Genomic DNA, 120339 nt, shown 5'->3' on the forward strand with positions numbered 1-120339 from the left:
TCCTTGTGCCCTGCGATTGGCTGGCCACCAATTCAGGGTGTCCTACGCCTTATGCCCGAAGTCAGCTTGGATATGCTCCAGCACCCCCGCCACCCTAGTGAGGATAAAGCGGTTCAGAAAATGAGATGAGATGAATTCATTCTCCTTTCCTTCTATAACTATAATGAGAATTACACCTACACAATTTTGCCCTTTCTGGTATTATAGGTTTAAGTAGTTTTGTGCCGAGGTTACCTGCAGATGACTCACCTGAATAAGTTTTCACAAAATAGCTCCAATTAATGACTTTGAGGGCATCACTGAGTCTTCACAATCTTCTGTAAATGTACTCATAGATCATTTAAGGACAGACACATTTTCACACACAGATGGAAGAAGATAACACCACTGATGATTAATGAGAGATCCACTTTAGTCTGCTTCATTAGTCCCATCTGTACTGTACTTCAGGTTGACGAGCTTGGCCAGTGGCCAGGCTGCAGTTCACAGTGGCTTTTAAAGGTTGAGTCAGGCACCTACCGTCTCACACCTCCGTGAACATTCAGCTGCTTTGTTTGACAGGACCACAAAGCAAGGAGTTTGTAGAATTACTCAATGGATATTGCAGTCTAAGGTGAATAACCTTTGAATTATTGCCAACCGCAAGTCAACAGTAGTCATTAGCAGAATTGTTAATGTTGCAGGTGCTATTTTGCACATATTTGTGATGCAGAAAGTGACACCGTCTTCTGCGGGCCTTGGCTATCTGATTTGGGGCAAAAGGTGGAATACACCCTGAAATAGTCACCAGTCAGTCGCAGGGCACTCAAAGAAACAGTACAGTGAGAACTGATCCCATGCTGCCTGGAGCTTACTCGTGTAAATGTATCACTACACTATCAGTGGCCAGAAATAAGTAGTTACAAGCACATCTGTCACAGTTTGGGTTAAGGCTTTGGCAACACAAAACAAATGTGGATTATAATTTTGAAACTGTAGAACAATATAAAAATTACCACTTCATAGTCGGAGAGGACCTAAAATATATTGTTGAAAACAGGAAAAAAGAGGGCAAACAATTGAGATTGGGAACTAGTATAGTTGAATGTAACTGGTTGTACGCAGGCTTCCTTTTTTGTGGTACCTGAATAAATCACTGACCTATACTGCACATCACTCAAACCCGATTAGGAGCCATCATTCAGTCCACAAGTGCAACATCTCTGATCAGCATGCTAACTCTGCGGCACTGTCTCGTAGGATGACGTGGGAAATTAGTACTCTACTCTAGTTGTGTAAAAACTTAAACAACAACAATAACTAATATATAAATAATGACAGTTGACCGTTCAAACCTTGCTTTTTTACTGGGAAATGCCAATCAGTGGTGGACCATCAGGGCCTGTAAGGCCTTCTCTGCTGGCCTAAAAAATGTCTGAATCAAAGACTGATGTTAATTATGTTTTGTCCATAAATACTTATTAAATAATTCCAAATTGTCTGTCAGCTTCCTTTCATTGATTTTCCCCTGGTTGCGCTGCTTCCAGATGTGTGTTTTCATATTTAAGCATCTAACCAATCACATTTCAGCTATTATTAGTTGCCAGGGTCAGAAATCTGCCTTGAGGCATTCACAATCAGTTCTGTAGGCTCTGCTGCATAAAACAAGCGTCGATAAAACTGTTGCTTTAACCAATCAGATTTCGAGTTGGCGACACCAATGCCTTATCGCAGGTGTAGGGATATGTCATCGCTTTCACCAACTATGATTGGCTAGAGATAGCATGGACTAGCCAGAGCTACCAAACTGTATCTGGAGCGAGCTGCACAAGCAAATATATTGTTGTGTTGATTTCATAGCGGTTTTGTCAACCCGCAATGGCTGAAGGAGGATAAGAAATTGATTTGTTTGCAGATTTACTGTCATAGCCATTTTCAAGATGGACTTTTCAAGAAAAAAGGCTGGACATCATTAAGAAAGGCCGGACAACTCCAAAGCAAGCAAGCCTGTCACAACCGGGAACGAACATTTTCAACACTAAATCGAATAAAAACATATGCCAGAAATACGACAGGACAGGCTAGACTTTCAGCATTAGCTTCGATGGTGATAGAAAAGAAGGAGGAAAGAAAGGAGGATGGATATTGTGCACAGATAAAAAGGATTTTTGGTGAGTAAAATATGGCTATATTCCTAAATAATATTTCAATTGTATGAAGTTATTATTGATGTTTTTTTATGTGTCGCAGCTGTATCTGCAGTAGAGGTTTTATAGTCATAAAATAGTTTTTGAGGGTTGGATTGATTCAGACATAGCTGGAGGCGTCGGAAGGAAATTCACGGCCCGCCACTGATGCCAATGCATTAAAAAACATCCTTAATAAACGTTTAGACTGCTTCTGTCAGGAAGTTTGTTTGTTTATTTTTGTTCATTTCTTGTTGCGTCCTGTAAATGTTACCTCAGGTGTGCATCCCAGGTCTGTTTGATTCTCTAGCTCTTGGTTCATTTTCATTCATTATAACCTTTTGAGTACACCGATGTTCCTGGTCTCCCTATTTCCCTGCGACTGGGTCTGTCTGGGTTTTTATTTCACCTTATTATACATTTCCCTGCAACAAAATATGAACTTTTTTCATTCATTCATTTTCTGAACCGCTTTATCCTCACTAGGGTCATGCGGAGTGCTGGAGCCTATCCCAGCTGACTTTGGGCACCAGGTGAGGGTGAGTGGTTAGCGCATTGGCCTCACAGTTCTGGGGTCCTGGGTCCAAATCCAGGTCAGTCCACCTGTGTAGAGTTTGCATGTTCTCCCTTGGCTCTCCTGGGTTTCCTGCGGGTACTCCGGTTTCCTCCTTCTTTCCAAAGACAGGGTGTCCCCTGCCACATGCCCTAAGTCAGCTGGGATAGGCTCCAGCACCCACCAGACGACCCTTGTGAGCGTAAAGCGGTACGGAAAATGAACGAATTAATGAATGTTCACCAAAGTAAAGGTAAACCTTTTGTCCTCTGTGTCGATCCAATACGGTTGGCATCAAATTAAATCAGACTGTAGCAAACGAGGTGGACTGTCAATTGCTTAGAGGTGGAATTTTTAAAGAACGTCTTTGAAACAAACAAGTGTGGCTCGGCACTCGGACAGGCTGAAAGCTGTGCACTCATGCCCTCTACTGGCTAACTGAGAACCTACAGGCACAATAAGAACGGATACCAACAATCAAAATGGTTTTGTTTGTGTGTTTGTATAAATAATTGGCTGTTCAATGTTGAGTTTTTATTTTTATTGTGGCCTACTGTGTTTTGAAGTTTAATACCCTTGTTCTGCATGAACCCTCTGACTTCACTGCCAACTATATGGCTAATGTCTAATACAGTGGTACAGCTACTTACGAATACTTCTACATGCGAAATATTCAGGTTATGAAAAACCTTGATTAGAAACCCTTTGGTCAGAGATATGAAAAAAATCCACGTTATGAAACATCAAACGAAATCAGAGCTTAGTGTATTTTTTTGTCATGGTAGAGTAGGTTTCTCATTGGCTATCTCCCAACACCATGCTGGCCTCCCATTGGCTGGAATAAAGCTGCATCTCCATGATGCTGGAACCGAGGTTAGCGTGCTGTAGGTAGAACCTAGAGGAGGGATGGGCAAACTGGTCCTCGAGGGCCGCTGTGGGTGCAGGTTTTTGTTCCAACCAATATAGCAGACAGTTTAACCAATGAGATTTCTGCAGAAAACAAGGGGCACCTGACTGCAATTCACTGATTGCACTTGTAGGACACCAGATTGGTGAAAAGGTGCCCTCCCAATGGGTTGGAATGAAAACCCGCACCCACTGCGGCCCCCTGTGGAATAGTTTGCCCACTCCTGACCTCGAATGAGACCCTCTGGCCAAAATCTTACTTTTTGGGCACTTTTACATCTTTTTCCAGGACCATTGCTGATCACCTGCAGCCAGCGGTGAGTTCCTGATTCGTGTGCCTTTAACCCTCAGCTATCACGGAATATTTTTTCTGAGTATGTGTTACATGTTGAAGTGTTTAATTTACACCCCATTAACGATCGCATGTTGGGGATGTGCAACTAGTTTGACGGGATGTATATCGGTATTCGATTATTGATGCCTTGATGCGCGTACCTCGATCAGCACGGGAGATCTTCCTCATATCAGTAAAGTTGGATTGAGGAAGCAACAACAAATCACTATTGGGATTATTTCTCCCTGTGTTTCAAGGTATGCTGTTTGTTGTAGAGGCCTGTTGAGTTTTTGGTTTGCAATATACCAGTGGCGGGCGGTGCATTTTCTGGTAGCGCCTTCAACATATCAATCCAACCCTCAAAAACTATTTTATGGCTATAAAACCTCTACTGCAGCTACAGCTGTGACACATAAAAAATAATCAATAAATTAATGCACAAAAATGGGGTAAAATCCACTTCCTAGCAGCATTTCATGATTAAATACAAATACTGGAGCTTTTCAGACATTAAAACCAGGCCAGGGGGTGATTTTCCCGGGAAAAGACAGCGATGAACGTCAATGGCGTACGGGCAAACATTGCCCAAAAATGGGGTAAAATCCAGCTGAAAACAGCATTTATTGATTAAATACAAATACTGGAGCTTTTTAGACATCAGAACCGGGCCCGGAGTATCATTTCCCCGGTAAAAAGACAGTGACGAACGTCGATACGTCCATACGTGAAATGACAAAAAATGCACTAAAATTAGGTAAAATCCACTTCCTAGCATCATTTATTGATTGAATACAAATACTGGAGCTTTTGAGACATTACAACCAGGCCAGGGGGGTGATTTTTCCCGGGAAAAGACAGCGATGGACGTCAATGGTGAAACGCCAAAAATTAAACTGGGGTAAAATCCACTTCCTAGCAGCATTTTGTGATTAAATACAAACACTGGATCTTAAATACAAACACTGGAGCTTTTCAGATATCAGAACTTGGCCCACAATTGAAATATTATTTAGGAATATGGCCATATTTTACTCATCAAAAATCCTCTTACACAATATCCATCCTTCTTTCTTTCTTCCTTCTTTCCTATCGCCATCGAAGCTAATGATGAAAGTCGAGCCTGTCCTGTCATATTTCTGGCATAGACCATTTTGAAAATGGCTTTAAATCAAAACAACAATATACTATTTGCTTGTGGAGCTAAGTCAGCGCGCTGAAAGTGCCCCACACACCATTTTCCCGGCTGTAACAGGCTTGCTAGCTTCGGAGTTGACCGCCCTTTCTTAATGATGTCCATTTTTTTTCTGGAAAAGTCCGTCTGGAAAATAGCTTTGTGAGTAAACAGAATCAATTTGTTTTTGCTTCTGTCGGCCATAGTGGGTGGAGTTTGCGATCTCTGGCTGCTTTGGCCCGCCTACTAGCCAATCATAGTTTGTGAAAGCAATGACATGTCCCAGCCAGCAAAATGCTAACGCCTATGAAAAATCATTGTGGGGTTGCCAACTCAAAATCTGATTGGTTAAAAGCAACAGTCTAGTTTAATGCAGCAGAGCCCGCAAGAACTGATTGTGAAGGCTTTGAGGCAGATCTGATCTGGCAACAAATAATGGCTGAAATGTGATTGGTTAAATGCTTCAATATGAAAACACACATCTGGAAGCAGTGCAACCAGGGGGAAAAGCAATGAAAGGAAGCTAACAGACCATTTGGAATAATAAGTATTGATGGACAAAATATAATGTAATTCAGATATTTCTTAGGCCAGCAGAGAAGGCCTTGAAGGCCCTGACGGCCCGCCACTGCAATATACACTGTTTAGCATGTGAGAGAGAAGGTAATGTTAAGTAATGTTTATTTACTTTTGAAGTGTGTGCGTGAATGTGTGAGTCCCAGGTCATGGATATGTATGTAACATTTAGTACGCTACCTTCGGCCGCCATTACCCTGTAGTATAGTGTTTATGACGGTTATAGCAAGGAATTTATGTTATCGATATTTCATTGTTTACCTTGTCAAATAGTTGAAAAGGACTTCTCGAATTTGTAAAAAGAAAATATAACAGGTTATGACCGTATACTGAACGGGTGTAATTGTACATTATGTTTTGTGTTCTAACGTGTTGCTATAATATATATACGGGTGTAATTGTATATTAGGGATTTTTGTTGTAACCTGTTGATAAAGATATCAGTAAAGTTGGATTGAGGAAGCAACAACAAATCACTATTGTGATTATTTCTCCCTTTGTTTCAAGCGTAAATACAGGGTGCAACATATGCCAACATAATTTCAACTTGTTAAATTGTATGTTCATGTGCATGTATGTTTACTCAGCTGCCTCTCACAATTTCTCCCCCTTGGAAAATGTCTTTGCATTTTTATTAATTTTAATTGCTTAATTAAAATGTATTTTCCCCTCTATTTTGCAATATATACTGGGGAAAATAAGTATTTAGTCAACCACCAATTGTGCAAGTTCTCTTACTTTATTAGATTAGAGAGGCCTGTTATTGTCAACATGGGTAAACCTCAACCACGAGAGAGAGAGAATGTGGAAAAAAACAAACAGAAAATCACTGTTTGATTTTTAAAGAATTTATTTCCAAATTAGAGTGGAAAATAAGTATTTGGTCACCTACAAAGAAGCAAGATTTCTGGCCGTCAAAGAGGTCTAACGAGGTCTCCACTCGTTACCTGTATAAATAGCATCTGTTTTAACTCATTATCGGTATAAAAGACATGTCCACAACCTCAGTCTCTCACAATTGAGACAGAATGTTCCCTTTTGCAGTCCTAACGCATAATCTTATTAAATTGAGCCTTGTGATCATTAAACTGCCTCCACCAGTGAAGAGGGTCAAAAAGGTACCATATTTGCAGCCTGTGTTTAACTTTTTGGTATATATGAATATTGCTATGATTGACACAAGGAAATTGATCTTTTGCTCCCCTGAATAAATGACTAATAAATAATAATAAACTAAAACTAGGAAAGATAGAGAAATTAAGCATAAATAAAAGATGAGTTGATAGGTGAAAGAGCCAAAGGGCAGACAGTCAGCACTAATAATTGTCCAAGTGCAAGGATAGAAAAGACAGAAAATACTCACCTGAAAATGCAGAAGAAAAGAGAAAGACGAGAAGTGTTTAGCATTCACTACATTGTTAATTGTATTGCTGCAGCTAGATGCAGGCTTCCTTGGTCCCAATGGGGCACGAGCAAAACCAGATGGAACCCTAAATGGGTCAAAACAAATACGGCCAATATGGGTTATATTTAGTTCACCAAATTCTCAATTACCCCAGTTTAAAACAAATCAAGGAAAATACATTGTGGTAAACACCTGAGCATCAAATATGATGACCCATTTTAAACCCACCAGAAACCCAATCCGAAAACCCACGTGGGCTGACAGAGGGGTGCCCCTATTTGTGCCAATGAGCAAAACCAAATGAAATCCTCAAGACACAATCAAGGAGGCAAACAAATCTAGGTTTCTTAGCTGTTGCTGTGGCTATAATCAAGCTGGGGTGACGACGAGTCAGGACGAATACACACTGGCACATGACAAGAGGAGCGCAGCCTATTTATATACAAAAGGTAATCAGACACAGGTGGAAACAATAGGTAATCAGGAATCAAAAGGGATTGCCAAGTGTCCTGAAATCAGGAAAGTCATGATTTTAAAAGTAAAAGAAGAACTAAGGCTAACAACCTCACCAAAGTTAAACGGTACACACCTGGCCCCCCAAGCAAAATTGCTCATTTTGGAACCTACAGAGCTGCCAACTACTCCGGAATTTCAGGAGTTTACCCAGAAATGCAACGCAAACTCCGGGACTCCAGACAATCTCCCTAAACTCCGGAAATCCCCAAAAATTGTCACCTACATTTTTTTTGAAGCAACCATTTCAGAAAAGTACCAAATTACCAATTTAAATGCCTCAAAATTCACACCATCGGTACAGCTTCCGCCATCTTGATTCAACTGCACTGTAAACCGGAAGAATTCGGTAACAAGAGTGCATTGTGAATCATCCGAGTTGCAAGTTCTGACGAATGATTTGTCTTGTGCGACTTCAGTGCATATCGATTTTGCGTGAATCGCATTCACTCCGGAAAACTCTGCAAATGGGACAAAGATACTCCTGATATGGGGTCGACGGAGGTTGGCAGCTCTGAACCTACCAAAGACCCTGTCAAAAATCCAAGTGAGCCCATGAGGAAGAAAAGAAGTCCACCCCTTAGTAATTTCTATCAGTACAGCAGGGGTAGGGAACCTATTGTTCGGGAACCACATGTGGCTCTTTTGATGGTTGAATATGGCTCTGAGCTAAAATATGGAAACCGATGGTGAGAAAGCAGAGTCCCGAATGCACCAATAGGAACGTCACATCGGCACTGTGGCATTTACTTTTTTTTTCATTAGAGTCTTCTGCATCTGTTCTCTCATTGATACTCATTGATATTCATTGATTAGCAACAGCGTAACAATGTTGTCAAAAGAATTCAAATACTTTTTGTACTTTAAATGTGGTAAAATGACTAAAAAATTGACAATTTTCATGTATTTTGACTTTTAAATTGTGAGTATGGCTCTCAAGGAATAACATTTGAAAAAAGTAATTGTTTTTGACTCTTTCAAAAAGGTTCCCGACCCCTGCACTACAGCATGTAATCTATGCCTACAAGTCAAAATCCCATGAAAAATACAAATATTGACTCTTATTTGGAGAATGTAAAATAATGTGCATTACCTCAGTTGCGAGCTGGCAGCAGATAGCATGGCCGCAGATTTAAAAAAAAATCACCATGTGCTGAGCCAATCAGAAAAGGCATGTACGTACTCGAGTCACTTCATAAGGGTATCGCCAGCAAAAACACACATATTTTGTATTTTGCAGATGAAAGGCGGGCTCTGTTTCTCTATCTTATTTCCTTATTTCAGACATTTAGCTCTACATTGTTGATGTATCGGTTTTAAGTTTTCTTCAGTTATAATTTCTAATAAACCCCCCACCACTGACAGCTGAATACAGAAGGAGCAGACTCTTGGGGTCTTGTTCACGAGTGAGGGATGAATGGAGTGGGAGATTGATGCAGCGTCTCTAGTGATGCAGACTCTGCATCGATCCGTCGTGGTGAAGTAGGAGCTGAGCCAAATGGCGAGGGTCCCTATTTTCTGGTCAATCTACGTTCGCACTCATCTATGGTCACGAGCTGTGGGTCGCGACGGAAAGAACGAGATCCCGTATACAAGCGGCTAATGAGTTTCCTCTGCAGGATGACCGGACTCTCCCTTAGAGATAAGAGCCGCTGCTCCTCCGGATCGAGAAGAGCCAGATGAGTTAGCTCGGGCAAGGTTTTGGAGTGGCCAAGTCAAAGTCCAGATTTAAATCTTATTGTGGTGTGTTCTGAAACGGGGTGTTCATGCTAGAAAACTCTCTAATAATACAGAATAGAAACAATTCAGCTCAGCAAAGTGAGCCAAACTTCCTTCAAAGCGTTGTGAAAGACATCACAAATTATCGTAAATGCTTGATTTCAGTTATTGCTGCCAATGGTGGCACAACCCATTATTACGTTGAGGGACAATTAGGGCCAGAAAAGTTTGTAATTTTTTTCTTCCTTGGTAAATATCATTTAGAAACTACATTTTCTATTTCCTTGCATTGTCTCTGTGTCATACTAAAATTGGTTTGATGATCTGAAACCTTTGTGTGTGATAATTATACAAAATACACAGAAATCAGGAAGTGGCAATTACTTTTTCATGGCACTGAACTTTTGGAAATTGACTCCAAGTATCTAAACATTGTTTAAGATTTGGCCAGAAGAGTGGTTGATCTGAAAAATAACACTAAGAATTCAGTTCTGAGGCTAATTCTTTTCATCAAATTGCTTTCTGGGTGAAATGTTCAAAACTGTCATTCATTCATTTTCTGAACCTCGTTATATGTTGGGTCTGTAAAACAGCTTCAGGAGCAGGCACAGAAAGAGTGAGACCAATTTGAAGGAAATAAGTTTATTACCAGACTGCAGGATGGGGAGAGCTCCAACAGCTGTCCTTTCATAATAGAGGCTTTGGACTGACACGTTTAGACATCTTCAGGGCAAAGTCTCTATGACAAGGATGCAAGGTTATGACAAGGATACAGGGTTATGACAAGGATGAAGGGCTATGACAAGGATGAAGCGCTATGACAAGGATGCAGGGCTAAGTCTATATGACAACAATATTTTTATACTTACAAAAACTGATACAATATGAACAAGCAATTGCGAAGTGACTTTGTCATCTTATCTTATAATTCTCACTAGGGTTGCAGGGTGTGCTGGAGCCTATCCCAGCTGCCGTTCGAGGCGGGGGACAACCTGAATCAGTGGTCAGCCAATCACAGTGCACAAGGAGACGGACAACCAATCACGCTCACACTCATACCTAGGAACAATTTAGTGTCCAATAAGCCTACCATGCTTTTTTGTGGAATGTGGGAGGAAACCGGAGTACCCAGAGAAAACCCACGCAGGCCCAGGGAGACTATGTAAACTCCACACAGGTAGACCAACCTGGAATTGTACCCAGCACCCCAGAGCTGTGAGGCCGACGTGCTAACCACTCAAGCCGCTGGGCTGCCCCAAAACTGTCATGTTTTGATTCCAATTGCATTTTCTCATTTCCTCTCAAATCTTTATCTGAGACAATTAAGTGTTCCATATCCGTTGCAGTGTTCCTTCCGCCTAATCGTACTCATTACCAACTGAACAATCTTAATTTATTTCTCACACTGCAAAATAAATAGCCCGGATGATCATTTAGTTGTAATGGATTTTTTGGCACTCCTCATCTAGTGAATCGTTACAAACAGCGGTGTGTGTGTCAGCTTCAGACAAACTCAGTATGAAGCCATTTTGGAACCATGGAAGGGTTTTGAACCTACAGTGGCTCAAGCCGTCAATATAGGAGGACACTACTGATAGAGTATAACGGGGCCAATGCCTAAGAGAAGACACACACCAATAGGAAAAGTTTTCTTTCCAGTCTAGACATGTGGGCGACTAATGCCAGGGGCTCGTGAATGTGAGGGAGGGGTTGAAATACAGCAAGAAATGATGAAAATGAACTCACGCTGGGGAGAGAGAATTAAAAACACTAAGATTAGAAGGTACGGGCTAAATAACCATGGGAATTGAAAAGATTCAAATTATGTTGTGTTTTATCAACGGTAAACTCACAGAAGTAGAATACTATTTCAACATTTAAGTTCTAACATTTTTAAGCATCTTAATGAAGATGAAAAGCAGGGCTGCCAACTACTCCGTAATTCAGGAGTTTCTCCGGAAATGCAACGCAAAATCCGGGATTCCAGACAACCTCCCTAAACTCCGGAAATCCCAAAAATGTTCACTAATTTTTTTTTGAAGCAACCATTTCTGAAAACCAAATACCAAATTGCCAATAAGCCTCAAAATTCACACCATCGCTACGCCTTCCGCCATCTTGATTCACCTGCACTGTAAACCGGAGGAATTCGGTAACACGAGTGCATTGTGAATCATCTGAGTTACAAGTTCTGACGAATGATTCGTCTTGTGCGACTTCAGCGTGGCAATCGTCTCCAAAAGGACCGACATTTGCACATTGCACAACATGCAAGTGCGACTTCAGTGTGACACATGTTGGAATTACTGACTGTAAAACGCACATAGAAGGACCCAAACACAAAGATAAACCTATTTTCATTATGCTGTACCTTTTCAATAGTTTGCAAAACCATAATATTTCAATTAATGTAAAGATATGATAATAACAGTTTGATTTAAATTGTCTTTTGCTATTTTGTGGGGTGGGGGCTTGCGTGAGCCACAGATTAGGTCTGGACAGAATTTTCACAAGAACTCAAATAAATCCCCACCATGTAAGAAAACACTTGAGGGGAATGGATGACAGAGAGGGTGTGGAGTGAGCGGGGATGGACCCAAATGCAGGGAAGCAGGCAGGCACAGAAAGGGTGTACTCGCCATATATTTAATAACATAAACGTGTTCTCTACAACAAACCTTAATACACAATTCGGGGAAAATCAAAGAAGTAACAACAAAGAGCTAAACCAAAATGTATTGGGGAAAACACGAGGGAAAACCAAGGACATGAACAGGAGGTGCCAAAAACAGTAACACCAGTTGATCTGAAGGTTTAGAGAGACAGACTGTCATTGACAAGACAATGAGAACCACGAATAGGGAAAGACACAATGAACAGGTGAAATCAATGGGTAATCACACGGACAAGTTACACAAAGGGAAAAAGACAAGATTATTAAAAAAAACTAACCCTAACAGAATGTTTTTCATTCATTTTCTAAATCGCTTATCCTCAAAAGGGTCGCGGGGGGTGCTGGAGCCTATCCCAACTAACGATGGCCAGCAGGCAGGGGACAACCTAAAACGGTGGCCAGGCAATCGAAAGGCACAACAAACATTCATGCTCACACTCATACCTAGGGGCAATTTAGAGTGTTCAAAGAGCCTACCTTGGATGATTTTGGGATGTGGGAGGAAACTGGATTACCCGAGCCTCCAAACTCCACACAGTGATTATTAACCTGGGATCGAACAATCGACCCCAGAAGTGTGAGGCTGACGCACTAACCATTCGCCCGCCGGGTTCTTTTTGTATTTGTTAAATATTGATGAGTGAAGGAAAAATTGTGCCTCAGCAGAAAAGGCACTTTTTTTCATTTAGTGCAAAAGGGGAATACATGTCTGCATAACTATAATGAGGGCTAATTGTTCAAGTCGGACTAAAATTGTGCCTCAGCAGAAAAGGCACTTTTTTTCATTTAGTGCAAAAGGGGAATACATGTCTGCATAACTATAATGAGGGCTAATTGTTCAAGTCGGACTCATCGGGACCCCCTACGACCCTTGTAAGCGGTTTAGAAAATGAATGGAAAAAAAAACATCTGTTAGGGTTGTTTTGATTGGTAGCACTGTTGCCACACACTTAAGTTGTACACCAGGGGTGGCCAACTCCGGTCCTCGAGAGCCGCTATCCTGTGTGTTTTCCATATCTCCCTCTTCTAGCACACCTGAATCAAATGACCAACTTGTCAGCAAGCCGTCCAGAAGATTGATACCGATCCTGATTATTTGATTCAGGTGTGTTGGTGGAGGGAGACATGGAAAACAGACCGGATAGCGGCTCTCGAGGACCGGAGTTGGCCACCCCTGTTGTACACAGTAATACAGTTAAACAATGAATACCTAAAATTGACTATAGTGAAGGTATTACGTACTGTAAAAGGTTTTAGACCAATGTATAGTTTCATACACAGTATAAAACTATTATTAAAAGGGATATTCACACCTGCCCTGTTTGGTCCAGACCAAACCTAAAAAGTTAGTGTTTATGTATGAAAGCGACTGCATAGAGCAGAGGTGGGCAAACTATTCCAGAAAGGGCCGCAGTGGGTCCAGTTATCATTCCAACCCATGAAGAAGACACCTTTTCATCAATCTGGTGTCCTACAGGTGCAATCAATGGATTGCACTCAGGTGCTTCTTGTTTTCTGCAGAAATCTCATTGCTCAAAGTGTCTGTGCTGGATCGGTTGGAACAAAAACCTGCACCCACAGCGGCGCTCGAGTACCGGTTTGCCCACCCCTGGCATAAAGTTTCCGGCCAAAGCTGAAATCATACACTTCTTGGCACACAACAGGCTTCTGTAGTCACATAGATTATGGGAAATGTTGTTTGGTTAGTAGTACATTGGCTAACATGTGTCGAAGTTCGACATGGAGGCGGAATGTCTTCCAGATATTTACCCATAAATCAATGTTGCATCAATAGCCTCTGAGTTGCCAAATGTCTGTCAGGCCCAGGGCTAGACAGTTGGGTTGATGCGCCTGTCACCAAATCACAGGTCCAGCACCACCAGGTGTAACTCATCAACATCACTGACCTATTTAAGACACCCAGAGCCTGACCACGTCGCTGGATCGTCTTAAGCAGTTTACTGTCAGTGGCTTCCCGCGTTACCTCTTGTTTTCCTTGCCTGATCTATGATTTCTCCTACGCCAATGCCTCTTGTACCTTCACCACAGATTCTACTGCAGACCTCCCAGCTTTCAACTTCCACGCCACGTCCAACGACCTGCCTACGCTGCTTCCCTCCTACCTTCGCCCTGCCTTGACCTCCACACCGCATCCAGTGACCTGCCTATGCTGCTTCCCTCGTACCTTCGCCCCTGGTACAATTGTAATAAACAGAAACCACCATGACCAGAGTTGTCCTTGTCCTTGCTTTGGGGCCCTCAGCCCACAATCATAACAATATCATGCAAATGCTTGTACTTGGATGAACCATATCAATATGAACACAGGTGCTGCAAACTGGAGCTCTGTGATTGTTTACTTCCGTATTTCACTGTGTGACCCCGCTCAGACCATTTTGTCCAATGATTAAACCAGGGGTGGCCAAGTCCGGTCCTCGAGACACGCCTGAATAAAATCATCGGGATTGGTATTAAGCTTCGGGACAGCTTGCTGATGAGTTGATCATTTGATTCAGGTATGGTAGAGGATGGAGTTATGGAAAACAGACTGGATAGGGGCTCTTGAGGACCAGACTTGGCCAACCCTGGATTAAACGATGTTTGCATATGTATAGCTTTGTTGTCAAATCCTGGGACGCTTGCAAAAATTGCAATGCGAAAAGGAACCAAGCAAACAAAACAAAGCCAAATACTGACTTTGGACAGCTAATGTGCTGTGCCCAACATAACATGTATGTTATATAAAATGTAACAATGCCTTGGTAAGTTGTCATTCATTTCGTGTGGTTATTCGTGACAACCATCTTTATTGTCTAAACCAGGGGTGGCGAACACGCGGCTCTTGAGCTACGTGAGGCTCCCAGCCAAAATGAATGCGGCTCTTTGCTTCTTATCATATTTTGTATCTACTGTAGCTCTCTGCTTCGTGTTTCTGTTCATTTTATTTTCTCTTAAAATAAGATCAAATTCATCAGGGCCCATTAAAAACAAATTCTAAATTAGATTTTAAAAATAATTTGGCAGATTGGATTTATTTCATGCAGCTTCTGACATAAGGTGTGGCTCTTTTACTCAGTTTAAAATTTTCTCTTTGTGTCTAACTTGTTCGCCACCCATGGTCTAAACAAAGAGATTGTTGATTGGCCCAAAATATAATCTCTTTATCTGAAAAAAACCCTAGCGCTACCCTAAAAAAAATGACATCACAGAGTAGTCTATATCGACTTGACTATTTTATGTGGCTCCTATTACATGCTAATATTACAGAAAAGATCTCCAGGTTTTCAAAAGCGTGCATGAGGGGAAAAAAATTCTCACAGGTAGAAGCTTTTTCATATTTCATGTAAGCTTATCTCTGCAGGTGCACAACCTTTGTTTGTAAGAAACACTGTAATAGAACTGGTAGCAGTAAAAGCATTTGTCATTTCTACAAGCGAGAGCCTGAAGCACAAAAAGTAAAACCGTAATAAGAGGGAGATAAAGATGAGAGAAATAAAAGAAGACAAATAGGGAGAGAAAGCAGAGAGGAAAAAAACTACGCTGCATTGCAGCAACACAGCCAACAAATATTACTTTGCAAGGCTGAACACTGTCAATGACATTTCAGTATTATTCATAATTCATATCAGGTCCTTTCCTCAGAATCTAATCAATTATGACCTTGTGGATACTTACTGGGACCCATCATGACCTCTTTATCTTGCAGTCTCGAGTGCATCAATGTATTTACCTTAAACTATGAATTTACGCAGCAGTCCAAGAGAAGGTTGGGGAGAGGTAGTGCAGCTGTGGCTGTAAGCAATGAGACCGCAGTGATAAAATGTGTTTTACCTTCTGAGTGAACATTCTTGGCAGTCGATGCAACAATGCCATTCGTTAGGTACACCAGTTAAGTCCCATAGGACTAAAGAAAAAGGGACAAGTGTGCAGTTTTGTGAGCAAAAACAGGATCTTCTGTTATAGCAAACATGAAGCAGTTTGGACTAGTTTAAGTTAACTTAATGCTAAATCCAGTCAGCAGACAGAAATATAGTGAGTCAATTTTAATTTCCTGCATTTGACTTCCCTCGTACATGCGTATTTGACCTCCAGTCCTATCCACTTGGTCTTGTCTCCTCAGAAAAGTGTGTCAATGAAAATATATTCACCTGAGCGGACAATTATTCATTATTCATTCATTCATCTTCCATACCGCAAATCCTTGAAAGGGTTGCGGCGGTTGCTGGAGCCTAACCCAGCTGTCTTCGGGTGAAAGGCAGACTACACCCCAGACTGGTCGTCAGTCAGTCGTAGGGCACACAGAGAGACAAACGACCATTCGGACCCCCAATCATACTGCCACCACAATAGGAATTGAGCCCGCATCTGCCCGCACCGAGATCAGTCGATTGAACCTCTAAACCACGAGGCGGCTCGCGGACAATTATATACAGTCAGTTAGTCATACCTCTACTTACGAATGCCTCTAAGTGCAAAATTTCCAGGTTACAAAAGCTTTTTATATGCAAATGAGTGCCTCGAAATAAGAAAAAAATCCAAGTTACGAAAACCCCCAAAAAGTACATGCATTCCTTATCCGTCATTTTATTTTGAAAAAATTGTCGCAGATGCATTGATTCTCGCTTTAAAAGCTCACTCCCCCATATACTGGGCTCTCATTAGCTGTCTCACAACAACCGTCCATTTTCTTTAACCCGTTGTCTGCTTAAACTTATTTATGTTTGGTGAAGCTGTAGCCGACTGCCTCGACCTGAACGGCAGCCTTCGGTGGGTTAAATTGTGCTGCGGTGGCGGGCAATGGGCATTGTCATGCGTTTTAACACGGGTTTGTATACAGTTGTGGTCAAAAGTTTACAGACACTTGTGAAGAACATAATGTCATGGCTCTCTTGAGTTTCCAGTTATTTCTACAACTCTGATTTTTCTCTGCTAGTGATTGGGACAGATACTTCTTTGTCACAAAAAACATTCATGAAGTTTGGTTCTTTTATGACTTTATTATGGGTGAAAAGAAAAGTGATCAAATCAGCTGGGTCAAAAATATACAAACAGCAGCGCTAATATTCGGTAACATGTCCCTTGGCCATTTTCACTTCAATTAGACGGTTTTGGTAGCCATCCACAAGCTTCTGCTTGAATCTTTGACCACTCCTCTTGACAGAATTGGTGCAGTTCAGTTAATTTGATGGCTTTCTGACATGGACTTGTTTCTTCAGCATTGTCCACACGTTCTCAATGGGGTTTAAGTCAGGACTTTGGGAAGGCCATTCGAAAACCTTAATTCTAGCCTGATTTAGCCATTCCATTACGACTTTTGATGTGTTTGGGGTCATATTCCTGTTGGAACACCCAACTGCGCCCAAAAACCCAATCTTTGGGCTGATGACTTTAGGTTATCTTGAAGAATTTGAAGGTAATCCTCCTTCTTCATTATCCCATTTACTCTCTGTAAAGCACCAGTTCCATTGGCAGGAAACAGCCCCACAGCATAATACTACCACCACCATGCTTGACGGTAGGCATGGTGTACTTGGGGTTAAAGGCCTCACATTTTCTCCTCCAAACATATTGCTGGGCATTGTGGCCAAACAGCTCGATTTTTGTTTCGTCTGACCACAGAACTTTCCTCCAGAAGGTCTTATCTTTGTGCATGTGATCAGCAGCAAACTTCAGTCGAGCCTTAAGGTGCCGCTTTTGGAGCAAGGGCTTCCTTCTTGCATGGCAGCCTCTGTCCATGGAGATGCAAAACATGCTTGACTGTGGACACTGACACCTGTGTTCCAGCAGCTTCTAATTCTTGGCAGATCTGCTTTTTGATGATTCTCGGTTAAATCTTCACCCTCCTGACCAATTTTCTCTCAGCAGCAGGTGACAGCTTGCGTTTTCTTCCTGATCGTGGCAGTGACAAAACAGTGCCATGCCCTTTATACTTACAAACAATTGTTTGCACTGCAGCGTGCCAGTGACAAAACAGTGCCATGCACTTTATACTTACAAACAATTGTTTGCACTGCAGCTCCTTTGAAATGGCTCCAAGTGACTTTCCTGACTTGTTCAAGTCAAGGATTCGCTTTTTCAGATCCATGCTGAGCTCCTTTGACTTTCCCATTGTAGCGTTTGTGGGGGGTTTGCATCCAATGAGCTCTATTTAAATGGCCTCAGAGAAGTCACCAGCTGTAATCACTCATAATCACTCACAAGAAGTTAAGAGGCCATGCATGAAGCTCATTTCACCGACACAACTTTCTAAGTCACCAAAATTGCTAATTCTTGTTGCTGTATGTATATTTTTGACCCAGCAGATTTGATCACTTTTTCTGTTAACCCATAATAAAGTCATAAAAGAACCAAACTTCATGAATGTTTTTGTGTGACAAAGAAGTATCTGTTCCAATCACGCTATCAGAGAAAAATCAGAGTTGTAGAAATAACTGGAAACTCAAGAGAGCCATGACATTATGTTCTTCACAACTGTATGTAAACTTTTGACCACAACTGTATATACTTGTTACTCATTTTGTGACATTAATAAATAAATTTATGATCATGTTCTCTCATTTTTGTTTCTCACATCTTTCTTACAAAACTGGTACATGTTGACCAATTTTAAAGGGTTTAGTTGCTAGATGTGTGAGGACCGTGGAACGAATTAGAGAATTTACATATAAAACCTCTACTTACGAAATTTTCAAGTTACAAAAAAAGTTCTGGAACCAATTAATTTCGTAAGTACAGGTTTGACTGTATTTTGAAGATCTCAATAATTGGATGAAATACAAATTAAGTTTATTGCTGATGTATTTACCAACTTTCAATTCAACATATCGTGGGGCAAATAAGTATTTAGTCAACCAGCAATTATGCAAGTTATCCTACTTGAAAATATGAGAGGCCTGTAATTGTCAACATGGGTAAACATCAACCATGAGAGACAGAATGTGACCTGTTTCTACCAAAAAGTTCTACTTTGGTTTCATCTGAGCATAACACATTCTCCCATCCTCTTCTGGATCATCCAAATGCTCTCTAGTGAACTGCAGACGGGCCTGGGTGTGTACTGGCTTCCACGTCTGGCAGTGCAGGATTTGAGTCCCTGGTGGCGCATTGTGTTACTGATAGTAGCCTTTGTTACTGTGGTCCCAGCTCTCTGTAGGTCATTCATTAGGTCTCCCCATGTGTTCTGAGATTTCTGCTCACTGTTCTTTTTATCATTTTGACACCACGGGGTGAGATCTTGCATGGAGCCCCAGATCGAGGGAGATTATCAGTGGTCTTGTATGTCTTCCATTTTCTAATACTTACTCCCACAGTTGATTTCCTTACACCAAGCGTTTTACCCATTTCAGATTCAGTCTTCCCAGCCTGGTGCAGGTCTACAATTTTGTCTCTGGTGTCCTTCGACAGCTACTATAGTAGCTATAGTGTGAGACTGAGGTTGTGGACAGGTGTCTTTTATACCGATAACGAGTTAAAACAGATGCTCTTAATACAGTAACGAGTGGAAACCTCATTAGAAAAAGTTTGATGTCTTTGACAGCCAGAAATCTTGCTGGTTTGTAGGTGACCAAATACTTATTTTCCACTCTAATTTGGAAATAAATTCTTTAAAAATCAAACAGTGATTTTGTTCCCCCCCACATTCTGTCTCTCATGGTTGAGGTTTACCCATGTTGACAATTAGTCTTCTCTAACCTTTTCCATATCTGTCAACCTCTGCCGATAACTGCCCTTATAAATGATTATGATTTCCCTTACAAACCCCCAAAAAACCTTACAAACACCGTACGAGTCGTACGGTGTTTGTAAGGTTTTTTGGGGGTTTGTAAGGGAAATCATAATCATTTATAAGGGCAGTTATCGGCAGAGGTTGACAGGTATGAAACTTTTCAAGTAGTAGAACTTGCACAATTGGTGGTTGACTAAATACTTATTTGCCCCACTGTCCATAAAAGAAAACAAAAGACAACAAAACAACTGATTTATTAGATACTCCCCAAACTTCCAAATTCATACAATTGCCTGCATGGTGGTGCCTTGATTTAAGAGTTGTTTAGGGGTACTGTCGCCAGTACAGAGAAAATATGCAAACTTCACAGACCATCAAATGTTTTAGAGACGAACACAGATAGTTAGATTACAGCTATTTTTCATTCATAGTAACAGCAGCTGGGGCAAATCTCTCATCAAAGGGGAGTGATTGACAAGGGCATCTTTTATGTAGACTGATAAAACATAATTGAAAAATGAAACACCTGAGGCCCTGGGATTTACTCAGTAGCATTACAAATCCATCCATCCATTAATTTTCATTACTAATGCTTATCTTGTTCAAGTCCTCATGAAAGACAGTCTATCTAAAATGAGTTGGGAGAGACATGGGGTGCCTAGTCAATCACTGGATACATTACAGTGCTCAATCCTTCAATTGGATTGAAGTGTTTAATTGCTCATGTCAAGAAGCAGCTATGCTGTTTTATAGCCTGTTTAAGACAATTAAATTGTCTTTTATTTGGACAATCCTCTTTTTGTTTGACCGTGCTGAAGTACAATTGCATATTATAATATACACCTGATAGAATTGATTATTTTTGTTATCCCTTTTTCCTGAAGTGTAGAATTTGTAACATTAGCAACATTGTTAAAGGTACCCTTTCATTCTTTGTCTCCAATATTTTTTTAATTATTATCTTTGATATAATTTGATTAGGTTTGCAAGAACAGTTGTGTTGAGACCACCAGGAATGTCCATTTGTGGGCTGTTCAAATTGGCCTTTTTTACCTTAATTTAATCCTCCAAATTGTAAGATGGTGTGTGCATTAATGGTTGTCTGTTTTAGTCCTGCAATAGGCTAGCAGCCAGTTCAGAGTGTATCCTGCCTTTTGAATCACAGTCAGCAGGTATTGAATCCAACACCCTTCCGACTTTTGAGGAAAATCGGTGCAAAAAAATAGACAAATTTATTTCTGTCTGAGCATAACATACCTGGTCTTTGTAGAATATTCAATTGAATATGTAGGTTAAAAAGGATTTGCAACTGAGTGGTAATCCATTTTTTTCAGTGTTATGGATTTGAGAGATCAAAATGACTGTGTGATGAAATTGAAGCTTGTCATCTAAATTTGTAGTTTGACTACAACCACTTTTTGTCATTCAAGCCGCTAGGAAAACAGGCAGTTACAATCGGTGCAAGGATGATGTCATGCCGTGTCTTTTCCTGCAAGTAACTGCCCAGTGTTCAATAGAGCAGCAGCGAGAGAGTTTAACATTAACGGTGCGGAAGTGGAGGAAACAAGAGGATGAGCTGCGCCAAGTAATGTAGAACGTAGTAATTGCCTGGGCTGATATCAGTCTCAACTGTGGTCCGAGCTTTCCGGAAGGCATGAATTGTCATTGAACTGCCAGATAACAACAGCGACACTGACTCGATTACTAATGAGGACTTTGATGAGACGGACCCGGGCGTGTTGGATGGCGCATTCGCCCAGTTGTTCAATTCGGACACTAAAAAGAATGAGGGATTCGCAGATGAGGAATGAACTGATAAAGTGAGCTTTACGTGTTTTGTGCGTTTACAGTTGAACAAGGTTGGTCATATTGTGAATAGGGACATTAAGGCGTGGACAACATTGAGTAATTATGCTGTGGCTTTAGTTATTATTGTTATTGCTTTGCACTATTACGAGTGTTACAAACGTTTAATTTACAGTAACAGCATCAGAATGTTTTTTATGGGTTTACTGAATGGAGGAAAAGTTCCCCTCCATTATGTGATATAAATGTTGCACTACGTGTTATAGCTTGCTGTTGTAAAAAGATCAACTGTGCCACAAAAATACTAATACTTTACCTCGGAGAAAATAATAAAAGTTGTTTATTCATTGTGGGAGTGAATGGAGTTGTCAGAAATCTGATTTATAATTGAAGGTGCGCTCTATATTGCGGTGTGCCTTGTAGTGCGGAAAATACGCTAACTGTATACTCCCATGTGGCCCATTAAAATTCAGCCTCTGAAGACATTCATATTCTCATTCAGACATTCTGCGTGTGTTAGCAGTTGAACCAGACAGGTTAAAAGGAAGAAAAAAAAAGACATTCATATCATTAAAATTTAGATGATGGCTATGATTGCTAAGGTTTTACAGCCATTGACGCACTAGTTGACAATCAATTTTTCACTGGGAAGGGTATCATTTAATAGAATATCAAAAGGCATTGGTGATGATTAAAAAAACTTTTATTTAAATATAAAATATGTTACACATTGCATTTAAAGGTTGTGAACCCATGGATGCTGAATAGTTTTTACTAGATACTTTTGTTAGCAGCACAGCCTTCGTATTAATTCAATATAAAAGCAAGTAAATTGTGCAAAGGTGTATGGCATCTAAAAAGTTGAAGTGAAGGGCCTAATATTCACATACAGCTCCTATGTTTTAAGCTATAAAACCACACAACACTTGCTCCATAGAGTCATTAGAGGACTAGAAATGAACACAGCCATGGACACCATAAAAAAGGAGGCCAAATCAGCTGCCCAGTCAATAACATAGGAAAACTTCAACTTTAGTAAAAATAATTAACCAAACAAACATCTCTGTGAACCAATCCTGAACAATCATCGCGGTTAAAATAATATATGCAGACCTTGTAGAAAAATGTATTAAACACTACTAGGCAAGCAATATAGTGTGCTCACGCAAAATGCATGTGTTCTGGGTGTTTGTATTATGCATAGGAACTAAAGTAGTTCAAAAACTGCAAATAGCATAAGATTCAGGGTATAAATTGTGCTTGCTGAGGAGGGGGCAATCTTCCCCATTTAAATGCACTAGGATAACATGGCAGCACAACACATGGAAATTCTCCCCAAAAATGATCTTTGCGAGTGTCATGAAAAAAGACGATCTTGTGAGACATTTCCTCAGTGTATTTCAACTAGTGCGGCCACTGTGGAAACAAAAATACACTTCCTGAAATGACTATTGTGGCAATTCTGATTGAAGTAAAATGAACCTCCATTTGTTCAGAAAGAGATACAACAATAGCCTGAATGGCAAATGTGGCACATGAACTTAAAAAAAGTTTCTTCCACATAAGGCACGTTTATAGATTCAGGTGTTATCAGGTTGGATCAAGATAATTAGCTAAGAGTTAATATTCAGCTCCTCCTCACCTAAAATCTGGGCAAAAATTGTGCAAGAACTGTCTCGAGTGAATATTTATAACCAGGATGTGTGTATGATCTTTAGAAATCTTCACATTCTCTATTAGTAGGTTACTGACAAATATTTAAGGCAGGGCCTCAGCAGTCAGCTGCACCACCAGAGTTCCACTTGTTTCGGACTGGATGAGGAGCAAGCCAGCGTGTCTGCCTGCAGAGATTGGCTTGAACTGGACAGGTAGCTTCAGATAGTGCTGGGATCTAATGAGTAGAAAATAAAATTGAAAAATATGCATCGAAAAACATTTGCTACAGGTTCAAGAGAATTTAAATGAACTTTTTGCAAATAAAAATCATGTAGGTATTTTGGACAAATGGACAACAGAGTTAAAATGTTAACTAATGTAGAATTTTCGAGTTGGTTATAAGGATGTTTACGACCATAGGTGACTTTTAGTTGTAATTTTTTAATTATGGCTTAAAACAGGGGTGGGAAAATTATTCCAAAAAGGGCCGCAGTGGGTGCAGGTTTTCATTCCAACCTATAAAGAGGACCCCTTTTCACCAATCTCGTGTCCTACAAGTGCAATCGGGTACTTCTTCTTTTCTGCTGAAATCTCAATGGTCAAAGTGTCTGTGTTTGATCGGTTGGAACAAAATCTGTACCCACAGTGGCCCTTGAGGACGGTTTGCCCACCCCGACTTAAAAGGTACCGTATTTTAACGACTATAAGGTGCACCCTCAATGAATGACATTTTATTTTTTCCATATATAAGGCGCACCGCTCCGCATTATACGGGTCTACAGTAGAGACAGGGGTTATGTTATGAATCCGCTAGATGGTGCTGCGCTAAAGGGAATGTCAAACAGTCAGATAGGTCAGCCAAACTTTATTAATACCTAGATTACAAATCAGCTTTCTGACAACTCCATTCACTCCCAACATGAATAAACAAGTTTTATTTTATTTTAAAAAAAATAGTATTTTTGTGACACAGCAATAGCATAATAACGCATCCAACACGCACGTCTCCGTCTCACCAAAGTCGTCATTAATCGAGTCAGTAATGTTTGGCTTCCTGAAAGGTGCCTATATATATGTCTCTAAAAGGAAATTCCTTTAAAAAATCTATCACCCTAACAAATGGACCATATGTATTGCAACCTGATCGTGGATAGGTTAGGAAAAACCACAAATTAAGACTGCCATTTCTTTCAAGCTACTGGAATGACGTAAATATGATCTCAGTCTTGAAATGAGCAGTAATTTAGGGTTTTGTAATACTGATATCAATAGATTGACATTTCATTTTATAAAAAGAGTGGCTTGAGGTATGCTAAAGCACATTTGGACAAGCCAGCTCCATTTGTTGAGATGTTGTGCCTATCCTTTTCCAGAAAAGTTTTGGCAGATATGGTGAAAATTATTAAAAATAGTATCTGACCTTAGAATCTATTGTATTTATTTCAACACCACTGAATTCAAAAGGACCCTACTCCAAGTGATTATAACGGAGAGTGAAACAAAGCAAAAAAGTTCATAATTTTCATTTGAAAGGGGCTTAAGGAAAAACATCTAACAAACTGGAATTAAGAATATTGGACTCACCTCAGGGAATATTTGGAATGCTTGATGTGGAAGGAGTCTTTAGGGCTTACAAATCTCAACTGCAATTCAATATGAGAATCCACACATCAAATGTCAAAACCATGCAAAACAATAATTGGAAGTGTTACGTCCATGAATGAATTAAATGAAATGGCACAACAAGTCATGTTATTCTGTTATTTTTCTTTAAACATGAAACAACATTGTTATAACAGTCTCAAATCTATACTGTCATTCGTTTTGGTAGTGCAGTTCTCACCTCATGTGTGTTGGGTGAGTTATTGCAGATGTTGACCTTCAGTGTGCTGAGCTGCCCAACACGTGTATTATGGAACGTATAAAGATCTTGAGCTGTGTAAATGCCCCTCCAGATTCCTTCGTTGTGGCTAAGAATTAAGTAGAAACAATTTAATGACTAGAGTGATACAAATATTTAATACATACAAATATTCTGACGGACACAAAAAAAGTTGCGATTGGCTGGCCACTAATTCAGGGTGTCCCTCGCCTGATGCCCGTAGCTGTGATAGGCTCCAGCACCCTTTCTCTACCCTTCTGGAGATAAGCAGTCCGGATAATGAATGAATGCATGAATTAAAAAAAATCAAACCAACAGCTGCTGCTATGAAATAGATTATATGTAGACAAGCATGTTTTAATCATTCACTTTAGCACACGCTAAGTATCTCTTACTCGTTTTTTCCTGTGGCGGCTACAGCTTTCTTCCTTGTCTTAACTGTGGCCTCTGTTTTTACCAAGGAGCAGGCTTTATCCTGGGGCACTTCTCCTAATGCAGAGTTGATCCCCTACAGACAGAAACGCAGGTGGCATCAATTCCTTTCAAAACTGCAATTCTAAAGAGTATCAAAAAAGGGGGAAACGAACTAAATTCCCCTTAAATAGTTGTGGTAGAAAAGGTAAGGATTGTATAAAATAAAGATTTGGCACCACATTAATCTGTTAGTAGAATGATCGATTTCACTTTCCTACTTAAATTGAACTTGAACATCTTTCAAGCTACTTTACCTGGAAGCCATAAATGAGGTTTGAGTAGAATAGTCCTCATTAACATTCTTAATTTCCACTCTTAGTAGATATTTTAAACTAGAACAAGACGTGACATTCCATTTGTTTTGTCTGATGATCAAATGGGTTAATTCCCATAAGACAATGATATAACTACAATTATAGCTATACCAATGTTACTACAGTGGACCCTTCTGATACAAGCATCTCAGCTTTTGCGTTTTTCACAATACAAGCGTAATAACGTTAGAAAAGTGTCTGATTTTGCGAAAAAAAACTTTCACGATTTGAGTGAGGTGACCGTCTCTTTCACCTCAACTCCTCAAGTGTCTTGGCACCCCGCGAGGTGGCATGCAACCAAAATTGTTTACCTTAACACACATTTAATAAAAATGTAAAATCAGGATCCAAGGATGCATCCTGGACCTATACTGTGATCCTTCACCACTTCGTCGCTTCAACATTTGCCTCTTCAGTAGATCATGTTTTTTTATCGCAAGTGTTTAAAAAAAGTTCATAAAAATGTCAAAATCCTTAGAAGAATTACCGAGAAGGACGACATCTTGCCATTTCCTAGTTTCTTCAGATTATATTTCGAATCAAGCACATTACCTTTGTGGATTTTGAGTCGCCGATGAAAATGACTCCTAAATATTGACGTTCCCTTATATGTTAAAGGCGTAGCATGTCTTTGTGGAATAAATGAATCTAAACTGTGGCGTTCTTTTGTACATAATTCACTAGGAACAATGTTAATGATTTCCGCCGTGCAGTTAACAGGGGGAGACACGGGAAGTTAACGCTCTTCCCCTCTGGAGATGCACGCGTATTTTGGCGAGAGATCTGTATCCTGCGAATAAATAAAAATGAAATTTTTAGCGTGTGGACGAAGACACCCCGCCTCGGAAACCAAGGAATAAAAAAAATGAACCAGCATTATGATGGATTTACGCCGTATGAACCAGCATTATGATGGATTTATGCCGTAGATACGGCCGTGAAGCTGGCATGACGATAGGTCAACACTGCATAAGGCCACTCAGGAGGAGACTCAATCAGGAGATTGATGACAACATGGTTGGAGCAATTGAATTTGGCAATTGTCTTGACAGTGTCATGTCCTTGTACCAAAGCATATTTGTACAAGAAAAGAAACAGCGGTCGCCATGTTTCTTGTACACCGAAAACCTCTCACAGAAAGAAGCTCCTACTGCTCCCCACACGGCGCCTCATGTAGATTCCATCGATGATCCAGTGCCTGATGAAAAGGACTTGGACTAAAGCTCACAATGACCATTTTTAAAATTATTATTTAAATCAAACGGAGAGTAACCACTTTCACTGAGTACAATACTTAAAGTATTTCATTTTTTTAAATTTATAGATTATATTTACATATTAATACATTAGTCTTTTCATTTGCCTATAATTGAAATATTTAATAAATACACATCTTGACAATTGTACTAGTGTACTTGTTTTTGTGTATAGGTGCGAAAACATGTAAAATCTTATGTAGTAATAGGGGCAATCCCACTTCGCTGTTTTTCGATTCTCACGGCCATGCCTGGTCCACATTATGTGCGATATTTGAGGGATTATTGCAGTATTTTACATATTTTTAAAACTTTTGTAGATGTTTCCCCAATGTAACCGAAAGTGTGTTTATGAAGCTTAAAAATATTTTCTGCATCACAGATTTAAGAGCAATCACCGTGCCACATAGTTGAAAGCGGATTCTAGACTTCTGCGAGGGCGTAGAGACGGGGTGACACTCCAAATCCCAAAACTGAGCATAATCTCCTCTGTCCCTTGGCATGAAAGTAACCGGCACCTGCAAGACAACCAGAATATCACATTGGGAGCTATCAGATTCTAATCCATGTTAAGACTATTAGGATATTAGTTAGCCAAGTCAAAATGGAACCTTTTAAGAATACAAGACAGTTTTCCATAGATATTGTAACAATAAAACAGTAACTTGGTCAATTACCTTTAGGTTTGGAATCCAGGGCACATCTTACTATAAAGGCACACATCTAAATTTTACCCAAAAATAAATAAATAAAACTTTTAAAAAAGTATTTGACTAAATCGCCCTTTAGGTATGAGTGTGAGCGTGAATGGTTTTCCGTCTTCTTGTGCCCTGCGATTGGCTGGCCACCAATTCAGGGTGTCCCCGCCTTGTGCCCAAGTCAGCTGGAATAGGCTCCCTCACCCCTTGTGAGGATAAGCGGTTCAGAAAATGAATGAATATGTTTGGCATACTGAATCAAGATTTTTTATATTTTATTGCCTCTTAAAATTTACTAACAGTACTTATTTTAATAGTCGACTGTCTGAAAACAAACAAAAAGGCAAAAAAAAGTGACAAGCAGTGTCTGACCACTTCACATGCATTTTACATAGAAATCAAATTACTTTAATGCAACTGCTGTGAAAGTAAAGGAATGTACCGTATTTTCACGCCTATAAGGCGGGCATAAAAGTCAAACATTTTCTCCAAAATAGACAGGGCGCCGTATAATCCAGTGCGCTTTATATATGGACCAATACTAAAATTGTTATCACGATAAAATAAAATAAATCAGTCAATAGGACAACTACGGAAACCAGCCCCCGACTCTACTATTTTCCCGTAGATAAAGTACTGCGCAGTGACTGCTGGGATATAGAGTTCTTAATACACCCAGTTCTTCAATACAGTTAGTATGATGGCATCCACACTAATTTGGTGCTGGCCGTCATTTCGGCTGTATTTACAAAATTAATCCTGCCGCTAAATGTTGGCATCAACAGAGCATTCAAAGCTAGACTGTGAACTATGTATATATACCAGTGGCGGGCGGTGCATTTTCTGGTAGCGCCTTCAACGTATCAATCCAACCCTCAAAAACTATTTTATGGCTATAAAACCTCTACTGCAGCTACAGCTAAGACACATAAAAAATAATCAATAAATTAATGCACAAAAATGGGGTAAAATCCACTTCCTAGCAGCATTTCATGATTAAATACAAATACTGGAGCTTTTTAGACATTAAAACCAGGCCATGGGGTGATTTTCCCGGGAAAAGACAGCGATGAACGTCAATGGCGTACGGGCAAACATTGCCCGAAAATGGGGTAAAATCCAGCCAAAAACAGCATTCATTGATTAAATACAAATACTGGAGCTTTTTAGACATCTGAACCGGGCCCGGAGTATCATTTCCCCGGTAAAAAGACAGCAATGAACGTTGATACGTCCATACGTGAAATGACAAAAAATGCACTAAAATTAGGTAAAATCCACTTCCTAGCATCATTTATTGATTGAATACAAATACTGGAGCTTTTGAGACATTACAACCAGGCCAGGGGGGTGATTTTCCCCGGGAAAAGACAGCGATGGACGTTAATGGTGAAACGCCAAAAATTAAACTGGAGTAAAATCCACTTCCTAGCAGCATTTTGTGATTAAATACAAACACTGGAGCTTAAATACAAACACTGGAGCTTTTCAGATATCAGAACTTGGCCCACAATTGAAATATTATTTAGGATTATAGCCATATTTGTAATTTTACTCACCAGAAATCCTTTTTACACAATATCCATCCTCCTTTCTTTCTTCCTTCTTTCCTATCGCCATCGAAGCTAATGATGAAAGTCGAGCCTGTCCTGTCATATTTCTGGCATAGTCCGTTTTGAAAATGGCTTTAAATCAAAACAACAATATACTATTTGCTTGTGGAGCTAAGTTAGCGCGCTGAAAGTGCCCCACACACCATTTTCCCGGCTGTAACAGGCTTGCTAGCTTCGGAGTTGACCGCCCTTTCTTAATGATGTCCATTTTTTTCCTGAAAAAGTCCGTCTTAAAATAGCTTTGTGAGCAAACAGAATCTATTTGTTTTTGCTTCTGTCGGCCATAGTGGGTGGAGTTTGCGATCTCGGCTGCCTCGGTACTGCTTTGGCCCGCCTACTAGCCAATCATAGTTTGTGAAAGCAATGACATGTCCCAGCCAGCAAAATGCTAACACCTATGAAAAATCATTGTGGGTTTGCCAACTTGAAATCTGATTGGTTAAAAGCAACAGTCTAGTTTAATACAGCAGAGCCCGCAAGAACTGATTGTGCAGGCTTTGAGGCAGATCCGATCTGGCAACAAATAATGGCTGAAATGTGATTGGTTAAATGCTTCAATATGAAAACGCACATCAAATCCGTGAGAGTCCTCATCTAATAGCTGTGGGGTTCTCTGGGGCGAAAGCTCCAACTACAGTGCTAGCCAACACTTTACTCCAAGCATCCACAATCCATTCACAAATCGTTGCAAAACTCACACGACGCTGCCTGCCGTTTTTGTATGTTTGCCATTGGACATCTATCACTCCCAAGCCGATTGGCCTTACAGTGCCGTGAAAAAGTATTTGCCCCCTTCCTGATTTCTGTTTTTTTGCATATTTATCACACACAAATGTTTCAGATCATCAAACCAATTTTAGTATGAGACAGAGACAACCCAAGGAAATAGAAAATGCAGTTTCTAAATGATGATTTTATTTACCAAGGCAGAAAAAAATTACACACTTGTCTGGCCCTCTGTGAAAAAGCAATTGCCCCCTGAACATAATAACAGGTTGTGCCACCTTTGTCAGCAATAAATGAAGTCAAACGTTTACGATAATTTGTGATGAGTCTTTCACAATGCTTTGGAGAAATTATGGCCCATTCTTCTGTGCAGAATTGTTTCAATTCTGCCATATTAGAGGGTTTTCTAGCATGACCAGCCTGTTTGAGATAGCACTACAGCATTTCAATAGGATTTAATTCCAGACTTTGACTTGGATAACTTTATTCATCCCGTATTTGGGAAATTTCATTGTCATTGACTTGGCCACTCCAAAACATTAACTTTGTTTTTTTGAGCCATTCAGAGGTGAACCTGCTGGTGAGCTTTGGATCGTTGTCATGCTGCATGCTCCAAGAGCGCTGGAGTTTGAGCGCATTAACTGAGAACCGGATGATCTCCTTCAAAATTTCCTGGTAGCCAGCAGAATTCATTCTTCCATCAATTACAGCAAAATGTCCTGGTATCCAGCAGAATTCATTCTTCGGGTACCCGGACGTTTGGTCGCCCCCGGACGTTTGGTCGCCCCCGGACGTTTGGTCGCCCGGACGTTTGACAACGTGACAGAGTTTACTGTTGAAACCAGCTCTCAAAATTATATTCATGAGAGAGAGTTTAATATCTAAATATCTACTGTTGAAACCAGCTCTCAAAATTATATTCACCCGGGCGACCAAACGTCCGGGCGACCAAACGTCCGGTCACGCATTCTTCCATCAATTACAGCAAGTTGCCCTGGTCCTGAGGCAGAAAAACAACCCCAGACCATCACACTGCGACCACTACAGTGGTACCTCGACATACGAGCACCCTGACATACGAGCACCACGACATACGAGCAATTCGAGATACGAGTAAAATTTAGAGCAAATAATTACCTCTAGATACAAGACAAATTTCGAGATACGAGAAAGCCAAGTGGCCAAGACATGAGGCTGTTTATGATTTTAGCACACTGTCTTTTTGGCCACATCTCTTTCGTGTATAACAGATATCTACAAGCACTGGGTGGAGCGTTGCATTTTTTTCAGTGTTTTTTCCCCGTCACTCAGCGCGAATGGTGGAGCGATCGCTAATACGAGGAGTATATATTACTTCTCGTTGGCAAGTGGCCGTGCGTTATCCTATTGTGAGGACATTTGTGTGCATAATTTTCGGAATATTTTGAAGGGAATACAAAAGCAAACAGCCCATCAATAGTGAAAGTCAGGGTGGAGGCGGGGCAAATATAGCCAACCCGGGAGAAGAAAGGTATCAAACTTTAATACAAAATTAGAATTAAGTTTAGTGTAAGGTTAGATTAAACTTATTTTTGAGTGTGTCTGCATCGTAATCCAAGTTCATTTAAATTTGTTTATGTTATGAAACGAGCGTGTTGCCGTGCAAAAAGCGCCCCCCTCTCTCTCTCCCTTCGAAATCTGTATAATTTTAGTACCATTAAACACATTTTAGTAATATTAAACCACTAGTTATGTGTGACTTTGTTAATAGATGGGGAATTAGAAGAAATAAAACATTTTTTTCCAATCCAATATCCTGTTTATGGTGTTTTTTCAGAGGGTTGGAACGAATTAATTCGTTTTTAGTTCATTTCAATGGGAAACGTTCGTTCGAGTTACGAGAATATCGACATACAAGCTTAGTCCATGAACGAATTAAGCTTGTATCTCGAGGTACCACTTTACATGCCACAACTACTACTGATGGTATATGATGTGCCATTTTTTTGCCAAATGTAACGGGCTGCACACCTACCAATACGTTTGCGTTTTGACTCATCAGTCCACAGAATGTTCTTCCAAAAGTGTGAGGATCATCAAGATGTTTTTTGCAAACGTAAGAAGAGCCTGTTCTTTTTGGAAAACAATTATTTTCACCTTGGAACTCGGCCATCAATGCCAGCTTTAGCCAGTGTTTTTCTTATAGAAGAGTCGTGAACATTGACCTTAACTGAGGCCGGTGAGGCCTCCAGTTCTTTCGATGTTTTTGTAGGTTCTTTTGTGACCTCCTGGATGAGGCGTCGTCGGCTGACCACTCCAGGGAATGTTTGCTATTGTTCCCAGTTCTCTCCATTTGTGGATAATGGCTCTGACAGTGGTTCGCAGGAGCCCCAAAGCCTTGGAAATGGTTTTGTAACCTTTTCCAGACTGATAGATTTCCATCACTTTTTCACATTTCTCCTTGAATTCCTTTGGATCGTGGCATGGTGCTCTGATCTGGTAGCCTATGGTGACTTTGTCTGACACATTCTATTAAAGTGTTTTCTTGGTTCAACACGTGGTGGTAATCAGGTATAGCCTGCAAAAGTGAACTCAGCTTTCCTACAATTGTGATTAATCAGTTATTTTGTGATTTAACAAAGGGGCAGGAGTTATTCATTTAAAATTATTGGTGCGAATTAAATGAATAAGCGGGCCCTGTTATTCATCATAAAACAGAAGATAAGAAAGTGGCGTGCGGTTGACTGGTTGACTGATATTGCAAGGTAATATGACTGGCCATAAACCACCACCTAGTATCCCTACGCTATTGAAGTAGAAGGAATCATTAAAAGTGACGACTCTTTGGCATGGCTTCTCTGTACTGAATGACGAGATGGAGAGAATCTTAATCCTTTGGAGTTTTATTTAATGCCCAGCTGTTTTGAATTCGTAATTTGAAGTTGTTTTGCTGTGTTTATGTGCATATGTCCGTGTGCTAACGTTAGCATCCTCCTTACGCTACTGTACTACTGCACGAATAGAAAATGTTTTTGTATCCTTGTTAGTCATTTTAATACATTAATAAATGATGTTCTTATCATTTTGTTTAGTTTGTCTGGTTCTCACATTTCATACAAAAGTGGGACACTGATTATTATTAAAGGGTTTTGTTGGTAGTTTTTTAAGGACCTTGGAAAGAATTACAGAATTTACATATAAAGTACTGTTCTACTTACAAAATATTCAAGTTACTAAAAAAGGTCTCGAACCAATTAATTTCGTAAGTAGAGGTGCGACTGTATAAGTCGCAGGCCCTGCCAACCTATTGTGGGGAAAAACTGAGTTCGTACAAGAAATACGGTAAATGAAAGGTCCACAGGTAATCCTAACCCCTTGTGAAATTGGGTTCCAACTGTCATTGTTATTACCTGAATTTTCTCATTGGCTCCCAAAGTGCCTGAGCTTTTCGAACACCTAAAAGCCGTGTAGGTGGCCCGGTATACATCACGACTGTTATCGACTCCCTAAAAAAGAAAGGATGGATCATAGTTAATTACTGTTTTCAAGCAAAGGCTCAAGAAAAACTATAATACAAGAGAGAGTGAGCCTCAGTCTAGTGCTTGAAGTCAATTTTGAAAATTGTAGTAACAGATTTGTAATGTGATTGTATTCACAACCGAGCAAAATCATATTTACGGTCATTATTCGCCATTTCGTGGCTTCAACATCTGTGGTATTTTATATTAAATATCCAAATAAAAAATCTAAATTCACGCTGAAAGTTGCAAGGGAAGACGGGACCACCACTAAAGTCCATGTCGAAGAGAAATGGAGGAAAACACGGGAATGCCAGTCAACTCGGCGCTGAAGAAGAATAAAGGTGGACGCCGTCGCCCTTATCCAAAAATAGAGCACTATGGGCGGACTTGACAGCGTCTGACTTGGAATAATTCTCTCAATAACCTAAATCATCATCTTCAATCCACTTTAATCATACTGCACAGGTGTCTCATCGTCATTTTTTTGGATTCAGATAAAGCAGAGACCCGTTTTGTCAGGTGAGTACAGTATTTACACTATAAACATTCTATTTATGAATATTAATACATTACACTGACAATACGGGTTCTCTGCTTTATCTCAATCCAAAAAAATGATGAGGCACCTATGCAGTATGATTAAAGTGAATTGAAGATGATGATTTAGGTTGTTGAGAGAATTATTCCAAGTCAGACTCTGTCAAGTCCGCCCATAGTGCTCTATTTTTGGATAATTGTATGCATATGTAAATATTGTAATGATTACAGTATTTACATATGCATACAATTGTGTACTGTTTAATATCTACATATATTGATTTTGTATGGATGCGTAAACATGGTAGAATGGGGGTGATCCTACTTCTTGGTTTTAGAACTATTGCGGCCATGTCTGGTGTACATTACCCACGAAATTTGAATTAATTTTTAAAATAAAAAAATGTATTAAAATAAATATATATCACCTTAACATAGGGAGGAGCAAATGATGATATGTACCACCTCACATCCAGTTGTCCATTCTCTACTTCAAGCTGTGCCTCTGGAGAGCAAGAAGAAAAAAACAATAGTTGCTTGCAAATTATAAATCAAGAAAACTGGTTGCAGGAGAACACAAAATCAGACTGAGCTGAATCTTAGAACATTGGTATACTGACCTGATGTTTCTCCTGAAGGTGTGTTGGGGAAAATTATGTTTTTGTTGATGATCTCAACCAGAGATGGAGGTAACTGTGGCGATATCGTGGGCAGTATGGACTTTGAGGTTATTCTGACCATGGGCAACACAGGAGTGGAAGCCTGAGGGGACAGAGCTGAAAGAGTCGCATTTGCTGGGGTGGCAGAGACATCCAGTGCCAAATCTTGACGGATTTGGACCTTGATCAGCTGGACAAAACAAAACACATAAATAAATGTATATATAAATATGAATCTATATATCTATAGCTATACACACACACACCGTATTTACTCGCGTATAAGCCGCCTCCTCATAACCCCCACCCTTAAAATTGTTGCATTTTACCATTTCTCGCATATAAGATGCCCCCTGATTCACAATTTTCACCTCCATATTTATGCTTTTAATAGGGAGTACAAATGTGTTACTTTGAAGGGAAAATCTTAAGAAAAATCATTGCACGTGGTATTTCTGAGATACTGTATGAATCAAAAGCACATGATTAGGGTCAATATCATAATGAAGTTAATATGCCTGTCTAAAGCGCACTTAAGTCTTAAATTTTCTCCAAAATAGACAGGGCGCCTTATGATCCAGTGCGCTTTATATATAGACCAATACTAAAAATTTGATCACGATAAAATAAATCAATCGGTAGGGTACACCATCCTCTACAGTTCTCACAACTACGGCAAGCAGACCCCGACTCTACTATTTTCCCCGTAGAAAAAGTACTGCGCAGTGACTGCTGGGATATATAGTTCGTTTGTCAATACACCCAGTATGACGGCAATTAGTGAAATTCCGATTATTACTAATATATATATATATATATATATATATATATATATATATATATATATATATATATATATATATATATATATATATATATATATATATATATATATATATATATATATATATATGGCTTCTTTTGGCTACTTCTTTTTTGGAACCATTCAGCCATGCCTACGCTGTCACAAACATGGGACTAGCTGTTACAATACGCAGCAGAAGGAGCAACACCTCGGTGACGCCGGAGATTCGGAGCGGGACCAAAGTGCCGGGAGAAGAGGCAACGCTTCTGACCAACCATTCCATCGTGGGCTAAGATGGAAGAGGTGTCGGCGCTCTCAAGCAACGGAAACGAGGTGCCCTACTCTGCTACTGTTGTCTCCAGCTCCAGACTACTGAGGAACTGTGCGGCTAAGCTTGGAAGAGTGACTCTGCATATTCTCTACCTCGGTCACAGTCTGCAGAAGTTCCCCATCTCATGGAAGACTTCCTGTGTGTGGTTCCAGTTTTTGTCCAACTTTACAACATCTTTTTGAGTCTATCCGTTTTTGCTACCGAAACCAAGATGGCGCCGTTCAAGTGGCAGCCGGTGGCGGTAGCTCCGTCCACTCTTGCACATTTTGTTTTTGCTGCTTTTCTGTCTTAATAATTTGATTTGGTGATTCTTAATGATCCCATTGACTTTGATTTGCTTTGTACTTTGTCCCTTTGCCTTGTTGTTCTGCGGCCTTTGCGACTGTACTGTCTAACTTATAACTATGCCTTTTCTTGCTACTGTCACAATGAAATTTCCGGAATAAGGGATGAATAAAGTTATCGAATCCAATCCAAAATACGGTATTCAATTTGAAAAAAGAAATAAGTATCTTGATGAGAACCTGATGCTTTTGAATGACAAAAATTAGTTTTCTTCACTAGGGACAAGCACTTTTTTCACCCCCTTGTTATCAAAGACACACGTTGAATGCTCATGGAGCTTTTCACCCCAGACCAAAAAGTCTTAACAGCAGTATTAGTGGCTCCCCGTCCGCCTTCTTTTTGCGTCATGCCAAATATATTTATAGAATGTCGTCATTGTGTATTTATTGAACGCGTATTGCTTTGAGTTTTTTTTTTTTTTTGCGGGGGAGAAGTTCAAGACTTATGTTTACAATAAAATGATTCAAATCCAAATAGCTTATTTGCGCAGTTGCTAGAAACAGACTTGGGTTAGTGTGTTGCGCATACAGAATTTATGATCCAGTGCGCTTTATATATAGACCAATACTAAAAATTGGTGGCCAAATTGCTTCTAATGTCGGTTTTTTTTGATGGTTCACATTACTGCAATAGTTGTCATTTTCCAAAAAGAAAATAAATCATTCATAAAAACAAATGTACAATTTCTTTTCAAAAAGGAAGTAACGTTAGCACAACCAGGAAGTGTGTATCAAGGCTGATATTTTAACGATCGACGGCAACACCTTCGATTAGCCTTAAATATTATTGCGATGTGCTGATATGGTAAACACATTTGTCAAGGCTACTCGCATCTGGCCAGTCAGAGCATGTTCATAACTGCGGTGGGCTAGCGACGCCATGAGCGAGCGGTGGCAGGCACAAGTGAGTTTTTTCAGCTTTTGTACAAGGTACGTTTTTTCTTCTTCTTGAATTTCATTCATAGACGTGAAAATAAATTTTGCTTAGCGTTGTATCTGTTTATCTATTTTGAAATAAATTACCGTATCAGCCGCATTGTCTTTCATCAAGGCGTCATGGAGTTATGTCTTTTTCACCTTGCAGTTTGGAGCATGTCGTCTTTTTATGCGCATATAAGCTGTACCCTCGATTCTGTCATAATTTTTTTGTCCGACCAATGCGGCTTATATGCGAGTAAATACGGTAAATCAAACAAGAAATGGCTTTCAACTTGATCTGTTTAACTATTTACCTTTTGTTGACCATCGCATTGAATATATATCTTCCCATTCCAAGGGAGCATGTCAGATTTGGTTGCGAAAGAAGGTTTGGGGCTGATCAAAATTTGCAGGTGGCACCTACAATTGAAGAATTAGTAAGACGCTTAATGCCATTGCTTTAGTCTCTAACACAGAGGTGGGCAAACCGGTCCTTGAGGGCCGCTGTAGGTGCAGATTTTTGTTCCAACCGATCCAGCACAGACACTTTGACCAATGAGATTTCTGCAGAAAACAAGAAGCACCTGACTGCAATCCACTGATTGCACTTGTAGGACACCAGATTCGTGAAAAAGTGTCCTCTTTATGGGTTAGAATGAAAACCCGCACCCACTGCGGCCCTTTGTGGAATAATTTTCCCACCCCTGCTCTAAAAGGACTTAACAACTTTAAACAACAATAATAATAAATAATACCCTTTTTAAATTACCTCAGGGCCTAGGTGGTAGAGACAGAATTTCTTAATTTTGCATTAACATCATGTACAGAAATCACCCAATTTATTATAACTTTTGTTTCCTTTATATATTAATTTTTATTGTACTCAGTTTTATGATACCTAAAGTTTTGCGGTTTGTGTGCTGTGCATAAAATTACATTAAGCCCTTGGTCCTGTAAAAAAGTAAATAAGAAAGGGATAATGTTACTCATGTATACTTAACAGTTCTACCACTCACTGTGAATCCATGTGTGTTGATACATTGTAAAGCGGCTGAATGTTTGAAAGCAATAATCAGACATTACCATAATTTATGGACTTCCTGTTATGTGAATCTGTAGTTTGATAAACAACATGCAAAGCAGTTAAGCCTATAACATTAAGAGGAATTCATCTAGTTTATTTCAAACAGAGTAACCCATTTAGTGCTGGAACAAAAAAAGATTTATGAAAATAATAATCATTTTCCCTACTGTGGCTCGATGACTCCGTGTTGAGGTGTAATGGTCAGGTAATGAGCAGGCCAGGACAAATCAAAACTCAATTCTCTTGTGGTGTTGTTCTTGATCTGGACCTGATTCGTGGTTGCCTCAGCATCTAATACAACAACATTAAAAAGCCAATATATGTGTACATCCATCCATATAGATATAGGTTGTTCCAATCATCTGGGGGGGAACATGCAATATATGCTGTAAAATTTTAACATAGTTAAATAGGTTGAAAACGTGTTTAATATGTGACACAATATTAATATAGTAGGAGCTAAGTGATTTGTACGGGATGAATAGATGTTAACCTGCTGTTGCCTTGAGGAAATGAGGACACCAAATTTAAAAAAACATAATAGAAATTATGTTATAAACTAGAGGTTGGCCCGATATATCGGGCCAAAATTTGGACTTTATCCAACATTGGCCATTGGCCGAAAAGCAAAAAAACAAAACGAGACAATTAGAAAAAAATATATATATATTTAAAAAAAAAAAAACAGTTTTGGATAAGGCATCTATACGGGCAACTGCTGCCGCTTGACTGACAGAAAGACCCCAGAATGAGAGTCTGCAACACTAACTCACAATGAGACACTTTGGTTAGAAACACATGGTAAAATATATTTTTGAAGGAGTAAAAAAAAATGCAATGTTGATTTAGCTTCTTATGGTCGGTCTAAAGTTAGTTATTCCCCGGCGGCAACAAGACTGAGAAGTAGTCAGTGAAGACACCGAAATGTATATTTTTCCAAAAGGTTCTGCCGCACAGCCTGTGTGTTAGTGCCAATAAATAAGCATTCTTAGATTGAAGTCATGTTCCGTTTGCAAATGAGGAAAGACGTAGTAAAATTAAAAATAGTCAGCTCTCTGCGACCGCAACGAGTGTCAGGCAACCTTTACAGTCTCTTTATTAAGTGTGACTGAAACAATGTTTGAAAACAACAATCGGGGGGAAAAATGGGCAACTTGTTGACAAATAAATTGTACCATACTACGCTATATCACTCACTTAAAGTTGGAGCTGTGAGGACAAGCTGTTCTGGATGAACAGACCATGACTCAGATAGTCTGGGAAGTGACTCTGATGTCTATAAAGTATATAAAAAGGAACAAAAATGAACAAATCTGAGCAAAATCTTGGAAATATTAATCTACCTTTAAAGAGGATCCACTCACGCTTAGTGTTGGACCTTGGGGTCCCTTCACTGGCAACACATCCAAAGACACATTAGCGAATGTTATGCCACTGGTGATGAACAAAACAGATAGTTTCAAGTTAGTATAACTGCAATAACAAAAAAAAACAAGCTAAAACTACTTTAATAATCAAATCAGCTGCAACAGTTAGGATTGTCAAACTCTCAGCACACCTACTGTGGTACACACTAAAAAATTGATATGTCACAAACAAACTTGCATTGTAATCGGTATTGCCATTTCTGATTATAGCTAATTAGAGTTCCTAAATCTCGGAAAATGCACTATAATAGTGAAAGTTTACATATTTATTTACTTGGGATTACCTGTCTTTTACCAAATCTTTTGTGGCATGGTTCAGCATCATCTCAGAAGTAACACTCTGCTCGGACCCTTTGTTGTGTGTGTATCCAAGTAAGGACACTGCAATTTTCCTCATATGTCCGTAGAAGACGTAAGCCTCATTTGGCCGCTGAGGCAGGTCGAAAGCTAACAAAGAGCAAGTAACAGAAGTGAGTGTGATAGAGCACGACAAACACCTTCCGTAGATTTATTGCATTTGCTGTTTATCAGATAATCATAAGGTTTGTACTTCACCCATTCTTAAGAAAATAATATGTACAGTACCGTACATAGTCTGGTATAAAACAGAAAAAGGCCTTAAACATCTACATTTTGTACTGTCATTAATCAAGTATCACTAAATTTATTTAAAACGCCAGAGACAACTTAATTTGAATTACAAAGCATGATGGTTATTCATGTGATTTGCAGGTTTTTTTAATTACTTTTTTGAGGAAGCACGGAGGAAGGCATTATTAGCACCCGTGCCTGTTCCACCCTTCCTGTGTGGAATTTGCATGTTCTCTGCCTGCCAGTTGTTGTTTTTTAACAGGTACTCTGGTTACCTCACACATGCATGGTAGGTTATTTGAAACTAAATTGTACTACAGTGAGCGGGAATGATTGTTTTTCTCAATGTGCCCTGCAATTGGCTGAGAACCAATTCAGGGTGTCCCAGGCCTACAGCCCAAAGTTGGCTGGGAGAGGCTCCAGCACTCTTGCAACCCTTGCGAGGATAAGTGACTCAGATAACGAATGAATTATTAATGAGATGTCTTACACTCTGTCACAATTTCTTCTCCATGGAACTTCTCGTTGAATTCAACATTTTTAAGCAAATTGTTTTCAGCAAGAACTTTCTGCCCAGCATCTGGCTTGCTATGAAGCAGTCTGAAATGGAAAAGTCATTTAATTTCGGAAAACTTCAAAAACGTTTATTTTATGGTTGTAATGCTGACTTTAACACACTTCATATCCAAAATTACATTGTTTCATTTTTTGAGGAGATCTTCAAAGCATGAAGTCTTTAGAGCACATCTGCCACCGACAATTACAAGGTTTGGCAAAGTTTTCGACCCTCTATGGCGAACAAGTTACACACAGAGACAAAATTTTAAACTGTCAAAGTCAAAGAGCCACACCTTATGGCATAAAAAATCCAATCTGCCCAAAATTTTTAAAATATAATTTATTTAGTTTTTAATGGGCCCAGATGAATTTGAGTGGGTTGTAAAGGAGAATAAAAAGAAAAGAAACTTGAAACGAGGCAAAGAGCCACAGCATATACAAAATATGATCAGAAGCAAAGAGCCGTATTCATTTTGGCCGAGAGCCGCATGTTCGCTAATCCTCCTCTAAATGGTAGCTGAAGTTGAAAATATTAATAGAAATGCTATTAATTTTAACTTAAACTGGCATTTTATATTTGTGAATGCTTTGACTGTTGTTACGTACTCAAAATGTATATTCTCGCCAGCTTGTGGCCCATTTGGCTTTGCGCACACTGATCAGTGTTTGCTTCTATTGTTGCTTGGTTTGCATAGATCAAAGGTGTCAAACTCGGGTTGGTACAAGGGCCGCATTAACGTCAACTCGATTTCATGTGGGCAGGACCATTTTAGATATAATGTTTAGATATTTAAGAAAAAAACTAATCAGATTAAAAGAACTGGATCAAAATCCTAAATATTCAGTATTTTATAGATCTAAAACTATGATTACTTGAGGTTTTTTTCCTTATTAAGGCAAAACGTCTTTTAATCATTTGTTTCATTTCAAAAGGAAACAAAATATTTTTTAATTATGTTCAATATTAAAGTGGAAAACAGAAAATATTTTTATATATTTATTTTTTAGATTTTACGAAATGCTTTTGAACTAAAAACAAAAGAAAAAAACATTGGATTAAAAAATATATAGATTTAAAAAGGGCAAAATAAGGGAATATAATATACATCTATAATTTTCATTTGAATTTGGTCCTAAAACAGAAAGTCGGCACTCATCATCTTCTCGTGGCGCACAAAATGATGCGGCAGGCCAGATTTGGCCCCCACTTTGACACCTGTGGCAAAAATCGTCATGGGATGTTTGACTGCAGGATGTGGCCAGGGCGTTTGCTTTATAAACAATTGGTCCTGTGTTCTACAGTTATTAGCAGGGCACCGGTATCATAAAAATCTTCTTGACCTCAAGTGAGGGGAACAGTCGAATTGCCCGGACCAGCTAGGGCATAGGAGGAGAAACCCCAAATGTGGATGTTCCTTTTAAACTGTAAAACCCCCACTGATATTCAAATTAACACTCACTTTTGCCTCCTGGGAAAGGATTTAAAACCGGGAGTCAGTTATCAAGCGGGTGTCATTTCTTGCAAAAAAAATGCTGGTGTGAGAATTGACCCTGAGTCTGTCTGTCTTGTGTGTCTCTGTCTTCCTAAAATCCCTCAGAAAAGAAAAAGAGCATGTTGTAGAGTTGTAGATATGAGGTCGAAAACGAACCAATGCTAAAACGGTCTGGTACATATTTCTGTGCTAGTGACTTTCACAGGTTTCGGGAATGAAAGTTTAGGTTTTGTTAAAATTTCAACTTCATCTTCCCTTCAATACTATTTTAAAAAAAAGGTGGGAAAAAAGCTCGAAGGTTTTTTACCTTCGGAACTGCTGCCTCGAGATCTCATCTCCACAAAACAGCATCATAGTAGCCAGCAGGGGGGAATCAGACTGGCACAGTGTTTGTTCTCTTTGTGTTGATTTCATCAGCACAGTAATTACCTAAGGAAAAAAGAAAAAAGTTATCGTTGAAATTAATTCTCCAAACCCGGCAATACTTGTCTGATGGACAAACTCCTACCTCTTGTGACCTTTCCTTTAGTACAAACTGAGATGGTGTTAGGCTGATGACAAAAGGGTCCATAACTGACCGAGTCATTACATCAGAGAAGGCCACAGCTTTAACGAAAGCCGCCCTGGAACCAGTGTTTCTCACACATAGACACACTTTGCTCACATGATTAATAGCAATATCTGACATTATTGCCAGATAGCCAGCCTCTTGCTTTCTCTGGTCCTCTAGAATTATATTGCTGGTGCCACCATAACCCGAGAGAGGAATCTAAGAAAAGATAGTAACAAAATGTGACGGTAACAAATACTTTCAAGATAATTCAATATTTCATAACGAGTTATGAAAATGAAAACCCATTTTACCGTGAATTTGATCGTTGGTTGTGATGGGCGGACTCCAGACTGTTTGATCTCCAATTTGGCTAACATGCAAGCTACCCTAGTTGGTGCAAAGAGCAGGTGGACAGCCACATCCTCTCGTGGACGGATGGAAAGCTCACCATGCCTGGTCAAACGCTCGTCTGGGCTGAATAAACTCTGCAGCTGAGAAACGGTCACACATTTAGATAATTACAATCAACTAACTCACTGTCTGCCATTGAAGATAGTAATAGATAATCTGTGAACTGGGAAGGCTGGCAATGAATAATATTGGCTTTCACAGGGATAGACATCCAATCTATTAAACTAGAAGGGACTGGCAATCTCTCGTTAATGTCAGTGAATGAGTTACTGCTATAGGAGATAAAATGTATATCATTTGTGTTTAATATCAATAATACATTTCACTATTGCTTGAAGACTTACAAAATTTATAAGATCGAACCAGACCAAACTGATTTAAATTATAAATCAGAATACTTATTGAACAATTACTAAAAAATATCTCAAACCCCAATTTTTGGGGGGTGAATAATAAACATTCTTAAAAATAGGCAATACCCCCTTAAGATGGAACACATTATTGTGGCAATCATATATTTGTTTAAAAAAAATAAACCCATCATTTTTACAAATATCTACTTTGAGCTTTAATTGTGATATTGAAATATTTTTTCTTAAGATTATCATACCATATTACATGGATAAAACTTTTACATGTTACAAAAACAGGATTAAGGACGAAAACTGAATACGTCTGAATGTGCTTGTTGTCAATGAATGAATAAATTGGATTGGATAACTTTATTCATCCCGTATTCGGGAAATTTCATTGTGACAGTAGCAAGAGGGTGAGAATGCAGAATGCCAAAAACATCAATTTACCTGAAAACAGTCTTGGTCTTGACCACGAATAAGTAACCGAAGCTGCTGGGTTGCAATAGATGAATTGTTTCTGAGAACCAGCTTCTGCTGCCTGTAAATAAATAAATAAAAGGTTGAGTTTTTTTGTTATGGTAATGGTTACTTTTCTGAATATCACTATTATTCAATGAATGAACAAATAATGGAACAAAAAATTCTTAAATTCCTTACACCGCTCGCCCTAAGATGACACCTCCCCAGGCCACAAACTGCTTGTTAGACAGAATGGGTGGAACATCACTGCTCAAACAAGGATTGTGGACAGGAGCTAAAGAGGTGTTATTTCTGCCAATTTCTTCAGAGGCAACTTCTCCTTTCAATTTCACTTCATATTGGGGGCCTGATGGCAGCACCAAGATGGTGAGAAGGCTGTAAGAGAAACATAATTCAAAGAAGTGATGCAAACATTTTTAACAAATTGCAGTTGTGCAATGAAATTAAGAGACACCCCATTCATATTTTGTAATACGATGTTTGTCAGACCCTTTTCTTCTTATTTGACCAAAGGTTGTTCTAGTGGGTTGAGATCAAGACTTTGTAAAGACCAGTAAAGTTTATTCACAGAAACCTTTCTCTTTTTTTTTATTTAAGCGGAGAGAAACTATTTTCACTGAGTACAGTACTTAATGTATTTACAATGTTTTTATTTACAGATTATATTTAGATATTAATACATTAGTCTTTTCATATGCCCATAACTGTACAATTTAATAAATTCAATTCTTGATCATTGTACTTGTTACTTGTATTTTTTGTATAGACGCAAAAATATGGTATGGTAGTAATAATAGGGGGGATCTTATGTCATGGTTTTTCGATTATCGCAGCAATGTCTGGTCTGCATTATCCGTGAAATTCGAGGGATTACTGTAATGTGTCAGGGTATTAAAACATTAAACATTATAACATTTTAATTGATTAACAATTATGAAAGCTTATATTATCCCTCACTTTATTTTGAATCAATGTTAAACAGACTTGTCACAAATGCAGAGTAGTTAAGAAACATAAGTGACCAATGTAAAAAGGAACGACATTGTAGCATACATATTTTTGCAAAAATGTAAGGATGTTATGAATCTAATAATGCTTGTGAATGGTTTAAACCTTTAGAGCTATATTATCCTGGCATGATAAAATACAATATTAATTAATTAATACAATAGGACAATGAAACAAATTTGGTGTTTCTATGTGGGTTAATGACGGTACAAGGCTCTATCTGTTTTGTTGGCAGCAGCTATTTCATATTTTTGAATGCATCACTCATGCACTGGTGGGGAGAAGGAGTGAGTGCTCACAGTAATATTGATGCTGGAATTGTCAGCATCCTTTCTCCCTTTTGTAAAAAGTTAATAACTAATGTGTTTTATTGCTTTTTTATGGCTAGATCTTTCCAATGTAGTTGCAATTTGTGTTAACCCCCTGGTAATTTCTTTAGTGTTATTCATCATTTTATACCATGAGTTTATTCAGTTAGCAATTTAAAACAGTCTCTAACTGGTTTGTTGGTTCTGAAACATCAAGTATCCTCTCTGATATTGCTGAGAGCGTTATCAGTACCTAAGTCTAGTGTAGTTACCAGAAATTGTCTATCTTTCAAAATGAATATTATAAAATTAATATAATTATGGGGATATATAAAGTATATCATTATATCAACTAATAGTAGAGTAGATGCAGTGTCTGTGTACCTTTCTTTAAATTTTTTAGGTTCCCGTGCATTAAATGAGACCACAACGCTTTTCTCTTCTCCTACTGAAAGGAACAGTTCATCAGGTGTCACTGAGAAACAGTCCTCAACTTCATTGCACTATGAAAAAGAATAAGACAGGAAAAGAAATAAGGCCACATAGAAAACCGAAACACTTAATTTGAGTTTTGGAACTGGAATTGGGAAAAAAGACAACTATTAATATATGTAATAAATAACTAACACAATCATTCATTCATTTTCTGAACTGCTTTATCCTCACAAGGGTCGTGGGGTGTGCTGGAGCTTATCCCAGCTGACTTCAGGCACAACTGAATCGGCGGCCACCCGATTAGTCATACTTAATGCCCTATTAATTATTAGGCTAGAGAAAAGCTCCAAATTTCCCAGACTTTTGTTTTTTGGTGGAGAACAATATTTACATATGCATATAACAGGCGAGGATGGCTGGACGATCCGAGGGGAAACGTGGAAATTCAGATTCCATTCAAATCCGGGCGGCAGGCTGACGTTGTTGCACTTATCCAAAAATAGAGCTCTCTGGACGGCTAATTGACAGGTGAACGGCGCGGAGGAGCAACGCGGAAGTTTAATTTCCCCTCCAAACAATGACAGCAATAACGATGAAGAACGTAATCTCAGTACTTTGAGAAATAGGCTAGAAACTGTCAATACGGCTCACAGTTTGAAGCAAAGTGTCACAGAGATTGATGACAACACTGTCATAGCCATGGAATATGGCAATCGTCTTGACAGCATATTTGTACCTAAAAAGAAACGGCGGTCACAACTCCCCATCAATATCTTCCTTGTGCGCCGAAAACCTCTCGCAAAAGCTCCTCCTGAAAAGCTCCCCTACGGCACCTCCTGAAGATTCCATCGATGATCCAATGCCGCTCGAATGTGATGAAAAATACCTGGACTAAAGCTCCCAATAACCAGTTTTTATTTATTTATTTTTAAAATCAACCGGAGAGGAACTATTTTCACTGAGTACTACAGTACTCTAGTATTTAAAAAATAATAATATATAGATTATATTTAGATATTAATACATTACAGATTTTTCATATGTTTATACAGTAATACCTTGATATAGGAACTTAATGTGTTCCGGGACCGAGCTCCTATGTCAATTTACTTGTATCTCCAATCAATGTTTCCCATTACTCAGCACAGACAGACGGTAGCGTTTACCGCGTAGTGCGCGGAGGAGAGAGAGAGCAAAAGGAACGTGCTCGTAACAATAACAAACTTTAAATTAACTTAAATTAACTTAGAATAACACACACACTTTAACGGGTATAACTTTGTTGTGCTATAACCGAGGCAGAGGGGTTAATGTATTCCATCGCGGGTTTCGAGTCGGAACTTGCTGCTACTCCATGGCTCAGCAGAACCAAGTGTTTGTCTCGTCCAGTTTTTTTTTTAATTGTCGAAACAGCGGCGACTCGCTTTGACGTTTTGCATGAGAAAGGTTGCTGTCTTTTTCATATACTTGCTTTGCTTTCAAGTCCATGTAGATTCTGCTGTCTTTTTTGCAGATTATCGGCTCGGTCACACTATCTCCCGCTCACTGTTTATCTTTAAACCATATTAAACGAAGGCTCTCCATCTCATTATGAATGTCAATGCGTAGCTTGGAATTGATGGTTAGCCCTTCATTGCACTGGCTTGCTTTGGACCCATTGTTTTTCCCCTTAATTTTGCACTGATTAATGCAAAAAAATGCAACCTGTACGGCCGGTGCTCGTAGATATCTTTAGCTAGGGTGATGCGGTGAGAGGAGACAGAGCGATGCTGTTCTACTAAGCAGCCTCTCGCATACTCGGTCACTTGGGGGCCACATCGGGAACTGTCTCTTATATGCTCGTATCTCAAATGTTCCTCATATCTCAAGTTTCTCGTATGTTGGGACACTCGTATGTCAAGGAATTACTGTAGCTGTAATATTTAATAAAATACTTCTTGATCATTGTATTTGTGTACTTGTATTTCTGAATAAGTGCAAAAACATGTGATATGGTAGAAATAATAGGGCTGATCCTATTTTGTGGTTTTTCAATTATCGCGGGCATGTCTGGTCTACAATATCTGTAATATTCGAGGGATTACTGCATATCAGTTCTTTCAAATTTAAAACTTCAAAGGCGGCGTCTTATACTTGAGAAATTGTAAAATTCAATGATTTTAAGGCAATTTTAAGGGTACAATTTATACGCAGAGGCGGCTTATGTGCAAGAAAATTTGGTTATTTTGAATTCATAAATTGAAGTTGTTTAGATGTGCTCATGCGCATGTTTTCGTGTGGTTTGTATATTGCCTAACATTACCTTCCTCCTTACACTTGGATCATTTTTAAAGGGTTTGGTTCAGGGGTAGGGAACCTATGGCTCGGGAGCCACATGTGGCTCTTTTGATGGGTGCAACCTGTGATGAAATATTTGGAAATCGCTGTTGAGAGAGCCGAGTCCCAAACGCACCAATAGGAAGCGTCATGTCGGCACTGTGGCCTTGACACTACCTCTAGCGCCACTTTAATTAATCATATTTTTTTTCATTACCATCTTCATGCATACTCACATTGATCCTCATTGAATAGCAACCACGTAACAATGTTGTCAAAACAATCCAAAGACTTTACAAGTGGTAAAATTACTGAATAAATGTAGATATTTTCACGTGTTTTCTTTTAAATTCTGAGTATAGCTCTCAATGATTAACATTTGAAAATATGAATTGTTTAAGGCTCTCTCTGTCAAAAAGGTTCCCGACCCCTGGTTTAGTAGGTGGTTGGTTTTTTTGAGGACCGTGGGAACGAATTACAGAATTTACATATAAAATTACTGATCTATTCACACACAAAAATGAAACCCATAACGAGTAGGTAGAGGTGGGACATAAGAGATATTGATTATGGGGAAGAAAAAAAAACATTTTGAGGTCTTGGATCTGCAGCGCCTCTGTAGTAGCGTTTCTAAATAAAAAAATGATCCTTTCAAACTGTTAGACTTGTTCCTTGGTGATGCTTAAAAACTGAAATAATGCGTCATGAAATCAGCTTCATTCTTTTAGAATAGCCCTTCATTCACAAAAAAACAGCACAGAATGTTAGAGAGAAGTTCTGGTCTAATTAAAGGAGCAAATAATTACCTGGAGTTTCATCCACACGCCAATGTTGCCAGCATTCATTAATGGAAGTGTCTTTTGACAAGATTTACCCAGAGGGGCACGTAGGCAGACATTCTATAACAATATACACACAAAAAGATACCTTTATTTAAAGACAATAACATTTACCATAAAGGAAAAAAACTGGCATTTGACTCCTTCAAATATACTGTCATCCCTCGCCATTTCGTGGCTTCAAAGTTTGCAGCTTCAGTCGCGGTATTTTTTGATAACCGTATTCAAAATTCAACAAGGATCGTAAAAAATTAAAAATTCGCACTGAAACTTTTAAGCGCTGCAGCCTCCTTGAAGAAGGCCCTAAGAAGTGGGCGCCCGTAGAATAAGAACCATTCTTGAAGGAAAAGGACCATAATTTCCGGAAAAATTAGTGGCCAAAACATCCATAATTATGAGAAATTCATGCCTGAGGAGGTTCATCACTCCGCCTTAGATAAGACCGTGATGCTGGCTAGGATTTTATTTCTCATATTTTGTGAAATTTGCCCTCCATGCTGCAGAAATTACTGTATTTGTGGGGTTATTATCTCGATATCACCATCTTGAACTGGTAAGCGAGTCAACGTATCTAAAATCTTAGACATAAAATTTAAAAATGTTTAGCTTTTAATATGGATGTGCCAAATATCTAAATACAGACGCTCCCCTACTTACGGACGAGTTAGGTTCCGAGCGATTGTTCATAAGTTGAATTTGTTTGTAAGTTGCTCAGTGCTATATTTTGTATTATAATTTATGTTTAAGGCCTATATAAGTATATTGAAGGTTTATATAAGTGCATTTGTATGTTTAAGGCTTGTATAAGTAACACGCAGTCGTTATTATTGCCACTCATTTCAAATGAAATGGCTTGCCTCTTCCTTGCACCTCCCTCAATAGAAGCCTTTCGCTTTTCACCAACCATATTGAATAATGGATGCACAAGATATTTTATGATACAAATGAAAAAGGTTTTTTGCGCACTGGAGATACATTCACGCACTTCCGCATTGCAACGAACTGGGCAGAGGAAGGTCGATGCTAGGTGAGCTGAGCTCTGACAGCACCAGGCGTCGGTATTAGCGGCGGAAAGAAGCACTACTCGGAAAAAGGCGCGCAATACAAAATTGAACTTACGAACATTTTTCGACATAAACGCAATTTGCAGACATGTTCGTATGTACCGTTGTTCGTAACTCGAATGTTCGTAAGTAGTGGAGCGTCTGTACCCCATATTGACTAGAAAGTAAGGTTGGTGGAGTTTGGCTAATGCTAATGGGAACATCTTCGAGGGCTTGACCACTTCTCTTTTTAGACTCAATGACTTAAGCCCTTACAATCATTCCTAAAGTATTATTTCTATAATATTAAGTCTGTAAAACGTTAATAAAATGTTCTTGTAAAACAAAGGATCTTTAGGCATCGTGAAATGAAAATCAACATAATACAGTAAAGGACCTGCAGGCATCATGAAACAGAAATCAACATATAATACAGTACCTGTAGATCTTTTGGCGCATGCACCCTCGCAGTTCCAGACCTAGCTCTGATAGGAACACTTTTGATTACATGACTTGCACCAGGTGAGTCAACTTCTACATCCACACGTGCAGTGTGTTCTTCAGCGTTACCCAAGTCTCCTACGAACATATGCAAGTTATTTTTTTTAGCCCTCAAGCCTTTTTGTGAAAAATAAATGTAAAAAAAAAAAATTATTAAAGCGACGTACAGCATATTATACAACACCCCATCTGCTGCTGGCGCACACTTGCTTATTTAACATCAGAAGACACCAACATTATCGTTTTTTAAGTCTAGTTTGTAAGCCGCTGATTGTAGTGCAGGCCCCAAACATACAGTAGCCAATTTATATATGGCAAGTTTCTGCAGTATCTGATCCATTGACTTTTTTAAATCCTGGTATCCCGCTCATCAGCCTTGCTGCAACAAAAGGGGATGAGATTTCTCTCCCCTCTGACAAAGTCTGGAGAGGCTGGTCTATCATTATTTATTGCCTTTTATTTTAAAAATGGAGCGCTCAACGTAGGAACCGTTTAACATAGGAACCGTTTAGAGACGAGCCCATTTAGCAATTGCACACGCCCAAATGTTAACGTGTTTGTGTTGTCGAGCGAGTTTTTACTGTTTTATTTTCTTTAATAAAGAATATGTGAATTTCCTTTGTCTTCTTTAATAGTGGTTAAGGTTAGGCGAACTGTCTGGCGACGAAGTGTCCGGCGACGAAGTGTCCGGTCGACGAAGCGCCCGTTCGACGAACTGTCCGGCGACGAAGCGCCCGTTCGACGAACCGTCCGGCGACGAAGTGCCCGTTCGACGAACCGTCCGGGGACGAAGCGTCCTGCGACGAAGTGTCCGTCGACGAACTGTCCGGTCACGAAGACAACAGTAACAGAGTAGAACCCCTTGACTCCGTTTCCGGCCTGGTAAGAGCCGACAGCTCTTCCATCTTATCCCATGATGGAATGGTTGGTCTGAAGTGTCGCTGCTTCTCCCGGCACTTTTGTCCAGCTCAGAATTTCCAGCGACATTGAGGTGTTGCTCCGTCTGCTGCGTATTGTAACAGCTAGTCCCATGTGTATGACAGCGTAGGCATGGCTGAATGGTTCCAAAAAAGAAGTAGCAGAAAGAAGCCAGGCTAACAGAACAAAGAAAGCTGTAAAAACATTAAAGTAAAAAGTATAAAGTACAGAGTAAAGTAAAAAGGTATGTATTAAGTAATATTAAAATGTAATTTAAAAAAAGATAGAAAGGCTGAAAAACACAAAAAAACAAATACAAGTGGAAAGAGCTACTGCCACTGGCTGCCGCGTGACGGCGCCATCTTGGGGGAAAAAAATTGAGATTGTTGCTGGATTGTTCTAGCGTCTTCAGTGATGGAGACTATACATCCGTCTGTCATGGTGAAGGAGCTGAGATGAAATGTGAAGCCTTCTAATTACCAGTCGATCTATATTCCTGCCATTACTTATGGCCATGAGCAGTGGTAAGTGACCGAAAGAGCAAGGATTTGAGATGCAAGTGGTTGGAATACGTTTCCTCCGCAAGCCGTTTCAGTCAGTAAGCAGGGGCGTCATGTAGAGCTGATGCTTCTCTGCATTGAGATGAGTGAGACGAGTTGGCTCGAGGATTTAATGAGGATGCCCCATTGGTAAGATGTTCCGGGCATCTACTGGTAGAATGCAGGGATGACCCAAGACAAAGTGTTTTGTCCTCATATCCCAGACCTGGGCAATTAATTCCACAAAGGGCCGCAGTGGGTGCAGGTTTTCGTTCCAACCCATAAGAGGAAACCTTTCCACCAATCTGGGATCTTAGAAGCGCAATCAGTGGATTGCAGTCAGGTGCTTCTTGTTTCAGCAGATCCCACGTGCTTTCAATCTGCTTTGCAGAAATCGAATTTCTGTGCTTTGTGACTGTTCATACTACAAAGGAGCCATCCACTTTCAATCTGTATGGCCTTTAAATCGGGTTTTGGCTGCCAGTCGGAGTAAAGCCCAAGACTCATGACTGAGCTGGAAATGCCTTGGGATCCACTTCAGGAGCGAGACGTTGCTGCGGAAAGAGAAGTCTGGGCTTCCCAACTGAAGCGGCTGTGCCTACAAGCCAACCTTGGAATAAATTGAAGGTATTTGGATGGATGAAAGAAATACTATGTAATAATATTTTTATATTTTGCAACATTATTCTCATCACGGAAACGTGGCTACACCCGCAAATCCCAAAGGGGGGACTTTGCGTGTACATACACAACGACTGGTGCTGCAACAGTAGGATCATTAACGTTAACCCACTGTTCCCCTGATTTAGAGCTCTTGGCAATACGGTGCAGGCCCTTCTATCTACCTAGAGAGCTAACGATTGTCATTGTAATGGGTGTTTACATCCCACCGGATGCTAACATTAGCACGGCACTTAGCCTCCTGTTAGCGACTGTAAACAAACAGCAGCTTGACCACCCCGATGGAGTCTTTATTGACGCCGGTGACTTCAACAAAGAAGAAAACTGTTCTGCCTAAGTTTATCCAGTATGGTAAGTGTCACACCAGAGGAGATAAAACTCTAGAACATGTTTATTCTAATATCAAACATGCTTATAGAGCCACACCCCTCCCTCACCTTGCTGGATCAGACCATCTCTGCCTGTCCCTCACCCCCCCATACACCCCACTTCGGAGGCTAACAAGGCCCCAAATAAAGATAATAAAAACATGGCCTGAGGACGCCCTTTCTCAGCTGCAGGACTGTTTTTCCCGCACCATTTGGGAACTTTTTGAACACCACAACCTCCAGGACTACAAGGACACTGTACTTTCCTACATCAAAAACTGCATGGACACCATCACTATTAATAAACGTATATGGGTTTTTTCTAACCAAAAACCCTGGATGATCAGTGAGACACAGGCACTCATCAAATGCTGTAACACCGCCTACAAGGTACAATACAGCGCTGCCAGAGCAGAGCTGAAGAGAGGCATTAAAAAGGCCAAAGCAGCATATACAAGGAAAATTGAGGAGCACTTCACAGAAAATAACCCAAAGAAGATGTGGCAGGGAATACGACATATTACCAATTACAATGACAATAATGTGTCTGTTAACGCAGATGCCTCACTAGCAGAGGAACTGAACCGTTTCTTTGCCTGCTTTGAGACTGACAAATCAGACTCAGTCTCAACACATCCACCACCACCCTGCAGCAGTACACTGAAGCTTCAGGAACATGAAGTGAGACAGGTACTGCGGACTGCGAACACCAGGAAGGCTGCTGGCCCTGACGGAGTACCTGGGAAGGTGCTCAAAGCCTGTGCTGACCAGCTGACTGGGGTTTTCACAAAGATTTTCAATTGTTCCTTGCAACAATCCATCATCCCCTCCTGCCTGAAATCTGCCACCATTATCCCTGTCCCTAAAAAGCCAACCATTGACAGCCTGAATGATTATAGGCCTGTTGCACTTACACCTGTGATCATGAAGTGCTTTGAAAAGTTGGTCGCCCGCCACATCAGGGATACAATCCCTCCCTCAGTTGACCCTCACCAGTTTGCTTATTGAGCAAATAGGTGCACTGAGGACGCCATCGCCGTAGCTTACACACAGCACTGAGCCACCTGGAGCACCATGGCAACTACGTGGGGATGCTTTTCATTGACTATAGCTCAGCCTTCAACACTATAATACCGGATATTCTGGCTGACAAACTCTCCCACCTTGGACTATCTGCTTCCATCTGCTGCTGGATTAAGAACTTCTTAACCAACCATCCACAAACTGTTAGACTTGGTCCCCACCTCTCTTCCTCCATTACACTGAGCACTGGCTCCCCTCAAGGCTGTGTACGGAGTCCTCTTCTGTACTCCCTGTACACCGACCCACCAGTGTGGTCGGACTCATCTCAGGGGGTGATGAGTCTGCCTACAGAGATGAGGTCAACAAACTGTCGTGGAAGCACGGCAGCAGACAAAAAGGCCATGCAGAGTGATCTACACCGCCCAGAAGATCGGCTGCTCTCTGCCCTCACTGGATGACATTGCCAGCCCTCACTACCTCAGCAGAGCCGGCCGGGAACATTGTCAGGGACCCATAACAACCTGTTCCAGCTGCTGTCCTCTGGCAGACGCTACAGGTTTCACAAAGCACGGACAAATAGACTTAAGGGCAGTTTTTTCCCACAGCCATCAGGACTCTGAACATGCATTAGCACGACACACAATCCCTTCTGTGCAATAACTTTGGGGTGTATCTTAGATTGTACAATATTTTAGAATTTAGGTTGCCAGGACTTTGTGGAGTAGCACCACCAATTTCGTTATACGCAGCTGTGTATGATGACAATAAAGGATTTTGATTTGATTTTGAGATAATTGGTTGTAAGAATGCTACATAAAATGTTATTCAAGCACAATGAAACATTTATATTGTAAAAAAATAAACCTGGTCTTTTTTTAAATAGCACATTTAAAAAAAAGGCAGATTACTTTGCCATATTGATAGGTTCACCCTTTAGGCATTCCCAAATGGACGCCGTAATAAAACAGACATCTGACTTATAACTGGGTTCTTGCAGGAGAGAATCGATCCACACGCGTCCTCGGTCAAGATCATTCTCCTGAATCGATGTCTCTCTTGCTTATTTATTACATAAGATTTAACAACATGCATCCCAGTTCTCAAAACAATTGAAGGTCTGTCGGATCTTCCCGAGGGAGGGCTGTGGACAACGCTAATAACCCTAACACATATAATCATCAAGAATGAAATTTAAAGCAGGGAGAATGACATACCTGAAGAGATTGTGTACTTTTGCAAGGCCTTAAAGTGAACCCAAACCATAAAACACTCTGGAATCTAGAAAAAACAAACAGGTGGATAAGGAAGTGGGTAAATGACTTATTTATAATACAACTTTGAACTCAAACACAATTTTTGCATTCTGGTTAAAAGCAGTGCTGGGCGTAATAAACAGAGACTTCGAGGAGTGTGTTGAGTAATTGGTGCAAGGACAAAGAGAAAGGTGGTTCTAAGTGTGGTTTGGTGGTGATTAGCGATGACGCTTGAGGAACCGCACCACGAGACTAATTCAAGAAGTGGTTCCCGGTTTGGGGTAGGCTGCATGTCATTACAACCACAGAAGGTGCAGCAAATGAGGAGGCCACTGCACATTTATTTGTTTGGCTGGCTGGCCATCTTGCTGTAGTTGAAAATCTTCCCAACTCAAACATATAACCAGCAAAACAAGAAAGTATTCTCTGGTTCCGTGAGTGATTGTAACAGATACTTCTTTGTCACAAAAAACATTCATGAAGTTTGGTTCTTTTATGATTTTATTATGGGTGAACAGAAAAGGGGGGGGGGGGGGGGGGGGTAGAGAGAGAGAGAGACAGACAGACACTGCACGGCAACGCGCTTGTAACATAACAAAAAAATTAAATGAACTTGGATTACCATACAGACACTCAAAAATAAGTTTAATCTAACCTTACACTAAATTTAATTCTAATTTTGTTTTAAAGATGACAAAAAAACAACCTTTCTTCTGCCAGGTTGGCTCTATTTGCCCACCCTCCACCCGGACTTTCAGCTGGTTTTTAAAAGTAACTTATCGAGTGTCGTTTGCTTGTCTTCCCTTCAAAATATTCTGAAAATGATGCACACAAATGTCCGCACAATAGGACTCAGAGACATTTACACGAGGGAGTTGCAGGGAGAAACAGTGCCCATGATGTTCTTATGAGCAGCCTCTCACATCCACTGTATATTCAAATCTCAAGATAAATATTTGCTCGAAATTTTACACGTATCTCAAATTGCTCATATGTCGGGGCACTCTTATGTCAAGGTATTACTGTACAGTCACACCTCTACTTACGAATGCCTTTAGGTACGAAATTTACCGTATTTTCACGAATATTTGGCGCATCATATTTTTAGCCGCAGTGTCAATAACGAGTGCTATTTCTGTATTTTACACACACAAAGGATGCACCGCTCTTTTAGACGCAGGCAGGCATGGCATATATATATTATTTATGGATGATTATCGAACCGTAATAGCGCTGTCTACAGAAGCAGCCCCAGACGCTATTTCCGGTGCGCAGTGACTGCTGGGATATATAGTCCTTTTGTCAATACACCGAGGTTGACGGCTGTGATAACTTTGCACTAATAGTATCAATATACTACAACGGCGAACACACTAATTTGGTGCTACATGCACCAAATGCACGCTACACCCGCACGCTAAAAACACGTTTACGTGTACTCACGTCATCACCCACAAAACCATCAAAGTCCTCATTTTCTGTGTCTGAATTGAACAATTGTCCATCGAAAACGCTGAGTTTAATACGTTCGTCCAGGCGGCCACACTCCATTCGCAAATAGTAGCTAGCTAGTAGCTAGCGTAACTGTCTTCCATGGTTCGCAACTGTGTTGATGCCAATCGCCAGGCCACAATCCATTCGCAAATAGTAGCTAGCGTAACTATTCCAAAGCAGTCTTCCATGGTTCGCAACTGTGTTGATGCCGATCGCCAGGCCACAATCCAATCGCAAATAGTAGCTACCTAGTGTTGATGCCGATCGCCAGGCCACAATCCATTGGGTGTATTGACAAAAAAAAAGATATATCCCAGCAGTCACTGCGCAGTACTTTATCTACAGGAAAATAGCCGTAGTTGTCCTATCGACTGATTTATTTTATTTTATCGTGATAACAATTTTAGTATTGGTCCATATAAAGCGCACTGGATTATAAGGCGCCCAGTCTATTTTGGAGAAAATTGCAGACTTTAATGTGTGCCTTATAGTCGTGAAAATACGGTAGGTTACGAAACCTTTTGGGGTGCAAATGAGTACCTCAATATATCAAAACAAGGAGTCAAGCCTCAACCTGGGAGAGGGAGAGGGAGAGAGAGAGATTTATGTATTAGAAACTGGCCAAAAGAAGCGATCTAACGACGATTGCACAGTTTTCTTCTTTTTTTTCCATCATAAATGATGCGGTAGCACTGTATGGCATCATTCAATTGATTTGCAAACTTTGTGCAACGTTCAATATTTGGGTCCTGCTGCTCGATCTTTCTGTTTATAAATGGTACTGACGGTCGAACGATTCAAGTTGAATGCGCGTGCAACGCTCACCACTCTCACGCGCATCAAGCTTCGTTATTATTGCCACTCATTTCAAATGAAATGGCTTGCCTATTCCTTGCACCTCCCTCACTAGAAGCATTTCGCTTTTTACCAACCATATTCAATAATGGATGCACGAGATATTTAATGATACAAATGAAAAAGGTTCTTTGCGCACTGGAGATACGCAACGAACTGGGCAGAGGAAGGTGGATGCTGGGTGAGCTGAGCTCACAGCGCCAGGCGTCGGTATTAGCGGCGGAAAGAAGCACTACTCGGAAAAAGGCGCGCAATACAAAATCGAACTTACGAACATTTTTCGACATAAACGCAATTTGCAGACATGTTCGTATGTACCGTTGTTCGTAAGTCGTATGTTCGTAAGTAGGGGAGCGTCTGTATAAGCTTTGTTCCTGAAAGCCGTGTTTAGTCTAAACCAGTGGTTCTTAACCTTGTTGGAGCTACCGAACCACGCCAGGTTCGGATGCGCCTTCACCTAACCCTACTTTAAGGTATTTTTTTTTTTCAAATTCAAAATATAGAAATTCCTTGTAGCACTGATTGGCAAAGCGATGCCACGTGACCATCTGCAGCCAGTGATGGTCAAGCGGGGCATGCTATCGAGTAGACATGAGAGTTGATGTGTCTTGACCTCTGTGGCAGAGGCTCCACCGAACCCCTGAGACCGACTCATCGAACCCCTAGGATTCGTTCGTACCCAGGTTAAGAACCACTGGTCTAAATAAAGAGTGCCAGGGTGCCAGGGGGTACTCGTGCCCAAGTCAAGGCTGACTCAAGGGCCTGCGGGAGCACTTCACTTTCGACATCTGCCCCCCGCCACGGACGCTCCAAAAGGCTTCCTGAGGCTTCAGTCCTCATCTGTTTTGACTTTTAATACCTTTAATATTAACTATGAATCTGATACAATACCTTGAGATAGGAGCTTAACCTCCTAAGACCCAAACTCTCGCAAGGCATGCATCATTAGTGGATGCCAGGCCCATGTAGTCCAAAATTTAACACTGTAGTCTTGAGACAAAAATGTGATGTCCACACACGTGGGTGTTAACGTATTGCACCGCAGCTTTTGAGTCGGAACTTGGTGCCGTGTATCCCAGTTCTCCCGCTTACTGTTTATCTTTTATCCATATTAAAAGGCTTTCTATCTCGTTATGAACGTCAGTGTGCAGCTTGGAAATGATGATTAGTCCTTTAGAAGGCTTGATACCCTTGGCGAGCCAGCTCAGTCACACGTACACCACTATTCATTTCGTGCATATCGATTGTCATCATATGCTTTCTCTTCTCACTACTCTTCATTGAACCGGCATGCTTTGGACCCATTACTTTCCCCTTAATTCTGCTCTGATCAACGCAAAAAAACACACGTAAAAATGCAACCTGTACGGCCGCTGCTCGTAGATATATTTACGCAAGGGAGATGCGAGAAAGGCAGAGCGATGTGTTCTCATAAGCAACCTCTCGCATACTCAACCACCTGGACGCCTGCAGCGGAAACCATCTTGTATGCTCGTATCTCAAGGCAAAAATTGTCTCGGAATTTTCCTCGTATCTCAAATTTCTCATAAGTTGGGAAAGTGGTATGTCAAGGTATTACTGTATTGTAAACCTGTTTTTACTTTAATGAACGTGTTGACACATGTACTAGCCTAAAGATTACACTCACATACACGCACATAGATGGACAAAGTCAGATATCTTGTGTAATCCACCCCTCCCTTTAGAGTTGAGAAATCCAAGTAATCAAGGCCCCCGCATGTAACAAAGCGACAAAAAAAATAAGTGTAAGGTCAGAACGCCGTTGGTGAGCTGTCCTCAACATGTGTCCTCCTTGCAAGTGAACATTTTTCTTCTTTATTTATGCATGTTTTGTGGATGTCTAATGGTGAACCTGGCAGTCTTAAAAGGCCCATTTCCTCTTGGGAGTGATAAAAAAAACGAACTCCTTTTCAATCTGAGTCATACACCCGATTTTTTTTTACCAATCCTGCATGATGGTGGTGATGGGAAAGGAGTCTATTGTTATTATTTTGTCAATTACGTGATGGTGCTCTAATGAAAATTATGAAATTACGATCCCTAGATGGCGTCATAGAGTAAATTATTCAGTATGAAGCCATCAGTACTGGCACAGACAGATGTGATAATGCCTCATAGGGCCTTGTCTGAAATTCAATAGTTTAAAGGTATTTGTTCATTAACCGTAACTTGCAGAAATGGAAAAAAAGCACAGAAGACTTTTTTTTAATAAATTCAGAAACGCTGACAAACGTTGAAAAAATATATATAAACAGAACTAACCTCTCCGAAGCTGGCATGCATCACATGATTCACTACAGAAGGAGACAACAGTGGGGTCACGTGACCTGCTGGTTGTGTTGCCTCTGACGTTTCAGAAATGTGCTGTTTGGACAATGTAAAACAGCGCCACGATGTAGCCTTCTGAGAGATTTTAAGAAGAATGAGGTTAGCCTTTGATCTTTAAATATAGTCGATGAGAAAGTAGTATTAGTTAGCATATATTTAATAAGATTGATCTTTGAACATTGTACAATGATTAATTAAAATGTAAACAGCTTGTCACTGAGTTGAGGCTGTGGTTTGCGTGGTGGGTAATGCATACAATGTACGTGTATTGTGTTGACTTACAGCGCTGATTACAAGCCTGATCGGAACTGTTGCTTGGGTCATATTGATAACTTTCAAAAGAAGGGATTTGGAACTGCCTCCAGGCAGATCTCCGAAATCTAAACATCCAGATTTGCCTGCTTCAACCTAACAAACAAAATGGATGTTATTGAAGTCATTAATGGAAAACAGTTCATCTCGCTCTTGCAATGATTGGAGTTTAGACTGATGCACTTTTTACATTATGAAAATATTCAAGGTAAAATACAGACTTCTGTATTTGGCTTACCTCTACTGAAGGACTCTCAGCAATGGCAACCAGGACCACCCTTCTGGCAAAAATACCTGACCTGTTCACCAATTCAGAGTTGGCAGATGCAGGCCAAGAGCAAACACTGAGGGAACACTGGTAGACACCAGCCTTTGGAGGGATGAACAAAACTTTCTGTTCTTCTGTACTTTTAGGACCAATGATTGTCTTGTTTTTAATGATCAGCCATTGGTAAGGCAAACTATCCACCTGCAGCTATTAAGGTAGAAGACAGAAAACTACATGAATAGCAGTAATCGATGATATCAATATACAACATGAATACCAAATTGATCTAGTAATATTGAACATCGTTTAATTGTCTCCAATAGAGGGTTTCTGCCATGTATACTTGCTATCACCACAAAAAAATACCTTTTCACCATCAATGGACAGACTAGCAACTGTGATTGACACTTGTTGCCATCTTTCAGATGGGTTAAAAATGCTTAGTGAAGTCTGTGAAGCAATTCCCACACAACAAGCATGAGGAAACCGCAGCTCCTCAGGTACCACCACTTGAACTGAAGATGAAACAAATACAGACAGATACAGACCAAAAACTCTCTTTGCCTCTACTCCACGCACTTCAGCAAACTAAAATTAATCATTACCTCGAAGTTCATCAAGGCAACTTATTACTGTAGGATCTCCACCATATTGGGTGTAGAATTTTCCCAGTAGGCCCATGTCCTGATGGCTATGAGTGGATGTCGTAAACTGATGGGAACCAGTTGTATTACCTAGCCCTAAAGATTGTGCTATGGAGTGGATTTGTCTCACTGGTGGCTGACCATTGGGCATGTCTTAAAAAAAAAGAGACAAAACAAAATCAAAACACAAAGGACCATCTTAAGCAATGTTATGAGGACTACAGTTATAGTTTAATTTAACTTAATTCATGATTTAAAGATGTTTAATGCCTGAAGACACAGGTGGTAGCAATGAATGAAAGGGTCCCACGGCAATGTACGTATAACAAACCCAGACAAAGATTAGAAACGGTATAAAACCAGAATCCATGAAATAAAATATAGGGCCAAGTAGTATTTTAAGTATGAATGCATTTATATTTAATTATTGCAGGAAAAAGGTTTTCTCATTTTAAAGAAATGAGATAAGATGATAGAGAGGGCAAAGTGGATGGAAGTCCAATATTGTCCATGAACTACAGTTCCACCTAAAGTGCTTTGAGAGAGATATTTGAAAGCTCCCTTTCAAGTACAGTGGTACCTCGACATACGATCTTAATCCGTTCCGGGACTGAGATCGTATGACAAGTTTCTCGTAACTCGAGGTAAAGTTTCCCATTGAAATGAATGGGAAACAAATTAATTCGTTCCAACTCTCTGAAAAAAACACCAAAAACAGGATATTGGATTGAAAAAAATGTTTTATTTCTTATAATTCGCCATATATTGACAAAGTAATAAATAACGAGTGGTTTAATAGAAATAAAGTGTTTAATCTAACTAAAATTGGGCGGATTTCGCCGAGGGGAGAGAGAGACGCACAAAAGGGGCGGGGGGCTTCGGTTTGTTTTCAACACGACGCCCTCGTAAACAGAACAAACACTCCACCCTCACGTTCGCTATCCATGGGCTGTTTGCTGTCGTACTATTCCCTTCAAAATATTCCGAAAATGATGCACACAAATGTCCTCACAATCGGAGAACGCACGACCACTTGCCAACGAGCAGAGTCTTTTATCAGCGATCGCCCCGCTGCTGCTTCGGCGGCGCTGGCTAGCGGCTCATTTTAGCTTGTAGCATCTGTGTTCGCATCCCCTCGAACGGCGACTATGATAGAGTTTCTACCGGGGATGCTGTTGCGAGCCAGTGCCCCCGATGTTCTTATGAGCAGCCAACGAGCAGAGTCTTTTATCAGCGATCGCCCCGCTGCTCATGGTAGCTTCGGGGGCGCTGGCTAGCGGCTCCTTTTAGCTTGTAGCATCTGTGTTCGCATCCCCGGGGTTGCTGTTGCGAGCACGAGTATACTTCATTACCCAGAAAGCCCTCTTTTCCCCGCGCATGGGCGTTGTGCGTTTCCTGGTCTGAATAGCTCATCCGGTGCTCGTAAATATTGTTATACGTACACGAAAGATATGCAAAAAAAATGCCATGGCCACCTGGCTTGGTCGCATAACGAAATTTTGACCGCATCACGGGCGAATTATTCGATCGAAATTTCCCCCGTAAGACGAGCATTCCGTATGACGAACGGTCGTATGACGAGGTACCACTGTACCTCAAAGCTCGGGAAATTTTAAGAAAGTGCATTCATCCAGGTTTTGTATCCGCCGACTTATAAGTACAGCTATTGAAAGCATTTTATATACATACAAACGTACATATATTTGCGCGCACGCACACGAGTTTGAAAAGCTCATCCTTCCACCTCACCCAGTCTACTTCTAATTCATGTCACAATCGACTTGTGCACAGATGTAGTAGTTATACTTGACAAGTTGCAGGAATATTTGGTTGTATTAAAGTTGAACTCAACTGTGAAAGAAGATATGATTCACTTAAAACTATATCTTCATATCTATTTTTTTTGTTGACACCTACCTGAAGAAGGAACACTGTGAAGACCAGTTGCTGATGCTCCGGCATGGTAGACCGCAGAATTTAATGGTGTATCATGTTCCAGATAATGCCGAGTTAGTTGGGAATTCACAAGGGAGCCTGCCACGAGGGATTTTATATCTGGTTGTTGGGGGAAATCCATCAAGCCTGGATATGGAGGCTTAAATTTCATTGGTCCATAAGGCAGTCCTTTTGATGAGTAGGATTGAGGTATCCCAAGTCCAGCAGGAAATACTGATGGAAAAACGTTTGCAGCTCTCCATTGTTCAGATGTCTGAGATGCTGCTGTGGCACATGTTTGTGTAATGTGTGAATTACTGATAAAGCCAGAGTCTACCTTAGTAAACTGCTTCACATTGGACTCAGAAGGGTTCTTATAGTCCCTACATCTTGTTGAAAGACCAACATTTTTTTCACTTGGACAGCATTTACTCTGGCTGCGGGTACAACTCGGGTTAGTGCTATTACACGAGGTCTCTGGGATTTTCTGTTGTGCTGGTAGCTGCTCCAGACTTTGGGAGTGCTTGGGCTGAACTTTAAGGGTCTTGGTTGGGCTGCAAATATCTTCATTATTCTGTTGGTCTTGTTCCACAGGCGGAGTTGGACTGAATCTGATGATTGTGGTGCTGAGCGCCATCGTACAATCACTCTAAGGGTGGAATCAAAATGGAAAATGTTAGATTGTGCATTAAATTAGTGTTACTAATCTACATCATAATGGGCGAGACACATGGGCCGCACTGTTGCTCGCATTCAATTCATTTTCTATAGAACTAGTGCAATGAAGTGAAAAATGCCTACCATCTCAATGGCTAAGTGACACACGACAAATAGTGCACGTGGTATTTTGTACGTGTATACATGCCTGCGAGGCGATGTAGGAGAATAGGAAACGGTTCTATTTCTGTCGCCGGTCACTACAGGTTTTTTTCCTCAACAAATCACCTGCAAGGATACTAGCCAATCAGGACATCATGACTCTGCACCACACTTTACAGTAGAGTCCTATTTGTGGTGTGCAACAATTACATTCTTTATAATACCATATTGGGCCAAATATAAGACGACCCCCTGTTTTTAAGATTCAAGTCTGAAAAAAGACTTTGAAGACCAAATTTAATTTTTATACGTAAAATAATTACAGAACATCTGAAACAAATAACATTATATTGAAACCGTTTATAAGGAAACTCTGAAAGTATTGGACAGAAAACTAAAAACGTATCATCCCTGTCACATATTAAAAAAATATACAAACACCTGAACTGGGACAATACTATTAAATATGCTGATGCCATCTTGGTTTACAAAATCTTACATCAGAAAGCTCCTCCTCCTCTGCAAGAATTTGTAAAAAAAAAATTCCATCAGATCCACAAGAGCTGGTTTTAGAGGTGACTATGTAGTTCCCTTCAGAAAGAGCACCAAAGCACCTTCTCTGTACGTGCCTCACATAAGTGGAACTCAATACCAATTAAAACATGTGACCTCCCGTCTCTGAACCTCTTTGCCAATCATCTTAAAGCCTGGCTGCTGGATGATCAACATTGTGATCACAACGCTGCCTAGACCTGTGCTACTTGCATTTGTCTCATTGTTTCTATGCTTGTCTTTATTCATTATTCATTAACATGAACATCTATATGTTCATTAATATGTATTGTCCCTTTATTAAATAAATCAAACTCAAATATTCAAAGGAAAAAGCATCTTAATATATGAACATTTAAATATGTAAACTACAGTGCAAACATTTGTAAATGAATGATTTCTGGTTTTTGAAATGTAAATTAACCAAATTAATCTATTGTGATAAAACAACAAAATTGCAATGACATTGCATCAGTGTTCAGTATTCGCCTTAAAGATATCTGCCACCATCAAGCGATGAGAATGGGTACAATGTCTAGACCACAAATTTAAGACAATCAACACTTTCAGTCTTATTTCAATGCAAAAAAAAAACCATCCGTTCGGGCCAATTCAGTATGTAACAAAAACTGGTGCATTTTTCTTGTTCAAAGAATATAATATAAGTAACTGATAATTTATATCAACACTTTGCTTACAGAGAATAATGTCATACAGCAGCAGTTTCTCAAAAATGTGAACATGATTTTGCCTGAGACTTTTTATGTCATACTCAGAACCTTTAACTAATCACAGTACAAGAGTACAGTTTGCAACAAAATATTTTTAAGGAACTCGTCCATTCATTTTGGCTTCATTTTTTTTACCTTAAAGATACTTAAAACAACTTGTTTATTACTATTAATAAATTCTGAAGGAAATTGCAAAAAGGGCCACTTATGCGATTAATGAATATGGTAAATTATCGGTAGTTGCGGCTCTACTGTGTACAGTTGCACCTCCACTTGTGAAAATGAATTGGTTCCAGAACTTTAAGTAGAGCAGTACTTTATATGTAAATTCTCTAATTTGTTCCACGGTCCTCACAAAACTACCAACTAAACCCTTAAAAATGGCTCAAAGTGTCCCAAATTTGTAGGAAAGGTGTGAAGACACAAAAGTAAGAGAAAATTATCATAAAATTATTTAAGAAGCCATGAAAATGAATAAACATGCAAAATCTATTTGTGTTGAAGCGCATGAGCACAAGTGTCAGAAAGCCAACACTAGGCAACTATGGCAGAGCACACGAACATTGTGACCGGACGATTCGCCGAAAGACGTTTGGCCGACGGACGTTTGGCCGACGGACAGTTCGCCGAACGGATGTTTCGCCGACCGGACGTTTGGCCAAACAGATGTTTCGCCGTCGCGGGATTTGCGCGCTTGCCCCGCCCCCGGATCGTGTGTGTACATGTTTTTCAACCTCGGCTCGCGGGCCATATACGGCCCGTTAGGCTTTTTAATCCGGCCTGCCGCCGGCATTGTCCAAATTATAGTAAAAATCAATGACCTCATTCATTTCTCTTTGCCATGCAATGCCGCTCATCACTCTCAATTTAAAGACTGCTCTCTTTTGTTGAATAATAATATGTCCTTAATGTTGAAAGTAAATTTGAAAATAAATGTTCACCTTCAACTGTCTTTTTTCTTATATTTCAATCCCCAGCTTTAATAAATTACATTGCGTGTCCAAATGCTGTCAAATTTTAGGATCATACTGTTCCCCTGGTATACTGCATCACAAAATCTAAAACTCAAAGAACATATATGATATTTTCTAAGATTAAAGAAAGTCGTGTTATGAAGCCTAGTTCTATAACTGTTGATTTTGAAAAGGCTGCAATAAGTAGTACACAAAAGCATTTTCCAAACTCTCACACATCTGGATGCTTTTTCCATTTCGGTCAATGCCTTTGGAGAAAAATTCAGGCATGTGGCCTACAAAATTGGTATAGTGACCCAATGAATACTTTCGCAATAAAAAAACTTTCAGCACTGGCGTTCGTCCCAAAGGAGGATGTCATAGAAGCATTTAATGAATTAATGTTTTCACTAGCTGTTAATGAACGGTTGAAAAAGCTCACGGATGACTATGAAAACCCGGATAGATTTGCAAACAAAGTACAGTACCTACAAGCCATTGCGTATAATTTGTAAGTTTTACTGTTTTAATAAAAACTGCCATCTGTGAATTCCCTGTACATAATTTGTAAGTTTGTATTGTATTTGTAATTTTTGTACAGTTTGTATTGTGTTAGAATTATTATGTAATATTCTATATGTGTTGTAAGCATTTTTCAATAAGTAGTAAAGCTATAAATCAAGTCATGGGAAGATGGACTTTTTTTCCTGCACAGTCCTCTCCTCAAGGGCAAAGAGGCCAAGGCGTTACGGACACTTTTTCCCAGCAGGACCAAATGAGACTGTTATGTCGGGGCTCCGCCAGCAGATTTGAAAATACGGCTTTGTTGACATTATAATACTGCTTTGTTGACATTATAATCCTGCTTGGTTTACTTAAGAATGCTTTGTTTACCTTATAATGAAAATATTATGCACCATTGTTTTGGGGTTGTCACACCATTTCATTTTCAGACTGTTGTTTTTCTAAACCAGAAGGTGTTATTGTACTGATTACATAAACATGTTTTTCGAATGTCGCGATTAAATACAATGATTCAGTTACTAGAATTTAGAATGCACTGGGGGCTAAGACGACGTCACATGGCATTTTCCTTGCAAGTGTAACCAGAAATGTTGAGAGATGTTTTTCCTTTTTTAATTAAATATTACTAATAATGATTTAAAAGGTTTGAATCATTATTCTAACATTTTGGTCCTTCGAGTAGCCGGGGTCAACAAACCGATAAGGAATCCAGACGCTGCAGTTCAATATCTGGAGTGACCGTGCACGGCAAAAGAAATCCCTTTCCCAGGCTGGAATATTTCTCGGCAGCGGCTGGATTCTAGTCGGTTGACGACTATCCTTAAAGGAGACATCTATCAACTTGCTGGTGAGTCCGCGTGTGATTGCTGCATATTGTTGACGGGTTCCGAGTGCGTAAAAGGCATCACATGCGAAGGCCTTATTTTGAGAAGTAAGGCTCGCGTCCTGGGGATTAGCGATTTTAAAAAACCCTGCGGATACTAGTCACTAGCAGGTAGACACGGTGTGGTCTATAAACGTCTGCCGTGTACAAAAAAAAAAGGTACTACGGGGGCACACAAATCCACTCCAAAAATGGGTAGTGGAAACAGTAAAGCGGCTATTGACGATCCAAAGATGCGTCTGCCGTGTAAGGATTGGAAATTTGTTGAGAATCAGAGCGCTTTGAGAATTAAACATCTAAACTTATGGATAAATAAATATGGATTTGCTGGCCAGCTTAATATGCATAAGATTTTGATACTGCAGGATAAAATACGTGCTAAACATGGGGGAAACCTTAACAAAATGGAGCAGGAGGGATATAATGATACCTATTATTGGTTTATGATGGCAAGGAAACGAAGTGATGGCTGGGTTAAATCAGTTGATAACGGTGGGACTGGAAACACAGAGGCTGTGTTATTCCACAGAAAAGAGGATGATGAGACTGGGCCGGTGGGCAAGAAGTGTGTTGTTGCTGTTAAAAAGGAGGAGATACTGCCGAGGCCCCCTCCGACAAATATGCTGACCAGGTCGGGAGGGCCCGTGGGGGAATGGTCAAAGGCATGGGGAGAAACGCTATCTCCCCAGCCTGGGGCGCCGCCAATGACTGATGTGTTTATTGAACAATATCCCATGATCGAAGTTGCTAATCCTAATGTGGGCAAGGAGCAGGCCCCTACTATCCTGGTACACAGAACGTGGACGCAGGACGACGTGAAAAAGGCCGTAGAAGGCATCACGTCGCACAAGGTTGATGTGGGGGAGTTTGTCTTGCAAATGGAGGACATTAGACGATCTTATCACCTGAATGGGGTGGAAACGCAGCAAATTTGGATGTTCGCGTTAAAAGGTGATTGGCATGCAGTTAGGGGTGATTGGAATCCAAAAGCTGATGGTGGCCCGTTGTGTCATGACGGTCGTGAGTTGAATTTGAGAGTGCATGAACTGATTGATCGGGTTACGGGGAAGTTTAAAACAAAAGCTAATTATACCGTGATCAGCAGAGCTAAGCAGAGGGATGGTGAGCCTTTTGCAGAATATCAAATCAGGATGATGATCGCTGAAGACCACGCGGCGGGCAGCCTTTATCAGGAGCAGCTAAAAAATGTGTTGCATGCTCATTCAAATTATACGCTTAGGGAATGGGTTGAAAAACATTGGGTAGACAGGTCTACGGGCACGCTTGAACAATACGTAAATCAGGCGATCCATGCAGAAGAGGTTTTAAAAAAGAAAGGGAAAAGAAGGGGGGGGGCACCCTCTAACGAGGACGGGATTTTTTACCAAAATAAGGGGTGGGAGCGTAAACCTTTTAACAGGGATAATGAGAAAAAATATGCAGGGAAGTTCAACAGAAATCGAGGTAACAGAGAGAAAATCTGTTGGATCTGTGGGAAAATAGGTCATATATCCCGCGATTGCCCAAATAACAGGGCCTCTAAAAGTGAAGGCCAATCGGCATGACTAGTCGGGGGGCCTGCTCAAAACGAGATAAGCAATGGATTTGAGCAGAGAGAAGTGGAACTAAATTTAGCGGAGATATTGGCACTCGATACAATTAAACCTGAAATCACACTGTTCGTGAATGGGATGCGATTAAAATTTTTGTGTGATACCGGGGCTTGTAAAACTGCGATTAAAGTGGATATTCCAGGGGCTAGACATACAAAACGGAGGGTTTTTGTGACAACAGCAGGTGGTCAAGTTGCCGCCGTTTCGGAGACATTTCCGGTTTGGATAAGGGACCCGGAGGGGGAGTCGTGCAAAATGTCTGTGCTGGTGGTGCATGAGTGTCCTGTCAATTTGCTGGGGAGGGATGGCCTATTACAATTGGGCTTGGCTTTGGTCCCCTCCACTAGTGGTAATATGGTGGTTAAAAGGCGAAAAGAGATCCAAAATGGCCAATTGAATGTGTTGCAGGGGGGCCAGCCTGCGTTTTTTTACTATACGCTAGAGGTGTCAGATAACGCGCCGACGGGGGTGGGGAGCACCCTGTTATCTACAGCTACAGATTTGATTGGAACGCGGGAGAGTGTTGAAAAAATAGACTCCCTCCAGGTGCTGATGTGGTACAAGAGATCTGAAGGGCCTGATGAAATCTATGAGAACAGATTAGCACAGGTCATGCCGGCTGAAATTAGATTGGAATACCTGTACACGGATGGTATTTCAACAGTTGTGGGGGGGGGGTTGAGTTGTCTTTGGGATATAGAAACCTTTTTCTTGAATGGGCAACTCCACACATTGTCTTATGCAAACCGTACAATCAGAGAAAAGAGGTGCTGCGTGACTTTGTACAAACGGCCCGCGGGGCAACCGATTGGAGTGTATTAGACACAGGGCTTGAGTATAGCGAAATTACGGAGACATACAGAAAAGCGGTGTTTCAAACTATGGGCGTACGGGTGGGGATCTACCTGCAATGACTAGCACGATCAACAACGGGGATATACCTATTATCAGAAGAGGATGAGGAGCTGTTAGCAACAGTCCCTCCCGAGATATGGTCCAAAGGACCTTCTGATGTAGGACTAGTAAAGGGGGTGATACCGGTGATAATTAGACCAAAATCTGAACTCAGGCCCTGTGTCCGACAATATCCGTTAAAACCTGATGCTTTGGAAGGAATAAAACCTGTAATTGAGGATTTGTTAAAAGCGGGGGTTATTATTGATTGTGAGGATTCACCTTGCAACTCTCCAATTTTTCCAGTGAGAAAGGCGGCCCCTTCTGGGGGATGGAGAATGGTTCAGGATTTACAAGCGGTGAACTCTGCAGTAATTCAGCGCGCACCTTGTGTGCCAGACCCGCACACGCTTTTGAATAATTTGGATCCAGATGCGGCATTTTTTACAGTAATCGACATAAGCAACGCTTTTTTCTCCATCCCATTAGATCGGGATAGTCAATTTTGGTTTGCCTTCACGTTTGGAAGGAAAAAATATACTTTTACGAGACTGCCACAGGGATACTGTGAAAGCCCCACGATATATTCACAGATTATGAGTAGCAGTGTAGCTAGGTTCCAACCGCAGGGGGGAAGCCAAATTATTGTGTATGTGGATGATGTACTAATAGCTTCATCTAGTTTAGAAGCCTGTAGAATAGACACTGTAGCCTTGATAGGGCACCTGGCGGCGGAAGGCCACAAAACAAGCAAAAACAAATTGCAGCTTTGTAAAGAACAGGTAAAATATTTAGGATATAATCTGGTTAAGGGTGGAAAGAAAATTTTAGATGATAGAAAGAAGGTGGTCTTGGACGCACCTAAACCACTGACTAAAAAACAAATAGTCATTTTTAGGTCTCACTAATTACTGTAGGGCATGGATTCCAAATTATGCAGAAATTGTATCTCCCCTTGCTAAAATAATGAATGATGTTTTTAAAATGTCCTCGGCTCTAAATTGGACAGCAGAGGCTGAGACGGCATTTTGTACGTTAAAGCAGATGCTAGTAACTAGTGGTACTTTAGCGTTACCTAATTATAACAAGCCTTTTGTGCAGATGGTGGACTGTAAAGGGGAGTTCATGACATCTGTGCTGACTCAGGAATTCGGGGGGAAAATGAGGCCTGTTGCATACTTTTCGTCCAGATTAGATAAGGTGGCCTGCGCGCTTCCTCATTGTGTGCGGGCGGTGGTGGCGGCTTCAATGGCGGTGGAGAGCAGCGCTACGATAGTGCTTTTTCATTCTTTAACCCTTAGCTACAAACAAACATGAAATTTTTGTCTCCGGCGAGACATTTGTCTTGCATAGCCATTCTGCTTTCGCAACCACATCTCACACTCGAGAGGTGTGTTAAAATTAATCCAGCTACTTTGTTGCCACTTCCTGGGGAGGGAGAGCAACATGATTGTCAAGTGATAGCCGAAGAGGCTACAAAGTGTAGGAAGGATTTAAAAGATCAACCGCTGGACAGCGGTGAAGTCCTTTTTGTTGATGGTTCCGCTAGTAAGGACGAAATGGGAAAAACTCGGACGGGGTATGCGGTTGTAACCGCGACTAAAATCTTAAAAGCTGAACCATTGCCGTCCAATTACTCTGCGCAAGCGGCAGAGTTAATTGCATTGACGGAAGCATGCATCCTGATGAGCGACAAGGATGTTACAATTTATACAGATAGTCAATATGCATTTTCATCATGCCACGTTTTCGCTAGTTATTGGGCAAATAGGGGTATGATATCTTCCACGGGCAAAGCGGTGACACATGCTAAATTGTTGCAACGACTGATAGCTGCGGTGCAGCTCCCAAAACATATTGCTGTTTGTAAATGTGCAGCACATACTTCAAAAAATGACCAGGTTTCCTTGGGGAATGCCTTTGCTGATGTGGCGGCAAAGGAGGCTGCAAGGAAACCCTTTATTGGGATGATAGACTCGGTATATGACAAAAACATCTTATCAGATGATATTTTGGCAAAGATGCAGTTACAAAGCCCACAATCCGAATTCAAATTATGGATTGATAAAGGGGCGAAATTGCAAAATGGGGTTTATGCGAGCATTGAAGGCCAACAAATCTTACCAAAAAATTTGTTTAGATGGGCGGCCATTTTGAGTCATGGCAAAACGCATGTTTCCACGGCGGGAATGGTTGCTTTGGTGCAACGGCACTACAAAACGTATGGATTTAATCTATATGCAAAAAATTTTTGCAGAGCATGTTTGGCTTGTGCTCGGCATAACCCCCAAGGGGGGATACGGCCAAGACGTGGGCAATTTCCAAAAGCTACATATCCATTTCAAAGGATACATATGGTTTTTATTGAATTAAGTAAAAGTGAGGGGAAAAGATACTGCTTAGTGATTATTGATGCCTTTTCAAAATGGGTTGAAATTTTCCCAACAAAACACATAGATGCGTTAACGGTAGCCAAAGCATTATGTAAAGATATCATTCCACGATATGGAATCCCAGAAACCATTTGTAGTGATAATGGCACCCATTTTGTTAACAAAATAATTGATGGAATTGGCAGTAGGTTCCATATCTCGTTGCGAAATCATTGCGCCTACCACCCACAATCGGCGGGCCTTGTCGAAAGGATGAATGGAACTATAAAAAATAGACTAAGAAAATGTATGAAATGGAATAATGTCTACCCAGTTACAACGACAGCGAAGGACAAGCCTAACTTTTCAACACATGTCGCGTTTAATCATTTTACCTGTTTAGTCCTCACAGGGCACGGTCCGGCACTGGGAGCGATAAATGTGACGTGGTGTGCCCACGTCCTAAAACAGACTGCACCCCTGATACCACGTTCTGACCTATGGTGGTGGTGCGGCCAAAACAAAATATACGACTCCTGCAAAAATGCAGCAGGACTTTGTGCCTTGGTCTCACTGCTATTACCAGTGTCTGTTTTTCCATCTACAGTAGAGGAGATACAATTGGCTGCACAGAAATCCGGTATGATGGCGGGCCCCTCGCGACGGCGTCGATCGGCATGGAGAGAGGGTGATCCGACATACATTGATGCGATTGGCGTCCCCCGGGGCGTACCAGATGAGTATAAGTTGGTTAATCAGATCGCAGCAGGTTGGGAGTCTATTTTTCTTTTAATTACTCCAAACAAAAATGTTGATCGGATAAATTACCTGCATTACAATGTCCAAAAACTTGGAAATTATACTGAACAGGGATTTGTGGCGATAAAGGAACAACTAGCAGCCACCAGCCTAATGACGTTCCAGAATCGCATAGCAGTTGATATGCTGCTCGCGGAGAAAGGGGGCGTGTGTGCAATGTTCGGAGATGAGTGTTGCACTTACATACCGAACAACACGTCACCCGAGGGGTCCCTCACCAACGCCATTGATGGCCTGCAGACCCTCAACCGCAATATGAAGAAGCATTCTGGAGTCAGTGAATCCGTCTGGCAGCGCTGGTGGCGGGATATGTTTGGAGAATATCGGAATTTGGCTCAATCCGTTGCAGTTTCCGTAGCCCTTTTTGCTACGATTTTGACATTATGTGGGTGTTGTATTATTCCCTGCTTAAGATCTTTGATAAGCCGACTTATAACCACTGCGATTGCCCCTACAAATTCCAAATTGCATGAATTATATCCACTACTGATGAAACGTGCTGACACTAACAGTGAATTCCAGGAGCATGGTAATTACGAGGATGGATTGGACGAAAATGATCTTGTCTTCTGCTTTTCAGACCTGCCGAACGAGTAGAGCCTAAGCGGGTAAAATTAAAACAGCCAACGGTGATATCCCTCTCATTTTGAATTTGTCATAAAATGAATAACAAACATATAGTAAAAGGAGGGAATGTTAGAATTATTATGTAATATTCTATATGTGTTGTAAGCATTTTTCAATAAGTAGTAAAGCTATAAATCAAGTCATGGGAAGATGGACTTTTTTTCCTGCACAGTCCTCTCCTCAAGGGCAAAGAGGCCAAGGCGTTACGGACACTTTTTCCCAGCAGGACCAAATGAGACTGTTATGTCGGGGCTCCGCCAGCAGATTTGAAAATACGGCTTTGTTGACATTATAATACTGCTTTGTTGACATTATAATCCTGCTTGGTTTACTTAAGAATGCTTTGTTTACCTTATAATGAAAATATTATGCACCATTGTTTTGGGGTTGTCACACCATTTCATTTTCAGACTGTTGTTTTTCTAAACCAGAAGGTGTTATTGTACTGATTACATAAACATGTTTTTCGAATGTCGCGATTAAATACAATGATTCAGTTACTAGAATTTAGAATGCACTGGGGGCTAAGACGACGTCACATGGCATTTTCCTTGCAAGTGTAACCAGAAATGTTGAGAGATGTTTTTCTTTTTTTAATTAAATATTACTAATAATGATTTAAAAGGTTTGAATCATTATTCTAACATATTGTATTTGTAATTTTTTTACATAATTTTTAAGTTTTTTATTGCTTTAATAAAAACACCATCTGTGAATTTGCTTTTGTAAGTTTTACTGCTTTAATAAAGACACCATCTGAGAATTTGCTTTGTTTTCTTTCTAATATAATTTTTAATAAAATATTTTTTTGAATGGCAGCTTTTTGACAATGTGTTTAATTTGGGACAATAATAGGATAAAAGAGGCAAGTTTGTCTATACCAGGGGTGGGCAAACTTTTTGACTTGCGGGCCAGAATGGATACTAAAGGGCGAGCGCGCGAATGCCGCGACGGTGAAACGTCCGTTCGACCGACCGTCCGTTCGGCGAAACGTCCGTTCGGCGGAACGTCCGTTCGGCGGAACGTCCGTTCGGCCAAATGTCCGTTCGGCCAAACGACCGTCGGCGAATCGTCCAAGTACCCACGAACATATATGAACACACATCTAATAAACAAGATTAAGAATTCAAAACAACATTACATTGAACGTTTAATATTTCTCATCAACATTTTGTGATTTCTTTGGCATTCAATTTTTCAATCATTTTATTTATCGCCACTGCTTCTTACCTGTTTGGATTTAAGTTCCCCTTTGGCGGTGCTTGTTGACAGACGTTTTGTGAAAAATTGATTTACAGACAATTGCATTCGACAACTTTTAGTAATGTTTCTAAAATGCACAAGACAAACGTCGTCAAAGTGGGCGATCGCACGACTCGTGAACACTTTTTCAGGATGTTTTTTTCCCACGGAGACAGAAAGTCTGTAAAATTTCTCCCCAATTTTTTTTCTGATTTGTGCTGTTAGAATCGTGGCTGCTTGCTCCTCAGCCGCCTTCTCGTTTTAATTCTTCATGTATTGCCGAGCGTTGAATTAACTCCTGCTCCGTTGAGTTAGTTTTGGTGCCCCTCGACCAACTTGTCAGCATTCCATACTGACCACCAGCCCCATCGCCTGCCCTCGCGACACAATTTCGCCCACCGCAGGCTGCAGTTCAGGTTGAGGCTTGACTGTGAGTCCGTCGAAGGCACTCAGCCACACAATGGCAAACGGCAGTCAAAGAAACATGGACGTTTGTTGTGACACAGCCAATGAGAGTCAAGCAAGAAGCACTGCATCCGCGACAATTTCAAAATAAAATATATAAAAGTATCTTGAGGCACTCATTTGCATCTCAAAAGGTTTCGTAACCTGAAAATTTCAAACCTAGGGGCATTCGTAAGTAGAGGTATGACTATTTTAAATAAAATGTTCATTTGGTTAAAGCTATTACATTTTTTTGTCTTTTTACATTACATATGAGAAAATTTATACATCTAAAAACTTTTTTAATCGCACCTTTTCTCTTGCAGGTGTTGGAACAACAGTGACATCATTCACTGAGACATATGTGAGTCTGCTGAGACTGGGGCTGGAGCAGCTAGACTGGGAGGAGATGTCATGACTTGGGTGTTTTCCTCCCAGAATACCACTGGCTAATGAAGGAGATACAGCACTGTAAAAAAATGTAAAGCCAACAAGACAATGTCATTGATAGAGGTTTTAACGAGGGAAATAAAAGAAATAAGATAACCACAAAATTGCACTAATAATCTCGAACAGAACAAATGCTTACATGATTCATGATTGTGTAAATAGATTTACGAAATATTCAACTTTGCTTCAAACTGCAACTTCAAAATTGATACAATACCTGTTAGCTTTAAGCTGGGGACTTTGACTAGGAGAGGAGTGAGTTAGAGGAGAGGTAGATGGTCTGAAGCTACACTGTGTTTCCTCCACACGGTGTTCTGTTGGCAGATCTGAAAACAAATGGCCTGACTTAATTACGTTACAATACTATTGCCTATACGATAGTTAATTGAGCTGATCACACTAACAGAGACGATCAAGTACAAACTTGTACTCACCGGATTTAGAGTGGCATGCGGTCTCAGGATTTTGGAGGGAAGGAACATGTATTTCAGCAGAGGAATGAGACACAGGATCAGGGATTTGAAGTGGAGCATTCTTTCCTGAGGGGTTACTATGTCTAACACCTTGGTCTTGGACCGTGCTAGTCATCTTTTCTATTGGAGGAGAGGAACTTTTAAGAGAGTGAGGGCTTGAATGGTGTTTGTTGGAAAGTGGGGAGGAAGAGGTGCCTGCATAACTGTTGGGATGTGTCTCCGAGGAGCACCCAACATAGGATCCTAGTGTATTTAAATCCTCTATCTTAGATTCATAATCTGAAGATGGTCTTGCTGAGAAACTACTAGTGTTTCCAGTCGGACACAGACTGTTGTCACATGTGGCATTTCTTTCTGCAGGTAAACTGTGCATTACAGATTTTTTTGAGTCCAAATCTCTGAGGGAGCAGGAATGAGGGCAAGGAATTGAAATCTTAGTCAGAGCAGTTTTATCATGAGAAAATGTATATGGCCTAGATATTGTGGAAGAATCGGTCTTTAATGATGGTTCTCTACATGCATGTTCCTCTTCTTTTTCTGGGCCAGTTTTACTGTCCAAGCATTTAGTTGAACTTTGTTCTTCATTTTGTTCGGTTTGGTTGCTCTTAGTTTGTTTGATGTTGTCAGCCCAGCTGGTAAGATCAAAGGTATTTTGTGCTGAAGATGTGTCACTGAAGGCAGACATGTAAACCTGTTTTAAGTATTTCTCAATGTTTAAGTGACTCTGGTCTTCAACGCAGGAGGTACTCTGTAGACTCTCTGACAGGCCATTCTGGTCTTCTTTAGGGTTGCCCTAGGAACATGGGGGAAATCTGTTCATATTCCATTTAATTTTTTTTTTTTTAATCATGTTCCTTGTTTAATAAGAAGCTATTATGAGCGGGTGGTATTAGAGAAGATCAAAGATCAACTAAACTTCAATATTAATGTATTATTCATTAAATGTATTTTCTAAATTAAAAGCGAAAGTTAAGCTATGTTCAAATTACAAGTCAATTTTTATTTCTTTGCCATATATTTCATGCAGTAAGAACAGTCCAATTCTGTTGATTTCATGTCAAACCAGAGCTCATTCATACGTGATAAAAATCGGACGTCTATCTGACACTTGGGGAAAATAAACGCATGATGAATGTGACCCAACATCCCCCGTCATCAACAAGTAAAAACAACGCCCTCTTTAACAAACACAAACGGGCAGACAAATACACAGGAAATCCCTTTTCCTGCTTGATACTGTACTTCCTTCGTGATAATAACCTACAATCAGTTCAATTATTTGAATTGGAAGTTTTCCCACTTAGAAATCATGAGGGGTCTGAAATTTTCATCACAGGTTCAACGTGAGAGAGAATCTAAAAAGAAAAATCCAGAAATCACAATGTTAGATTTATTTTTTTAAAGATTTTTTGTGCGATCCAACCACAAATAAGTATTTGAACAACTGAGGGAACCAAATGTTAATATTTGGTACAGTAGCCTTTGTTTGCAATTCTAGAGGTCAAACATTTCCTGTAGTTAATCACCAGATTTGCACACACTTCAGGAGGCATTTAAACCCAATCCTCCACACAGATCTCTTCTAGATCTGTCAGGTTTCTGGGCTGTCACAGAGAAACAGAGTTTGAGCTCCCTCCAAAGATTTTCTATTGGGTTTGTATAACCACCCCCAAAGCATGGTGCTACCGCCCCCATGCTTCAAAGGAATGTACTTATCATTCTTCTCCCTCCAACCAGGATTAGTGGAATTATGACCAATACGCTTTTTGGTCCCATCTGACCGCAAAACTTTCTTCCATGACTCCTCTGTATAATCCAAATAGTCATTGGGAAACTTAACATGTACTGGTTTAAGCAGTGGAACATTTAATGCCGTGCATGATTTCAAACCATGATGTCTTAGTATATGACCAAGTCAGCTGTTGTAGTTCTGGGCTGAATCCTCACCTTTCTTACGATCATTTAGACCCCAAAATGTGATATGGAAGAGGATGCCTTCCAGGACATTCTTATTCAAAAATGAGCTGAAAGTGCTTGGGTTCACACAGACCGCCTGATGCTCTTCATGTGTGGGGATGCTGCTGGCTGGCTTCAGGATAAACCTAGCCTTAATCAACAAGTTTAACCATCCTCATGCTTTAAAAAAACAGGAAAATGGGCTCCCCTTCACATATACACACAGGAGAATTGAATGAGACATCCTACAGAGATGAGGTCCTTAGATTCAGCGAGCGGTGCGCTCTCCACAACTCGGCGGTGAATGTCTCCAAAACCAGAGAACTCATCCTGGACTTCCGACGGAAAAAGGCTGCTCCATCGCCCCTGTATATTAACAGTGAATGTGTGGAGCAAGTAGAGACTTTCAAATTCCTAGGAGTCTACATCTCTGCTGATCTCACTTGGGCGGCAAATACCACAGCACTCATCAAGAAGGCGCAGCAGAGGCTATATTTCGTGAGAGTACAGTGCTCCTCGACATACAAACACCCCGACATACGAGCATTTCGAGATACCAGTAAAATTTCAAGCAAATAATTATATCTGGATACGAGAAAAATTTCGGGCAAATAATTATCTCTAGATACGAGAAAAATTTTGAGATACAAGGAAGCCAGGTGGCCAAGACATGAGAGGCTGTTTATCATTGAAGCGCACTGTCTTTTTTGCCGCATGTCTTTCGTGTGTAACAGATATCTACGAGCACTGGACGGACCGTTGCATTTTTTTCAGTGTTTTTTTCCATCACTCAGCGCGAATGGCGGAGCGATCGCTACGAGCAGTATATATTACTTCTCGTTGGCTGCTCATAAGAACATCAGGGGCACTGGCTCTCTCCCGCAACTCTCTTGTGAAATGTCTCTGGTCGCAACTACCTCTTTGTAATGTCTCTGGTCGCAACTCCCTCTTTGTAATGTCTCTGGTCGCAACTCCCTCTTTGTAATGTCTCTGGTTGCAACTCCCTCTTTGTAATTTCTCTGGTCGCAACTCCCTCTTTGTAATGTCTCTGCGAACAGTGGAGCGTTGTATTTTTTCAGTGTTTTTCCCCCCTTAGCCTGTTAGCTCTCGTTGGCGGTGCGATCGCTAATTCAAGACTATTTCTCGTTGGGAAGTGGTCGTGCGTTATCCTATTGTGAGGACATTTGTGTGCATCATTTTCGGAATATTTTGAAGGGAATACAAACTCAAACAACCCTCAATATTGACTGAAAGTCAGTGTGGAGGCGGGGCAAACAGAGCCAACACGGCCGGGAAAAAATTATAGAAACGTGAAATAAAATTAGAATTAAGTTTAGTGTAATGTTAGTTTAAACTTATTTTTGAGTGTGTCTGCATCGTAATCCAATTTCATTTAAATTTGTTTATGTTATATTACGATTCACCGGTGCAGAAGGTCTCCCCCGCTCGCGCTCCACCCCCCCTCTCTACCCTCCGCGAACTCTTAGTTCTATTAAACAAATTTTAGTAAAATTAAACCACTAGTTATGTATTGCTTTGTTAATAGATGGCAAATTAGAAGAAAAACATTTTTTTCCAATCCAATATCCGTTTTGGGTGTTTTTTCAGAGGGTTGGAACAAATTATCGTAATTACTCGAATATAACACGCAGATTTTTGCTATATAATTAATTCCAATAGTTGGGGGTGCGTGTTATAATCAATAACTAAAATAAATTACAAATTTTCGATCGAAAAAAGCATTGTCAAACTCACTTTGACGCACGGATTTTACGTCATCTCGTAGAGCCGACGCACGGATTTTACGTCATCTCGTAAAGCCAATCGGATGATGTGTTGTGGGAGGAAGAGGAAGTGGATGAAGGAAGCGTGGACGTTGATAGGATTCTCAACGAAGAGATGTATGAGAGGTGTCAGGAGTGGCCCTTTTGGCCCTCCTGGGTTGCCGTTGACGCATACCGGCTGTAGCCAATCCATTGATTGCTTTCGTTTCCTGTATTTAAGTAGCGACGCGTCATCACACATCGCCGGATCGTTCACTATCGTTGACTATCATTGACTGTTGTTAGCGGTTGCTAGCGGTCGCTAGCTGTCGTTATTCTGTTGCCTCTGTCCGTATGCGCGCCGCATGCGGCCACGTTTGTTTCCACGCCTTGGTTGATTCATTAAAGGACTCCGTATCACGCTGAATGCCTCGTCCTCTCCTGCTTCCTGCATTTGGGTGTACCTAAATCCACGGTCGCGTCGCACAACGCGGCGCGACCGTAACAGATGCCCCCGATCGCGCTGCGACGACCCAGCGACGCGGCGCGATCATAACAAGAGGACAGACAAAGAGAGAGAGGAACTCTTCATTTGAAGGATTCTAATGAATAAATTTGTTTGAACAAAACAATCGTGAAACGAAGAAAAAAAGGTAAGATTTCTGATTTTCGTCAGCGGGAAATTTTAGGTGCGCACTATATTCGATTACTGCGTTTTTCCAGATATTTTTGGCCCAAAATTACCTGCGTGTTATTTTCGAGTGCGCGTTATATTCGAGTAATTACGGTAATTTGTTTTTAGTTCATTTCAATGGGAAACGTTCGTTCGAGTTACGAGAATATCGACATACGAGCTCAGTCCCAGAACGAATTAAGCTCGTATCTCGAGTTACCACTGTACTCAGGAAGGAGCAATTGAACACCAACCTGCAGAGGGTGATCAACTCAGCCCAAAAGATCATCAACCGCACCCCTACCCAGCCTGTCCAGCATCTACGAATCCTGGTGCCTTAGAAGGGCAGTGAGCATTATAAAAGACAATGTGCATCCCAGCTTCCACCACTTCAACCTGATGCCCTCTGGAAGGCGCTAGGGAGCTATAACTGCAAAGACAATCAGACTCAAGAACAGTTTCTTCCCAAGAGTTGTCACCATACTCAAGTTAAACCATACTCGAGTTCTGCACCTAGGACCTAATCAAAACTTATTACTACTACTTAAGCTACTTATTTATTATTTTGACCATTCATTTATCGATTACTATTTTGTGATTATTTATTTATCATTACTATTTAGTGATTAATTATCGTTACTATGTATTGATTTCCATGTGTTTGCCTGTTTGATGGTGCGTCCATAGACTCTGAGTGGAGCAACTAGGCGCGGAACGTCTCCAAAACCGTGTAACCAATCCTGGACTTCTGACGGAACAAGCCTGCTCTGCTCTGCTGACCTCACTTGCACTACTTATTTATTTCCCATTTATTGATTATTTATCTCTACTATATGTTGATTGTGTCTGCTTGTTTGTTGTTGCGTCCATAGACTCAGCGAGTGGTGAGACTTGGCGCTGAACGTCTCCAACAACCATGGAACTCATCTTGGATTTCAGACAAGTGTGCTTCACTCTGCAGACCTCACTTGGACTACTTATTTATTGATTTATTTGTCCGTCTGCTGTTATTTGTGCACTATGTGGTGAAAGCTTTATATTTCATTATACTATAATGGCAATAAAAGCATTCAATTCAATCCACGCGTGTTGTGGCGATCTGTATGCTGCAAATAAATAAAAATAAATTCTCATGAGGTGAAGAGGTCCGAGGTGTAGCGGCTAGTCTCTCCGCCCAGGTTTCCGTGCTGCACGTTGCAGCGACCATTCTCTACGAAGCGTTGCCACTTTTGCTTTATCACCAGCGCGCACGTGCCGTTGTTCAGTGCCCGAAGCTTGCATCCTTCAATGTGCAAATTCTCGTGTGGACAAAGACACCCGACTCCAAGGAATAAAACTATGAACCAGTATTATGATAGATTTACGTCGTAGATACGGCCGTGAAGCTAGCATGACGATACGTCGTCAACACACTGCATTGGGCCACTCAGAAGGACACTGATGACAACATTGATGGATGATGGAGCCATTGGCAATTGTCTGGACAGTGTCAAGACAACAACAGCAATATTTGTACAAGAAAAATGCCTCTCGAATATGACAAAGAGGACTTGGACTAAAGCTCCAAGAACCCGTTTCTTTTATTATTATTTAAATCAAGCGGAGCTGAACTATTTTCAATGTGAGTGCAGTACTTTAAGCATTTACTTTTTTATTTATAGGATTATAATTAGATATTAATACATTATAGTCTTGATATTTTATAAATATACTTCTTGATAATTGTACTTGTGTACTTGTATTTTCGTATAGGCGCAAACCATGTACAGTGGTACACGAGCAGCTCTACCTACGAGATGCTCGAGATACGAGAAAAATTTCGAGATGCGAGAAAGCCAGGTGGCCATGACATGAGAGGCTGTTTATCATTGTAGCTTTTTTGCTGCATCTCTTTCCTGTATAACATATCTACGAGCACTGAACGGTTTCTACACAAGAGTTTCTCCTACACATGGACCAGAAATCGCACAACGCGCATGCGCGGGCAAAAAGAGGGCTTTCTGGGTAATGAAGTATACTCGTGCACACAACACCGATTGCCAATGGCACCCTTTTTCAGAATAAAACTTTATTACCCACGATCAATACGTGGGTAGGCTGAGCTGTTGCATTTTTTAGTGTTTTTCCTTCCTTAGCCTGTTAGCTCCCGCGATCGCTCATTCAAGACTACTTCTCGTTGGTAAGTGGTCGTGAGTTATCCTATTGTGAGGACCTTTGTGTGCATCATTTTCGGAATATTTTGAAAGTAATACAACAGCAAACAGCCCATCGATAGCGAACGTGAGGGTGGAGGCGTGGCAAACAGCTAACCCGGCCAGGAGAAGGTATAAGAATGTAAAACAAAATTATAATTCAGATGTGTAAAGTTACATTAAACGTATGTTTGAGTGTGTCTGTATATATTAATCCAAGTTAATTTAAATTTGTTTGTTCGGTTACGAGTGCGTTGCCATCCACGTACATAAATATACACACACACACACACACACACTTGTACATGCAACTGATATCAGGTTACAAGTCTTTGCAATATGAAGAAAAAAATGAAACGTTCATTCAATCATTTTCTGAGCCGCTTTTCCCCACAAAGGTCGCAGAAGCCTAACTTAGCCAACTATATATGATAATGAAATTGAATTTATGAATACCTTAGTTCCTGCAGGTCTGAAGGGCCCTGTTTGATTCCTCACCCTACTTTTCTTGGAAAGCTCCATGATCATGGCAGCCAACTGCGATGGGTCAGTACTGATGGAAGCATCTGCAATGGCTGATGCAATTGCGCTGATATTCAGCTTAAGATCGCTGTTATTGTATGGTGAAACAAAACTTTGATTCCCCATAATTGTCATACTAGTATGCCCTTCAATGTTGGCAAGCAAAACTTCAGGGGAGTCATGATCCTAAACAGACAAACAAAAACAAAAATCAACACATTAAGCCATTTATTCATTCATATTCTGTACTGCGTATCCTCACAAGCCAAGTCATATCAAATTACGGTGCTCGGATGATTCGCCTAAAAACGTTTCGCAGACGGACGTTTGACAGACGGACAGGTCGCCGAATGGACGTTCCACCGAACGGTCAATTGGCCGAACGGAGGTTCGGCCGAGCGGAGGTTTCGCCGGCGCGCTCGCCCCGCCCCCGGATCGTGTGTGTACAAGTTTTTTTCAAACTCGGCCCGCGGGCCATATACGGCCGTTACAGATAACATTCATTTAGGAATAACAAGGGCATGTACTGCCCCCCGCAATAACAAGGGCATTTACTGCCCCCCGCTGGGCATATTTCTAAATACAAGTACACGGCATATAATGACAGCAATCATGTTAAATCCATCCTAAAACAGCATTTAATGATCAAATACAAATACTGGAGCTCTTTGGACATTAGAACCGAGCCCAGGGAAGTGAATTCCTCGGTAAAATGTCGCGATGATGTCGCGATAAGGCAAAAAAAACGTCTATATACGACCATTCGTCAAACGGCTCAAAATGCGTTTAATGATTAAATACAAATACTAGTATTGTATATACAATACTAGTATTGTATTTTATACTAGTATTGTATTTTATACTAGTATTTTATTTAAACGAAGAAAAAGGAAATTCACATATTCTTCGTCGTTTTCCTTTTTTTTGCTTGGAATTCCCATAGGTATCGTGTATTACAGACTAGATATCCGATGCGCGTTGTGAGGCAACGGAGCTAGACGTCGTCGCTTGTCGGCCATTTTAAGAACCGGGCCATTCGCCAAACGGCTCAAAATGCTCTCAAATTCGGTCAAATCCAGCCGAAAACAGCGTTTAATGATTAAATACAAATACTAGTATTTGTATATACAATACTAGTATTTGTATTTAATCATTAAACGCATTTTGAGCCGTTTGGCGAATGGTCGTATATAGACATTTTTTTGCCTTATCGCGACATCATCGCGACATTTTACCGAGGAATTCACTTCCCTGGGCTCGGTTCTAATGTCCAAATAGCTCCAGTATTTGTATTTGATCATTAAATGCGGTTTTAGGATGGATTTAACATGATTGCTGTCATTATATGCCGTATACTTGGATTTAGAATTATGCCCAGCGGGGGGCAGTACATTCCCTTGTTATTGCGGGGGGCAGTACATGCCCTTGTTATTCCTAAATGAATGTTATCTGTAACGGCCGTATATGGCCCGCGGGCCGAGGTTGAAAAACGTGTACACACACGATCCGGGGGCGGGGCGAGCGCGCCGGCGAAACCTCCGCTGAATGACCGTTCGGTGGAACGTCCATTCGGCGACCTGTCCATCTGTCAAACGTCCGTCTGCGAAACGTCTTTAGGCGAATCATCCGGCCACGCAAATTACTGAATTTACAGTACAATAATGATTTTAACCAGCTAATTTGCACATTTCAAAATTCCATTTGCATCAAAGTCTAGCAAGTTGTTTATGGGTTAACAAAAAAAAATCACACAAGATTATTTTACCTTCTGTTCAGAAAGGCCAAGCTGTGTGTTGCCTTTTAGTGAAACCATATCAGGTGATAAAAAGGTTTTACTCAGGTTCTCTGAAAAAAAAAATCCTCCAAAGGTTATATGTATTGCTCTTCTCTCAGATCTCAATGATTTTAATTTTTTTCTTCATTGATCATCTTACATTTAGCCGGCAAGTTAAAAAGAAATACTGTGGACTCACCAGTATTCAGTGTTTTATCCATTTTGTTGACTCCCATGGAGTCAACGTGAGGAGAGCTTTCATCGATTGAGAAGTCACAGGGTTGAATTAGTGCAAATGGTTCCCTCTTTTCTGGAGAGGTAATAACATACCCAAATGATGGCTGCAGGATTGATTAAACATTTTATAAGTTACATCTTAACGAAAAACAGTATTTTTTTTAAATGTAATAGCAGTATTTTATCATTCTAACTAATTCTTGCAGAAAACTAGAAAAAATCTCTTACTGTTGAGCTCTATGTTTTATACATGTATTTGCAAGGAGCAAATCTCACTAACCCGTTTAATGCCATCCACGCTACCACTGCCGAGACAGCCCAAAGCTTCAGAACGTTGTTCAAAGAACTGCCCCAGTGAAAGTCGCAAGTAGCTTTGGTCGCCGGGATTAAACTCAGAGGTAACTTGAGAAGCCCTCATCAAAATGTGGCTGGTATTACCTGCCTTCCAAGACGAGTCATTCTGAAAGACACCATTGCTGCTAACTGGTAGAATTTGCTCCTCCTATATGAAAATCAATTTGAGGTAAAGCAGAAAGAACAATTAAGTGATCTCGTGAGATTATAAATGCTTTGCAGCATGGTAATGCAGCATTAGAAAATTTGGTGAACCTTCATTAAAATTGTATTTCACGCAGGACTATCAACAGAAACGAGCAAAAACATTGCTATGACCGCCCCCGACTACTTATCAGTGATATTTATTGGAAATGGCTCTTGCCGCCATCTGGCGGACAAACACGGACTGGTATTATGTCTCCCATTATCGGCCGCAGAGGGAACTGTTACAGCGGCGCAGGGCACATTTTAACCAGGATGTTTGGCCATTATATTCATTTTAATAAACTGTTTTCTTATAATTTCCTCTCATTTTTGTTTTTCTCACATCTTTCATATAAATATTAGGACACTTTGACCAGGGTATACTTGGCAGTTGTATGAGGACCGTGGAACGAATTAGAGAATTTACATGTAAAGTACTGCTCTATGTGAATTTTTCAAGTTACAAAAAAAGTTCTGGAACCAATTAATTTCCTAAGTAGAGGTATGACTGTACATTTTAAAAAATGGAATTTACAGTCAGAAAAATACGGAAATAATTTATGGCAGTTATACGATATTATAATTAATAAGTATATATTATAATTATTATAAATAATTATATATTATAATTATTATAAATAATAATTATATATTATAATTATTATAATTAATTAATCATTATGTATTATAATTAATTAATAATTATATATTATAATTACTTAATAATTATACATTATTATATTTGCATTAAAATTTGAACATTAGTTGAGATTTATGACTGGAGGGCGAAAGAATAAACGTCAAAGTAATCTCGCAACACAGTTAACACCAATTGCTTGTCAGGCAACGCAGAAATGAAGCACATTTCTGTTATTGATACCTGCATAAATTGGTGCTCCTTTTCAAATTCCACCTGATCTTTCATGATTTTTCCTAATGCATCACCTGCAAAAAATAAAAGAAAGAAATAAAACTCAAGAAAAAATTACTATATAGTTTAATCTAATATGACATCCGGATCACATCAACTGTTTTTAGTGAATATAACAATACACCATTTATCAAATTAAATGTGATGCTTACTGGCAGAAACAAAGTCTTCAGATTGAAATTGCCCATCGTTTTGTAATATAGTTTCACCAAATTCCTTCTCAAAGGACGTGCAATAAGCAAGATCCGTTACCCAATGGCCTTCTTCATTCTGGTACACCACACTATGATGGGCACCAGCACCTTAAAAATAAGAGTATTACTATTAAGAGGCTACGTAATATATCAGTGGATATGCATACTATTTTGTAATACATATTGTAAAAGGTACCCAATTAGGTGATAGACCTTCTACCTTCTATAAACTCATTTAAAAATAAGATGCTTTCCATTCTATTCATTCACACAAACCTTGCTGAAACTCCACATCTAGGTTGTTTGGACAGCTGATCCATTCATCTTCTAGCGCCTGATGAAAGTTCTGACAGAAATATTTTGGTTCCAGGAAGGTAGAAAGACGATCGTCGTCGTCCTCACTGGCAGCACATGAAGCCTCAACTGCAGAAGTGTTGCCACATGGCCCTGCTCTTAAATTTGATGATGGCAGCACCTGGATTAAGCATGTTTTTGGTCCAATCAATCTGTCATATTAACATATACAATACCTATCCTGTAGAATACAATTTAACATGCCACATTTAGACTACAGGTTTCAGGTTTTCGGCTTTCAAGTTCTATCAAAAGAGAAGCTGTGTCCAAACTTTTGAAAGTTGTAATGTAGTCCAGAATAAGAGCTTCACTTTTCTTTTAAAATTAACTTTTCAGGATACTGCACATTCCTATGTATAAAACTGTGAAACAATTGTTCGAGTATTGGATATTTGTGTTTCGCTAACTTTGGAAGTAGGTCAGATTGTCCACCTCAAATAAACCGGTAATTATTACAGAAATACCTTGAATTTTGCGAATAATTCTGGACTACTTTACAACTTTAAAAAGTTTGGACACAGCTTCTCTTTTGATAGAACTTGAAAGCCGAAACCAGACATGGTCACAATAATAAAAAAACGAAGTCGGTTCACCCCTATTATTTACCAACATACCCTCCTGACTACCAGGAAAAAAATGTTGTCCAATCACATTTATTTAGAAATTCCCCAATCTATGTGAAGTACAGTCATACCTCCATTTACGAATGCCTCTAGGTGCGAAATTTCCAGGTTACGAAAGCTTTTTATATGCAAATCAGTGCCTCGAGATAAAAAAAAAAAATCCAAGTTACGAAAACCCCCCAAAATACATGCATTCCTTATCCGTTATTTCATTTTGAAAATACTGTCGCGGATGCAATGATTCTCGCTTTAGAAGCTCACTCCACCATATACCGGGCTCTCATTGGCTGTCTCACAACAACCCTCCATTTTCTTTAACCCATTGTTTGATTAAACTTATTTAATAATAATCGGACATAGGCCCTGTCATCATTATCAACAACAAAAAGCCTACTTGTCATCACACCCAGAAACTGTGTGTGACGAAATTGGTGGTGCTTCTCCATAAGCTGCGTTTACTCGGCAAAAGACCTAAATAAGTGATAGTTACGGAAATCTTGTAATTTGGCATTCTGCTGTTATGGATACAGGTCGCTTACCTCTCACTGTCTTTCACTTACCTTCAGTCAGCTAGTAGGAGGCAGATCACCACCCAAACATCTTTTCATATTACCGCAGAAGGGTGTTCTGTTACCGCAAATTTAGAGTTCTGATGGATGTGGGGAAAAAAGTCCTTAAGCCTATTTGTCCGTGCTTTGTGGGACCTATAGCGTCTGCCAGAGGGCAGCAGCTGGAACAGATTGTGACAAGGGTGGTAAGGGTCCCCTATGATGTTCCTGGCTCTGCTGAGGTAACAAGGGCTGGCAATGTCTTCCAGTGAGGGCAGAGAGCAGCCGACAATCCTCTGGGCAGTGTTAATCACTTTCTGCATGGCCTTTTTGTCTGCCGCCGTGCTTCCAGCGTACCACACTGTGATGCAGTACGCCAGGATTCTCTCTACAGTCGTTCTATAGAAGGTTATCAGAAGCTTGGTGCCCAAGTTGTTCTTCCTAAGTACCCTGAGGAAATGGAGTCGTTTCTGAGCCTTCTTCACCACTGCCGTGATGTTTGTAGACGATGAGAGCTTATCCGTGACGTGGACCCCCAGGAATTTAAAGGACTGGACCCTGTCTACACATACTCCATTTATGAGTGGGGCCAGATCTGTGCCATGTTTGCGAAAGTCCAGGATTATTTCTTTAGTTTTCGTGGTGTTCAGTGTGAGATTGTTCACCGAGCACCACAAAGACAATTGGTTGACCTCATCTCTGTAGGCCGACTCATCCCCTCCTGAGATGAGTCCGACCACAGTGGTGTTGTCAGCGAATTTGATGATGGCATTAGACTGGTGGGTGGGTGTACAGTCGTATGTGTACAGGGAGTACAGAAGAGGACTCAGTACACAGCCTTGAGGGGAGCCAGTGCTCAGTGTAATGGAGGAAGAGAGGTGGGGACCAAGTCTAACAGTCTGTGGTCGGTTGGTCAAGAAGTTCTTTATCCAGCAGCAGATTGAAGAGGATAGTCCAAGGTGGGAGAGTTTGTCAGTCAGAATGTCCGGTTTTATGGTGTTGAAGGCTGAGCTATAGTCAATGAAGAGCATCCTCACGTAGTTCCCATGGTGTTCCAGGTGGCTCAGTGCTGTATGAAAAGCAATGGCAATAGCATCCTCAGTGGACCTGTTTGCTCTATAAGCAAACTGGTGAGGGTCAATTGAGGGAGGGATTGTATTCCTGATATGGCGGGCTACCAACTTTTCAAAGCACTTCATGATCACAGGCGTGAGTGCAACAGGCCTATAATCATTCATGCTGTCAATGGTTGGCTTTTTGGGGACAGGGATAATGGTGGCAGATTTCAGACAGGATGGAATGATGGATTGTTGCAGGGAACAATTGAAATTTTTTGTGAAGACTCCAGCCAGCTGGTCAGCACAGGCTTTGAGCACCTTCCCAGGTACTCCGTCTGGGCCAGCAGCCTTCCTGGTGTTCACAGACCGCATTACCAGTCTCACTTCCTGTTCCCGGAACGTCAGTGTATTGCTGCAGGGTGGTGGTGGGGGTGTTGAGACTTGGTCTGATTTGTCAGTCTCAAAGCGGGCAAAGAAACGGTTCGATTCCTCCGCTAGTGAGGCATCTGCGTTAAGACATATTATTGTTATTGTAGTTGGTAATATGTCGTATTCCTTGCCACATCTTCTTTGGGTTATTTTCTGTGAAGTGCTCCTCAATTTTCTTAGTATATGCTGCCTTGGCCTTTTTAATGCCTCTTTTCAGCTCAGCTCTGGCAGCTCTATATTTTATCTTGTCCCCTGATCTAAAGGCGGTGTTACGGCATTTGATGAGTGCCTGTGTCTTATTGGTCATCCAGGGTTTTTGGTTAGGAAAAACCTGTATTCGTTTATCTATAGTGACGTTGTCAATGCAGTTTTTTTATGTAAGAAAGTACAGAGTCCGTGTAGTCCTGGAGGTTGTCGTGTACAAAAAGTTCCCAGTTGGTGCGGGAAAACCAGTCCTGCAGCTGAGAGAGTGCGTCCTCGGGCCAAGTTTTTATTATCTTTATTTGTGGCGTTGTTTGCCTCCGGAGTGGAGTGTAAGCGGGGGTGAGAGATAGGCAGAGGTGATCTGATCCAGCTAGGTGAGGGAGGGAAGTGGCTTTATAAGCATGTTTGATGTTAGAATATCTTCGTTATCTTACAGTCGCCAGGATTTAATCACTATCGGAAGGTTGTCGTGGGGAGGTAAGCTTGGGGAAGCTGTGACCGAGTGCCGCAACCTCAGCTGCAGCCTTCGGTGGGCGAAATTTTGTTGCGGGGACAGGCAATGGGCCGTGTGGTCCGTAATAAAGAGGTTGACGAGTTAGTTGGTCGATGTGCATCAAACCGGATCTTGAGTAAATGCAACGCTCGGCAATACACGAGGAATTCAACGAGAAGGCAGCAGCCACCACGAGTCGTGCCCACTTTGACAATGTTTTTCTTGTGCATTTTAGAAACAATTTTAAAAAGTCCTCAAAGGCAATTGTCTACGTGTTTTTTTATATGTTCGTCAACCGGCACTGCAGAAGCAGGTAAGAACCAGAAGTGACTTATAAAATGGGTGTTAAATTACATTTCGAAGAAATCACAAAACGTTAATGCTTGTTGTTGATTAATGTTGTGCTTAATGCTGTGTTTATCAAATGTTTTATTCAAGTTTGTGTGCTATTTCTATGTTGCATCCCGGTAGCTTTCTCTTGTTCCCATGCGTTTTACCATGGGTTTGTATATATCCTTGTTATTTATTTTGTGTCATTAATAAATAATTTTATAATTTCCTCTCATAATTGTGTGTTTCTCACATCTTTCTTACAAAATTGGGACATGTTGACCAATTTTAAAGGGTTTAGTCGGTAGATGTGTGAGGACCGTGAAACGAATTAGATAAGTTATATATAAAGTACACCTCTACTTACAAAATTTTCAAGTTATGAAAAAAGTTCTGAGACCAATTAATTTTGTAAGTAGAGGTATGACTGTAATTGGAATACTGCAAAAGAAATTTGGTATCATTGGAAAGCTCCGAATGTCCTCTATTATATATAACTAATGCGATTGGATGGACATTGGGGGAGATATTTAGGTTTACAAATGTCCTCCACATAGAACAAATTTGAACTACTGGTAGTCAGGAGGTTATTACATGTTTTCTCGTCTATAAAAAAAATAGTACACATGTACAATTATCAAGAAGCGTATTTATTAACTGTTTCAGTTATAGGCATTTGAAAAGATTAATGTATTACTATCTAAATGTAATCTATTTAGATATCATCTTTAATTTTTTTTAACTTGTAATTGAACTTGTAAATATGAACATTAGACAGAAAAATAAGACTGAAAAGTTTTATATTTAATAGCTTAAGAAAAACAACAGGAATGATCATTGGTATTTTTGCCCTTCATTTATAATGTTCTTTATCCATTATGTACCTTTTATACCAATATCCTCAAGTTAGAATCGTCATTTCTGTTTTGACGTCAGAATGCAATGATGGGATTTTCCGTTTGGGAAAAAAGATGTTGAAAAAAAATGTTGAAAACATGGACATAAACACATGACGCATGCTGTTTTAATTCTTATTAATGAGGGGGAAAGACTAAACTTGCATGGGATTATCTCCCATTTTAATGTGTATTGTCTTCAGGTGACAATGAGGCAAGCTCCATTTCCTGCATTTTCAAATGAGGGGTGACGTGATCTCCAAGTTACGAGGCTTGAAAAATTATATGCACATGTGGCAGTGTGTGTGTTGACTCCAAATGGTCAATAATTACTCCTTAAACACTACAGCATTTGAGTTAGAGATCTCAGTCAATGTATATTACATAAGATTTTCTTTAAAAAAACATGAACATATAATTAACTATATTTTAAGGGTCAACTGACATGCAAGAGCACAACAACAGAAATAAAAAGCAAAACCAATGTGAACTATTCACAAATAATTGTAAGCACTTACCAGTGCCTCTTGCCTGTCCATGCCCCAGTTCACAGGAGATTGTATTTGACTTCCTGCTGAAGATGAGGTTTTAGAGGTGCTAGCTTCTCCATTTCCAACTGGACCCACACGGTCACCCATCTGTTCAAGGGAGAACAAAATGGCTTTGCTAGATAATCTTAAGGGTTATTGTTTGAATTGAATCAGCAATCTTGCGTGACCAAATTATGGTCCTAACTAACCATAAAACATTCAAGTGAATGTTTTAAGTTTGAGTTTGATTTATATAAAGGGACAGTACATATTAATGAACATATTCATGTTAATGAACATGTGTAAATATTTTTATCTTTAGTCCCTTGTGCAGATTGAAAATAAACAATGACACAAACACACATGTACAGTTGTGGTCAAAAGTTTACATACACTTGTGAAGAACATAATCTCATGGCTCTCTTGAGTTTCCAGTTATTTCTACAAAACTGATTTTTCTCTGAGAGTGATTGGAACAGATTCTTTGTCTCAAAAAACATTCATGAAGTTTGGTTCTTTTATGACTTTATTATGGGTTAACAGAAAAAGTGATCAAATCTGCTGGGTCAAATATATACATACAGCAACACAAATTAGCAATTTTGGTGACTTAGAAAGTTGTGTCAGTGAAATGAGCTTCATAGCATGGCCTCTTAACTTCTTGTGAGTGATTATGAGTGACTACAGCTGGTGACTTCTGAGGCCATTTAAATAGGGCTCATTGGATGCAAACGCCCACAAACGCTACAATGGGAAAGTCAAAGGAGCTCAGCATGGATCTGAAAAAGCGAATCCTTGACTTGAACAAGTCAGGAAAGTCACTTGGAGCCATTTCAAAGGAGCTGCAGTGCAAACAATTGTTTGTAAGTATAAAGTGCATGGCACTGTTTTGTCACTGGCACGCTGCAGTGCAAACAATTGTTTGTAAGTATAAAGGGCATGGCACTGTTTTGTCACTGCCACGATCAGGAAGAAAATGCAAGCTGTCACCTGCTGCTGAGAGAAAATTGGTCAGGAGGGTGAAGATTTAACCGAGAATCATCAAAAAGCAGATCTGCCAAGAATTAGAAGCTGCTGGAACACAGGTGTCAGTGTCCACAGTCAAGCATATTTTGCATCTCCATGGACAGAGGCTGCCATGCAAGAAGGAAGCCCTTGCTCCAAAAGCGGCACCTTAAGGCTCGACTGAAGTTTGCTGCTGATCACATGCACAAAGATAAAGACCTTCTGGAGGAAAGTTCTGTGGTCTGACGAAACAAAAATCGAGCTGTTTGGCCACAATGCCCAGCAATATGTTTGGAGGAGAAAAGGTGAGGCCTTTAACCCCAAGTACACCATGACTACCGTCAAGCATGGTGGTGGTAGTATTATGCTGTGGGGCTGTTTTGCTGCCAATTGAAATGCTTCTTACGAAGCCACTCCTTTGTTGCCCTGGCTGTGTTTGGGATCATTGTCATGCTGAAAGACCCAGCCACGTCTCATCTTCAATGTCCTTGCTGATGGAAGGAAATTTTCACTCAAAATCTCTCGATACGTGGCCCCATTCATTCTTTCCTTTACACAGATCAGTCGTCCTGGTCCCTTAGCAGAAAACCAGCCCCAAAGCATGTTTCCACCCCCATGCTTCACAGTGGGTATGGTGTTCCTCGGATGCAATTCAGTATTCTTTCTCCTCCAAACACGAGAACCTGTGTTTCTACCAAAAAGTTCTATCTTGGTTTCATCTGACCATAACACATTCTCCCAGTCCTCTTCTGGATCATCCAAATGCTCTCTAGCGAACCGCAAACGGGGCTGAATGTGTACTGGCTTCAGCAGGGGGAAACGTCTGGCAGTGCAGGATTTGAGTCCCTGGCGGCGCATTGTTACTGATAGTAGCTTTTGTTACTGTGGTCCCAGCTCTCTGTAGGTCATTCACTAGGTCGCACCGTGTGGTTCTAGGATTTTTGCTCACCGTTCTTGTTATCATTTTGACGCCACGGGGTGAGATCTTGCATGGAGTCCAAGATCGAGGGAGAATATCAGTGGTCGTATGTCTTCCATTTTCTAATAATTGCTCCCACAGTTGATTTCTTTACACCAGGTGTCTCAAACCGATTCCACCGAGGGCCGATCCAGTGCTGACATTTTAACTAATCAGGTGTCTTCTAAAATAAGTAGCACCTGGCTGCAATCAACTGATTAACTGATTACACTTGCAAAAGGTATCCTCTTGTTGAGTTGGAATGAAAACCTGCACCCACTGCGGCCCTTTGAGGACCGGTTTGAGACCCCTGCTTTACACCAAGCGTTTTACTATTGCAGACTCAGTCTTCCCAGCCTGGTGCAGGCCTACAATTTTGTCTCTGGTGTCCTTCGACAGCTCTTTGGTCTTGGCCACAGTGGAGTTTGGAGTGTGAGAGACTGAGGTTGTGGACAGGTGTCTTTTATACCGATAACGAGTTAAAACAGATGCTATTAATACAGGTAACGAGTGGAGATCTCGTTAGAAGAAGTTAGACCTCTTTGACACCAAGAAATCTTGCTTGTTTGTAGGTGACCAAATACCTATTCTCCACTCGGGAAATTAATTCTTTAAAAATAAAAAAGTGATTTTCTGGGGGTTTTATCCACATTCTTCTATCATGGTTGAGGTTTACCCATGTTGACAATTACAGGTGTCTCTAATCTTTTCAAGTGGGAGAACTTGCACAATTGGTGGTTGACAATACTTATTTACCCCACTGTATGTAAAGACTAAAGCACAGTGGACCTAGTACTGAGCCCTGCAGCACCCCAAAACTGATATTCCGTGAAGTAGATTTTGTATTTTGTATCATAACGCACTGATCTTACAGATGTGTGATTCAATCCAATTTAGCGTGTTTGGTGAAGAATTAAAACTAGAGTTTTGTCAGCAGTTTCTGGTGGTTGGTGTAAAATGCCTTTTTGATATCAATGAAAACCTCATCAATCACCCTGCCTTGATCTAATTTTGAGTTTGTTTTCTAGAAAGAAGCAAACCGCTGTCTATAGTCAAATTCCAGCCTGTTCAGGGTGTATGGGCTGCTGTTAATGTGAACCACAATTTGCTCCACTACTATCTTATCCAGGACTTTTGAGACGGCTGGAGGGATGCTTATAGGGTCTGTATTGCGGGATTCCCCGATTTAAGGACCGGTGTTATGACTGAGCACTTCCAGGGTTCAGGGAAGACTCTCGTTTGTGGATTTGTTTACAATAGTTTTTAATGGTGCTATGAGAGATTCTGTGTTACATCATATTAAACACATCTTTTGCTTTGGAGCTTTTGAGACCAGAAACAGGTTTTTCAACTATTACAAAACTATGGGCATATTAAGAATGTGTTCATTGGTTTTCTGTGGTTTTGGTGGGTGGTATTCTATGCGAGGGATGTTGTTAGGTGTTACTTCTTTAACTGAGTCTATAAAATAATCATTTAAAGTTGTAGCTATGTCCCTTGGGTCACGGATTGTTCTCTCCTTCAACTGTAGTTCCTTTATTTCTCTGTGCTTTGAAGTATTTCCTGACAGTTTTTAAGATGTTTCCAGAACTCTTTAGAGTTCCCTTTCACAGTACTTAATTGTTATAAATCCTTAGTGTTGCTACAATTATGCTTTTATTTTGTTGCATTACTTTAGTTTTTGTAAGGCACGTTGCTACCATCAGAACCATCAGTACCGGTAAGTAGTCATATCTCTACTTACGAATGCTTCTAGATACGAAATGTCCAGGTTACGAATTTTTTTAAATGCAAATGAGTGACTCGAGATGTGAAAACGATCCAGGTTACAAAATCCCCCAAAAAGTAAATGCATTTCCTTATCCGATATTGTATTTTGAAAATATTGTCGCGGATGCATTGATTCTCATTTTATAACATCGCTACCCACTACTGAGCTCTCGGGTCATCGCTCTCATTCTATCTCATAATGATATTAAAAGCATTTAATTCAATTGGATGTCTCACAACAACCACTATCCATGTTTCAAGATTCTCTCTTACATACCTGTCCAATTTAATTTTGTAAGTAGAGGTACCACTGTACTAACAAAAAAATTGCCAATGCCATTTATCAATACCAATATAGAACTGAATGCAGCACCTTATCTATGGTCTCCATCGTCCCCATTCCTCCCACCTATTCTCTCTTTCATGTGGACTATTTGGTAAATCAGCTTAAAAATAAGTTTGTCAAGTTTTTGTTATTTGGAACTATTTGCATTCTCAGAAAATGAACCCTCCAATGCACAAAACAGTTACAAGAAAAAATATTACCATAAAATATATGGTACATGAAATTGCCAAGATTAAAAAAGCAAAGGCCGATTAAGCCCTCTAAATTGCCCCCAAGTATTAATGTCTTCTTGTGCCCTGCGATTGGCTGGCCACAAATTCAGGGTGTCCTCCGCCAGCTGGGATAGGCTCCAGCAACCCCCATGAGCCTTGTGAGGATATGTGGTACAGAAAATGAATGAATGAATAAATTTCCTTAATTGTATATAAAAACAGATAGTGTTAGGAGAGGCATTGAAGATACTCCCTTCAACTGTACAGCCTTGTGCCAGTCTTTTTAAAACATGAGCTCGCAAACCTAAGGTAACCAGTAATCAGAATTTTAGTCCCAGTGTCAACTCATGGTACTTTGCTGAATTAGATCAGTTGAACTTCACTGACCAACAGCCCCTAGTTCTTGCGTTTGCCTGGTGCCGAAGTCAGCTGGGATAGGCTCCAGCATCCCCCATGACCCTTGTGAGGATATGCGGAACAGAAAGTGAATGAATGATTTTTTTTGCTTCTTTTTTAAAATAATAATAATACTAACAGGATCATTTCAGTTAGTCAAATGAGGATTTTTAGAACAGGAAAAATGAAGCTGCCTCTGATAGGCACATTTGACATTGTTAAATGCAGTAAGGGTGCTGACTTTGAATCAGATCAGGTCCCAAAAATGATTTCTACCACAAATGTAAGCAGTGTGTACAAGATGTGAGACAAACTTTAAAGAGACATTGCTCTGAAAAAGCAAATGTTTAAAAGTATTAGGTGGGTAGGCCGAAATTAGGCACTTCTTTTAAAAACACAGCGTGCCATGGCTATTCATTCTTGTTGTCTGGAAATGGCATACAATAGATAATGAAAACATGCCTGTTCATTTGACATAAAGTTTGTCCTTCCATCTGCTGTGAAATTCCTGATACCACTGTCTCCATTTTCACCAACAGTACTGCTACCCACGTTCCTTAGCCCACGTAGCACATTGAATGAGGTTGTTGAAAAGGGGATTGTCGAAACTCCCCTATCATTTGCACTTTCTTCACTTCCACTGCTCCCATCACCACCACCTCCATCCCCTGTTTGGAACAAAGGCAGATTAATGTAAATCAGGTTCTGTATCTTTGCAAATTAAGTGAAATTCATACATAACTGTAATAAAAATATATTATAATAAGCAGTGGGCAATTTTGTTAGGGTCATTAAAGCAATAGGCCATTCATCCCAGAATCTCAGGTTTGGTGTCAGTGATTAACCAGCCCCTCAAGACACTGCATCATGATTGGAGTGAATTCAACAGGTCAATAATCATGGAATGCTTTAAATTTGCCACCATTATCCCAAACAATCTTGAAACATGACAATACAATGACTTAGTACAATGGGATATCAGAATTTCTGTTAGGACTCTTGTACTTTAAAAGACAGGACAACAAACTATGCCCAAACATGTGATCCTTTTTTTTAATAAACCTAAACCTTCCCCATGTGTTGGGGTTATTCCGGGATATTATTATATATGTGCATATTGGGGCACATATGGAATATGTGCATATCATTAAATCATTCTTACGAAGCAGACGAAGGCTCGATATAACAAGGACACTTTCCCCCCACAGCTGGCTTCGGGGACATTTAATTGTTTTCAGGACTATTGACCGGACAGGTCACCATGTTCCGGGCCGAGGACTGTTGATCTGAGTTCGCAATGAAGATCTGTGAAGGACTCTTAAATGCTTACTTGTGCAAATTGTTACGCAGGTGATTTTGGTTTCCGACCTGATATGCAATTGTTGTGGCAGTTGTTTTTTGACCTTAATGGTGTTATTCGGTTAGCTTATGCAATTGTTTGAATCAGATTACCTTCAGTGTTGTGATTATGCGCGACTAAATGGACAGAGGAGGATGCCGTTTCTTCAGAATGTCACGGTGGTGAGGACAAGCCAAGACGATTCTCACTTGCAAGATAACGCCAGAGATGTGCCCGATGTCCACCTTGTATTGTTTATATTTTATTAAAGTATACCATGTTTCACAGTGATTCTCTGATCCACGGAAACAATTAAAAGTGCTAAGCTACAGATTTTCAGTGCATCACTAATAAACATTCATTGGAGGAAAATAATAATAATAATCGGCACCGTTGGGTTGTTCTTGGTTTTTAAGGTTGTGTATATAACCTGGGCACATCTGTAGTAACATTTTCCATAATATCTGCTGTTGTCATCACTGCAGCCTCAAGATTGCAACATCTCAAATTTCATGCCACCAATAAAAAATAATAATAGTATGGTATGCCTTACCTGTGACAGAATGGCTAATAACTTGTCCTTCAGCAGCTCGTCTCTGTTCAAGTTCAGACAGTGATGGACCAACGATGTCAGTCAATGGCTCATCATCAGAACTTCCTCCTTCTAAACCTGGCCTGAAACTGGGGTGATTACTTTCACCTACCTATAAAAATATAAACAATCATAATAATCATTTCTGTAGACGTAACCTTCCGGACATGATACCACACAATTAGGTTGAGACAAATATGTTTTGAGAATGTATAAAGATATTTATATGAATAGGAGCCATTAAAGAAAAGGCCAAAAACTTTAATAATTGTCCTAAAGACCAAGCGAATTTGGGAAAACTTTGGTCTTCCCCTTGTTTTATTGAATAACTGAGTATTACTTGGGTGACCCGGGAGCGGAGTGGTTAGCGCGTCTGCCTCACAGCTCTGTGTGGAGTTTGCATGTTCTCTCCGGGCCTGCGTAGGTTTCGTCCGGGTACTCCGGTTTACTCCCACATTCACAAAACATGCATGGTAGGCTTATTGGACACTCTAAATTGCCCCAAGGTATGGGTGTGAGTGTGCATGGTTGTCCGTCTCCTTGTGCCCTGCAATCGGCTGGTGTCCCCCACCTCTGGCTCCAGCAGCCCCCGCAACCCTAATAAGAATAAAGCGGTTCAGAAAATGAATGAATGATTATTACTTGAAGTAATTCCATTTGAATGATTCCGGAGTCTGATTTTTACCCAGTGGATGACTTAATGGATGATTCCATAACAATCCGCAAAATGGCAGTCGGTAAAATACAGTTAGTCTAGAATCAAAGATTGCTATTCCATTCGATTTCTCACCAACTGTCTGGAGATCCTTGGTAGCTGTCTAGTGGAATCGCTTGTCTGTCTAGCAGACTCAAACTCATCCTCAGTGTCTTCATCACTGGTAGGACATGAGTCCATACCTGTTGCAGCCAGACGCACAAGAGGCATATGGAATTTCTCCTGGAGAAAAAGAATTAAGGTAGATGCAATATTAAAAGTACAAATTTTCAAAACTCAATTGTACATTCATTCTCACCATATTATCATCATTGATCTGCTGTCTATAACCTGGCCAAATTGAATTGGACTGGTCATCAGACAACTGAGGCAGCATCTACCGAAGACAATAATTAACAAATTATAGCATCAGTTGAGAAATGACTAAATATTGTTTGAATCTTACTGTCGCAGGGAGCTCTTGGCCATCCACGGTGCCCCTCTGCATGGCAGAAGGCACCAGGTTTTTGAAGTAAAGCTCCAATTCATCATCAGGCAAGTTATTTAAATCAATGTCATCATCTGGGGATAAGATACAAATCACATTTAAAAGTTCAAAATCAACCATTTGCTGATCAAAATACAACACTGACACTGGAGAACAATTCACAGCATTTATCAGCAAACCTAACAAAAATATAGCGCTGATGAACTTTTTGTTATAAGCTGACATGGTGATAACGAGCTAAACACGTGCCACAATTTAACAAAATATATCAAGATTAAACAAATTACAGTTGTAATCGTAATATCCCGATGTGTTTGCTCACAGTTATCATACAATCAGAATATAAGTACATGTAATTATCCGGTGAGAAATTGCAGATATACAGCATTCATACCTGTAACATCACTGTCCATGCTGTCCACAGACATGAGCTTTTCATTTTCCAAAAAACTGGAATTGCTGCTACTCAAGTTGACAATGGCAACTGCTTCACTTGACAGATTTTTTTTCTCTGTAGTGGCATACGAGGATGGGATCTGAAGTATAATTTGGTAAAATTAGTTGGAGAAGGGTGACTATTATGCTTTGCTTCCACAACCAGTGAACGTGGATTTACCTTAGTTATTACCATTATTAGGTACAATAATGGGTTTAAATAAAACATTTTACGAATAATTGGCCCCCCAGTTTTGGACTTTAATTTAGATCGGAAGAACCTTTGAAACATATTACGGCTACACAACAAACATTGATACTTATTGTATCATGTTTAGGTCACTAGACTAACTTTTATCTATAATCCTTTTAAGCATGATTTATGGATGGATGTGTGGGTGGGTTTGTGTGTGTGAGTGGGTATGTGTGTATGTTAAGATTCTCTCGCTATGTTTGTCCAAACCTTGCAACGTATGTTCACTTTGGTTTATAATGTTTTAACAAAAATAACACCCAAACATTGCTTAAATTGGTAAAATTCGTCATCCTTTCTTTTGAAATTGACCGTCACTTTTCCTTACTTTTTCCTAAAAGGCATACTCCTGCTTCTGTATACCTGTACATAATTGTATACACGTTTGCTGTGCTATGCGTGTAACTGAAATTTTCCTTTCTCATCTAACCCATTTTTCAAAAGAGAATTTTTTATAGCGCAACAACTGTCTTTTGATTCTTGTTCTCACCTAAAACAGGGGCCATGCTGTAAAAATATATATATTAGGGCACACACTGTAAATTGAACTAAAGAGTCAAAAAAAATCTAACTTTAATGGACTCAGCAAGTGAGGCGGGCTCCGTCTGAGTCTCACATTAAAAGAGAGGGACAGATGGTATAGGTACAGAAACTTAAATGAGTGGATGCATACTTTCTTAGCTACATTTTACTGTTTCAAGTATTTAAGCATTTATATCCTGTACAATATGACATAACACATTGATTCATCTAAGGGTTTTGAGAGCAAACATTTTATTATCGGAGGCGTTTCGCATGACAACATTTGTAGTAACTTTAAAAGTACATCTGCCCATTATTAGCAACAATTGCACAGATTTGGCAGAAAACATACATTCTGTGTAGAAATGTTTGATTGCTGGTTGCTATGACTGTCTCAAAACCAAAAAGGACATTTAAAGAACTCACATTTTGAATACACTTTGGGTACCCAACTTTAGGTGAAATCACACAAGGGTTGAGTAGATTTTGATGATTTAGAGGGGGCATTAGAGACGGAATGGAATTAGTTATTTACAAATTGCTCCAAAATTGAATGATATTGGAAATGCATGCCAGTTTCATTTTTCTGAGAATTAAATTGAAAATGGTTATAAAAAATGGACTTTCTTGAGATTATTGTTATTTTCATTTCTCTCCACATTTGAGATAAAAAGATCCCAAAAATACCTTTGAATTTGTTTGATCCTCTTGTCCAAACTGAGCAAGTGTTAGGAGGCCTGTTGAGAGATCTGACATAACGGAATTTACATTAAATCATGCTTGTCTTGAGCAATTGACCGATCTACTCTACTTCAAGAGTAGAAACTTAAACTATTTGTCGTGAAAATACAGTCCTGCATCTACTTACGAAATTAATTGGTTCCAGAACTTTTTTCGTAACTTCAATTTCCTAACTAGAGCAGTACTGTTCGTATTGAAGCGTATTGAAGGCTGTGACACGGCTTGAAAGGGTACTCGGCCGTTTGGTCGCCGGACGTTTGGTCGCCCAGAAAGTTATTGATTACCATTTAAAATTGTTGCTCAAATTCCCTAAATACGAACTGCGAATTATTATTTAGTCATACTTAATGCCTTATTAATTATTAGGCTAAAGAAAAGCTCCAAATTTCCCGTACTTTTATTGTGTTTTGTTGGAGAACTCAGAACCCTGACTGACGTCCCTTCCTAAGGGGACAACTCATGTACATACAAACTCTTATACACTCACAAGTCCGCTCAGTGAAACTGCTCAGGGCCATTATTGGCTTTTATTGATGCGTAGACCGTGTTGTTTTACCTTGTTTTGTCGGCTGACTTTTGGTCGCCGGATGTTTGGTCGCCGGTTGTTTGGGTCCGTGCGACCAAACGTCCGGTCACGCTTAAAGGGTGTGACACGTATTGAAATTCTTTTTGTTCACGCAAGATTATTTGACAAGTACTTTATATGTAAATTCTCTAATTAGTTCTACGGTCCTCACACAACTACCATCTAAACCAGGTGTCTCAAACCGATTCCGCCGAGGGCCGCAGTGGGTCCTGGTTTTTGTTCCAACCGATCCAGTGCCGACATTTTAACCAATCAGGTGTCTTCTAAAATAAGTAGCACCTGGCTGCAATCAACTGATTAACTGATTACACTTGCAAAAGGTATCCTCTTGTTGAGTTGGAATGAAAACCTGCACCCACTGCGGCCCTTTGAGGACCGGTTTGAGACCACTGATCTAAACCCTTTAAAAGTGGTCAGTGTCCCAATTTTGTATGAAAATGCGACAATTGCCTTTAACGACTTTTAATGTTTCTAAAATGCACAAGACAAATGTCGTCTCTGTGGGCGATCGCACGATTCGTGAACACTTTCAGGATGTGTTTTCCACAAAGTCGGAAAGTTCTTAAAATTTCCCGTTTTTTTCTGATTTGTGTTGTTCCAATGGTTGCTGGCTCCTCCTCAGCCGCCTTCTCGTTGAATTCCTCGTGTATTGCTGAGCCTTGCATTTACTCATGGTCCGTTGAGAGTTCGTTTTGGTGCACATCGACCAACTCGTCAACATCCTCATTACTGAACACACGCCCTATTGGCTGCCCCCGCGACACAATTTTGCCCACCGCAGGCTGCGGTTAGGTCGAGGCACTCGGCCAGTTTCCAAGAAAAACTTCAAGACAACGAACGACGAATGGCGGTGAAAAAAAACATAAGAGAATCTTGAAACATGGAGTTGTTGTTGACTGCGAGTCCGTCGAAGCCTTAGGCTTTAGGTCTAAGGCACTCGGCAACAGCTTCTTCCAAGCACAAGTTTAAGCAGACAACGGGTCAGAGAAAAATGGAGGGTTGTTGTGAGACACCCAATGAGACCCCAGTAGAGTGTAGCAATGTTCTAAAGTGAGAATGAATGCATCCAAGACAATATTTTCAAAATAAAATAACGGACAAGGAATGCATTTGCTTTTTGGGGGATTTCGTAACTTGGATCTTCGTATCTCGAGCACTCATTTGCATATAAAAAGCTTTCGTAACCTGAAAATTTCGCATCTAGAGGGATTCGTAAGTAGAGGTATGACTGTACATGCATCTTGAATTATTGACGATTTACAATTACTATGCAGGAATCGGAGGACATGGGAAAAACTGATCTTACCAGTATGAAGTTCTGTCTGGCTCCCTTGAATTGGGCCCATCTGAGTGGGAGGAAGGCCTATAATGGAGCCGGGGTTTCTTGATGCACTTTCATCTGCGTTAATTTTAACCAGTATTTGTGATAGGCGATGTGCTGCAATAAAGTCATCTGCACTGTCCCTAAATATAGTAATGACAAATAAAATTTTGTCAAATACCTTCATACATAAAGACAGTTGTTGATAACATTTAGATTAGACCTGGGCGATAATGACAAAAATTGTTATCACGATAAAATAAAAAGATCAGTTGATGTCGATAATTAACAAAATAACTATCACATCTTTTTTCTTTTAAATTTGAAACTTCAAAATTCAGGGAAAAAATAAATTACTTTCCTCGTTGTTCAATTATTAAAGTAACCTTATGTTATAAGAAAAGAAAATATAAAATGATTTTTTTACTGTATCTTTGTTGTTCTGTTGTGGAATAAAGATGTGACAACTCCCTTCTTACACTATGAAAAGTAAAGAATAATAAAACCTCCAGAAATTTTGACAGGCATGTTTCCCTTATATAAAATTTGCCTTTAAACCAAAAGTTGCTGTGCAATATGAAATCCAGTGCCATGAAAAAGTATTGATTTCTGTTTTTTGCATTTTTATTAAACACAAAGGTTTCAGATAATCTAACCAATTTTAGTATGACACAAAGACAACCCAGAGACAGCCCATTTCAGATCACACCACAGCATTACAATAGGATTTAAGTCCGGACTTTGACTTGGCCACTCCTTAACTTATCCACAACAGCGGAATGACAAATTACAAGTCCGTAACTTACACTTATTTAGGTCTTTTGCCGATTAAACGTAGCTTATGGAGAAGCACCATCAATTTCGTCACACGCAGTTTCTGCGTGTGATGACAAGTAGGCTTTTTTGTGTTGTGGTAATGACGACATGGCCTATGTCCGATTATTATTATTATTATTATTATTATTGTTCTTTTGTCCCATTCAGAGGTTAACCTGCTGGTGTGCTTTGGATCGTTGTCATGCTGCATGCTCCAAGAGTGCTGGAGTTTGAGCGCACGAACTGAAGACAGGACGTTCTCCTTCAAAATTTGCTGGTAGACAGCAGAATTCATTTTTCCATCAATTATATCAAGTCGTCCTGGTCCCAAGGCACCAAAGCAGGCCCAGACACTGCCACAACCATGCTTTACTGTTGGTATAGTGTTCTTTTGATGGAATGCTGTGCCATTTTTCGCCAAATGTAACGGGCCCCATGTCTTCCAATAAGTTCAACTTTTGACTCATCGGTCTACAGAATGTTCTTCCAGAAGTGTGGAGGATCATCAAGATGTTTTTCGCAAACTTAAGAGTGGCCTTTATATTCTTTTTGGACACCAATGGTTTTCGCCTTGGAACCCTGCCATGGTTGCCAGTTTTGTCCAGTGTTTTTTCTTATAGTAGAGTGATGAACATTAACCTTAACTGAGGCCAGTGAGGCCTGGAGTTCTTTCAATGTTTTTCTAGGTTCTTTTTTACCTCCTGGATGAGTCATCATCACACATTTGGAGTAATTCTAGCTGACCGACCACTCCTGGGAAGGTTTGCCACTGTTCCCAGTTCTCTCCATTTGTGGATAATGGCTCTGATAGTGGTTCGCTGGAGCCAACAGCCTTGGAAATGGCTTTGTAAACTTTTCCAGACTGATAGTTGTCCATCATTTTTCAAATTTCTTTTTTAATTTCTTTGGATTGTGGCATGATCCTTGTCTTTTCTTGATTCAACACGTGGTAGTAATCAGGTATGTGTGTGGCCTGTGAAATTGAACCAAGATTCCCTACAATTGTGATTAGTCACAGTTATTTTGGGATTAAACAAAGGGGGGCAATTACATTTTCACAGAGGGCCAGACAAGTTTGTAATTTTTTTCTGCCATGGTAAATAAAATCATCGTTTAGAAACTGCATTTTCTCTTTCCATGGGGTCTTTCAGTGTCATACGAAAATGGATTTGATTGTCTGAAACCTGGGTGTGAGATAAATATGCAAAAAGCACAGAAATCAGGAAGGGGGCAAATACTTTTTCACGGCACTGTAAATAATCAAAAGAAGACATCACCATTGGCAAGCTGACAATTTTCAGCCCCACAAAAAGAAATAGTATAAATTCACCTCATACAGCCATGTACAAAAATGTTTTAAAGTTGGATGAACTTAACCCATTTTAACCCAAATAACAAGTTTTAGATTTTTGCAACATTTTCAGAACATTAGCATAGAATGAGGAAACTCCTTGATTTCAAGTAAGAAAATTATTACGGTCTGTCCTCAAATGAGGACAGTAGGTGAGGGATATTTTCAATAAAGCTTCTGTTTATGCACAGGTATTTACGAGGCATTTAAAAAAAGAAAACCCCAGGGAGAGATAACTTGGATCTTTTAGTGGTGTCCTGTGATGTCCTGCATCTCATTTTTGCTCATTTTGGCTTTGTTATAGTCCTTTTGCATTCATGTTAGCCGATCTATTCCCAAACCATGCTAAAAACAGCTTTTCCTTACCATCCTCTTCTACTGAACGGTCTGGAATTAGTCAAATCAGACCAGCACCCACGTTCTTTGTATTGGTCGGGTGGTGTAATTGCAGTTCAAATGTATCAATTAAAAAAAAAAAAAAAAAAAAGTTAATAAAAATGTGAAAATCCACGCCGAACCTCGTAAGCAGAAGCTACTCTTGCTACTAGGACTCACCACTGAAGTAAAAAAATTGTTTCAGATAATTAATAGTAGAAAAAAATGCCAAGTGGTGAAGTGAAGTCACGATAATTGAAGGATTACTGTAATTTAACTACTAAACAGGAGCCGCAGAGCCAGCGCATGCTCTGCCCACGTCACGTGAACGCTGCACTCTAAATAATCTTCCCTTCCGCAAGTCCACATCTATTTTGACTTGGGGCAAGAAGTTAAGGATAAACTAAAGACAGGAGAACTGAAAAGACAAACACGTACCGGTAAGGCTGAGGTTCGGAAAAGCTTGAAATTGATAGTTGCATATGCTACACAAACTTCCGTTTGCTGAATGTAGTCAATGTGGATCTTTGCTTTCATACACGAGCAAAAAGACTGGCACCTTGACGCCGAGTAGGCATTTTAACAGCTGGCTAAAGTGATGATTGTCAAACATCTATATTATCATATAAAAGATGTATATGTTTATACAATCTTGTTTAATTTAGATTTTGTTTCAAAAGACAGGCTTTAATTTGTTATCATAAATCACCCCTCCTCCTCCCGACCGGGGTCGGGAGTCCAGAGTCCTCACAAATAAAATGTGATTTCGGGTTTGCTTAGGGCTCGAGCCTGCAAATCAAGTTAATTGCTCGGGCTGGGCCGGGCTGAAAATTAATACCCGCGGGTCGGGACAGACCGGGTTTTTTCGGCCCGATCTTATCTCTACATTACAGTCTTCATATGCTTATAACTGTGATATTTAATAAATATAATTCTTGATAATTGTACTTTTGTACTTGTATTTTTGTATAGGTGTGAAAACATAGTATGGCATGTAGAAATAATAGGGGTGATCCGATTTCGTGGTTTTTCGGTTATCGTGGACATGTCTGGTCTACATTATCCGCAAAATTCGCACGCACGCACGCACGCACGCACGCACGCACGCACGCACGCACGCACGCACGCACGCACGCACGCACGCACGCACGCACGCACGCACGCACGCACGCACGCACGCACGCACGCACACACGCACACACGCACACACGCACACACGCACACACGCACACACGCACACACGCACACACGCACACACGCACACACGCACACACGCACACACGCACACACGCACACACGCACACACGCACACACGCACACACGTACACATATATATATATATATATATATATATATATATATATATATATACAGACGCTCCCCTACTTACGAACATTCAACTTACGAACAACGGTACATACGAACATGTCTGCAAATTGCGTTTAAGTCCAAAAATGTTCGCAAGTCCAATTTTGTATTTCGCCTTTTTCGGAGTAGTACTTCTTTCCGCCGCTAATACCGACGCCTGGCGCTGTGAGAGCTCAGCTCACCCAGCATCTACCTTCTTCTTCGTTGCAATGCGGAAGTGCGTGAATGTATCTCCAGTGTGCAAAGAACCTTTTTCATTTGTATCATTAAATATCTCATGCATCCAATATTGAATATGGTTGGTAAAAAGCTAAAGGCTTCTATTGAGGGAGTTGCAAGGAAGAGGCAAGCCATTTCATTTGAAACGAGTGGCAATAATAACGAAGCTTGATGCGCGTGAGAGTGGTGAGCGTTGCACATTCAGTACCATTTATAAACAGAAAGATCGAGCAGCAGGACCCAAATATTGAACGTTGCACAAAGTTTGCAAATCAATTGAATGATGCCATACAGTGCTACTGCATCATTTATGATGAAAAAAAAGAAGAAAACTGTGCAATTGTCATTAGGTCGCTTCTTTTGGCCAGTTTCTAATACATAAATCTCTCTCTCTCTCTGCAGTACTGTACATATTCTCTCCATTTTATTAAATGTTTTTTTTCTTCAGTACAAACCAATGCGTGTTACTTATACAAGCCTTAAACATACAAATGCACTTATATAAACCTTCAATATACTTATATTGGCCTTAAACATAAATTATAATACAAAATATAGCACTGAATCAACTTACAAACAAATTCAACTTATGAACAATCGCTCGGAACCAATTGCGTTCGTAAGTAGGGGAGTGTCTGTATATGTATATGTATATGTATATGTATATGTATATGTATATGTATATGTATATGTATATGTATATGTATATGTATATGTATATGTATATGTATATGTATATGTATATGTATATGTGTATATATATATATATATATATATATATATATATATATATACACACATATACATATACATACATATATCATTGTATCCTTTTGTTGTTTCAGTAATGATGCTTCTCTCAAGTGTCCCTCGAACAGCAGCCATGAAGCAGACTAGCATTTTCTTAAAAATTGGTAGCATTTTTTTTCCTTGACAAAAATCTTGTCAGTATTTTACTCACATGTCATCTTTGAAGCTGAGGCCAAAATTGGGTTTCTTGTCTACAGATGATTGTAAACTAGTCTGCAGAACCTCTCTTTCCTCCAAGTATGAAGTATCCACACAATCCCTGTAAAAGGTGAGAATACAGTAGCATCATTCAACTAAAAAACACATTTTTAAAATGAGAGAATATTGCTATTGCCCATGTGATCACACAAAATGACAACCCCAGGGGAGCTGTTATACTAAGAACTTATAAATGACTGGGGGGTACAAATACTGGCTACTTTGATTCTTTGTACACTAACACTTTGAAATGCAACTGCTTCTACATACGAGCAATTTGAGATACGAGTAAAATTTTGAGCAAATATTTATCTTGAGATACAAGACAAATTTTGATATACGAGCATACAGCGGAAGCGAGAGGCTGCTTATAAGAACATCATGAGCACTGTCTTTCCCGTCGCGACTCCCTTTTTTCAATGTTTTTCCCCCTGTTAGTCAGTGCAGAATGGCGGAGGAGCTTGCTCGATAATACGAGAGGAGTACAGACGCTCCCCTACTTACGAACATTCAACTTACGAACAACGGTACATTCGAACATGTCTGCAAATTGCGTTTAAGTCGAAAAATGTTCGTAAGTCCAATTTTGTATTTTTTTCCCGAGTAGTGCTTCTTTCCGCCGCTACTACGCCTGGCGCTGTGAGGGCTCAGCTCACCCAGCATCTACCTTCTTCGTTGCAATCCGGAAGTGCGTGAACGTATCTCCAGTGGGCAAAGAACCTTTTTCATTTGTAGCATTAAATATCTCGTGCATCCATTATTGAATATGGTTGGTAAAAAGCGAAATGCTTCTATTGAGGGAGTTGCAAGGAAGAGGCAAGCCATTTTATTTGAAACGAGTGGCAATAATAACGAAGCTTGATGCGCGTGAGAGTGGTGAGCGTTTCACGGGCATTGAATCGTTCGACCGTCAGTACCATTTATAAACAGAAAGACCGAGCAGCAGGACAAAAATATTGAACGTTGCACAAAGTTTGCAAATCAATTGATTGATGCCATACAGTGCCACTGCATCATTTATGATGAAAAAAAGAAGAAAACTGTGCAATCGTTGTTAGATCGCTTCTTTCGGCCAGTTGCTAATACATAAATCTCTCTATATATATACACAGTACTGTACATATTCTCTCCATTTTATTAAATGTTTTTTTCAGTACAAACCAATGCGTGTTACTTATACAAGCCTTAAACATACAAATGCACTTATATAAACCTTCAATATACTTATATAGGCCTTAAACATAAATTATAACAGCCAACCCAGGTGAAGAAAGGTATAAAAATGTAAAACAAAATTAGAATTAAGTTTAGTGTAAGGTTAGATTACATTTATTTTTGAGTGCGTCTGTATCATAATCCAAGTTCATTTAAAATTGTTTATGTTATGAGCGCATTGCCGTGCAAAAAGTCTCTCTCTCGCTCCCCCCTCTCTGTGTCCCTCTCTCAAAATCCATCTAATTTTAGTAATATCAAACACATTTTAGTAGTATTAAACCACTAGTTATTTGTTACTCTGTTAATAGATGGTGAATTAGAACAAATAAAAATGTTTTTCCACTCCTATATCCTGTTGGTGTTTTTCCCAGAAGGTTGGAACGAATTAATTTGTTTTGCTCAGTCCCGGAACGCATTAAGCTTGGATCTCGAGGTACTACTGTACATGCTTCTAGAAAGTTTCTATTTATTAAGACATCAAATCTGTCCCTAAGAGAGGTATGCTCCTACCTGTTCTCAGACTGAGGTCTAATTTTAGCCACTGTAGAAGCAGCCACCGGCAGTCCAGGGCCTGAACCCAGTGTCACATTCCCCAGTGTAGCACGGCCATTAGTACTGTCCAAAGACTTGCCAAGAAAACTGGGAAAGGGTTCATCTTCCAGTTTGTAAAAACTCTCGGCCATTTATTTGGACAATCAGAGTTGTGGCCCAGTATTACTCGAGGACTTTTCAAATCAAGACCATCTGGAATACCTAGGATATAAAAACGTGAGTATGAAATTAAATTAATTCCAAAATTAGCAGCAAAGTGCAAAATTAAAAATCTTATAACTAATGAGCCATATATTTTCATTCATCTTCCAACATACACTGTTTGCACAATTAAGAAAGTGGCAAATTTTGACCATATCCTTATATGCATAGTTTCACATTCCAAGATGTATACATTTCAAGATTATTAGATGTCATGCAGAACAACAACCTGTATCAAGGTGTGCCATGGGCCATGGCACTGTCTTTTTTGCATCTCTTTCGTGTATAAAATATATCTACGAGCACTGGGCGGACTTTGCATTTCCCCACCTGCCGCTGTGTCTCCCCTCTGCAAAATGGGTCTAATTTTACTTCTATTAAACACATTTCATTACTATTAAACCACTCGTTATTTATTACTTTGGCAATATATGGTGAATTAGAAGAAATAAAACATTATTTTTCCAATCCAATATTCTGTTTTTGGTGTTTTTTCAGAGGGTTGGAACGAATTAATTTGTTTTCAATTCATTTCAATGGGAAACGTTCACTCGAGTTCCGAAATGCTCGACATACGATCTCAGTCTCGGAACGGATTACGATCGTATGTCGAGGTACCACTGTATATGTATGGCGAATACATGAGATAAGTCTGAGTCAGCTGTGTTAGCAACCAACGGCCATATTAAAGCAGTGGCCTCTTCGAGCGTGCTTTTTTAACCTAATCTAAGGCGATTGGGCATTGTATCCACTAGAATACGCGTAGCCTGGGGAAATACTAAGTGATTTTCAAACTGTTTCGTCCATAACAAACGGCATTAACGTGGCTGTGACTTCAGTAAGATGTTTAAACAAACATCCAAGAATGCATTCAAGTACTGCATCCAATCCAATGTGAAAATCCGTTGCAAAATTTATCAATTTATACCAATTGCAAAGTACATGCTCCATTGACAAGAATTCTGTTTATCGAATGACACTGACACAAAACAGCCTCAAAGGAATAACTGAGTCCTAATTGGCTCAAAGCACCCTTACAGCTCTCTAAATATAATATCAATGGTCCCACTCACTTAATTCTGCACACATCAATGGCGTACGCGAAGAGGAACGCTAGACCTACCAAATGCACTCCGCTTGGATACTCAAAGGGAACAGCGCGCTCTCAAAATAAAAATCTTGTCAAACACTTCACAATGTCTTCTCTCAAAAACGTGGCTTGATTATCAAACAACACAAGTTGAAGAGCTAAACGCAGCGAGTTAACTCCACAGGAAGCCCGCCACAACGTCGGCCCATGAGGGTGCGGCCTAAGTTATTACAATCATTTGATTGGGCGAATGCCGGAGACGTCATGAGCTACAATCGGGCCAAACTGTGAATCTGGTCGTTGTATTCATAGATACAATATATATTTGATTAGATTCCTGATGCGTACTGTGCGCTCATGGGAACGCACGTTGACACTTAACGTTCATTTTGCCGTCGTAGACAGTACATTGAGCGTGTACTTTAAAATAGCTATTGATTGCTACATTTTCAAGGCGACCCGTCGTCTTGAGTGGTTAGCGTGTCGGCCTCACAGCTCTGGGGTCCCGGGTTCATGCATGGTAGACTGTTTGGACACTAAATTGCCCCTAGGTATGGGTGTGAGCGTGAATGGTTGTCCGTCTCCTCGTGCCCTGCGATCGGCTGGCCACCGGTTCAGGGTGGCCTTTGGATCGAAGTCAGTTGGGAAAGGCTCCAGCACCCCCCGCGACCCTTGTGAGGATAACCGATAAAGAAAATGAATGAATGAATGCTACATTTTCAATGGATTTTCAAACAGAATAGTATGTCATAAACATCAGAGATGCAGGAAATATACTACATACTAAAAAAACAATGCCAATAAATATTTTGAACAGTACAAATTGACATACATTGACCGTAACATTTCTGAACCCATTTATCCTCACAATGGTCGCCAGGGGTGCCGGAGCCTATCCCAGCTGACTTTCGGGCACGGGGGACGCCCTGAATCGGTGGCCAGCCGAGGCCCGGCCAGGGCACGAGAAGACAGACAACCATTCACGCTCTATACTTTTTTAACAAATAAAAACCTGAAATGCGTGCAATGTTATTTGCCCCCTTTACTTTCAGTGCAGGAAACTCCAGAAGTTCAGTGAGTATTTCTGAATGATACAATGTTGACTGATGATAAATAGAATCCCCCTGTGCATCCGTATGAATGCACCTGCTGTGTGATAGTCTCAAGGTTCTGTTTAAAGTGCATCATGAGGATCAAGGACATACCCGGCGGGTCCGAGATACTGTTGTGGAGATGTTTAAAGCCAGATTTGGATACAAAAAGATTTCCAAATCTTTAAACATCTCAAGAAGGACTGTGCAACTAATGATATTGAAATGAGATGTACAAAGCACAAATGTGGCCTTCCTGGAAGAGTGGCAAGAAGAAAGCCATTTCTCAAAGATATCCATAAAAAATGTCGTTTAAACTTTGCCACAAGCCAATTGGGAAACACACCAAACATGTGGAAGAAGATGCTCTGGTCAGATGAAACCAAAATCAAACTTTAGCCACAATGCAAAACGATATGTTTGGCATTAAATTAACACAGCTCATCACTCTGAACACACCATCCCCACTGTCAAACATGGTGTTGTCAGCCTCATCGTTTGGGACTGCTTTTCTTCAGAAGGGACAGGGAAGATGGTTAAAATTGATGGAACGATGAATGGAACCAAATACAGGACCATTCTGGAAGAAAACTTGTTGGAGTCTGGGCAAGACCTGAGACTGGGACGGAGATTTATTTTCCAACAGGACAATGATCCAAAGCATAAAGCCAAATCTACAATGGAATGGTTCACAAATAAACGTATCCAGGTGTTAGAATGGCCAAGTCAAGATCCAGAACTGAATCCAATGGAGAATCAGTAGGCAGAGCTGAAGACTGCTGTTCACAAATCCTCTCTGAGATCAAGCTGTTTTGCAAGGAAGACTGGGCAAGAATTTCAGTTTCTCGATGTGCAAAACTGATAGAGACAAAGCCCAGGCGACTTGAATCTGTAATTGCAGATGGCGCTACTTTTTCTTTTTCCAAGATGGCGTCGTCACGCGGCAGCCAGTGGCAGTAGCTCTGTCCACTCTTGTTTGTTTTTCGTGTTTTTCAGCCTTTCTATCTTTTTTTAATTACATTTAAAATATTTCTTAATACATTCCTTTTTACTTTACTTTGTACTTCATACTTTTTACTTTAATGTTTTTACAACTTTCTTTGTTCTGTTAGCCTAGCTTCTTTCTGCTACTTGTTTTTTGGAACCATTCAGCCATGCCTACGCTGTCATACACATGGGACTAGCTGTTACAATACGCAGCAGAAGGAGCAACACCTCAATGCTGCTGGAAATTCGGAGCTGGACAAAAGTGCCGGGAGAAGAAAAGACGCTTCACACCAACCATTCCATCATGGGATAAGATGCAAGAGGTGCTTTCCAGGCCGGAAACGGAGTCGAGGGGTTCTACTCTGCTACTGTTGTCTTCAGCTCCAGACTACTGAGGAACTGTGCGGATAAGCTTGGAAGAGTGACTCTGCATATTCTCTACCTCGGTCACAGTCTGCAGAAGTTCCCCATCTTGTGGAAGACCTCCTGTGTGTGTTTCCAGTTTTATCCAACTCTACAACGTCTGTATCCGTTTTTGCTACCGCCACCAAGATGGCGCCACTCAAGTGGCAGCCATGGCGGTAGCTCCGTCCGCTCTTGCTCGTTTTGTGTTTTTGCTGCTTTTCTATCTTTTTTAATTGCATTTTATTATGTCTTAATGCTTTCCCATATACTTTGCTTTGCTTTGTACTTTGGGCTTTTGCTTTGTTGTTCTGCGGCCTTTGCAACTGTATTGTCTAACTTGTAACTATGTGTAACTATGCCTTTCCTGTATCTGCATTCTCACCCTCTTGTTACTGTCACAATGAAATTTCCCGAATACGGGATGAATAAAGTTATCCAATCCAATCCAAAGTATTAATGCAAGGGGGCCGAATAATATTGCACGCCCCACTTTTCAGCTTTTTATTTGTTAAAAAAGTCTAAAAATCCAATAAATTTCGATACACTTCACGATTGTTGATTGTTGACAAAAAACTTTTTTTATATTTACGTTTGAAGCCTGAAATGTGTCGAAAGATTGAAAGGTTCAGGGGGGTCGAATACTTTCGCAAGGCACTGTATTTGACCAAAGTCATGCTGTTCAAAGGAAATGCTTCTCAGTATGAAGAAAATAAATGTATGTGTTCACTTCCAGATGCCTTTATTGTGGCATTTAAAGAAATTAAATGTTGGTAATCCTGACAAAATGGAAACGGAGGAGGTTTCAACTGACTATATATTAAATCTATGCTTGTGCTTCTCGATAGGAAAGTACTGTCGAGTACTCGGTTTGTAGTATTTGATTCAGTGTGACTTTATCTTTGTATCCAAGGCCTGTGGGTAACTAGAATTATAACATTTGGTTCAGCTAAACATTGTACCGGAGTCTTCTGTCAACAGATAGTTTATTAGATCATTTTCGCTCCAAAAGAGCTGCTGGCGAGTCTCAAAACAGCTACCTGCAAACAACAGGCCAGCCATTTCCTGTATGTGCCATCAATTCAACCTGACGTGAATTAGGTGATAAGGTACAAGCAAAATGACCATCATAATCACTCTTTCTTTGTAGGTGAAATTTGTACTTACTTGTGGAGGTTATTGAACAGCAGGATGGTTGAAAGGTACTAAATCCTATCCTTCCGCATCTTCCCATTTCAAAATTTCCATTCCATAGGTTGTTAATCATTTTAAAAGTTGTATTGATGAATGAACAGTTCAGTCTCTAGTATAATGTCTGGCATTACACTTAACATACAACGGTATGATACATTTCTTATCTGATAGTTTCCCTGCTTCACCTACTTTATTACTCTTGTTCACTATTAAGATATCTACCGACATATCTGAAATTTCAAATTATAAGAGCACCTAATACACTACACTGGTATTTGTGTTCAGATGCATCAGCAATTGCTTTTCGTTGGGAATTAGCTAGATCTCCTAATATCCTCAAATCAATTTTAGAAGCTAAATGACTTGTTTAGATGACATCACGGGTAAACTCCACAGGAGATGACATCAGAGAAATCCCAATGGATGGTTTAAGTCCGTGCTGTGATCTACCAAGGTACAACTGACATCATCGTGGCATCATTGCCTCTGTATGAATACCCAGTTAGTCATTTGTCTGTATTGATGTGCCTTAACCATTCCAATGCCAGTGCAGCCCTATTGATGTTGAAAAAACATATATTCTTGTCTTCTGTATTACCCTTACCTAAATACTGAACATTAAGATTAACAATTTTTGGGGTTTTGTTTTATTTATTGTTGTAACTACGATGAAATTACAGATGGGCAGCATGTAGAGTGGCCTGCAGCCCTAGCCCATACAGTACTTTAGAAGTTCTGGGTTCGACTCAGCTGGAGGGCTTTGTTTGAAAAGAGGGTATATTTTATTAGATTCCAACATTCCAGCATACACGACGTTGCTCTGCGTCTCTATGCCTTGTTCCATGCCATTGAGAGCATGCTAACCTATGCTGTATCATTGTGGCACTCAAGCTGCACAGAAGCCGACCAGAAAAGACTGCAAAGAGTGATCAACACAGCCCAAAAGATCATCAACTGCTCCCTACCCACGCTGTCCAGCATCTACGAATCCTGATACCTTAGAAGGGCAGAGAGCATTATAAAAGACAATACTACACATCCCGGCTTCCACCACTTCAATCTGCTATCCTCTGGAAGGTGCTACAGAGCTATAACTGCCAAGACAAACAGACTCAAGGACAGTTTCTTCCCAAGAGCTGTCACCATATTCAACTCGAGTTCTGCACCTAGGACCTAACTGTGGAACTCATCCTGGACTTCAGATGGAACAAGCCCTCTCCACTCTGCTGACCTAACTTGGACTACTTATTTCTTATTTATTGATTATTTATCTCTACTATATATTGATTTTCTATGTCTGCTTGTTTGTTGTTGCGTCCATAGACTCAGCGAGTGGTGCGACTTGGCGCTGAAGGTCTATAAAACCATAGAACTCATTCTGAACAAGAACGCTTTACTCTGCTGACCTCACTTGGACTATTTATATATTCATTTCTTGTGTATTGATTATTTTTTTATTTTATTATTTTTTTATTTGTGTATTGATTATTTTTTTATTTTGTTATGTTTTTATTTGTGTATTGATTATTTATTTATTTTATTCTTTTTTTATTTGTGTATTTGTTATTTATTTATTTTTATTATTTATTTAATTCTCATTATACTTGTCTAATCACAACAAAAAGCATTCAATTCAATTTATTTGTCTGTCTGTTGTTATTTGTGCACTATGTGGTGAACGCTTTAAATCTCATTAAATTTGCATAATGACAATAATTCAATTCAATTCCTGGTTTCCCCACAGGTTTGGTTTTGTTATTTGATTCCAAGAGTTCTGGTTATTAAGAGCCTGCCTTAGTCATTAAAGTTTTTGTTGGAGCACTCCACTTCCACGTCCTTGATTGCTTCCCTGCATTTGGGTCCTTCTACCTTCCACGCTCGCTCCCACACAATACGTGACAGAATGTCGGGCACACATGGCTGGTAAGCAAGGCGATAGTTCAACCATCAGGTGACAGTGACAGTCGTCCTTAAATACTGGGCACCCCTGGGCACACAGTCTTTTCATATGCTTATAACTGTAGTATTTGATAAATACACTGATAAGTGTGCTTGTGAACTTGCATTTTTGTATAGGCGTGTAAGCATGTAGTGTGGTAGTAATAATAGGGGTGATCCTACTTCGCGGTTTTTCGATTATCGCAGCCATGTCTGGTCTACATTATATGTGATATTCGAGGTATTATGGTATAGGTATTTTACTACCATTCCTCCATACATAACAACTCCAGTTCAGGTAAATTTGAAGTTTACCGAGGAGGGCACTCTGGATTAGCCCAGATTTTCAATGATATTCAGGCCTGCAAATTGGGATGACCCTTCTGGAACATTGTACTTGCTCCTTTTTATGAACACCAGAGGAGATTTTGAGCAACAGTCTTCGTTGTATTGTCTAGCCTCAGCATATTTTCACTGTTGTGACTATTTATTGCTTTTTTATTCTCAATAATCTGTTGATATTGAAAGGTATCCAACTCTAATTTAACAGGATTCCCAGTATCAGTAATATGGTGCCAATGATCTGCCACCAAATTTTACCCTTTTCTTGAAATGCAGTGTTCTTTCATGACTATGCATAACATCCATACTGTCAAATAACTCAGTCTTTGTACCATCAGTGCAGAGTACCTTATTTCAAAATAGAGCTGCTTCACCCAAATATGCTTTTGAATACCTCAACAGTGTGTTTGTGCATGTGTGCAAAAAATCCTTCAGCATTTCTCCCCATACAGCACCTTGCCATGCAAAGTGAAGTGACTTGTCGGATGATGCACAGTGAGGGCACCAGTTTGTGGTCTTCCATTAATTATATTCCTCACAGTGGAAACTTGACAGCTGAAATGTCAGAAGTAGTTTTTTGTTTCCCTCAAATCAGAATATTGAGCAATCTTTCTATTCTGGTTGTTTGAGAGTTGATTTGAAGCTCACGTGTTGTTGGAGATTATAAAACAAACAATATGTATAATTGGCCACCCTAATCACTTTTTTTTCTCCTGATTGAATGTATTTTACAATTACATCCAAGGGTTGGTAAGCTCACATTCAAAATTCTGTTTCCAATTAACCAGCAGTAAAAAGTCATAGGTATTCAAATCAAAATGACAAGGGTACATTTTTTACACCTGCATACTTTTGTTGTCTGGTTTCAGTTCTTTAATTTCACTGTCCATCAGTTTTTTGTTATATCAAAATGAAGTTGCTGATCCAAACACCCAACGATTTAAGTTAAAATAATGAAAATTGTCAGGGGCGCCCAACCTTTTTATTCCACTGTAAGACTGCTTAACACCCATACCCATCTGCGTAACAGCCTCAACTCATTCCCCCCCACACACACACCCACAAGTTCCCCACTGGACTCCCAAGTGTTTAATTATGCCTACTCCTATATGGCGATAAGACAATAAGAAAGGATTGCCGAATTGTGTATTTCTCATCTCATCTCATTTTCTGAACCGCGTTATCATATTGGGGTTATTCTGGGATGTTACTATATGTTCATTAAGCATTTAATAGGTAATGAAGTTCTAATTTAATTTGTGCTATACTACTTCATGTTGGGACCGAGTAAGCTCGAGGACACTTTCCCCCCACAGCTGCTTTCGAGGCCAGTTAATTGTTTTCAGGACTATTGACCGAACAGGACACCATGTTCCAGGCCGAGACTGTTGATCTGAGTTGGCAATGAAGATCTACGAGGGACTCTTAAATTGCTTTGAGTTGGATTCCAACAGATGGCGATAATCGAATCAACTTCCGAAAACACTCGCATTATTGTTTAAAAATACTGTTGCTCTGTTTACCTTATAAAGCTTATTTGTGCAAATTCTTACGCAGTTGTTTTG

The 120339-nt window shown here is 40.2% G+C and overlaps 1 protein-coding gene and 2 long non-coding RNA genes across 6 annotated transcripts; 2 read left to right on the forward strand and 1 right to left on the reverse strand.

Annotated features, from left to right (window-relative positions):
* Positions 1-3808: 3808 nt before the first annotated feature.
* On the forward strand, positions 3809-14569 carry LOC144072556 (uncharacterized). Its single transcript, XR_013299833.1, has 3 exons — positions 3809-3941; positions 13885-13979; positions 14066-14569. It is a non-coding gene; the product is annotated as an uncharacterized LOC144072556 (long non-coding RNA).
* Positions 14570-23143: 8574 nt separating this feature from the next.
* Positions 23144-113046, reverse strand: cep192 (centrosomal protein 192). 4 transcript variants are annotated; one of them, XM_077597910.1, is made up of 51 exons: positions 112854-113046; positions 111488-111730; positions 109716-109823; positions 104611-104768; positions 102665-102726; positions 101162-101303; positions 100726-100841; positions 100579-100656; positions 100356-100502; positions 99527-99677; positions 98097-98302; positions 92936-93055; positions 87759-87957; positions 87441-87590; positions 87238-87302; positions 86098-86319; positions 85780-85921; positions 85572-85651; positions 83741-83992; positions 76662-77493; positions 76445-76553; positions 76090-76246; positions 63286-63952; positions 61330-61521; positions 61091-61239; positions 60695-60931; positions 60427-60552; positions 60079-60216; positions 55408-55471; positions 50603-50742; positions 49088-49180; positions 45915-46033; positions 44392-44589; positions 44182-44272; positions 43279-43458; positions 42923-43183; positions 42722-42843; positions 40854-40963; positions 40057-40219; positions 39689-39779; positions 39543-39621; positions 38513-38636; positions 37576-37681; positions 34825-35053; positions 34633-34709; positions 33557-33652; positions 27529-27648; positions 25482-25594; positions 25048-25174; positions 24789-24847; positions 23144-23439 (listed from the first exon to the last, which is right to left on the reverse strand). In XM_077597910.1, the coding sequence occupies exons 2-51, from the start codon at positions 111658-111660 to the stop codon at positions 23307-23309; spliced, it is 8073 nt and encodes a 2690-aa protein (XP_077454036.1). In that variant the 5' UTR covers positions 111661-111730; positions 112854-113046; the 3' UTR covers positions 23144-23306. The 4 variants fall into 4 exon arrangements, with proteins under 4 accessions (XP_077454036.1, XP_077454037.1, XP_077454033.1 ...); XM_077597911.1 differs by having other exon boundaries at positions 39710-39779; positions 60079-60219; XM_077597907.1 differs by having other exon boundaries at positions 60079-60219.
* Positions 60144-82183, forward strand: LOC144072695 (uncharacterized). The gene is made up of 3 exons (XR_013299898.1): positions 60144-60243; positions 76104-76258; positions 81780-82183. It is a non-coding gene; the product is annotated as an uncharacterized LOC144072695 (long non-coding RNA).
* Positions 113047-120339: the final 7293 nt, after the last annotated feature.

Source organism: Stigmatopora argus, chromosome 4, assembly GCF_051989625.1.
Source record: "Stigmatopora argus isolate UIUO_Sarg chromosome 4, RoL_Sarg_1.0, whole genome shotgun sequence".
Lineage (NCBI taxonomy): Eukaryota > Metazoa > Chordata > Actinopteri > Syngnathiformes > Syngnathidae > Stigmatopora > Stigmatopora argus.

Excerpts from the sequence above, each read along its gene's own strand:
- cep192 (XM_077597907.1), bottom strand. The coding sequence starts at position 111,660 with ATGGCCGAGAGTTTTTACAAACTGGAAGATGAACCCTTTCCCAGTTTT. Across the intron at positions 99,678-100,355 it reads CAAGGATCTCCAGACAGTTG|GTAGGTGAAAGTAATCACCC; the intron begins GTGAGAAATCGA and ends ATATTTTTATAG. Across the intron at positions 87,303-87,440 it reads TGAAGACTTTGTTTCTGCCA|GTGATGCATTAGGAAAAATC; the intron begins GTAAGCATCACA and ends TATTTTTTGCAG.